The following is a 144,179-nucleotide window of genomic DNA, read 5'->3' as shown; positions in this document are numbered from 1 at the left end:
TAAAAAAATAGTTAAACCATTGACCAAGCTTACACACACACACACACACACACACACACATCACAAGAATCCAAAGAAAGAAATGGAAGAGAAGATGTTGCAACAATTTTGAATTCAACCAATATAAAAAGAAGGGGTGATACCAACTCTACCCAATCAACCAAAACTTGTTAGAAAAAAGAACACTACTATATGCTTTCTATAAAACTCATATAACTATGGTACCTAGATCAAGCAAAGACATTGCATACACAAAAGAAAGTTACAGATACATATCCCTCATGAAAATGGATGCAAACATTTTCAACAAATATCTAGCCAAAGATGTTCAGCAATATAAAAAGCATAACACAATCAAATAGAATTCAAAATAGAATTATAAGGAAAGTTAAATTTAGAAAATCAATGTAATATATAATGTATTTGATAATACCAATTAATTCAAAAGAAGCATTTGATAAAATTCATGCTCTTTGCTAACTCAAAAATTCAGCAAAAATAGGAATATTAGAAAAAATTCTCAACATATTGAAGAGCACATATGAAAAAGGAGCAAGCAAGATTATACTTAATGGAGAAACATGGAGCCGTCACTTTGAGAATGGAAAGGAGACAAGGATATCCATTATCGCCAGATATCACTCAGTATAATGAGAACAAAAAATAAAGGGAAAAACGGAATCAACTCTTCCCTCCATCTGTCCTACTGTAACATGACCTGTTGCTGTGATGCTGGAAGACAGCTTGTCATAAGTATTTTAATTACTAGCCCAATCACTCAAGGTCAACAAGTTTACATAGCTCTTTCAGACTTACAACAGACTGAGAAGACAGAGTAGTATGCCCACATCTGAGGCATGAATCACAGAAAACGCTGACTAGTAGGAGAATATTATCAGACACGGTTCTGGAAGATGATATTTTCTGTTTGGAAGGCACTTAAAATGTGAGCTGCTTCCTCAAAGTAGAGTCAGCCTTAACGACAGATGTGGCAACACTTTCAGGACTTTAATTTGGTAATGAGGCATGATGCAAAAATAGAAGAAAAAGCTGCAGATATCCATCAATAATAAGAACGTGGAATCTAAGCAGTATGAATCTTGAAAAATTGAAATTCATCAAAAATGAAATGGAACACATAGACATCAATATCTTAGGCTTTAAGTGAGATAATCATATGGCTTAATATGCTAAGAATGATCAATTCAAAAGGATTGGTATCTCATCTCTCTATGCTCCTATTGTGAAGTCCAATTAAAACAATTATTATTAAAATTTATGCAGGAAACACTAAAAGCAGTGAAGAATAAATTGAAGAATTCTACCAGTTTCTTCAGTCTGAAATTTGTCTAAACTGTGATCAAGATATGTTGATTATTTCTGCTGATTGGAATGTGAAAATTGGAAACAAAAGAAAGTAGTTGGAAAATGCTACAACATTAATGGTAGAAACCCAGTGACAAAGCACATGACAGAATGTTGCAAAACCAATGACTTCCGTGCAAATACCTTGTCTGAACAGCATAAATAGGGACTGTGCATGTGGCCCGCATCAGATGGAAACATAGGAATCAAACTGACAACATCTGGGGGAAATGGTGATAGAAATGCCCAATTTCGTCTGTCCAAAGAAGGCTAGGGATCAATTGTGTAACAGATCATCAATTGCTCATTTTTTAATTCAGTTTGAAACTAAAGCAAATTAGAACAGATCCACAAAAGTCAATATATGATTCCTGGCTGCAACCATTGCTGAATTATCTTCAATACAATATTCTAACATATGATATTAATGATATTATTCGATACTTTTCACATTCTGCTGAGTCACCTAAGAATACAGCTTTCCTCTAGTTTCTAAATGCTTCCCTCGCACCCCCCGGCCCCCCTCACTATCATGATCCGAATTCTACCTTGCAAGTCTGGCTAGACCAGAGGATGTACACTGGTGCAGATGGGAGCTGGAGGCACAGGGAATCAAGGGTGGATGAAAACTTCAGGACCAGGGGTGTGAGTGGCAATACTGGGAGAGTGGAGGGTGAGTGGGTTGGAAATAGGGAACCGATTACAAGAATCTCCATGTGACCTCCTCCCCGAGGGATGGACAACAGAAGAGTGGGTGAAGGGAGACATCGGACAGGGCAAGATATGACAAAATACTAATTTATAAATTATCAAGGGCTCATGAGGGAGGGGGAGCATGGAGGGAAGGGAAAAAAAGAGGACCTGATGCCAAGGACTTAAGTGGAGAGCAAATGCTTTGAAAATGATGAGGGCAATGAATGTACAGATGTGTTTTACACAATTGATTTATGTATGGATTGTGATAAGAGTTGTATGAGCCCCTAATAAAACATTAAAAAAAAAAACAATTGTGGATCTCACGTTCTTGGTTGGCCAAGTCGGTATCTTCCAAATTTGGGGGCACACAAATCTCTTGGAATGGGTGCTTCCAGTACTTCATCAGTTGGTTGAAACATATCATTACTATCTATCAATGCTTTAATATTGTTTTATTGAAATTCATTTAGTGAAGACTGGACTCTCTTCCTCAGTACCATTATCTCTTGATTATTTTCTAGCTCTTGCAATGGTTGAATGGCTAGTCCTTTGGGTGCAGTGACTGTGTCTTCCTTCCACCCTCTTTTGGTGCTTCCTGCATGATTCAATATCCTGTCCATAGAATCCTCCAGTATTCAAAGTTCAGGCTTGATTTTTGATACATTTTGACCTTGAGGAATTCTGAGTCGGTGTTTTCTAACTCCGAGTGTTTGTTGTTAGTGCTGTTAGGTGTCACCGAGTCAGTGCCAACCAACAGCCACCCTCTGCAGCACAGAATGGAGTGCTGCCCAATTCTGTGCCTGCCATCCCCACCATTCTTCAGATTCCAAAACCCATTACGGAAGCCACTGGGTTAATCCATCTTCTTGAGAGCTTTCCTCTCTTTTGCTGCCCCTCCAATTTGCCAAGCATGATGTCTTTCTTCGGGGACTATTCTGTGAAGTCAAGCCCCACATCCAGATGGGTTCTAAGCTGCGGTTGTGTAATTTAGGGTAAATTAAAGAGACATGAGACAAGGCATGTACGGGCTCATCTCTTCCGATCGAGACCATCATCAGAATGAGGCAGTAAGTAATACAAGGGGTGAACCCCCCTCCCGATTGGAACTGTTCTACAAAACAACCTTATGGCCTTCAAAGTACTCTCCATTATACTTAATAGTATGTCAAATCTGTAATTCCATTCTTGGAAACATTTTGCAAACTCATCTGTTTGAATGGCTGACAGCACCTCCCTCGTTCTTCACCTCTTCTACATCATCAAATCACCTCCTTTCGTGTCCCTCTACATTTGTGGAAACAAAAATATGTACCACAGAGCAAGGTCAGGTGACTAAGGCACGCTGTCTTTTGCTAAACACTGGCACACTGAGATGGTTGCATGAGAAGGTGTATTATTGTGATGGCAAAACCAAGCCCCCTATGCCACAAATCAGGATATTTTTTCTCCACTCACTATTATTCAATCTTTTCTGTACCTCTAAAAATATAAAACTTGATTAACAGTCTGACCTGGTGACATGAACTCCAAATGCACTATCCCCCTCACATAAAAAATTAAAATTTTAGCATTGTCTTGATCTTGGATTTCACTTGACAAGCTTTTTTGGGGTGAAGTGATGATGGTATCTTCCATGGGTTTGATTGATGTTTGCTTTCAGGGTCCTAAAAACAGCACAAAGTCTCATCAACAGTAGTTACCTTGGGAAAAAAAAAAACTCTGGGTTGCTTTGGGGCTGATTTTTCAAAGCAAGGCGTGTTTCTACTCAACACTCTTTTTCCTGATCAGTCAGGACCCATGGAACAAATTTCTTAGTGATCTTTCTCATTCCCAAATCTTCCATTTAAATTTGTTGAACTGAGCTCCAAGTTGATAACATCCCCATCTCTTCAATGGTCCATTGTTGGTTTTCAAGCACAAGTGCATTAATTTTATCTACATTTTTGTCCATTTGGGAAATTGATGAATTTCCAGAATGTGGTTTGTCATCAATCAACCTTTCACCTTTTTTCAAATGAGAAAACCATTCATACACTTGAATTTTCCCATAGTGCTGTTCTTGTAAACTGTGTTCAATATCACAACAGTTTCTGTGGCATTTTTTTCCAAGCAGGAAACAAAAGTTCACAGCCGCACACTGTTCTCTTAAATCAGTTACCACAAAAAACCAGATTCGAGTGAAATTTCTTTTAGGACAAAATTCACAGTGACCAGAGAGAACCTTCCCTGGGGACACCACTGAGTGCACTAACGTAGAGCGAGTTGCTGGATGCTCACCTAATGGGAAAATGCACACTACAAAAGCTCCACTTAGCAGAACATTTATTCATTGGGGGGTGGGGTGGGAGGAGAGGTGCCCCTCATGTATTCTAGCATGAGATTATATAATCTTGGGCTTGCAAGCCAAAGTAAACATGTATGTACCAGAAAGGGGTTGTATTAGAGGAATACACATAACACGAGAGGCACAAGCTAGGGGTATACACACAATGGGAAGGGGAGGCACTAGAGGCATACATGTGACAGGAATGTACACACATAACAAGATGGGTGGGTTCTAGAGTCAAGATGGCAGCTGAACCCTGGTCATCTATGAGCTGACTTGACCTTAGGTGTCCCTGAGCTCTTCTCCAGGGGAACAATCTGTTACTTATTAGAGGGGAGCGGGCTATACTTAGGGTTAAATGGTCTGACTACTTTTGATGGCAGATTACCTTTAGGCAGATAGCCTTCAAGCAGTTGACCTTCAAGAATATAGTAAGTGACTAGTGACTATGTGCTTGCTACCAACACTTCAAAATTGACCTTATTAGGGGATATTGAGAGGAATAATTTTTATTTAGGAGAATTGGACATCGCCCAACAGAAGGGTTACAAGGAAGGGACAATTCAACCAGGGTGCAGTACAGCACCGACGAGACACACGTCATTCCTCTAGTTCCTGAATGCTTCCTCTCCCCTTGCCCCCACCATGATCCATTTCTACTTTAAAAATTTTGTTAGATGGGAGTACATACACTGGTACATACAAGAGCTCTCGATACATAGAATTCAGGACAGATAAATCCTCAGGCACAGTAGTGGGGGTGGTGATATCACAAGGGTAGGGGGAGGTGGGTGTGGGGGATTGGGGCAAAAGGTGGAACCCATCACAAGTTTTTATATATACCCCAGCCCTCAAGGGGATGAATAACAGAAATGTGGGTTAAGGGAGACAATGGACAGTGTAAGACACGAAATAACCACAATAATATATAATTGATCAAGGATTCAGGAAGGTGAAAGGGTGGGGCATGGAGGGGATATAAAAGGAGCTGATACCAAGGGTTTAAGTAGAAAGAAAATATTTTGAAAATGTTGATGGCAACATATGTACAAGTGTGCTTAACACACTTGAATGATGGATTGTCATAAGATTTGTAAGAGTCCCCCAATAAAGTGATTTATTTAAGAAGAAGAAGGAGGAAGAGGAAGAGGAGGAGGAGGAGGAGGAGGAGGAGGAGGAGGAGGAGGAGGAGGAGACTGGAATGTATCTCCAACCCAGGAACCCTCCAAAGGAGATGTGGTCTCCAGTCTCCTGAACACATGAATGCAGAGAATTTGTCCACACACACTCTTCCCAGTTCTTCTCCCCAAACTGCTCTTTCCTGATAATATGCCCAAAGTATGTAAGGTGAAGTTTAGCCATCTTGCCTCTAAAGAGCACTCTTGTTTTACTTCTTCCAAGATCGATCAGTTTGTCCTTTTTAACAGTGTATGGTTCTTTCAATAATTGTCCTGACACCATTGTATAAATCTATCTATTCTTCTATAGTCCTCCTTATTCAATGTCCGACCTTCACAGGCATATGGGGCCATGAAGAATACCGTGGCTTGGGTCAGGTTCAGGTTCTTGTGCAGCAGATTGATGTAATACAAAGCTTCCTTTGGTGTTTCAACTGCTGTTTCATGAGCACTGATTACTGATGCAAGCAAGACAGAATCTTTGATAACTACAAACTCCCCCCACCCCCACCTTTTAGCAAGATGTTACCTACAGGATCAGTTGTGAGGATTCTGGTTTTCTTTACATTGAGTAGTAATTCATAATGAAAGCTGCAGTACTAGATCTTCATCAGCCAGCACTTCAAGTCCCCCTCACTTTCAGCAAGCAAGGTCGTGTTATCTGCATATGACAGGTTCTTAATAAGACTTACTCCGATCCTGTAATACAGATTCTCTGATAACTTGCTTAGCATGCAGATTGAATAACTTCAGCGGTAGAATGAGATCCTGAAGCCCACTTTTTTTCTGATTTTAAACCATGCCACCTTCCCTTGTTCTGTTCACAAAACTTCCTCGAGCTGTATACAAGTTCCTCGAAAGCACCATGATGTATTCTAAAATCCATTTCTCGGAAGGTTGCCGAATAGTTCCTTATGATCCACATAGCGTTGACATGGTCAGTAAAATGAGTAACATCTTTCTGTACTTCTCTGTGTTGAGCTAACTTCCATCTGACATCAGCAATGATGTCCCACATTCCATGATTTCTTCTGAGTCTGGCTGAACTTCTGGAAGCTCCCTGTTATCTTTTTCGATTGTCTCTTGATGCATCATTAAATATTTTCCCATAGCTCCTTTCAATATTGCAACTTGAGGTTTGACTTTTTATTTGAGTTCATTCAGTTTAAGGTATGCTGAGCATGTTCTTAACGTTCAGTTTTCTCTCTAGGTCTTTGCCATTTCATTATAATATTTGACTTTGTCTTCTAAAGCTGCCCTTGGGAATTTCCTGTTCATCTTTTTTTAAATCATCATTTTTCCGTTTACTTTAGCTGCTCTATGATTATTATCAAGTTTCAGAGTCTCTTCCGATATCCACTTTGATCTTTTCTATCTCTCCTATTTTTAAAAATAGCCTTTAGCTCTCTTCATGCATGATGTTCTCAATGTCCTCCCACAGCTCATTAGACCTACTGTCATTAGTGTCCAAAGTCAAGTCTGTGTTTGAGGTGATCTGGAAACTTAGGTGGGATAATACCAAGGTGCTATTTGGGCTCGTGTTTGCTGCTTTCATTTTCTTTAGCTTTATCCTTCACTTGCATATGAGCAATTGATAGTCTGCTTCACATCAACCCCTTGCCTCATTTCAGCTGCAGAGATTGAGCTTTTATGCGTTCCTTTGTCGCAGATATACTCAGTTTAATCTCTGTGTATTTCCTCTGGTTAAGTCCACGTGTATTTTCACTTTTTATGTTGTTAGAAAAAGCTATTTGCTATGAACCAGTCAGTGGTCTTGCAAAATTCGATCATGTGACCTCCAGCTTATTTTCAGTAACCAAGTCCATATTGTCCACCTATTGTTTCTTCCTCTTTGCTCCCATCTTTTGCATTCCAATCACCAATAATTAACATTGCACTTGATTGCATGTTTGATCAATTTTGACAGAAGGTGTTGGTATATTTCTTTATCACTAAATTTTTGGTTGGTTGAGATGAGTTTATAACCAATATAGTTTCCTCACTGTAGACCCAGGCGTTAGGAATATTGAAGTCCAACCTACCCTCCATATTGAACAGTTAAACAGACTGATTCTAGCTGAAACTACTTCATACACTGACTGTCTGCTATGTTAATTGATTGTCTAATGTGTCTTTAATTTTTCATCAAAAATATGTAGTTTCCAAAGAATTTTCTTTAGCATCTTCTGCAGACATGTTCTACTTCGATTTCCTTGGATATAATCCTCTAACAGACAGCATTGTACTTCAAGACTGATTTTGAAATGTCTGTTTGACAATGAATACCACACCGTACCTCTTGTTTGTGTTATTTCTGGCATGGTAAATCATACGATTTTCTGATTCAAAATGGCTCGTGCCAGTCCATTTAAACTCTCTAATGCAGAGATGTGCATTCTAGTTTTGATTACTTCCCCTTTTCCCAGATTTTATACTTAGTGCATTCCAAGTTCTATCATTACCAGGATTTCTGCACCTATTTAGCCTTTCCTCAAAGCTTCCCCATCAGCAAATGATGATTCCAAGGTGTACACTCCCTCAGGCTTCAGCCCCCTCATGTTATTAGGGTCAGCTCCATGCTGAGAAATCATTTCTTCATTCACATCTGAGAGTCCTCCAACCCAAGGAGCCCATACTCTGGCTGTGTCTCCCACAATTTTCCACTTCCATTCATTAGACCTTTAGTATCTGACAAGGTTTCAAAGCTATGTCTAGGTTCTCAAGGGCTACTTCCCCAGAGATGGGAAGCGAAGTCCTTCTACATTGTCTGGACCGAGTCTGGGAGCTCCGGTGAAACCCGATCACTTCAGGAGACACTACTGTCAAGTGAAATGCCAGTGACATAGCTTCACAGTAACACGCAGGGCACCTCAGAACAAAGTACTGACAGACAAGAGCTCTTGACTCAGTCATTTGGAGCTGCCCTTTGAAATTTCCCGTTCAACCCTTTTACTTCACGTTTCCTCTATTTGCTTTCAGTAATCTACATCTGAGAGCAAGTTTCAGTCTGTCGTGACGTCCACTTTGATCCTTGTCTTTCTTTGTAATTATTTTTGCTTTGTTTATGTGTGATGTGCTTGATTTTATTCCAAACCTTATCAAGTCATCTGTCGTTATTTTCAATGCATCAAATTGTTTTTGAAATTCAGGTGAGACATACTCAATGCCCAATTTTCTTCAACTCCAACCTACACTTACATATGAACAATTAGAGGTCTGCTCCAAGCTCAGATCCTAGCCTCCTTTTAACTGCTAATAACAAACTTCCTCGTGATCTTTTTACAAGAGATGCAATTAATACGGCTCCTGTGTTTCTATCTGCTGATGTCCACATGTGTAGTCATTGTTTCTTATGCTGAAAAAAATATTCCCAATGAAGAAGTAATTTGTCTTGCAAAATTCTCTCAAGGGATCTCCAGCTTCAGCCGTAACAGCAAGGCCATATTTTCTAACTGCTGTTACACTTTGTTTACAACTTTTGCATTACATTCACCAATAATTAATGCATCCTGTAGGCATGCTTGATCAATTTCAGAATGAAGTTGGTAGATTCTTCAATTTCTTAGTCATCAATTTTAGTCATTTTAAAATATATACATTGCAAAAATTGAATGGCAGTTGTTTTTCCTCATAATATTGATACTTCCTTTAGAAAAAGAAATATTATCCTATCACTGACAGCCTTGTACTTCAGGATAGATCTTAGGATGTTATTTTTGAAGATGAATGGACAACATTCTTTGGTTGGTCATTATAGCATAGTAAACAAGATGGTTGTCTGATTTAAAGCAACAAAATAGCAACCTGTTTTAGCTTAGTAATGGCTAGCACATTAATTTTCATGCATTGCATTTATTTTTGCCAACTTATCATTTTCCAATATTCACATTTCATACACTCCAGGATCCAATTACTGTGATTTATAATTGTTTCTTCTTATTTTGATTCGTGGCCCATCAGCAAGTCAAAGTCCCCAAAGCTTTATTCCCTCCATGTCATTACGGAGGATTCCAAGAAGAGGTTTGTCCTCACTCATATTTTGAAGTTCATTGAAGAATCCTAATATTTCCAGATATCACTTTTTCATGAATCTTTCTCTTTCATTTGTGGGAGTTGCTTCAAAAATTTCATGGAAAATGGAATGAGAAGATAATAGAAATTTTCAGTGAATATCTTGAAAACTCACAAAGAACAAAAATCAGTCTAAGATCACACATGGATGGTTACAGATATATATGTATACAGCTTATAGGTAGTTAGAGGCATATGCAAATGTGACAAAATTCACTGCCATCAAGCTGATTCCAATTCATTGTGACCCTTTAGGACAGGGTAGAACTACCCCTGCGAGTTTCTGATGCTGTAAATATGTACAGGAGCAAAGATCCTCATCTTTTTCACATGGAGTGACTGGAGGTATTGAATTCTTACCTTGTGGTTATCAGTCCAAACTGGTAACCCAGGGAATCTTTAGAAGTATATCTATGTACAATAAATATTGCTATGTTCAATTAACCAAAATTTTTAAAAATCTAAACAGTATTATATAAAATAGCAAATTTCATATGTGTTAAGAATAAAATAACATTGACTTGCCTTCCTCCTTCCCTCTTTTCCACCTGAATATGCATTACATACTTAGTTTGCTCAATTGGGTAATTCAGTATTGAAAATAATTCTGAAACTCTGCCATACTTATTAGATAGATCTATTTATATCAAGCTCTAAGATCTACAATGTGCAGTTATTAACACACTTCTAACCTCAAGGTTGGTGGTTGAAATTCATATGCTGGCCCTGGGAGAAACATATGGCTGTCTGATTTCATAGAGATTTATAGCCTTGACCCTTCTATGTGACAGTTTTAATCTCTTCTGCTGAGCTGCTATCCATTGGCTTTAGGAGTCCTGGTGGCATAATGGGTTACCCATTGGGCTGTTAACTGCAAAATCAATGACTCAATGGCAATGGGTGGTTTGTTGGCATGCCTATTTAAATTACAATTTATTGTAAACTCTGGTCTCTTTTGTTCTCCATTATATTTTAATGTCTTTTACAGGAAGCATGAAGCAGATAGATCTTTTAAAGCTATCTGTTTAATTATTAGTTGTAATTCATGCAAGTTTTGTTCAGGAGTGTAAAATATCTGGTTTACATGATAGAAAGGAATAATGAGTTGGAAGCCTCAGACTTTGTTCCAAGAGGTGAGGAAATAGATGGAACAAGTAGAACATGTCTGCAGAAGATGCTAACGAAAACTCTTTGGGACGTACATATTCTTTTGATGAAAAATTAAAGACATATTAGACAAGAGATTCATGTTAAAACAGCAGACAATTAATATACGAAGTAGTTGCTGTTAGAATCAGTCTGTCTAATGTTCAATATGGAGGTAGGTAGAACTTCAATATTCCCAAGGCCTGGGTCTACAGTGAAGAAACTAACTACATTGATTATAAACTCATCTCTAACTACAAAATCAGACTTATTTCTTAAACCAGATCAAGAAAAATTCTAAGGCATTTTATATATATACTCATCATTTCCCACCAATTAATAATTTATACCCCAAGATAAATTATGTTTCTTATGTTTTTCATTGCTGTTTTTTCATTGTTGATGTGTTTGTTTGTTAAGGATATGTTTTTGAGTTCATACAGTCTTTCAGTGTCTAGAGGGCATCGAGTTCATTACCACCCCAAATTTTTCACATGCTCTTCTCTGTGTCTGGAATTTCCCCCTATTCTCTTTAGTTCATTTACATTCATTCTTTATAGTCTGCACTCAATATACATATTTAAATATCTTTCCTTTGGCACCATTTAACTTAGTCTGTTGCTTAGGTTATAATGCAAATCTTAACTATATATTTATATCAATTACTTATATAAATTTAAAACAAGGCATATACTTTTTTGCTTGTATTTGTTAAGAAAATATGTTTCCTCACAATAGACACAAGTTAGAATTATGAAGTTGAAGTTTATGACTATTTTTTTAAATAACTGTATTTCTACTTCTTATATTTGTCACTGGTACAGTGATGAGTAAATAATGATGTAGCTAATAAACAGTAGTTTAAGAATGTGCACTGGCTGGAAGTTCCATGTGCAGTATGGATTTAGAACAGACAAAGGCTATGTGCTCAAAGAATCAAACTCATATAAAATTCTTATTAAATTTGAAATGATAATATGAGGAGTCAAGCATGGTTACCTTTCTGTGGTGTGTGCCTTGATGGTTTTTTGGTAACTTATCCATGCTCTGTTTGCCCTGAGACCAAATCTTCTATCTTTCAGGGCTACAGACTGTGGGTTCATGTTAATTGGTCTGGTTCCAAATTAATAAGTGCTTTATGTCATTTTTATAGTGTGTGATCCAAAAGAAAAGAGTCTGCTGGGTGGAAATGAAGTAAATCTAATTAATCTAATTAATCCCACTAAACAAAATCAGATAATCCAGAAAAAGCTATATTTTGAAAGGGGATTCTTTTGTACTGATAATATAACCTGCCTTACAGACATCCAGAAATAGTTAAATGAAAGCAAACAAAGGAAAAAGAGTGGATAATATGATGATTTTTATAATTGAACATTTATACTATTTTAAAATAAATTGTTAAATTGTGGCATAAACTTGATCTTCTAGTTCATTTTTTAGTAATAATATATCATATCTCTGCTGTTGCCACCCTCGTGTTATAAGACACATTCATTTTAACACTGGTGAACAGCCAACAGTGGGTGGGACAAATGGGGCCCTAGCCTCTGCAATAAAGAATGCCATCTAACTTTAATTGCCACTGCTTTAGATGAGTTCTTAACTGAAATCCATTATATATGGTTGTTATCATTAATGGGAAATGATATTAAATATGGATTATATCTCTCATATTCGAGCTAGCTAGGCATTTGAGCTTAATTCCTTCCATCTGTGACCCTTTACAAAACATTAAGCACACCTTCTCAGCCGCAGTCTTATCACAGTTATCACGCTGAGGATTTCACTAAACATAGTACCCACACACTAACGTTAACCAAACGCTAGTCAGATGGGTCCGGGGATAAAAAGCGAAATGCAGGCTCTGGGTTTTTGAGGAACTCATAAGCCAATGGCGTCTGAACCTTTCTGTAAATTTAGGGGCTGTTGGTCCTACAAATGCCAGTGATATGAATGATCACACATTTCATTACTCAAACGGTAGCAATGAAGCCAGACACTTATTTAAGACATTTCGACGCAAATGTTCTATGACTCCTCTGTCAGCTCTATCTCTATCTATCTCTAAAGCATCTATACCTATACCTATACCTATACCTATACCTATACCTATACCTATACCTATACCTATACCTATACCTATATCTATATCTATATCTATATCTATATCTATATCTATATCTATATCTATATCTATATCTATCTATTCAGATGGGGCGCCAGGAGATGTGTACAACGCTAGCTACATACATAGGGCTCCATGAATCAACACAAGCACTAGACATTTTTCAGGAGAAAAAACTTCTCTGCTAAATCAAATGAACCAAATCCAAACCCACTGCCAGGGATTCAGCCTTACTCTATTCAATGGAGCCCTGTACTCGGCTGCAGCCGCACTCGACAGAATCGGATTCCAACAAGAAGTGTTGAGAAAAGTTGGCATCAGCGCTTGAACAAAACATTAAAATCTGACCTGGCGCACATAATTTTTATAAATAGAAGTGGTTCGTGTTCCTGTCACTCGGCGTTAGTTGTTAGAATGTGCTGTTTAAAACTTTTGCAGCTGTGTTCCCAGCGTTTTGCTATCATTTTCTTAGTTTTTGTGGCTTTTTGTACTGTTTTGAGATAAAAAACATGGGTCCTAAGAGTTTTTTGAAAAGAGCCATCATGACAAGGAGCTGGTTAACCATGTTATTGATATTGTTGATGATAATTTAGTAAACCCTTTTAGAAAACAGTTAAGGAAATGACAACAGCAGACCGCATTAGACAGATTTTTTTCTTTCTTTCTTTCTTTTTTAGAGAAAGCCAGCCAGGTAAAAAAAAAAAAGGCAAAGAAGGGAAAAAACTCCAGAAAAGCAGCTACCAGTTGATTTCATGGAAGGGGATTCCCCTTCCAAACAGCGACTCTCTCTCCATCCCTCCTCTCCACATCCGTGTCCACAGATCCAGAGCCTCATCCATCTCCAGGTATGGGCCACACTGCAGTAATTAAAAACGTCTTTAATGTTGTGTTCTTATTTAAATTATAGTATTTAGGTCAACTTATTTACTTTGGAATCTCTGTGTAATGTTTTGTATGAAACGGCAAGGTTAGGGTAAAAACTTGTGGGTCGAGAACTAATTAATCCGTTTTCAGTTATTTCTTAGCCTAAGAATCTTAGGAGAAAATTTGATTTCGGAACTCAACTGCATCGTAATGGTCCTTCTAGGTCACCTTCTGTCGAGGTCCACGATGCTGCTGCACAGGGTTGCAGAGACTGTCCGTCTCAGCGCGCCCACATGGCCTCATGTTTCTCCCTCCGGAGAGCTGGTGGATTTCGACGATGTGAACATGTGGTTAACAGTTCCACACTGAATCCACAGTGCTCCTTTACAATGAGTCAAATAACAATACAATAATCAGCTTAGCAACATAAAGCATGCATTGGAGTGTCACTTTTACTTTTATAAATGATATTTCATTGTGAAAAACACATGTAAATGGTGTAGCCTTATGCCACTAAAAGTGTACGTTTTAATGGCAATATCAAATGCCAAAAGAGAAAATACTTCTGAAAGCTTTGAAACATAAGCAAGAAAAGCGATAGGGTGACTATACATGAACCATAGGACAGGGCTATGCAGGGCCTTTGAGAGGTAAATGGCTTTGCTCAGCCAAGGGAAGTGATAAAAATTCTACAGGGCAGGGTTTGAGGGGGCGACTTAGAGCAGGGTGCGCCTGGGGTTTAAGAAAAATAACTTTTAACAAAAATAAAATATTCTTTTAGCTCATTATGAAAAATAGATCAGATTGGAATGGGAATGTCGATGAAAGGAGATTGCTGATCTGGTACTGTTGGGAAGAATATAATATTGAAAAGACATTGATAGATCCACACATACTTTGGGCTTTATCCATCCTGTACATATTGCTATCAGACTGGGGAGAGACTACTTTATAGAGTAGATTTAACTCATCTAAATGCAAACTTATTACATTTTGAGGTCTTAAATTTAAGGTCAGAATCAACTCAGTTGGCAATGGCACTTAACAAATATACAGTTTAAAAAATGCAGTCTATGTTGTCCAATTTTACTTTGTGTATTTAAAGACAGTATATGTGTAACATTTGATCAGATCATTCTACTTTTAGGAAGTATTATTATATTTTTAATCACAAATTATTAGCTAATACATACATGATATTTACCATAAGTCAAGTATGGTCTACACACTTTATACCATCTGAACACTGAATTTATTCACAAAGCAAGCCCAGAGATAAAGATATTTATATTCCATAGGCAAGGAAATACAGATCATAAAGCTGAAGCGCCTAACTAAAGTAACAATTTTGGTGTACATAGCTATGAAGCCAGTATATTGGGAAACTTCCATTAGCTATTAGAGGTTGTTCCCTCTCAATAAGATGAAATATAGGTTATTTAAAATTGTGAAATCTTCTTCGGTGCAATAATTAAGCAATACTTAAGAAAAGAGTAGCACCGTTGTTGTGCCGTCAAGTTGATTGCAGCTCACGGTGACCCGCTATGAAAAAGTAGACTGCCCACAGGGCTTGCTAGTCTATAATCTTTATGGAATTAGTTGATAGTCCACCATTTCAGGATGTAGCATATAAGCAAGGACCAATGAAGCTGAAGGAAGAAGTTCAAATTGTACTGAATTCAATAATCAAAAGCAAGCCTTGGGAGTAGCGATCCAAGGAGGGCAGGGGAAAGGTGGGGAAGAAGAGGGAAACAATTGCAATGATTGACATATAACCACCACCACCCTCCCAGGAGGATGAACAACAGAAACCATGGAGGAAGGGAGACAACGGTCAGTGCAAGATATGAAAATAATAATAATTTATCAAAGTGTCATGGGAAGAAGAGCAGATCCTAAGGGCTCACTAGAAAGTAAATGTTTAGAAAATGATGATGGCAACAAATGTACAAATGTGCTTGATAACAACTGATGCATGGATTGTTATAAGAGCTGTAAGAGGCCCCAATTAAATGATCTAATGATAATAATAATAATAACAATAATAATAATAAAATCAAGGCTGCAGGAATTGACTGAATAGCCATAGAAATGCTTTACAAAGTAGAAGAAGCACTCTCTTGTCTATGCCAGGACATTTGGAAGACAGTTACTCAGACATCTAACTGAGAGAGACCCCTTTTGTGCCTATCACAAAGAGAGGTGACCCAATATAATGATGAGACTCTAGAAGGATATCACTGATATCACACACAAGTAAAATTTGGCTGAAGATCATCCAACAAGGTTGCAGCATCACTTTCGGAGTGAACTGCCAGAGTTCAGGTCAGATTCAGAAGAGGACATGGGACAAGGGATTTAATTGTTGGTGTAAGAAGGATTTGGCTCAAAGCAGAGATTATCAGAATGATGCTTCATTGACAATGCAAATGCATTTAGCTGTGTGGGCCACAATAAACTGTGGATGATCTTGAGAAGAAAGGGAATTCCAGAACACTTAATTGTACTTATTCAGAACTTTTACATGGCTCAAGATGCATTTGTCCAAACAATAAGAGACTACTGCATGATTTAAAATCAGGAAAGGTGTGTTTCCTGGTTGTATCCCCTCACCATACTTGTTCAACGTGTATGCTGAGAAGATCATCAGAGGAGCTGGATTATATAAAGAGGAGTTTGACATCACGATTGGAAGAAGACCTCTTAACAACCTGCAGTATGCAGATTTACCAGCCTTGCTTGCTGAAAGTGAGGGGAATTGAAGTGCTTGCCAATGAAGATCAATGATTATAGTCTTCAATATGGATTACAATTCAATGTAAGGAAGCCCAAAATCCTGACAACTGACTATATAGGTAACATGATAAATGGAGAAAGTTTGAAGTTGTCAAGGATTTTGTCTTACTTGGATTCACAAACAATGCTCATGGAAGCAGCAGTCAAGAGATCAAAAGATGCTTAGCATTAGGTAAATCTGCTGCACAAGACTTCTTTAGAGTACTGAAAAGCAAAGGTGTTACTTTGAGGACCACGGTACAACTGACTAAGCCATGGTGTTCTCCATTGCATCAGATGCATGTGAAAATTGGACATTGAATACAAAGGATCACAGAAAAATAGATGCATTTGAATTGTGCTGGATAAAAATATTGAAAGTATCGTGTACTGTTTAATGGACACACCAATCTGTCTTGGAAGAAGTGTGGTCAGAGTGCTCCTTAGAGGCAAAGATGGAAAGACTTCATCGTATATAATTTGAATATATTGTCAGAAGAAACCAGTCACTGAAGGACAGCATCTCTGGTCAAGTGGAGTGCCCATGACAAAGAGGAAGGCCTTCCGCAACACGGACGGACACAGTGGCTGCCTCTACGGCTTAGGCATAGGAACCATGGTGAGGAGAGTTCAGGACTGTGCAGTCTGTCAGTCTGTTCTGCACATGGCCGCTATGGCTTGGAGCCCACCTGATGGCACCTAACAAGAAAAGCAATCTTTAAGGAAGAAGAACGCCAGGTCTTTTCTCCCATGCAGCTGTCAGAATCACTGACATGGGGATTAGCAGCTGAGTGCTTAAACATTGTACCACCAGGATTCCTGGTACCACATACTAAATGCCATAGAATATTATTTCATGATATGGGACAATGATCATGTCACATTGATTAACCAGAAAAGTGACCTTATCATAGAATATTGATTTTGTGTAGCAGCTTCTCCAGCCAACAAGCAAATAATATGCAGCATGAACAAGAAATTACCTGCATTACTTAATGCCATTGAGATTATGAGCTCTTTGTTACTATAGCCTGTCCTAATTAAAAAAAACTAATACCTGGCAACTACTCTAAATGCAAATAATAGACATTGGAAAGCAGCTAAACATAGTGAGAGAGGGTTATATCTATCCCATGGGTTATATTGAAATAGAATAGGGCATAGGGGCACTTTAATTCTGTTATCATACCTCTAGAATGAGTTTCATTTGATTTTTAAGTCCACCAATAACTAAGCCTTCATCTCCAGTTTGAAAGTATGATTCTCAAAATCTGATATCACCGAGCTGATTCTGACTCACAATGACGCTGAATGCCAGAATAGAACCGCCTCGGAGAAAGCTTTTCTATTCTCTAATCTTTATGGAAGTAGAGAGCTGCGTTTGTTTTCCTGTGGAGCTGCTGGGGAGTTTAAACCATTAATCTTTCAGCTAGCAGCTGAGCTTTTTAACCATTTTAGCACCAAGTTTCCTTTAACATATGAGTATTTTCTTGCAAATACAATTAAACAAAACATGCCAGGTCCTTGGGGGTATTAAATTTCTGGTAGATCATGGCTCAATGTAAGAAGAAACAGTTTCAACAATCTGCTAATGATAAGAACTTGTAATGCAGTGGGTATGAATCTGGGAAAATTGGAAGCAATAAAAAACAAAAGAGAACTCTAAAGTTCATTTATGTAGGCATTTGGGCTGAAATGGACTGGTATTGGCCATTTTGAATGAAAATATCATATAATTTACTCTGCCTGGAACAATATAATCAAGAAGAATGGTGTCACGGTCATCATCCAAAATGGTATTGTAAAATCAATCATGAAGTACAATGTTCTCTGTGATAAGATTATATCTATCTATCTTCAAGGAAATCTAGTCAATACAGTTATTTTTCACATTTATGCACCAATACCTAAAGTTAGTGATGAAGATGAAGACATTGAGGAATTCATTCAACAAATTTAGTCAGAAATTGATCTAAAATGCATTGATAATTATTGGCAATTGGAATAAAAATTTGAAAATAAAGAGGGTAGAACAATAGTTTGAAAATATGGATTGGTAATAGAAACACTTCTAGAGATTGCAAGATAGAATTTTTCAAGAACAACGACTTATTCATAGGAAATACCTTTTTTTCAACAACATAAAACATGACTATACGCATGGACTTCCCAAGATGGAATAAACAGAAATAAAACTGACTACCTTTGTGGCAAGGAGCAATCAAGAAGCTCAATATCAACGGCTACAATGAGTCCAAGGGCTGACTCTGGACTAAACCATCAATTGCTCATGTGTAAGTTAAGGACAATGCTGTAGAAAATGAAAAGGCCTAAACAAGATCCAAAATAAGACCTCAAGTCTATCCCATCTGGATTTTGAGAGCATTTTGGAACATTGAATCTTAATTGCAGAAGACCTGGTGAGCTGAGAGAAGACATAAAGATCACCATTCATGAAGAAGGCACCAAGTCAATAAAAAGACAGACAAGAAATAAAATATCAAAGTGGATGTCAGAAGAGATCTCTGAGATAATTTTAATTGTAGCATAGCTAAAGCAAATAGAAGAAATGATGAAGTCAAAAAGCCGAATAGAAAATTTCAAAGGACTGTTCTAGAAGACAAAGTCAAATAATATAATGAAATATACAAAGATGAAAAATTAGAAAAAATGAAAGGGAAAAATATGCTCAGTGTGGTAGTTACATAATCGGTTGTCAATTTGAGACTTAAGAGTGAAAGGGTGGAGGTTAACCTGTCAATCAGGTGGTGGTTGATGACCTCATTTGGAGGTACTAAGGAGCTAAATAGCTCACTAGAGGTGGGACACAGATAGAGTCCCTGAGTGACATGCCTGGTGAGAAGACCCATGGAGCTGTACTAAAGCCCCGGAGCTGAGGAAGGACATGGAGACCCCTGCCAGCACTGTGATGCTTCTACCACCACTTGACCCACAAGACTTTCTTCTCACTGGCCTGTGGTCTTCTTGTATTTTGGCATCAATGCACATGTTGCATGAGTCTGAAAAGGAATTTATAGACTGGTACCAGACATATGGGCTAATATCAGACTTAAGAACTTGGACTGGACTAGAATGCTTTCTTAATGTACAATTGCTAATATAAAACTCTCTCTTATACACATGAGTCTCCGTGGATTTGTTTCTCTATTCTACCCAGACTAATACACTTAGCATATCTGAAACTGAATGAACTCAAGAAAAAACTCAAACCTTGAATTGTAATCTTGAAAGATTCCATGGACAAAATACTGGATAATGAAAATTTTGGTTTGTCATGTTTTGTTTGGCTCTTGTTTGTACATATTAGGGTGTATGTCAGAGGTGTTGTGTCACGGGGGAAATCTACAATACACTGGGGATGGAAAAATAGTAAGAGTCTACAGTCACCAAAAAAGCTAGTTAACCTTCTACCATTTCAGGAGTTAGCATATAAACAAGAATCGATCATGCTGAAGGAAGAATTTCAAGCTACACTAAAAGTATTAGCCAAAATCAAGACTCCAGAAATTGATGGAATGCTGATGGAAATGCTTCAATAAACGGATGAAGCCCTGGAAGCAGTTGCTGATCTATGCCAGGAAATTGGGAGATAGTTATTGGCCAACTGACTGAAAGAGATCCATATTTGTATCCTTTTCAAAGAACGGTAACCCAACAGAATGCTCAAACTATGGAACAATATCATTGATATCATACTTATGTAAATAATATTTAGCTGCAGATCCAACAGCAATGTTTGCAGCAGTACATTGACAGGGTGCTGCCTGAGGTTCAGGATAGATTCAGAAGAGGGCATGGAACAAGGAATATCATAGCTGATGTCAGGTGGATCTTGGCTCAAAGCAGACTACCAGAAAAAGTGTTTACCTGTGTTTTATTGCCTATGCTGGGCCTGAATATTGTGGATCGTAACAAACTACAGAAAATCATGAGAATGGAAATTTCAGAGCACTCATGGTGCTTCTGTGGGACTTTTACATGGATCAAGAGGCAGTAATGAGACTGGAACAAAGGCATACTGCATGGTTTAAAATCAGGAAGGAGGTGCATCAGGGTTGAACTCTCTCACTATGCGTGTGTAATTGTATGCTAAGGGAATGATAAGAGAAGCTGATTTCTATGAAAAAGAATGCGGAATCAGGACTGGAGGAAGGCTTGCCAACAGCCGGTAGTATACAGATGGCACCTGCTTGCTGACAGGGTGGAAGGTTTGAAGCACTTGCTGGTGAACAGCAAGGATTGCAGTCTTTAGTCTGGATAAAAACTCAATGTACAGAAAAGCACAATCCTCACAACTAGACCAATAGTTAACATCATGATAAATGGAAAAAATCGATGTGGTCCAAACCTTTGTCTTACATACCCAATGCTCAGGGAAGCAACAGTCAGGAAATTAACAGATGCGTTGTATGAGACACATCTGCTCCGTAAAAAATCCTTAGTGTACTGAAAAGCAAGACTGTCACTTTGAGGACTTCCGTGTGCCTGACCCAAGACGTGGTATTTTAAATTGCCTTATATGCATGTGAAAGTTGGACATTGAATAAGGTAGACCAAAGAAGAACCGATACATCAACTGCTAAAAGTCTTGGAAGAAGTATGACCAGAGTGATCCTTAGAGGCAAGGATACGGATACTTCACCTTACAGACTTCAGATATACTGACAGGTCACATTAGTCCCTAGAGAAGAACACCATGTTCAGTACAGTGGAGGAGCAGTGAACACGAGGAAGGCCGTCAAGGCGATGGATTGACATTGTGCCTGCAACAAGGGGCTGAAGCACAGGAACAATTAGGAGGATGGCACAGGACAGGGCAGGGTTAGCGTCTGGTGTGCAAGGGGTCACTATGGGTAGGAGCTGACTTGATGGCACCTAACAGCAACAACAACATGAATTCCAATCGTTACTCCTTTAAACTACTTACTTCCCATCATTGAAAGGAGCTGTTGCTTTAGTTATTCTTTGTGGCTGTGACAGAAATACTGCAACTGAATGGTTTCAACAAACAAGAATTTATTTTTTTGAAAGTTTAGGAGGTTAGAAATCTAAATTTAGGGGACCAGTCTTCTAGAAAGGTTTTCCTGCTGACTCAGAAAAGTCCTTTTCTCTTCGACCATCTGTGAGCCCATTGTTACTTGAACATCTCCATGTGTCTCGGTGTCAGTCTTCTCTGGAGTCTAGTGGGTTTTCAGCACAAGGATACGATATGCAAAGGAAATATTCCACTTCCAGCTAGGCTTTCTTGATAATAGTGAAGTTTCTCTCCCTCCTTTTATTTCTTTTAGATAAAAAATGCTACTAAGAGGTGGGACTTAGGTAAAGTTTATGAATTGCATAAGATACAACCCACCCTAATTCTGCATCAGCAGCATATATACTTTAGGATTTGCAATATATCACCATATGGAGTATAATTATCTCAGATAACAAAATGGAAGACAGCCAGACTATAACAAATCAGAGTCTAGTCCCAGTTAACATATATTTTGAGAGGTTTCCATTTAATCTGTGAGAGAGTGTATTAAAATATTGTCTATTTGCCATAGCTATAAGGTGCCCTTGTGGCACAGTGGTTAATGGCCAGTTTCTTAACTGAAAACTTGGTGGTTCAAACCAATCAGTCCCTCTATAAAAGAATGATGTAGCAATCTGCCTGTATAAAAATTTTAGCTTTGAGAGCTTTATGGGACAATTTTACTCTCTTATATAGAGTCACTATGAATTGAAATTGATTTGATGAAACAGATTTGTTTTTGGTCACAACTTTTATTTTCACTATATGCAGTGCCACCGAGTACATGCCAACTCATGGCAACATGACAACGCCAGAAAACCTCATCATTATCCCATGGAGCACCTCATGGTTTTGAACTCGCGACATTGTGAATCAGTCCATTGCAGAACCATTATGCCACCAGACCTCATATTTTACTATAGAAGTAGATTTTTTCCTGTGAGATTTAACCCTGGATTTTGTGAGTCTGCCTATGGTATTGTTGTCAGGTGCTGTTGAGTCCGTTCTAACTCATAGCAACCCTTGAACACCGGAATGAAACGTGGTCCAGTTCTCGGTCATCCTAACAATTGTTAGGTTTGAACCCACTGTTTCAAAACATCTCATCAGGCGTCTTCCTCCTTTTCAATGCCCCTCATCTTTATCCAGCATGATGTCCTTCTCCAGGCACCGGTCTTTCCTGTTAATATGCCCAAAGTGCATGAGATATGATTTCTTGGATGTTCTCATACTTCTTAAAATTATTATTTCAATAAAATCAATCAATATATATATAAAACACTTTGGTATATACAAGTATTCAGCTTACTTATTTCATATATAACAAAGTGCAATAGCTATGTGTATATATGTATACTCTGATTTATTTTATTAAAATAATTTTAAGAATTATGAGAAAATTCTAGAAATCAATCTCCAATACTATTTACTTAAGCATCCATTATTTCTAATCTTTGGAATGCCTCATACATAAGGATCTAAATCTATGACGTTTATAAGTTTTTGCAATATCAACTAGACTTTTATCTCTTTCTACATAATGTATTTTATATAATATATATTTTTCTTAATTCCATCAGATTGTTTGAAAATACTATTTTAGGAAAAGCAATAAAAGTTAGCATTTATTTTAGTCTTACATCATTCCAAAAGGAAACATAATTACTTAAGAGAATTGCAAACTTCAGAGTTCACAGATAATATTATGAACCATTTTTAATAAAAATAAAATTACTTTCCCTAATAGGATATTTTTCGGGCATTGTGAAAATGTTCATCATTGCTATGCAGCCTGAAAAAGTCAAGTGAAAAGGACACAAAGAAGGATATGCGCACATATCCCTCGCCCACATGCACACCCAAGATTTCCATGAAGTATCAATGTCCAAATCAATGATCATTTGCAATGCTGCTTTTATCTGTGCCCACATATTTTAAAACAGAGAAATAGAAAAAGCATTAAAGATAACTCACAATGGAAATGCATTGCCAGTGAAGATGTAATGCTAGTCTCAAATCTTCCCTCGATTCTAGAGCAATATGTTAGAAAATAAATAAGCAAAACTGGAACTATTTCCAAGAGGACCTCCTTCTAAGTGACTTGTTGATAATCTTAGGGTCACTCTCGATTAGTCTGCAACAATTTTGAGCTGGCAACATTGATGTTGTTTTCTTATTTCCCAGTTAAAAGAGAGAACACCATACACATCTTTATTCTGATGGTACAAAGATTACAATTATTACTCTAGTTGTCCTATAATGTGGTAATGGCCAGAGATATAGTTAAAATGTGCTTTATTTAGCATATGTGTAACAAGGAGCACATCATCTCATCAGGCCTCCTTCCCATTTGACAAAATTATTCTCAGGAACCATCATATATTACAGCACATATAATGTATCTATGAACTAAAAGTTGCTCTTACCAACAAAAAATATTAGAATAGTTGAACTGGTTAAAATTGATAACTAATCATCTTCACTCTATTCCATTGATTCAGATTTAAAGTACAAATAATGATAATAAGTGGTCACATACTTGAATAATAAGACAATTATGATCATTGAAGTACTGTTTCATTTTTAGTTTACACATAAGTTTGAACTCAATAATATATATACCAGATAGGTTGGAGACACAAAGAAATGGCTGACTAAATGTAACCATAGGAGTATAACCTTGCACTTTCTGAATTAATGTCTACATGGATTAGTATGTGGCTAAAGGATCATTAGTAGAATGGTAGATACAGTCAGTATGAGGATGTGTGCTGCTATGTCCATGATAATACATCAGTTGGGCCCTTGGCTGCCAAGTGAAAGGCCCCCAATTCCAACATGTATGTGTATGTATGCAGATAGATACAATTTAAGCTCAATAGAAATTGTAGCAATTGTGTAAAATTTATATGAGAAAATGTGAAGAATGGACTATTTTATCATGGAATTTCTTTTAACTTGTGAATATTTAGTAATAACTCAAAGAAGACCCTTTTAGTTTAGTTGCCTTTACTAATCTTTCCAAATACCTCTGGATATTTCACTCTCCAATTTCCTGCAGCCAAAGTTCATCAAGTCAATGCCAGATCATGAGGCAGTTGTGAAAATAGAACAAGGGAAGACTTCATAGTTTAAAGTCAAGAAAGGTCTGTGTCACTCTCACCATACTTGTTCAAACTGTATGCTGAGCAACTCATCAGAGAAGCTGCCTTTTATGAAGAAAACTGTGCCATTGTGTGTTGAGGAAGGCTATCACAACTTGAGATACACAGATGACACACATTTGCTTGCTCAACGTGAGGAGGACTGGAAGCACCAGCTGATAAAGATGAAGGATCACAATCTTCAGTGTGGTCAATGACTCTTGTAAAGAAGACTGAAATCCTCACAACTGGACCAATAGGTAACATCATGATATTTGTAGAGAAGAGATATTGTCTCATTTGGATCCACAATCAGTACTCAGGAAAGCAGCAGTCAAGATCTCAAAGGATGGATTTATACTCGGTGAATCTGCTGCAGAAGACCTCTTCAGGATGATAGAAATCAGGAGGACTAGGGTGAGCTTGACACAAGCCACGGTATTTTCAATTGCCCACAAAACAGGTGAAAGTTGGACACTGAATAAGAAAGACTTGGGATGAACGTATGCATTTGGATTATGGTGCTGGAGGAGACTGACTATACTATGGACTGATACAAGGACAAAGCAATCTATCTTGGAAGAAGTCTGGCCCAAGTCCTCCTTAGAGGAGGATGGGAAGACTGTGTCTTACAATTCTAGGACATATTACCAGGAGAGATGGTCTGGGGAGAAGGACATCGTGCTTGGTAATGCAGAGGGGCAGAGAAAAAGAGGAAAGCCCTCAATGAGATAGATCAACACGGTGGCTGCCACGATGGGCGCCGGAACAGGAACAATTGCCAAGATGTTAAAGGACCACGTATTGTTGGATTCTTGTGCACAGGGCCGCTATGTGTTAGAGGTGACTCAATGGCACCTAATAACGACAACAGCAACTACTTTCCTGTAACCCCTTCTGCTCTTGGCACGTTATTGCTTTTATTCTCAGGGCCAACACTGTGTCTAGTATAACATAAATTCAAAATAAATAATTAATCAGTTTTGAAATTCAGAGGTACAATTAAGCTTACTATTAATTTATATTTTGCAGTGTTTGGGAAATACCATCGTGTCCAAGAATCATCAGGTTCTTCTCTTTAATATAATAGTTCTCTGTGTCAAAAAAAAAACCAAATCCCTATCTCTTACAGGTCCATGAATCTAAAGTTTATGTCACACCAAGTGAGAATCATTTTCTGTTGTATTTTATGCAGCAACTTTCTATATCCAAACAATATATTTAAAAATGAAAAGAAATAAGATATTATTGTTGAACAATTATGAAAATGTAAGAAACTTAGTGCTTGGGGGAAAATGTTAATTTCCCCATCTTTGCTCTCCTGCTTTATTTATGGATGCCACCATGAGTTTGAGAGGTAAGGAAGAAGAGAGAGAAGGAAGTGAAAGAATCACACAATTTTTATCACCAGCTTGGCAGTCATGTCACTGGAATACTGGTGACTCACTACAGGCTTGTTTCTTAGCTATGTCTGCATTTTATATTGGCGCTATAACTGGCAGGATGCTGTGATAGTCAAAGGGGTTGACTGATGGTTCAGCTAATATTTTCACTGTGTGTTCCTTGATGTTTGTGCTGCACAAGAAAATCCATAGTGCTCTGCAAGTGTGAGCCTCTCCAGCATGGTTTGAAATGTCTATTTTCCTTACAGGTTTTCTGTGTTTAATCAATAACAAAAGGTACAGTCATAGATTCCTCAGCATTAATCAAGAAAATATTTTTAAAGTATATTTGGATGTTATGTTTGTTTTTACACCCAGAAAACGTTGCTTCGATTGCATCTATGGCTTACACTCAGCAGAATTTATGCTCTGTCTTTTTATAATCGGGGTTGGAAGGGTTGAGCTTAATCGAGGGCTCAAGGTAGGAGTGAGAAGGATAAAGAAAATATCCCACCAAAACGTCTACGGTTGACAACGGTCAATTTTCCTATTGATATTCTAGCATCAATGTTTATCTATGAAAATCTCAAGTTTCTTGGTTTTCTAACTTGAGGAATTTTCAAGGAGATAATTGAATGAGTAGTCCCCTAAATCTAGAAGTATATTTTATTACATTTCCTCATTGGAGATAAAATCACAATAGGTACTTTAGTTACAAGGTTAAAGAAAATTCAAACAAGACTCTCTTTAATCAATTCAATAAGAACCAGAGCCTGAATTATCCATTTTAAAGGAAACAGCTGAAAAGCCTTCTTTAGTGTTAAAGAAAGTGAAATATCAGCAACTGTGTTTTGGCACCAGCGTGTCTGTGATGACTACTGAGCAAAAACTAGCTCTTTCTTATCTGGCTTTCAATCACCTATCTAAGATTTCTAGATTGTCTCTGTTATTGTGTGTCCTTAAAACTTTAGAACATTGTATATGCCCTATTCACAATATTACGTAGTAATATAATTAAAATCAGATAGAAGAATTTCAGGACTCAGGAATTCCAGTATTTAGAAGAAAATTTCTTCCTGATCTAATTCTGAACTTATGTTATTTTACAAGCTCTGTTGAATATCCTGTGACTGAGACAATGTTATATAATCAAAAGGTTTCATGGTCTTTAGGATCACAAATATGTAATAAGTACATGTTATCCTAAGGAATATGGGTAATCAAGTGTCAACCACATATGTTTCTTCAGTATTTGAATCAATAATCTCATCAGTATTTTCAATAGTGTAGACTTTCTTAACCTAAAATTACATTTTATTCCTTCATCTTCAACCCCACTTTTACTAACTATTCCTCTAATCATTTTTTTTTCATTTTTTAACAGGAATAATTTTCATCATCTGATACAATATAGGTTACTTGTTTATTTCTTTGTTGCAATATTACAAGCTTTGTAAGGTAGAGGTATGATCTGTTGGTCACTACTATATCCCCAATGCCTAATATAATGTTTGACACACTATGAGTAATTGATAAATTCTTCTGAATTGATGGATTAACTCCCTCCCCACATTTTCTATTTATATGAAATCTTGGAAAGTAATTTGTCTTTTGTAAATTTTACTTACTGAAACAAGAGCTATGTGGATTATATTCTCCAGTTCCAATATTCAGTTGTACAAGTCTCCACTGCGTGTCTGTCCATTTGTCACACACCAGTGACTGGTGTGTTGCTGCGACGCCACCAGCTCTGTCCAGCTAGAAGTCTTGCAGATGCCAGCAGGGTGAACCACAGTGAGCAACTGTCAGTAGCGTTTCCACACGAAGCATAGCCTGTGAAGAAGAAATCAGTTGTCCATTTTAGAGGAATTCTCCATGGAAAAACCTATGTACAACATCGAAAAACTGCAAGACACTGAAAACTTCATGAATAGAAGCAAATCATCGTCAGAGACAGTGCCAGAAGATGAGCCCTGCAGGTCAGAAAGTACTCAAGATACGACTTAGAAAGAGCTGCTTTCTGTAAGTAAAGTTTACCGTAATGATTTGAATGGAGTTAAGTCTCTGCCAGTAAAGTCTTGGAACATTCATCTGTTGATGGAGCACAACTAACAATGAGAAGAAACAGTTGCAAAACTGTACTAATAATTGGAACTTGCAATGTACTAAGTATTAATCTAGGAAAATTCAAAAGTAAATGGAATCAATAAAGGTCTCTATCATAGTTGTCAGTGAGCTGAAATGGACTGATATTGGCTAGTTTGGATCAGAAAATCATATTGTTTACTATGACACAATCAAGAGGTATGGCATTGCATTAATAATCAAAAAGGACATTTCAAGATCTATCTTAAGTTACAATTATGTCTATGATATTATTATATATATGTGAATTCAAGGAAATTCCACTTTTATTTACAACTATTATTCAAATGTATACACCCACTACTAAAGTTAGTGATGAAGATATTGAAGAATTATAATAATGCTTTCAGTCAGTAATTGATCAAACATGCACTAAAATTACATTGAAAATATTTGGCAATTTAAATGCAACAGTTGAAAACAAATAAGAATGAATGGTAGTTGGGAGATAGTCCTAGTGATAGAAATAAAATTGAAGATCCCAAAATACATTTTTTTGAGACCTACAACTTCTTCAAACCAATTTTTTTTTAACAACATGAAAGGTGACTATACACATGGCCTGCTCCAGATGGAAAACACAAAAATCCACGTCTGTGGGACTTCATCTATAGGGAGAATCAGCAGAGAAGCTCAATATAAGTAGCTAACATCAGGCCAGGGCCGATTATTGAACAAACTGCCAATTGCTCTATGTAACTTCATGTTGCAACTGAATAAAATTAAAATAAGTCCATGAAAGCAAAATAGGACCTTGAGTAGACCCCATCTAACTTTCATGGACATCTCATAGGCAGATGTGACACATTAACATTGGTGACCAAAGACCGGATGAGTTTGGGGAGCACATCAAGAACATCATTTATGAAGAAAGCAAAAGGTTGCTGTAAGTTAGGAAAGAAAGAAAAGATTGAATTGGATGCTAAAAAGATTCTGAAACTTGCCCAGTAGATCAGGCAAAATGAAGAAAGAGGTGGACAGAAAATTCTAAGGGTAGCTTAAAAAGACAGCGTAAAGTATTGTAATGAAATGTGAAAAGACAAATGCTGTGCATATCTTACAATGAAAGAACTCAAGAAAAATTCAAGTCTCAACTTGCAGCATTGTACGAGTCAATGAACAAAATGTTGAAGGATGCAGCAAGTATCCAAAGATGGGAAGAACACAAAGAGTCACAGTACCGAAAGGAAGTGGCAAACATCCCACCATTTTCACGAGGGAGCAAGTGAGCAGTAATCCAGGAAGGAAGTAGTCCAAGCTGCACTAGAAGCTTTAGCTAAAAACAAAGATCTAGGTATTGATGGAATACCAATAGAAATGTTTTCCTAATCCGATCAAGCCCCCAAAGCGCTCACCCATCTATATCAGGACATTTGGAAAATGTCAACTTGATTCGGCAACTGATTTGAAGAGATCCATATTTATACATGTACACATTCCAAAGAAAGACGAGTCAACAGAATGCTCAAAATATAAAATAAAATGTCATTGATAGCAAATGCAAGTAAAAATTCCTGACGATCATCCAATAACAGTTGCAGCAATAGATTGACAGGGAGCCGTCAAAGGTTCAGACTGGATTCAAGAGGTTGTAGCCCCAGGGATATCATTACTGATATCAGATGGATCTTGGCTCAAAGCAGATAATGCCAGAAAGATATTTACTTGTGCTTTATCGACTATGCCAAGGCATTTGACTTGGCAGAGCATAGCCAACTATGGGTAGCCTTGAGAAGAATAGGAATTCCAATAAACCTAATTATACTCTTTTAGAATCTGTACATGGATTAAGAAATAGTTGTGTAAACAGGAGAATTCTTTATGGTTTAAAACCAGGAAAGATGTGTGTCAGGTTATATAAGTATGGTTCACTCCCATACTTATTCATCTCTATGCTTTGCAAGTCATCAAAGAGGCTGTACTATATGAAGAATAATGTGGCATCAGGAGTGGAGGAAATTGTATTAAAGCCTGTGATACACAGATTTAACCTTGCATGCTGAAAGTGAGGAGGACTTAAAGGGCTTAATGAAGATCAAGGATTGCAGTCTTCCGAAAAGATTACAACTCAAGGTAAAGAATACCCAAATCCTCACAACTGGACCAAGATGTGCATCGTGATACATAGTGAGGGGTGGGGGGGTGGTGGAGATTGATCTTTCAAGGATTTCATCTTGCTTGGATCCACAATCAGTGCTCATAGAAGCAGAAGTCAAGAGCTCAAATTATGCATTACACTGTGTGAAACTGGTGCATGAGACCTCTTTAAAGTGTTGAAAACAAGGAAATTACGTTAAGGACAAAGCTATGCCTGACTCAAGCCATGGTATTTTCAGTTGCCTCATATGCATGTGAAAGCTGGACACTGAAGAAGGAAGACTGCAGAATCCTTGAATTTTAATTGTGGTGCTGGTGAAGAATAATAAAAATACCACAGATTTAAATAATGTACAAATGACCCATTATTTGATGAAGCATGACTAGAATGTTCCATAAAGGCAGGAGTGTTGAGATTTTTCTCACGTGCCTTGGACATAATTTCAAGTGACCAGCTGTAGGAGAAGGCCATGCTTGGTTGAGGGGCAATGAGAAAGAGGCAGGCCATCAACAAAGACAGATTGACACAGTGACTGCAGCAATAGGCGCAACCAAAAGAACAATTGGGTGGATGGCAGAGTAATGGGCAATGTTTCAATCCGCTGTACATAGGGTCACTATGAGTCAGAAGTGCCTCGATGTCATCCAGCAACAACTACAAATCACTCTGCCTTCCCTTACTTAGCTTTGAGGTATCTTCTGATATATATTTACATGCTTACATGTAATTCAATTCCAAGCCATCTTACATTGTTTTTGCTCCCCAGCCTGTCTTTCTCTCTGTCACTCTTCTCTGCATTCTCTTACTCTGTTCATTTCTTTTGTTCCCTAGCCCGTCCAGCCCCTTTGCCCTTGCTGTCTCTCACCCAGACTCTCTCTAGTGACCAGTATTGCCTTCAGTATCTGTGGATGAATTGTTTTTCATGACACTGTTTGGGATTGTAGGAAGATTTCTACTCCAGAAGATGTCCATCGAACCAATTCAAAAGGAACCCCAACATACTTGGTCCATACTTTCCCCACATATCCTTGAACTAAACGAGTAATGTAGACTGACCACCTATCACTACATTTTTCAGAAACTCCTATGAAAGAGTAGCCAGATAAATTAATGTTACCTTCTGTTTTAGTCTGGGTAGACTAGAGAAACAAATTCAGAGTCATTCATGTGTATAAGAAAAAGCTTTATATACAAGAGTAATTGAATATTGAGAAAACATCCCAGCCCAATCCTGATCAAGTCCATAAGTCCGATATTAGCCTGTACATCTGATACCAATCTATAAATTCTTCTTCAGACTCATGCAACCCAAGCAATGGCGCCAAATGCAGGAAGATCACAGGTCAGTGGGTGCAAAGTCTTGTGGATACAGTGGCAGTGGAAGCATCTCAGTGCTGGCAGGGGTCTCCAGGGCTCTAGTGTAGCTACATGTGTCTTCTCAACAGGAATGTCTTTCAGGGAGTGTGTGTGTGTGTGTGTGTCCCTACCTCCAATGAACTATTTATCTCCATAGCACCTCCAAATGAGGTCATCAAGCTGCAACTTGATTGATAGGCTAAATCCACCCCTTCACACAAGTCTCAAATTGACAATAGATCATGTAACTACCACACCTGCAATGTAGGTCTAGAATAGGATTATAGGTTGTTTGGGTTTTAACTTTGGTTTTATAAATGATTAAAATATTTTTAATTGTAATGTCATTATTTAATATATGAAAAAAACTACACCACAAGGTTCATGGGCAAGCTAAAAGTTAGGTAGTGAATGATAAGAACAATGATATTATTGTTTCTTGCTCTCATTTCAGCTCACATGGACCTTATAAACAATAGAACAAAACATTTCCCAATTCTGTGCTATTTTCATGATCACTGTAATAATGGAATTCATTATTTCAGTTATTTTATTAATCCATCTCATGAAGGTTCTCTTCCTTCCCATTGCCTTTCTACTTTGCCAAACATCATTCCCTTCTCCAATCATTGGTTTCTTATGATGATATATTCAAAATGAACTGTGGCATGCTTCCAATATGAGTGAATTCTATGGAAAACTTGCTTGTTTCTTTTTGTTTTTAACTTGGTTTATATCAAGCATATGACTCCTTGACCTCCATTTCTTTGTACTTAACCCACTTCTGGAAATCTCCCTTGATTCAACATCTGATTCTTAGGAATCTCTGGAATTTCCTATGTATATGACTGTATCACTTAAGAATAAAAGCAGTTTTTCTCCCCTCTTTCCAATTTTGATACTGCTTTGTCTAAGACTCGATTCTCTAAAGAAGTAAAACCAGTGACACTTATGTGTGCTTGTACGTATGATTTATCTTAAGAAAATGGCTCAGACAGTTGTAGAAGCAGTCAATTCCAATTAAGTCCAGGTAGGTTCTAAGTCCATGGGTAGGCATTAAACTGGATGTTTCTCTTGACTTTCATCTTATGGGGCCTGATGAACCTGTGATTGACAGGAAAACCACAGATGGATGCAGAACTAAATGAATCCCAGGTAGGTAAGTAGGTGAGATGGCAGGCCACTGATGATCTCCAAGTACAGCAGGCAATATGGCAGGCCTTTGGCTTGGGTCCTTGTTCTGTTTTCACAATGGCTTCTTAATGCAAAGCTTCTACATAATAACCCAGTGAAGTTTTATGGAATCCTCACTCTTCCCACGGCTATCCAGAGTTAGTTATTACCTACACCAAACAATGCCTTGGCTTAGATAATAAAACAACAAATAAACTCCTTTAAAATCATTTTATTAGGGGCTCATACAACTCTTATCATAATCCATACTATACATCAATTGTGTCAAGCACATCTGTGCATCCATTGCCCTCATCATTCTCAAAACATTTGCTCTCCACTTAAACCCTTGGCATCAGGTCCTCATTTTTTCCCCTCCCTGCCCACTCTCCCCTCCTTCATGAGCCCTTGATAATTTATAAATTATTATTTTGTCATATAAACTTCTTTCTCGTATTCTCTGCTTTCAGCCTAAATCCATCTGACATCGGTTATGATATCCCTTGTTCCATGTCCTTTTCTGAATCCAGCCTGATCTTCTGGCAGCCACCAGAAGTGCTGTAGCAAGTGTTGTTGGTTAATCTTCAGCAAAGTTTTATTTGAATGTGATATCAAAGGCATTGTTCTACTATTAGAGCATGCTCATGTGTCTCTTTCCTTTGGAATGTTTACAAATATGAATCTCTTCTAGTCAGTTGGCTAAATAGCTCTCTTCCAAATGTTTCGGCAAACATGACTGAGTGCTTCCAGTGCTTCATCCGCTGTTGGAACATTTCAGTTGGTCTTCCATAAGTGCCAGGAACCTTGTTTTTGGCTAATGCCTTCAGCACAGCTGAGGCGTCTTCCCTCAGCACCACTGGCTTCTGTTCCTTTGCTGCCTCTTGAAATAATTGAATGCTGACTGATCCTTTTTGGCACACAGACACTGTGTACTCCTTTTATCTTTTTTTTATGCTTCCTGCCTTTTTACTTTTTAATGATTTGATCCAGAGACTGTTTCAATATTGCAACTTAACTTCTATTTACTTCTTTCCATTTAAGATATGCTGAGCATGTTCTTCCTTTTTTTAAACTCTAGGTCTTTGTACAGGTTATTATCACTCTGCTCTTTGTTTCTGAAGCCACCCTTAGATATTTACTGTTCAACACTCTTACTTCATCATTTCTTCCATTTTTCTTAGTTACGCTATGATTAAGAGTAAGTTTCAGAGCCTTGTGCATCCACTTTGAGCTTTCCTTTTTTGTGTGTGAAGAGCTAGAGTTTATTTTAGGCTTTTGTTTGGGATTAAATTTGTGTGTGCCTGTGTATGTGCATGTGTGCATGTGGTATGCCGTGCAGTTTGTCACTCTGAGCTGTCTCTACTGTGATGCAGACATTCCCAGATGACAGATGGCTTTTTGCTGCCGGCATTCAGGCTGGACGTAACAATGCCACGTGGGCAGAGTTTCTGGCTGAGCTAGGCCAGCAGCCCATGGAACTTTACTTTCTTATCTTTTAAAACACCTTTGGCTTTCTTCATGAATGATGTTCTTATGTCATCCCATATTCAGATCTTTGGTCGTTAATGTTAATGCGTCAAATATGTTCTTGAGATATCTTCAAAATTCAAGTGGGATATACTCACGGTCATATTTTGGCTCTCATGGGCTTGTTTTAATTGTTTTCAGCTCCAACCTGAACTTCCATGTGAGCCATTGATGGTTTATTCAATGATCATCTCCTGGCATCACTTTAGCAGATGGTCTTGCTACTCCATCATCATTTCCCACCACTGTAGTCAATTACATTTCTCTTTATTTCATCTGAAGTTCATGTGTATAGTGGCCTTTTATGTTGTCCAAAAAGTTATTTGTGATCAAGTCTTCAGTCCTTCAAAATTCTATCATGCATTCTTAAGCTTTGTTTCCACCACCAAGGCTGTATTTTCCAACTACTGGTCCTTCCTTTTTGCTTTCAACTTTTTCATTCCCATAGGCAATATTTATTAATAAATCTTGATTGCATGTTTCATCAATTTCAGACTGAAGATTCTGGTATAATTCTCCAGTATTTTCATCCCTAGTTTTAATAGATAGTGTATAAATTTGAATAACTGTTGTATTGATTGGATTTCTTTGCATTTATTTGGCTAACAATTATTCTCTCACAGACAATTTTACACTTCAAGAGATGTGTTGGAATGACCTTTTTTATGATGAGTATGGCAGCATTCCTCTGAAACTTATCATTCGAGGCCTAGTGAACCATATGATTCAAAATCACCAACATCAGTCCACTTTAGCTCAGTAATGCTAGGATATCCATGTTAATGCATATTTCATTTTTGACAACTTCTAATTTTCCTAGACTCATACTTTGTACAATCCAACCTCCAAATATTAAAAAAATATTTATGATTGTTCCTTCTCATTTTGAGTTATGCATCATCAGCAAAGGTGGGTTTCAAAAGCTTTACTTCATCCATGTCCTTACATTCGACTCGACTTTGAGAAGGCAGCTCTTCCTCAGTCGTATTTTGTGTGCCTCCAGATCTGACATGCTCATGTTCTGGCAGTATATCTGACAATGTTCCACAGCTATTCATGAGATTTTCAGTGACTATTTCCTCTGAAATGGACAGGTTATTCCTTTTTCTTCATTTCTTTTCTGATTTTATTAGGATGATCTTGTCAATATTCTCATTTGTTTTACTTATGTAATCACATCTAGTGATTTCTAATATTGAACCACTTTTGCATAGTTAGAATGAATCCTAATTTATCATGATATGTGATTTTTGTTGTTTTTGTATGCTACTAGATTCTATTGGATAGAACATTATTGAGAATTTCCCTATCTCTGATTAGCATGGGTTGTTGGTTTTGTTTTGTAATTTTTTTTTGATGTTTTCACCTGACTTTGGGAATGCAGTGTGGTCCTCTTTTTCATAGAATATTGTGGGATTGCTTCTTTCTTTTATGTTTTGGAAGAATTTGAGAAGAATTAGTGTGAACTTTTCTCTGACTGTGTCTTATAATTTCCAGTAAATCCATATGGTTCAGGGCTCTGTTGTGGTTATTAGGAGGGCTTTATTAGTATATTCTCTTTTAATTATGAATCTATTTAGATTTTCTAGCTCTATTGGAGTTAGCTTAGGTAGATAGTGTATTCTATAAACTTATCTTGCTTTCAAATTTGTTGGAGCACAATCTTTCAGAGTAATCTTTTATAATCTCAGTTGTTTCCAGTTTCATTTATTTTACTTGTTTTCTTATTTTCACTTATTTTCTGCCAAATTGGTCAATGGTTTATGAATTTTACTTATGTCAAAATAATCAAACACTAATCTTCATATTTTCAATGTTATTTTTGTTTGCTATTTCATTTCTTTCTGTTCTGCTGTTTATTATTTCTTTTATTCTGTAGCTCCGGACCTCATTTGCTCTTCCTTCTCTGTGTTTTGAAATCATAGGTTTAAGCTGTTGACTTTGGTTTTCTCTCTTCTATGTGTGCACTTAGTGCTATCAATTTCGCTGTAGCTATTGCTTTTGCTGTGTCCCAAGCAAACTTGTTTGTTTTGTTTTTTCACTCTAATTTAATACTTTAAAAATGCACGTTTGATTTACTTTATGACTCTAGTTTTCTAGTAATGTATTACTTTGTTTCCATGTATTCAGTTTATTTCCCTGGATTTCCTGCTATTGGCTTCAGCTCCTTACGTGAGGGTTTATCCACCTGTCACTGGGTGAGCATGTGGGGTGCATTCTTAGTGGTAATCTCCTGATGGATATGGTAGTGAGTCTCGCAAATAAGCTGGCAGGACAGGGGTGTGACTTGTTCAGCCAGGGTTGTGGTAAGTGATCCTACCAATCTCCCAGCATTGGGCACAATGGAAACTTCAGCTGGTGGCTTGTCACCTAGTTGAGGCCAGGAGTGGAGTGCGGCCAGCTGTGAGTGCTCTAGAAAAGGTATACCCTGAAACTACACGATGAGAAAGTTTGGGGGGGAGGGGTACTTAGCTAGATTTTGAGCCACAAATAGGGGTCAGGGTGATGGTAGGGTCTGTCAGTCCATGAGTACACGTGGCATGGTAGGTGCAGGTGTAAGGCACTATACGCCCATGGGCCTCCAGCCGGGTGAAATAAGTGGACCCAATAATCATTGGGAGAGATCTTAATTTTCACTTAGACAGGGGAGCACTCCAAACTGACTATGGACATGGGTTTGTGGCCACATCTTCTGGCCAACATCAGGTGATAAGGGCTTTGGCTGATTACATGTGGGGGGCGGGGTGTTGTACTGAGTTTGGCTGGGTGGCAGACTATGCATTAACCCATGGATGTACTATTCAGTTAATGCTTTTGGTCTAAGTGCTCAGGCAATGCTGTTGGTGAGTAAACTTAGCCCCTGTGCCTGTCTTCCTCCTTTTTCTGTGATCATCCTAAGATGATAGAAGTACTAGCTTTCCTTTTTTTTGATCTGTTGCGTGTCCTGCTCACTTTGTTTTGTTCCAGATTTGTTTGCTGATTATCTCTGCCCCCTGGTGTTAATTCAGTGGGGTGGCTTTCCTGTGTTCCTCACCTGGACAGGCCACTTGCTTTGTCTCAATATGGCCATGCTTGGCATGTCCAGCGGGCAGGGTGCCCAGGATCTGTATTGCTTTCACACTGTCTCTTCTCTCACTTGGCACTTAGTCTGCTTCTTTGGCCTTCCATTTGATGCTCAGGCTTCCAAAGCTAGCAGCTGCATGTGATCCACTCGCTTTCTGGAGTATTTATAATAAGAGGCAGGTTAGAGGGAATTAGGAGGTGTCTGACTGCACTGCTCTGGAGAAAACATGAAGCTTTCTACTCCTGTAAAGATTGTATGGGCCCAGAAGCCACAGGGCCAGTTCCAGTCTGTCCAGTAGGGTCTTTGTGAGTGAGTGGGATCAACACCATGGCAGTGATTTTGGAGCTGTTGTTTCCATGTCGATTGGAACCCTCCGGGAGAACCATGAGGCTTTCCACTCCCAGAAAGAGTTACCATCTTGGAAACCTTCCAGGGAAGTTCTGCATCTTCCTAGTGGGTCAGTGCAAGTCTACCTTGACTTAATGGCAGCGAGCTTTGGGGAGGTTTCGACTACACTACCATCTGGACCACCCATTGTAGTCTGCACCTTAGGTCATTTTCCTTAACCCCTTTCTTTCCCATGATTCAGTGTTCTCTCACTTTCCCGTAGCTACTCATCTCTTGTCATTCAGATCTCTACTTGAATATTCAGGTCATCTCCAAGTGCTTCAAGTCTGCCTCACTTTCAGAAAGTAAGTTTGTGTCATTTGCCTATTGTAGTTGATTAATAAGCCTCCTCCAGGCCTGGTACTGCCTACCTCCTCATACAACCCAGATTCTGTGATTAATTTCGCAGCATACGGTTTGAATAAGTGTGATGAAAGGCAACAATCAGACACATACCTTCCTTGATTTTAAAGCACTCAGTTCTAGTAGCACACTGCTTTTTTAAAAGTACATATATCGATTCTGCTTCAACACAATGAAGTGTTCTGGACTCCCATTCTTCTCAAGGCTATCCTTCGTTTTTTTATGATCCAAACAGTTAGAAACATTTGTATAGTCAATAAAACACAAGGAAACATCTTTTTGGTAATCTCTGTTATCATCCAAGATCCATCTTCAATGGATTCCCATGTTATATATCGTCCTCGGAATGCAGTCTAAATTTGTGGCATCTAGTATCAATGTACTGCTGCAACAGTTTTGGGATGATCTTCAGAAAAATGCTATGTGCATGTGATATTAATGACACTGCTAAATACTTTGTGTGTTCTGCTAGGTCACCATTCTTTGGAATGGGTAAAAATAGTCAGTTGCACAAGTAGCTATCTTCCAACTTTTTTCGCATAGATAAGTGAGTGCGTTCAGTGATTTCTCAGATTCTTGAAGCATTTCAGTTGGTAATGTGTCAATTCCAGAATCTTGTTTTCTGTCCAATGCCATCAGTGAAGCTCTGACTTCTTCCTTCAGTACCATTAGTTCTTGATCAGATGCCCCCTCTTCAATGGTCATATGACCACTAGTGCTTTGGGCACAGTGACTCTGTATTCCTCCCATCTGCATTCGATGCTACCTGCACTATTCACAGTTTTGACCCTAAACTCTCTTAATATTGCAACTCGAGCTTTGATTTTTTCCTTTATTTATTCCAGTTCTGATATGATGAGCTTATTTTTTCTTTTTAGGCCTTCTAACTCCAAGGTATGCACATTTGATTATAATATTTTACTTTATCTTTTAAAATTGTCCTTTGAAATATGTTCAGTTCTTTAAGTTCATCATTTCTTCCACATTTCTTTGGCACTCTATGATTAAGAGCAAGTTTCAGAGTATCATCTGTCATGATTTTTCTATCAAATCATTCCATATTTCAGTCATGTCAAGTAGAATTGTAAAATTGCTACCACAGTCTCTTTCTACATGGTCCCTGATATCGTCTCTCTTTTACCCCATCAGCCCCACTGAAACCCTCCTTCCCCCCAACCCTTCATTCTAATTGCTGTCCCTATGGGTTCATCAATCCTGCATTATATAGCATCCATTTAAGAGGGTGAAATCTACTGACATAACACCTCTGTGATACACTCTAATAGAAACAAACAAAACCCAAGCAAAGCAACGACCCAAGCAAAGCTTTCTTCATATATGATGGTCTTGATGTCATCCGACGACTTAGCAGGTCTTCTGACATTAATGTTCAATTCAACAAATCTGCTTCAAATGTTCTTGACAAAATTCTGTCATGCTTCATTTCTATCATCTGGCTCTTATTTTCCTACTTCTGTTCCTTCCTTTTTTCCCCAGATCTTGTATTCTAATTGCAAATAATTATCCTGCTAATATTTGATCAATTCCATACTGGAGATATTGGTAAGATTCTTCAACTTATGCATCACTAGTTCTAGTCATTATTGCATAAACTTGAGTAATAGTTGTATTAAATAGATTTCCTTACGAGTAGATATTGTATTACAGACAGCATTGTACTTACTTCAAGAAAGACCTTAAGATGTGCATTTTGATGATTAGTGCAATGCCATTCCTCTTGAATGCTGTCATTCCCAGCACGGTAAACAGTATGATTTTCTAATTCATAAGGCCAATACCAATCCATTACAAGTCCGTAATATCCAGGCTTTTGACAAATATAAATAGATATAAGTTTCAAATTATCTGGTATGTCACTAAAGACTACAAGTCCACTTCAGTTGTACTTTTACTTTTTAGCCACAAAGACTAATGTTTAGATATGATGATGGTTAAGGAATCTGGAGGGTTTTCATTTAGTTATTTTTTCATACAGCAAGTTGATCTTATTTATTTTCATTTTTTTCCTGTTTAAACACTCATTTGGTTTGGTTTCCCCCCCATACCTTATCCATCCATCCCCTTTGTCTGTTCCCAACCCTTTCCCTGGCTTCCTCATAGTGGTTGATGCGTGTCTATTGGTGCATAAATCCCATTTCTTCTTGATTATTCCTGATAACAGTGGTGGTTTTAAATATTTATCTTTGTAAGACTGACTGATTTTGAGAAGCATAATGTTGCTGAGCATAATTTTGATCTTGATTCATTTTATTTAATTTCATATAACATCTAATTTTCCTAGATTCATACTCTGTGCATTCAATTTCCATTTATCAATCGATGTTTTCAGTGGTTTCATCTCATTTTGAGTCATGTCACATCAACAAATGAACGTCCCAAAGGCTTACCTCTATCCACATCATTATGGTTGACTAGGCTTTGGAGAAGGCAGCTTGTCCTCAGTAATATTTTGGATGCCACCCTAACTAAGGGGCTCATCTTCCGACACCATCGCTTACAATGTTCTGTTCCTATTCAGAAGATGTTCAGCATATGACAAAGTTCCACTGCTAATCATAAGGTTTTCAGTGGCTAGTGCCTCAATAGTGGCCAGCCTGCTCCTTCTTCCTATTCTTTTCTTTGTCTGGAAGCTCTGCTGAACCCTGTTCACTTGGGCTGACCCTGCTGGTATTTGAAATACCCATGATGGAGCTTCCAGCCTCACAGCAGCACAAAGTATTGTCGCACTACATTACAGCATGACAAACTGACAGCTAGTGGTGGAGGCTGCGCAAAACAGATCCCATTATGGAAAGGACTACATTGTGTGATGTCACATCAGGGGGTAATTTTAGGTCCCTATTATGACAGTAAAGACCCTGGTGGTGTAGTCAGTTACATGTGGGTCGCCTATGTACAAGGGAAGCAGTTTGAGAATATCAGTTTCTCTGTGCGAGAATGATAAGAATTTCTACTTCCATAGTTTCCATCTCAGGAACCCACAAGAGCAGGTCTACTCTGTCCTATAAGGTCACTAGAAATCAGAAGCAATTCAATAGCAGAGTTCAAGTTTGACTTGCCATGGTATTTTCAATCACCTCATATGCATATAAAAGTTGAATATTGAATAAGGAAGACCAAAGAAGAATTGCTGCCTTTGAATTATGTACTAGACAATAAGATCGAAAGCATCCTGCATTGCCAAAAGACAAGTAAATCTGTCTTGGAAAAAGTACAGCTAGGCTCCTTTTAGATGCAAGGATGGTGAGACATATTTTGGACACGTTATCAGGAGAGACCAATCCCTAGAGAAGGATAGCATGCTTGGCACAGTAGAGGAGCATTGAAAAGAGGAAGACCATCAACAAGATGGAGTGACACAATGTCTGTACCAGAGGCTCAACCATAAGAACAATTGAGAGAATAGTCCAGGCCTGGGAAGTGTTCATTCTGCTGACTAAAAGGTCAGTAGGATTCAGAACCAGCTTTATGGCATCTGACAATGACCAAACCACTGGAAATCTGGACCTTCCCAAACAAACCCAAAACCTAACTATCAAATTTGTATAATAAAAAATCATGTTGGCAATGAATTGACAAAAGAAAAGATAAAACATTGAATGACTTTTAGCACATTTTTTTATGCTGCCCTTACTTATTTTTAGTTTCCTGGAATATTTGTACATTCTTCTGAAGAATTATCCAGGTCTAACTACTGGAAAGTACTAGAAGGTTAGCAAGAACCATATTATGGCTCCCACGTACTTATATTAAGTGATCCTGAAGTAAAGTAAAGTAAAGTAAAGGGAGCTGACAAGGGGTAACACTGTGAGACAATGCAGAACAAGGCAAGAGGCTCTAGATGCCTACAATTAAAATATAAGAAAACAACATTGTCATGGAGTCTCTTTCCACACAAAGCAGTTCTATAATATATATATAAAATTATATATAATATATATATTACTGCCAAGACTTCTGAGCTTTATGAACGTCCATAGCACCTGGTCCCTGTCAATGTCTGACCTACAGTGAACATCCCAGTGCTTAACCCACGGAAGCACTGCATTAAGTAAAGGGTAATTTTCTTTTTTATTTTAAATTATTTTCTTGATTTTAGAAGCAGAAATATAGAATACTTCACATGTCAAATTGGTCAAACAACTTCTGCCAATTATTAGCTAGAAGATGCCGGGAAAATGGCATCCTCCTTGGTAATGTAGAAGGGCAGCCACAAAGAAAGACCTTCAGCAAAAGGGATTGATCCAGTGGCTGCAAAATGAGCCCAAACATAACAGCAACTAATTGTGAAGATGGTGCAGTGTTTCAGCTTGCTGTGCCCAGGGTTTCTCTGGCTTGGAACTGACTCGATGGCACCTAACGACAACAAACAACAACAAAGATGCACAGCAATAAGATTCTAAGCACTATACATACACTAAATATTCCTACCTTTATATACACGTTGAAATTTTAGAAAGTGATTAACTTTTATCTTCATTAAATAGATAACAAAACTAAGAATCAGGGTTCCACTTTTCTAAAATCATAAAACTAATCATTTGAAAACTTGGAATTTGAACCTAAACATTTTTCATTTTATTGGGGGTTTTAACAGCTCTTATAACAATCCATACATCAATTGTTTCAAACACATTTGTACTGATATTTCCATCATCATTTTCAAAACATTTTCTTTCTGCTTTAGCTTTTGATAGCAGCTCCTCATTTTTCCCTCCCTCCCTCTACCACCTTCCTACCCTCTTGGACTCCTGATAAATTATAAATTATTATTTTCATATATTACACCATCTGCTGTCTCCCTTTGCCCATGTTTCTGTTTTTTGTCCCCCTTATTGGGGTGTCAATCATTATAGTTGGTTCCACCAGTGAACCTAAACATTTTACCTCCATAATCTTTGTTCATGGCAAAGAGCCTGGCATATTATAATTTATGTATAACCAATAATAATATAGAGCTTTGTTCTGTGACTGGAAATCAATCCAATGGCAGTCAGTTAGTGGGTTTTTAACTGATTTATTTGAATCTTTTCATTATTTATATGAGCTAGTTATACAGTGTTTGTCAAGCAATATCTTTTACTATCACAATAAAAAATTCAGTGTGAAATTACAATTAAAGAAATGTCTGATGTCTTTATGTTAGTTCTAACTAAAAAGAAGCAAAATTCCTCCCATGGTTTAAATTCAAACCCAACAATTAATCTACCTAAATAAACCTGCCAACCATGGACAAAGCCATGTCATTCAAATGTCTAAAATTGACATATTCTTTGGTTACATATTTTATATGTCTCTTGGCGTTGTCTAGCATGGAGAGGACTGATAAGCCAGTCCAGAGAAGAGATGGGAGCTAACGTGTAGCTGTAATGTCTGGTCAAGTTAAATCTCTTCCACAAGCCTAGACTCAGTTGCCTCAGTCAGGAGCATGTTGTGTCTTGTATTAGTCTCATTAGCTCCAAAAAGTGCTTTCGAAAATGGGTCTAGAGGTGATGTGGCTTCTCATAAGGGAAAAGGCTATAATTTGCTGGTCTGGTGGGACCCAGTGGGAAGACCAACCATATTCCCTATCGATTGCAAAGGAGGGTGGCAAATAAATATTTTTATGAGCTTCAGTTATGCTGCACAGACATGACCAGTTTCTATCTTAGTAAGGAATATTATTTGCACAGGGTTCTAATAAAAAAATAGGAGTTAGGGACAGTTCAAGGTTGGCATGGAGGTGAATTTGATTGTTAACATTTGAAATGGAAAGCCCTGGGGTGGGGGGTGGGGGGAGAAGCTAAGACATTTCCTTACATTTTCCAGCAGTGTAATCAGCTACGTGGCCTCTCAGTGGACTTCAGAATTCTGGCTGCTTTGATACACTGGTTTCAAATAGTTATATGTTATATTCAGTTGTTTCCATCTATTTTAAGCATATTCTAATTTTTTATTCCAAAGATATGATGATATAACTATCACACACATTTATAAGCTGAAACCTCATTTAGTACTTAAAACTATTCTGTTTCTAAATGAAAGGCCACATATAAATATGTGAAAAACTTCCTATCTCTACAAAGCAGAAAGGAAGGATCAATGTGTGACTATTCATTACCCTTTTGAATATCACTCTATCAAAATAGAAACAGGAGTGGAAAATGTAGGAAATGACATAGCTTCTTTTTGGAATGCTTTGGGAAAAGACCAAAACACAAATATTTTATCATTTAAAATTTGGTTTAATACAAGGAGAATGGATTTAGCATAAAGTCTTAATTTGGCTTTAATAAATCTGGAAGTAAGTTGGCTATTTAAAATATTTTAGATGCATTTTATTTATACTAATTGATTCTATGTGTAAGTATCTATATTACCCATTTCAAAAATGTGCTCATATCTGGTTTCCAACATATGCTAATGATGTGTTTTCAAATATGTGGCAATAATGGTTTTGGATGTTTGTTAAAAATATGGACTTGGGTCTTGTGGCATACAGCTTATAAATCTGCTGTGTTTTTGTTTGTTTGTTTGTTGGTTTGAACCCTAACCCTTAACTTATGGTACCTGTAACCTTAACCCTAACCATAAGCTTAACCCTATCACAAACTCTCAAATCTGCTGTTTTTTTACAAGTGTTCTTGGACAATAGTTAGAGGAACTCTAACCATCTGTTCTCCATTGTTAAAAAAAAAACCTCTTTTTTTCACCAAGTGCCCATTGTCTGCCAATCTTTACAAAAGTCTTCTGAGTTAAATAATATTCTTGACCTTTTGTTGCCAGGCTAGCTGACTTGGAAAAAATCTGACACTCTCCTGATCGTCCAATAATGATTCTGAATGAAATGCGCAAATCCTGCTCTTCCCCATTTTTCACCTGCCTTTGATGATAACAAAAACATTCATGATCAGTCCTAGGGGCAAAATGTTTTGCTTCGTTTTCCTACTTTGGAGAAAAATCATTAAATAAAGGATAAAACTGAAAATATCACTGCCTTTGTGATGCTATATTCTAAGTCCTCATGAATAATAATCTAGAAATTGGCTTTATGGGTATAAAGATGGTACTTTTTTCATAGAAAATCAATTAAAATCATGAGAGTCATTCCAAGGTGAAAAATGCGGAAATAGAAAACCTTATTCTCTTTTCAAGTGTTACAGACACGGGAAAAGGTGCTTACTAAATGTAAATTTGAGAAGGTGGATCTAAAGAGAATGAGTGGAAGTACAATTTAGTTGAAGATAATTCAACAAAGGTTGCAGCAGTACATTGACAGGAAGTAGCCAGACATTCAGGTCAGGTTCAGAAGAGGACATGGAACAAGGGGTTTTATTGCATATGTCAGATAAATCTTAATCCAAAGCAGAGAATACCAGAAAGGTACTCACTTTTGTTTTATGGACTATCTCAAGGCATTAGCGTATGTGGATCATAACAAACTAGATAGCCTTAAGAAGAATTGGAATTCCAGAATGATTACTTATGCTCACGTGGAACCAGTACATGGATCAAGGCACAGTTGTATGAAAAGGACAAGGGAATACTGCATGGTTTAAAATAAAAATGTTGTGTGTCAAGGTTGTATCATCTCACCATGTTTATTCAATCAATATCAACATGCTGGGAAAATAATAAGGAAGTTGGACTTTATGAGGGAAATGCAGCATAAAAATTGGAATAAGGCTTAGTAACCACGTGTGACATGCAGATGCCACAACACTGTTTGCTGAAAGTGAAGAGGACTTCAAGCACTTACTGAAGAATACCAAGATTTACAGACTTCTAAATGGTTAACAACTTAGTGTAAAGAAAACAGAAATATTTACATCTGGACTGTGGCAGTTACCTAATCTCCTGTCAACTTGAAATAGGGTAGAGTCTAGCCTATCAATCAGGTCATAGCCAATGAGGCCCCTGTGTGGGCATAGCCTTCTCCTGAGGATTCTGGGAACTCCTGTCTTCCTTCCTGGAGGCGGGACACACACTCTCTGCTTCGTCTTCCTGCTAACAAGACACATGGAACTATGCTAGAGCCCTGGAGCTGGAGGAGCCTTGTGAAAAACCCCGCCAGAGCTGGTATGCTTCCATCACCACTGGATCCACAAGACTTTCCACCCACTGGCCTGTGATCTTCCTGCATCTGATGTCATTGCATGTGTTTTTGAGTTTGGAGAGGAATTTATAGATTGGCATTGGACATATGTGCTAATTTTGGATTTATGGACTTGGTCTGAACTGGGCTGGGATGTTTCCTTAATATACAATTACTCTTTATATAAAACTCTTTCTTATATACAAATATTTGTCTCTGGATTTGTTTGTTTAGTCAACCCGGACTAATACGTAGACCAAAAGATAACACCATGATAAATGGAGAAAATATTAATGTCAAGGGTTTTATCTTGCTTGGATATACAATCAATGCTCTTGGAAACAGAAGTCCAGTGATCAAATGATGCATTGCAGTGGGTAAATCTGCTGCACAAGACCTCGTTAAACTGTTGTAAAGAAAGGATGTTACTTTGAGAACTGAGATGCACCTGTCCCAAGGTGTAGTATTTTCTATTGCCTCATATGCATGAGAAAGTTGGATATCGACTAAGGAAGACATGAGGAATTGACGCATTTGAATCGTGGTGCTAGTGAAGCATACTGAACATACCATGAACTCCCAAACTCACAAACCAATCTGTCTAGGAGGAACTACAGCTAAAACACTCTTTAGAAACAAAGGTGGTGAGATCGCCTCTGGTGCATTTGGGCACGTTTTCAGGAGCAACCGGTCCTTGTAAAAGGAATTAAGAAAGAGGAAGACCTTCAGTGGCATGGACTGACACAGTGACAACCAACATAGCAGCTGTGAGGCTGGAGCAGAACCAACCAGTGCTTCGTTCTCGTACACATAGGGCTGACGGAAAGCAGAACTAACTTGTTGGTGCCTAACCATTTCATTCAAACACTAACAACACCATTCTATATGCATTAAAATGTTGTATCATAGGAAAATGCATTTATCTAAATTAAATAGAAGAAAATGACTCGAAGGAGAATGAACTGAAGATGACATTGGTAGAATTAGTAGTTCAAGGGCAATCCTGCTCATTACAACTTTCTTCAATTACCTTGAAAGACATACAGTCCCGCGCTGGAAGGATAATCCACAGGAATAGAAGAGGGCTTTCTCATAATGATGTCATAAAGTACATTATGAATGTTTTCTTCATTACTTTACAGTGAAGCATTATTTGGTATTAAGACATTTAAAAATTCAAACAATGTAGAACTTTATTACAATAAGGTTCTGGAGGATTGCAAGTGGGAAAAGGGAGATGAAACCAAGAAATGTTGGTAACCTAATTAGAAAGGAAACAATCATGAGATGTTTTCAACAAATTAGCAGTGCAGAAGAAGCTGGATAACTGATATATACAAAATTAAAATATTTATTAAGGTTTTCCAAAGCCACATTCAAAATCTTCAAGCATTTTTTCCAAGGAATTTGGTTAACATTTACTGCTTTGTGGATGTTTTATAAATATTAAAACTATTTACTGAATGCTGCTTTATTCAACAGTAACTGGTGATTATGTGTTAGATTCTCCTAAAATTGAAAAAAAAAAGTATACACTCTCACCTTTCTGACATGGATATTGCTCTGCAATATAACGGCTTTCATATAATACATATGCATGCATATTTTAAAATGAACCTTCTTTCTCTCCATATCAAACTCCCAGACTACTAGAAAAGAATAGCAGTATGCACAGAAAAGTAAACCTAAGGATTTTTCTCAGAATTAATTAACTGCAGCATGCAAAATTTACAACACGCTTTCAAATAAAAATCCCAGCTCTAATTAGTCCCAAAGAGAGAGAGATTACAATGGAACAGAATTCAATTTTCTTCTCTCACTTTTTGCTTTCATCTATTTTTTAATTCCTTATATGCAGCTGGACCCAGAAATTAAAAAAGATACATTTAATACAACCATATACTTATAATATCAATGATAGCAATAACTTGAAAGCATTTGAATTTTGCACAAGGAAATAAATATCCTTACTTCACCAGTCAGTGGAAACATGTGCTTTCAAATTAGAGTCATAGATAGGAAAACCTTGACCTTTAGGAATGTTAATACTGAATTGACATTGACTTGCTTTAGGGGTATTAACTATGTCCTTTTTATAATACAGGGTTAACTGAGTAAATGTAGTATCTAAAGATAATGTATTTTTTATTGCAGTGGTAGACATTGAATCCATTATTTTTACTTTCATGGGTTTTATAATTATTCAAGATAGAATTTTCATATCTCCATATACAAATAAGTAACAGATGAAAAATAAGGCTGTCCCAATATTTTACGATTGTGAAATTATAGTCTGGGTAGTAACACTATTAGAATCAGTAGTGATAGTTCAAGACAGGTACAAAATATGACCTATGGTTTAGTACTCAGTGCTTAAGCATTGCACTACCACCTGGGAAATCACTTGTTTAGAGAAATTAAAGATTTTCTATGCCTGCCACTTTGAGAGACACTTCTAAAGAATGCAGATAATAAAGATAATCCTATAATTATATCAGCTCTTTCATGTACTGAAAACTACATCTAAATAAAGATGAACAAAAAGAAAATATTTGGGGACAGCAAGGTACCCACATATACAGAAAATATGGTAGTTACACAAACTTTACTTTTAAAATGTGCTCTGATTAATTTTTCAAGTGTTTTAAAATTCTGATACTTTACATAATTTATAATAAAGATTTATTTTTAAATAAAAGGAAATAAACTTTACATTGAAAGCTTGATTACTATTGTCATGATTATAAATATTCCATCTTTTTCCTAAGCTGATTTTATCCATAATTGCATGCACTGATCATTAATGTTAAATAATATATAAAGCAATGTTATAATTACATATATCTTTTGCTAAGTGCATATATATTTTAAGACAATTATAATTTCTAACAACACTATAGATTTCTAAAGAGTAAGAAAAAAACTATTACTATGAAGTTAACTAAAATCTGTACTAAACAGAAGTTTAAAAAATACAAAACTATTGTTTCCTGACATATCCTCTACCTAGGCCTATACATTTCCAAAGGTGATATTTATCCTTCTCGCATAGAATTCTGCATTAATTCATCCCTTTTCAATTCATGTCAATTCACATCATGTCAAAACAGCAAATTTGACAACTTTGGTAGATGCAAATCATGTTTCTTTGAAAAGTTCTTTGTGTTTTAGTAGCAAAAAATAAAGTCTGAAGGAGTAAGCTGAGGGAGAGTGGCAGAAGGTTCACAATGCATTTCTCTTAGGACAGCCTACAGTTCTCTTGCAGAATGACCTGCTACCTTATGGTTGGCAAATAAGAAAAAGAAATTACTCACTAAAACTTTTTACAAAAATATAATTTTCAATGTTCTGAAAATATCTTCCTAATAAATTCCATAACTGTCACATGTCATTTGTGAGGAAAATCTCACTCCTTTAGAATTAAAAACAAACAAACACAAAATGAAAACAAATCTTCTCAGCTGATGTCTTTGCCTTACAAATCCCCTGGAAGACATGCTGATATAGTGGCTTACCATTGGCCCGAGATCCGCAGGTTGAAGCCCTAGAAGAAAGATGAGCAGCCTGTGAAACCCATGGGGGCAGTTCTACTCTGTTCTGTAAGGTTGCTATGACAATGAGTTTGTTTTTGATTTAATATAGCCACCGTTTTGTTTGTTTTTTCAAATGCATGCAACCAAGACTAAGACATTTTCATTGGTGAGCAAAATGTCTCCAGCCACCCATTTGTTACAATGAGTAATATCAACATGGTTTGTTTGAAAAAAAGCAAACAAACTCATGCATATCTGAACTGGAACCTCCGTATCACTATTTTTTAACTTATACTTATAGATACTGAATATGAAAGAGACACCTGATCTTTGTTTCTTATGTTACCCAGCTCTAGAGGTTTGAAGTCTGAAGATGAATCAGAAATGGAAAGCCAATGGCTTGATTTGATTTGATTTCTTCTGGGATTTCTAAGGGAGAATTTGCCTCCGATTCATCCTAACTTTTGGTGATTGTCTCCATTACTCCACTCATGACCCTCTTTCAGCTATGACATCACTTTCCTTCCATTGCTTCCATTGTCACATCTTCTTTACTGACCTTGACTCATCTGTGTCCTGACTCTGTGATTACCATTGAGCCCCTACAGGTAATAGAGGGTATCCTCCCCATGTCAAGATGCTAAGTTCACCTGAAAATGTTTGCCGTGTAAGGCAACACATTCACATCTCTCAGGTATAGCATGTGGACATCTTTGGAGACCATTATTCTAGCCACACCACCCCTCCACTAATATATTCCATGTATGATGTGTGCTGGCCCACAGAATATGCATCTTTTACTATGTGTGCTCAGTGTTACTGCTTAAAGGAACCTGGTGGCCCTGTTGAGGACACAAGATCAGCAGTTGAGATCCGCCAATCAGGGAAAGATGATATTTCTCATGAAAGAGTTATAGCTTGGCAAACTTTCTATAGGTCATGAGGAGGAAGAACAACTCCATGGCGTTGGTTGGTTTGTAAATCCACAGTAATATGGGAAAGTAGATACAATGTTGGTGAAAGGAAATGCGTACGTTCTCACTAAAGCCTTCTTATTATTTATTGAGTGAAATATGACACTGTTTTCAGAAGCTGGAGATAGTTACCCTTTAAAACCTAGAAAAAAGTATGATGGAATATTATGATATATTAAAACCCGCCCCCCCCCCCCAAATACTGTCATTGAATCAATTCCTCCTCATAGCAAGCTGATCTAGGCTTACAGACCCTTAACTCTTTGTAGAGTAGCCAGTATCATGGCTCTCCTGTGGAGACAGTGATGGGTTTGGTTTGCAACTCAATGGCTAACCCATAGCGCCATCTTTTCAACCAGTCCTTTAAAACAAACAAACACCTTTCTATCTTAATTTCTTAGGTCTGCTGTAACAAAAACACCGCAGAAGAGTAATGTTAATAAAACATTGTTTATATTTTCTCACAATTAGTTATTGCCAGGTGTGACCCTATGCACAACAGAAGGAAACACTGCTCAGTCCTGCCCCATCATCAGTCATTGTTTGGTTTGAGCCCATTATTATAGGCACTGTGTCAATCCATCTTGGTGAGAGGCTTCCTCTTTCCACTACCCTTCTACTTGGATAGATGATGTCCTTCTTTGGGCACTGGTCCCTCCTGAAAGTATGTCCAGAGTGCCTGAGGTGAAGTCTCCCCAGCCTTTCTTCTAGGGAGCATTCTGGCCATACTTGTTTTGAGAGAGATTTGCTTGTTCTTTCTGTAGCCTGTGGTGCTTTCAATATTCTTCCCCAGCACCATCATTCAAATGCACAAATTCTTTGTTGCTCTCCATCATTGACCAACTTTCATATGCAAAGGAGGCTATTGATAAGATCATGGCTTGGGTCAAGCATACCTTGGGTCTCAACGTGACATTCTTGCTATTTAATATTTTAAAATGGTCATGTGCAAAAGATTTATCCAATTGAATGTATCCCATGACCTCTTGACTGCTGTTTCACAGCACTAAGTGTGGATTTGACCAAGATAAAATCCCTGACAACATTAATCTTTCCTACATGTATTGTGATGTTCTCTATTGGTCCAGTTGTGAGGATTTTGGTTTCCTTCACATTGAATTTTAATCCATAGGGAAATCTACACACTAAGAGACTGAAAAATATAAAATCGGGATACTGACTCTTGGGGAAAGCTTTTATATCCACTCTGGGGAAAAATCCTTGTTTCAACTTGTCAGTATTTCTTTGGATACTTGCAGATGACAACTATCTTTCCCCCATACATGCTTGCTTTCTATTTCTTTAAAGAGTTACACTCCTTGAAACTCACAGGGACAATTACACCCTATCCTATAGGGTTGCTATTGGTCAGAATCAACTTGATGGCAGTGGGTTTTGTTTTGTTCAATGGGTTTTGTTTGTTTTATGTCTCAGGAGTGATTGGTTTCAAATACATCCCAACTGATCTGGCCTTTTGACCACCATCACACTACCCAAACAAATAGACATGTTTCCTCATGGGATTATATCCAAGGGCTTAAGAATTACAATTCCATTCCCAGTCCCAGACAGTCCTGGGGCTTTGGGCCTTGGCTCAAGGGGAGTCCCTCTGGGACAAGGGGGTACAGTGAATGGTGTGACCCTTTGCTGGGCATGCCTACACAGTAGGGTATGCTGGGCCCCTCTAGGGTTTCCCATATGGGCTCCAATAAATTCCTTCCCTTTTTCTAAAAAAAAAAATGAATTACAATGCATGTATTTGGGAAGCACCATTCCATCCATTACAATTGGCAATATTTTTATCTTGAAGTAAAAGAGAAGTAATACTAGCATGAACTGTGTTGGTGAAAACCTAAAACCATCTACAAAATAGTTTTGCTTTTTTGAGAAATGTTCATTTGTGCCCTGAGCTGCTATCAATGCTACCAGATATGACGTGTCCTCAAAATCAAGGTAATATTAATGTTAGCTGCTGTTGGGTTGGACTTCTGATGATCCCAATGTGCTGTGCCTGTGGCACCTCCATGCTCATTTCAGCTCGTGCCATGGTGATCAGCAGGTGTCCATGACTTTATTTTCAGAAGTAGAATGCCTGACTCTTCTTTTTATTTCATCTAGTCATAAAGTCCCACTGATGCCCATTCCACAACACAGTGAGCTGGAATCCACCCCTGACAGATGGACAATAGCTGCGCTGGCATGGATACTTCTCAATGCAACTTGTTCCTCCTGATACTATCTGTAAAGTAGATTAGATGAGGTCTCACCAGCCTCACTTCTATGGAGCAGTTTGGAGGTACTTCTTTTGAGGGAGATTGTTTTCTTGCTCTTTTATGGCTCATGGTATGTTTCATATTCTTTGTATTACACTGGCCTAATCTGCCACAGAATACATCTTTGTAGTGATGGCCAGACTTGATCAGCTGTACTTTGGGCATGCTTTCAGGAGGGACCAGTTCGTGGAGTAGGACAGCAAGCTTGGTAAAGTAGATCCACAGAGAAGAGATAGACTCTCAAAGATAGGAGTTGACACCTTAGCTTCAACAATGAGCTCAAGTATAGCCAGGGTTCTGCCGATGGGCACGGCTTGGCAGTGTTTCATCCTGCTGTACAGATGGTTGCTCTGACAGTATCTAACCATAACAAGAAATGATTTAAAAGGGAGATGTCACTTTGCAGACTATGGTGTGTCAATTCAATTACTTTAATTGCCCCATATGCAGGTGGAAGTGGGACAATGAATTTTACTTTACAGATGCAGCAACTCAGATTCTAGAAAAATGAATGTCCCTGCCTATTGAATCCAACACACCAACTCAGGTCTGTTCAAAATCATTAGGGAACAATGTGGTTTTAACTATCATAGATAGTCATGAAAAAAGATCCTGGTATTGCTAAACTCTTCCAATATTATTATTATTATTATTAATTTATACTCTATGTTACTCCCCTCAAATTTAAATTATATTTTTCATCTTTCAGAGAATAAAACTGAGGTCTAGCAACTACATTTCAGTCATCTTTCCATTTTCCCCCAACTTCTAAGAAGTATCATATAAAATATGAAAAAGATTAAACTTCAAGTCAGAGATTAATATGAAAATGTAATTTTAAATTTAGTTTTAAATTTTGAGATTGGCCACTTGCTCTGGAAAGAGGATTAGTTTAAAGGGAAGTAGAAATTGGATTTGAGCCTATGTTTTGCAATGTATACTCTATAAAATAATTAACTTCCCAGAGTCTTGATTTACTTATCTTTAAAATGAGGAAAGCAATACAAACCTCATGGGATTCTATAGGGTCTCAAAAAGAACTAACTTTCCTCTCCAAATATTCTCAAAATTCAGAATTTATTATTTCCCTTGATTATTTTGCCATTTAGACAGCTCATCTAAAGCTTTGGGGATTGTGAATGAAGCAAAACCATTTTGTATTGAGTTTGTGGTGAATACAGGGTTTTACAAACACTAATTTTCTTCTGTGAAACACACACACAAACAATTTCCTGTTGCTTTAAGCAAGATTGGTGATTATTCTATTATAAGGGATTCTTGAGCATTGTTACAATGAACAAATTGCAGTGGGATCCATTGGGAATTTCCAAGTTTGGCACTTTTCTATGCATTCTCTCTATCCTCTGCAGACATGCCAAAATATTTACTGTGCATAAAAGCAAAGATGCTTTTAATTTATACCATACAGACCATAAGAACAACCAACAACAACAAAAACCTCAATGGGTTAATGTTGCTTCTTGCAACTTTCTGTTTTATCAAACTCAGTTTGGAGTAAGAAAGAGGCCTCCTCCTGACATCAACATGGGCTTCATGAGGGTCAGGTTGAAGAGGCTTTTGAGAGAGTTCACAACCATTAATTCATAATCGTATTTTTAGAGATATATTAATGGATTGCTAAGCATTTCTAGGCACATTTGCTTCATCTCCCAATTGCTGGTGTGCACACACAATTACTCTGTGGTGATAGTACAGTTAAATCTGTAAGCAGTTATTACATTTCAATTAGAGCTGCATGGAACTCTAGATGTTTGGTCTGCAGAGAATGCGAATCTTTTGTGATGCTTCAGTTCACACAGGGACCTGCCCCACAAATTGGGCTCTAAGTCTCATACTCACACCTATTCAAACCTCAAAGACCCCTTTTCCCAGCAGAAACATTTGGCCTGGGTGAAATTATCCTAAAGGACTGGTGTCTACATGAACCCCCTAATCCTCCAGCCATGCCGGGGTTCTGACAGCAGTTGAGAATGCCATAGTATGGAAGATGAGCTTTAATATGGAAGGCAATTTCTGGTAACTCTTTTTCCATAAAACACCTCCTTGATCCTTCATGGTCTTTGTTAAAGGTTTACAAATAATTTATATGCAAAAAGAGTTTTTCTTTATGAATAGTGTAAACGACAATGAGATGGAAGAATGAAAGAAAGAAAATTAACATGTCTTAAGCACCCACTATGGTCCAATCACATCCCTTAGATTGTCTCCTTATAGTTTCATATAAACATTGAGGCATATACTGATGTAGCTCCATTCTCCAGATGAGAATATCCAATCTCAATTTAAGAAATTTGCCCAGCTCTCACTGATAGATTGTGTCTGCAGCAAAATCCTGTCTCTCTAGGTTTTAGAGCTTAAGGATTTTTCTCTTTGCCACTTAGCAGAGATTCACAACCTATGTCTAACACCCAAAACTCATACATCTGCATTTTTTTTTCTTTTCAAAATCCACCATTTCACACAGTTCCTTTCCCAACAGTTCGGTTGATCTGTGTATGCTTCATATCAAAACGGCTGGTTCCCTTTAAAATGTCTAGGTTACTCAAGGGAAAAAAAATGCAAACAACAAAGTCAAATGATAAAAGAATCCCTTTCCCTACTCACAAGATGTGTTACATATGGTGAGGGGGGAGGGGGAGAAGACGGCAGGCAGAATGCACTGAGGAGGACTTCACACTTGCATCAGTCACCATGAAAGATAACATATGGACCGAACATTTATTCCAAGGAGCAGATTGTTTCTAGTTATTCTCCAGCAGTTGAAAGAGAGAGAAAGAAAAAACCTTTCACAGTCATCTGAAAATACTTCCCAAATCAGAGAAATAGGATTGTTCTTTTCTCAGACTTAAAAAAAAAAAAGCATCACTGTGATTCAATTTAAAATGTATATATTGAGTTTCTGTTATTATGTCCTATCTTTCTGCTGGCTGGCAGCAGAAGCTCAGTAACTTGATTGGTAGGGCCTGGGAGAGGAGGCACACTTTGTATCATTGACTTATTGTGTATATTTTACTGTTTCTTAAGTGATTTAATCTATTTTCATCATTATGTAAACAGTTTTTTCAATATCATGGGAAAGAAATTCCCTCCAAAACTGTGTGAATGTTAATAAGTGGGGGCTCGTTATCCCTCAGCAGCTTGTTTGTAATTGATCAATTGCTTGATGTCACCCAAGTTCTTGGGAACTTTAGGCAATGCAGAATTCCTCAGGCTGAAGAAAGAAGGACACCGTTGAACCAAAATTAAAAAGCCCAATTTGAAATTGTGCCTGATCTTCAAACTCCTGGCATATACACGTATTAACAACATAGTTCTGCTTTACATTTTAAAACCATATGAGAATTAAATAGGATGAACCTCTTTAAAATATTTTAAAATAATTGAGGAGAATGAAAGGAAACATATATAGTAATTGCCTTAGAAAACCATACATCTGAACTTTTCCAGTGTAATCAGGCAAACAAATCTTTGACGTGGGCAGTATTCTGTCCCTGGACCTTTCTCTGTGCTAATTGTCACTTCTAAATTGAACATGCCTCCCCTCCAAGCAGCAGCCTCTGACACACTCATCCTTCTTCCCAGGAAGGTTTCCTCCTTCATCCATCCCTTATCAGAAGCTGTATATGATGTTCTATCTTAGCTTGTAGTTGTTCCTACAGATAGTGATCTATCTGAGATAATAAATTTCTTTTGGAAACTCATTTTGCAATAAATGCTGAAAAATCATAAAAGAGATGATAATATTTAGCCTTTCATAATCTTAAAAATAAGTGCTAATCAAAAGACTACATAGGTTTAAAATGAATGCAGGAATTCTCATCAAATCCTGTTGTTAACAAAATGCTGATGGTAGATGAACATTATTATTTTAATGGTATAAATAAATTCAGAATCAGAGAGTCCAATTGTGTGTATTTAAGTGTAAGTTGGATATTTTGGAAGTATTCCCTTAGTTTGAAATTAGCATTTCTCTGATAAAGCTAGTTTCCCATACCCTACGTTGATTTCCTTAAGCCTTTCAATCCAGGGTTGACTGGATCTTTGATCTGATTCTATAAGGTTATGTCCAGTCCTGTGCGCTGTGCTTAGAATGTCTCAGTTTACCAGGGCCTTGAGTCTTCTCCAACTTTACTTAACCGTGCACAGTGCAATTCATACATCTCAATACAAAACCCAAACCAATGCTGTTCAGTCCATCATAACTTAGAGCAAGCCTATTGTTGTTGGCTGTGCTAGTGCTGTTGTTGGGTGCTGATGATTCAGGACCAATCTATAGTGATCTTTGTACAACAGAAAAAGAAAACAACAACAAAAACACGAGTGAATCTGCTCCATCCTCATGATAATTGCCACGTGTGAGCAGTTGTTGCAGCCACCATGTCAATCCACCTCATGGAGCCTTTTTCCTACTTTTTGCTGACCCTCTGCTTCTAAGCATATTGTCCTTCTTTATTTCACACCATGTACTATTTCCTTGTTTTGTGTAAATAACTCCCTCTTGCTCTATGTACAGGTTCCATATGGGCACAATTACCGCCATTGCTGTTGAGTTGATTGCAACTCACCATGTCCCGACAGGACAGACTAGAACTACTCTTGGTGAAGAAAGCTGCTGGTTCCTGGCTATCAAAAGATATTGAGTCTGGGGTCTTAAAGGCTTGAAGATAAATAAGTGGCCATCTAGCTGAGAAGCAACAAAGCCCACATGGAGGAAGCACAGCAGCCTGTGTGATCACAAGGTGTCAATAGGATCAGGTATCAGGCATCAAAGAACAAAAATCATATCATTGTGAATGAGAGGGAGTGAGTGTGGAGTGGAACCCAAAGCCCATCTGTAGGCAACTGGACATCCCCTTACAGTAGGGTCGCGGGAAGGAGATGAGCCAGTCAGGGTGCAATATAGCAGTGATGAAGCATACAACTTTCCTTTAGTTCTTTAATGTTTCCTCCTCCCCTTGCTGCTCCGCACTATCATGATCCCATTTCTACATTACAAATCTGTCTAGACAAGAGGAGGTACAGTGGTACAGACAGGAAATGAGAACACAGGGAATCCAGGACAGATAAACCCCTCAAAATCAATAATGAGAGTAGAGATACTAGAAGGGGAAGGTGGGGGAGAAAGGGGGAGCTGATCACAATGATCTTCATATAAACCCCTCCCTGGGTGACAGACAGCAGATAAGTGGGTAAAGGGAGACATCAGATAGCATAAGACATGAAAAAATAATAATAACTTATAAACCATCAAGGGTTTGTTAGGGAGAGAGGGGGGGAAAGGAGGAGCTGATACCAAGGACTCAAGTAGAAAGAAAATATTTTGTGAATTATGGTGGCAACAAAAGTACAAATGTGCTTGACACAAGGGATGCATGTATGGAGTGTGATAAGAGTTATATGAGCACCCAATAAAATAATTAAAGTAAAGAAAGAAAGAACGCTCTTTAGGATTTCTGAGACTGTATCTCTTTAAGGAAGCAGTCTCATTTTTCTCCAGAGGAGGGTGTAAACCGACAAATTCTCCACTCACAGTTGAACACATAATCCACTATGCCATGAGGCCTCCTTAAATGCTCTGGAATTCCAAGTTTTATAGTTTGCTATAATCTACACAGTCATATGTCTTTGCAAAGTCAATAAAACAAAGGTAAATATCTGTATTTTAGTCTATATTTTTAGCCAATAATGGAAAGAAGTAAGACCAGTGTGCTCCTTATAGGAAGCATGGCGAGACTTTATCTTACATACTTTGTACATGTAAAGAGGTAGACAGCATGCTTAGTAAAGCAGAGGGTCCCTGAAAGATAGAAGGCTCTCTGCAACAATGGGCTCAAGCACAGGAACAATTGTCAAGATGGTGCAGGACCATGTAGTGTTTGGGTCTGTTGGGCTTAGGGTTGCTATGGGTCAAAATGCACTTGGTGACACCTAACAACAACAAAAGGGAATGTCAGAGTGTATGACCACCGTTCAAATGTATGCAATAAATTAAGCCAACTATGAAGAAAGCGAAGACTTTTACAGACCTCTACATTCAAAAATATATCAAACATATTAAGTTTTATTGATAATTACTGAAGATTGGAATGGGAAAATTGGAAACAAAGAAGAATTTGTAGTTGGAAAATATGGCCTGGCTAATAAAAATTAATCTGGAAATCACATGATAAAATTCTGCTGGACCAACATGTATTAATTACAAATACCTTTGAAGAGTGATTATGCACATGGATTTCAATGATGGCATGCATACACAGTACACAAATTGACTACTCGGCATCAACAGTCAGAATACAATCAGGGGCTTACTGTGGAAAGGACCACCCATTTCTCATAAGCAATTTCAAGTTTAAGCCACACTATACGACAGAAGAAAACTCTCTCCCAGGAATGTGAAAGCTGTAAGCTTTTTCAGAAGCATATTTTATTTATCCTGCCGAGCAGCTGGTGGGTTTAAACAATGAACCTTCTGGTTTGTGACCAAGAGATCGTATAGAAAGACATTCCACTTGTAAGATTTAAAAGTTGAACTCTTGATGTTCCCAAACAATTCTTCCATTCACAAACTATATTCCCAGATTTCTCACATTGAAATTTTGAGAGCAATGGTTGACAACTCCTTTTCCCTCTTAGACCTTAGCCAATCAATATAAAGATCTCTTATTCTTATAGATATTTCTAATGTCTGATTATGAGCAATCATCTCTAGAATTATCAGCCCAGTCCAAGCCACCATCATCTCCCTTTAATTAATTTTCCACCGTCTACTCATTCTTTGCTATTCTTCAAACAATAGTCAGAGCGGTCCTCTTTAAAATGTAAGTTTTATTATATTACTCTTCTCAAAACACTCTAGAGTTTCAAACTTCAACACTCATTGAATATTATTTTCTTTGTAATATTTGGAATAATATAAAATGGGAATTAGAAATAAAAGGGAAGATGGATAGAGAGGTAAGTGGGTTGGCAATAGATAGATAAATGGGTAGGTAGATAGATAAATGATAGATAAAAAGAAATGGAGACATTATTTAGTGTGGTATTTATTTAATTTTCGGTCGACTTGATAAATAGGTCAAGGGGTGGAGTCTAGCCTCTCAATCAGGTCACTGCCTGATGATGCCTCCTGTGGGCGTGGCCTGATCATGAGGATTCTGGGAAGTTCCTCTCTCTCTCTCTCTCTCTGCCTTCATCTACCCATGGAGAAGCCATGTGGAACTACATTGAGACCTGAGTAAGCCATGAGGCAGAGATCTACGGAGACAGCCCTATGATGTTTCCACTGCCATTAGATTCATAAAACTTTCCATTCATTGACCTGTGATCATCCTGCATTTGTCATCATTGCATGTGCTGTGTGAGTTTAAGAGAAATTGGTGCACTAGTATAGGACATATGGGCTAATATCAGATTTATGGACTTTATCTGGATTGTACTGGGATATTTTCTCAATATACAATTGCTCTTTGAGATAAAGCTCTCTCTGACATGCATCCAGACTGTCTCTGGATTTGTTTCTCTGGTCAAACTGGTCTAACACATTTAAATTACTGACAACTATTTAAACTATTTTTTTAAATAGGAAAGAAATAATAGGATTTATAATCCAAATTCAACTAACTTCATTTTTATGTGTGGTTGTTTGTGTCTCCCTTTTAATTTTGGCAGTCAAAGGCATTATTGTTTTCTTTGTAAAACAAAGCTTAGTTATTCTGGCAAACCTGTGATGGCCACGCTAATGTATTTGGTTTTTATTTTTAATATCAGGGTACATCTTAGAGGTACTATGGAGTGGGGATTACCCTGTTGAAACTGTGAAATAACTTTTTCTGTTTGTCGGTTAATGAAACCCAGAATTGATGACCCTAGAGGGAAAACAAATAGAACAAGGGGGTCAGGAAAGCTGTGCAGGAGAGCGGAGGTGATAAAAGGGAGATGATGTCAAGGTACCCAGAAAGCACTAGGATGCTTGGGAAATGATTATGGAAGCAATGGTACAATTTTGCCTAACAAGAGTTAATGAAGCAGTGACATGACAGTGCCTACACATAGTGGTTTTATTGGACTGAGGAGACAGTGCCCCTGTGGGCTTCCCAGACTGTAACTCGTCATGGGAGGAGCAAACCTCATCTTGCACATGGAGCCCAATGCATAACCCAGGATAATTATTGTACAGCCAAAGAACACTAAAAAAAACAAGAGTCTTTGAAAAATAATAGTTATTAGTCTGAAACAAACGGCACTCTAATATACTGTAAGGAATACATGATATTTCTCTCTCACTTTTACTTTGACAAGAATACAAGTGGGTATATAGTTAGAATTAGGTGGGTATAAGAACATAGTAATATTCCTCTACAAAAGGAAGTGTAGAAAACTCAAAATAGGAAGCGTGATTCCATGTCATTTGAATACACTCAGGACACCCTCATAGGACAGCCCACTAGTAGCAGAGTTGACAACTGAAAGAGATGCTTTCTGTGCTGGTGACGTCATTTTTTTGTCTTATTGGTATTGTGCATTAGCTTCACCATAAAAAGATCAAATATTCCTTTCTGAATATCATACTGAGGAATTCTACATTGGCTATGTCTCCAATCAGAATTTCAATGGAAATACTCTAGGTCTAGGATTTACTGTACATGGCGTTGCCCTCAAACCCTAGCCACGTGGTTTGGGAGAAATTCAAATTATTTTTATCCTAAATGTTTTCATTCACAAAATAGAGTGGTGAGACACATGTGTCTACATGTCCTGGAGATTCACCATGCCTCATAACTATTTTAGAAAAAAAAAGTTCTATATGCTGTGTCTTTTCAAATTAAATCGTTTACCCTCTCTGCTTTCATTAATTCAGATAAAAATGTAAATGTTCAAGAATCATCAATTATCAAACACCGTTCTCTAGGAAACACATAGCCGAGAGACTTACCCAATATGTAAACAAGACAAATCAATTTTTAGAATTGGTGGATGGCATAACCAAACCTTTGTCTCACTGAAGAGCCTGTTTTGCGATAGGAAGGTTGTCCTGGTGTATAATTCTTCCTGGGATGGATATTTTTAAATTGAGAAGCAGTTCAGTATGCTGCCTCCCCTTGGTCTATTAAGCAACACTAATGGCACAGCGGAATAGAAAGATGGCAGTTGGGCATTTAAACTCTGGCCTCCCATGGGTCATTTTTGGCAGTCGGATTTTTACTCATCAGTCTGATTGAAATGCTTTCCCGACAACGTAAAGACACCTCTCTTTGTTCAGGATTTCCATACATGGTGAAATAGGAATCTTGGCAGACAGACTAGAATGTCTGACTACCTTTATTTTCATAGGCTCCTAGCCCCCAACAGTGGCAAACAAATATGTCTTGCCTAGATATATTAGGTATAGCACATGATAGGTATAGCACATGATGGCCCATTTATAAGTCACATTCATTTGCTTTGCCTTTTTCCTTCTTCATTTTAAATTACTGTACAAACACATTTTAAATAGTTTCCCTTTGTAATGTTTAATATTTAGCTCTGGGTTATTAGAGTAATGTATGTCTAGGTGTGTGTTTGCATGTCTGTATGCATCCATGTGTACACATACGTCTCTTAGAATGTTCAGGGGAGGAAAATTAGGCTTTCTTTTTAATCCTCTCTTTTTGAAAAGAACAGACCTCAAAGGGTTTCTTTTCCTGGCTTTTTTACTTCTCTTCCAAGCATAATGATTCTAGACAGACCAAACAACTGACCAGTGATCCATTGTGGTTTTAATCATTTACAGTCTGATTCCTGCACAGTGATGCTTGTTACTTGGTTTTGAAGAATGCTATCCTGGGGAACACATTCAACCCAGCCTTTCTGAAAAATAAATTACCTATGTCTGGGGGTCTTGGCATGCTGTATTATTTTGCCCTCACTGAAAATAATGGATGGGTTCAAACAATGTTCCCTTTTGAATTAAAATGTAAAAGGTTAGAGTTTTAGTGTAAAAGACAATGACTAGGCCCCCAACAACCAGGCTGAGCCCATATCTCCCCTGGAGGAGACAAAGGAAAGATTTGGGGAATTATAACATAGAGAAGAAGCCGTGGAGACTTAAGCATTGTATAGACACATTTCTTGTTATTTTCAGGGTCAGAAAAATTATTTTGTATCCTCATTGTTCCAGAATCTCAGTCAGCTATATTATTAATTATAATAACACAAGGCACAGAACGGCTTTGGACAGAATTATTATTATTCTGAATCACCTAGGACAAATCTGTGATCACCTGTCTGGCTTGTGAGCTAATTTCTGTCTATTTCTATCTTGGATACGGAAGCACCTGCAATTGCTGGCTCCCTGGGAAAGCAAGAAACCCAATCCCACCCAAGGCTATTGAGTCCGTTCTTACTCATAGTAACTCTAAAAGACAGAGTAGAATTGCTCATTTAGGTGTGCAGGCCTGTACATCTTCACTGGAGAAGACAGTTTCATCTTTACCCAGTTTTGAGAATGGAACAAGGGAATTCTGTAAGCTTAAAGTCAGGAAATGTGTCCACTTGGCTTGGATCTTCTCACCATACTAATCCAATTTGTATAAAAAACAAATCATCAGAGAAGATAGTTTCTATGAAGAATAATGTAGCATAAGTACTGGGGGGAGGCTTATTAACAACCTTCAATATGCCAATGACCCAAAGTTGCTTTCTGAAAGGGAGACTTAAAACATTTTCTCATGAACAGCAAAGATTGCAGCCTTCAGTATGGATGACAGCTCAATGTAAGGAAGACCAGAATTCCCACAAGGGAACCAGGAGTCGTGTTAATGATAAATGGAGGAACGATTGAAATTTTCAAGGATGTTGTCTCATTTGGATCCACAATCAATGCTCATGATAGAGATGAAAATACAAGTTGCATTGGGTAAATCTGCTGTACAAGACCTCTTTAAAGTATTGAAAAGGAAAGATCTTACTTTAAGGATTAAGATGTCCTTGATCTAAGTCAGGCTATATTCCATGGCCATATCTGAATGTGAACATTGGACATCGAATAAAGACGATTAAAGAAGAACCAATGTGTTTGAATTGTGGTGTTGGAGAATAATACTGAACATGCCATGGATCAAAAAGAACAGCCAGATCTGTCATGGAAGACATATGGCCAGAGTGCTCATGAGAGACAAAGATAGTAAGACTTTCTCTTACCATGTCCAAAATACTGTGGACATATGAGATAGACCAATCACCTGAGAAGGTCATAATTTGTAGGAAAGTAGGGGGGCAGCACATAAGAGGAAGGACTCCAAGGGGATTGCCTGCCCCCAGGGATGCAGCAATAGGCTCAGTCCTTGTAACTAGTGAGGATGGTACAGGACCAGGCAGGCTGACGTTCTGTTGTGCAAGGTGGCCTTGGGTTGGAACTAACTCCATGACGCCTAACAACCACAACCACAGAAAGCTGGGCATCACTTAGTCCTCAAAGTGATATTATTATTTTTCAATATTCATTGGTAAATAGTGATCCCTGTGGTGTAGTGGTTACAAATAAGGCAGCTAACAGCAAGGTCAGTAGTTGGAAACTAAAATCTGCTCAGTGAGAGAAAGACTGGGCTTTCTACTCAGATCAAATGTTACAGTCTCAGAAACTCACGGGGGCAGTTCTACCCTCACCATTACTTGGAATCAACTCAATGACAGAGAGGCTGAAGCATTAGGGGAATTTAACTTAAGCTGTATTTATAATAAAGCCTTTTAAATTCTTTGGATTTTTAAAAAGTGGTTCTAAGAAGAATCTCTTGAATAGAGACTGTTATATGTATGGCCCATATATGCCCTTCCCTTTTCTCAATTTCTTTTTTTTTTTTAGGAGGTGGTGTTTTTGTCTTATTCATTGGTTCATACTTTGGGCTACTTACAAAATCTGCAGATTGAAACCAACAGTGCTTCATGGGACAAAAATGGGCCTTTCAAATAAATTTAAAAGGTGCAGATAGCACTTGTGCTGAAGGACCCCCTCTGGCCCACAGAATGGTGGTGGCGGGGGGGAAGATGGCCATTTGTGGACAAGCCACTAATCCACGCAGGGGTTATGGATTGTTTATGTCTCCACAGGAAAGGGAGAGAGAGTAGACGTCATTTCAGTGCGACAATCCTGGAGAGCGACAACCCTGCTAGGAGCAGCTCAGTAAGAGAGGATGGCAGTGCAGGCCTCAGCTGGAGATAGGGTGTCCCCTCCCTAGATGACAGGGCTACAAAGGACAGCTCTGAAGATTTGGTTCAGAGAGTGAGACTGGCCTAACCCACCCACAAGGGAGCAAACTAAGAGGGGAGTGCAACAGACCAGCAAAGGGAGCAAAGCCAAGAAATCCCCGAGGAGGCCAACCTCTGCCTCGGAAGACAGCTTTTGGCACTTCCATTGAACTGGTTGGGGATTTTCACAAGGGGGACACGCTGCAAGTCTGAAGCTGTAACTGGGTGAGGCGTGGGACACTAGACCACGCCCTCCTCGACTGCAGGAAGAACAATGGGGTCTTGTAGAAGGCGCACCCCTCAGGCACAAACACTGAGGACTGAATGGGTATCCATGCTGTTAGGTAAGCTGGTTCTGGGAAATGGATCCCTGAATGAAAAGGGGATTGGACGGATGGATAATATCAGGGCCTGCTCACTATTTAACAGAAGGATACTCAACTACCCCTCTGGGTCAGGACCACACTCATCGACTCTGGGTCAGGACAGCCGTTGGGCTTGGAACTATTTGTATGGTTCTCTCTCTCTCTCCTTTCTCTTTTGGTGTCTGTCTATATCAGATTGGCAGGATAAGCAATCCCAAGAGACAGCAATGGGACCTCCATTTCGGTGGGGGTAAGGGAGGCATGGAAAGTGGGGGAAGGAGAGTGGTGAGCCAATAACAACAAAGAAACCAAAATAGCAAGGGATATAAAACTGACAGCGAGGAGGGGGTAGTGTTCCTGGACGTGTTTGATCAATTGAGAAGTATCTGAGAGGAATTACTGAGACGTGAATGATAGGTAAACATCATTGTGGAGCAGGAAGAAAGAAAAAGAGAAAAGAAGAAAGTAAACCTTTTATACATATGAGTGTGTGTTTTCTTAAACTAACATAGTTTTTTCTGTAAGGTGAATTCTGAGCCAGTTGTTAATATGAAAATATTATTTATCTTGTCACTTTTGTTTAAATAATCAAAAAGGAAGTTTTTGGGGGAGTTATTCGTTCCTGAGGAAGCGATATATGATCTGGTAGAAATATTATATTTCTTAAGTTTTTATGGACATATGCACCCCATATTAATATATGTATTTATAATATTTAAGATATTATGATACAATATATAATATAGTATAGTATATGATCTATGCACTGATAATGCATGTCACATTGATATATGCAATCTCAATGCCCCTGTACACAACACAGTATGGGAGAAATCAAGATTCACTGTAATGATAACATACATTTATCATCATGTACTCATCATGTACTCTATTTATAAAACTTGTGTCCTTTGAAGCTTGGATCCCTGGCTTTGAATAAAATTCGAATATATTTTTCTCCTTTCCCTTAAGATGAAAATGCTAACAAAGGTGTTTATTTCCTTAGTAATCTAAATATATTATTTTATTTCTACAAATAAGTCAGATTATGTTTATTGGATGAACTAAGGGATAAGAGATGACATAATGATGCTAGATAATAAAGCCGATCATGATCTTGGCCTATTGCGGGAATCATGGCATTCTGCTGGCTAATTGTAAATGTGTCTGATTGGTATCAGTCAGTTCCTGGATCTTTATCAGCAGGCTGTACTTGCATATGCCAAATTTATTTTCCTCCCTAAAATTGAAATTAGAACCAATTGAGAAAGTATCTCAACACAGTATTATTAGTAAACACATTGTGATAAAGAATGATTTTTAGACAAAGCAGTATGCATAGGACTACGAAAGAGGGGCAGTGAATTTGATTACACAGATCTTGTGGCTCTAGGGGATGGAATGAAAGAGAAAATATAAGAAGAATAAAAGTTCATAAGATTTATATTTGCTTTTTAAAAAAAAATTCTATTGATTTGTTTCTGACTCACAGTGGCACTGTGGGTCAGACTATGTCTAAATCTGTGTGTAGACCAACATGAAGCATATGTTAGGGGACAATAGTGTCACATTTTGATTTTTCAGAAATATTTGGCAGTGAGTTTATGTGGATTACAACTTAATATGATTGCGTAGAAATACTTAAGAAAAACTTTTTATCATATATTGGGTGAAAATTTAGACAGTAGATCAGTTTTACATTCAATAATTCATGCAGATTTTTTTCATCTCACTGAAAACTAAAACCTCACAACTGGACCAAAAGATAACATCCTGATAAATGGGGAGAGGGAATTGAAGTTGTCAAGGATTTCATCTTGCCATCATCCACAATCAATGCTCATCAACTCAATGGCAGTGAGTTTATATGGATTACAACTTAATATAAAGAAAGGCAAAAACCTTACAACTGGACTTAAGGTTAACACCCTGACAAATGGGGGAACAAAATTGAAGTTGTCAAGGATTTCATCTTGCTTTCATCCACAATCAATGCTCAAGGGAGCAGCAACCAAGAAATCAGACAATGCATTTCCTTGGGTAAACACGCTGCACAAAACCTCAAAACCTCTTTACAGTGTTGAAAAGTGAGGAGGTTACTTTGAGGACTAAGGTTTGTCTGACTCACGCCATAGTATTTTCAATTGCCTCATAAGCATGTAAAAGTTGGACACTGAATAAGGAAGATCAAACAATGGTGACTCAATTATGGGGCTGGTGAAGAATTAGAGAAAACAAATAAATCTCTCTTGGAAGAAGTACAGTCCAAATGCTCCTTAGAAGTGGGTCTAGAAAAAAATCGATCTCACACATAGATATGATATCCTATGATCAATCGCGCGCGCACACACACACACACACACACATACACACATTCCCATTCTTTTCCCACATCGTTGTATTTATCTACTTGTACAGAACTGTTGTTATAGGTATTTTGTGTGACAAAACCTAGTTCTTTTATTTATGACCCCTGCACCCTTTCCGGTATCTTCTTTGCCTTCATCATTTTCCCCTGACTTTCCTCTTGCTGTATAGTGACTTCTCCTTCATCCAAGTTAACACATATCTACCATCTTGCCAGTAACCTACAGTTCCTTCCCTTTCCAACCCTGGTAAACATTAAGGAAGTTTTCTTTTAGTGTGAAAACCTTTTCTTGACACTTTACAATAGTGATTTTCTAAAATATTTTTTCCTTTGGAGATTGAGTAATTTCACCAAGTATGTCCTCCAGGTTCATCCATATCCTGCGGTGTCTGTAGAATTATCATTATGGTGTACTGTTGCCTGTTCCATGCGTGCATATATCATAATTTATCAGTTCTTCCATTGATACGTAGGTTGCTTCCCTTCTTTTGCTACTGTGAATAATATCGCAAGAAATATGAGACCGCATATATCTATTTGCCACAGCTTTTTTTGGCCAAGGTTATATATCAAATAGATGTTTTGCTGACCATATGGTCTTTGTATATCCAACTTTTTTTTTAATTCTTAGAGATTTTATTCTTTTTGGTTAAATAACTGCACATAAACAGCATTGTCCCTTAGCTTTTTATTGCATTCACAATTTCCTTTCCAATTTTGTACACATTTTAAAATGAAAGTACATTTATTCAAATACATCAATTAAATAGAGTGAACTGGGTGGTCAAAGAAAGTTAACTATTTACATTAGGAAATGATTGCTTTGGCAACAGAGAAAAGTCTTACTTAAAATTATTTTGCATCCTATTAAAGAAGCAGTTTTCTCTCATTTCCAAGAAATAACTTGTTCTTATAATTACTGAACACAGGATGGCAGTTTACTTTGCATTCCTATGCTTAGTTAATAAACCTTTGTTTTGAGATTGATGTGGGGGGCTAGTCAACAAAAGCATTATCTTTCTACCTCATATTTATTATTTTGCACATTGGGCATTTTCTGATTCATATTTTCAATTAGAAAATGTTACAAATCAATAAAACCATAAAATTAAACCCACAAAATTCAACACCACTAGGAAAATAATTCTTTCTCACACTCACCATATTCACCATTTCTACCAACAATGTAAGTTTATTTCATTCCCTTTATTTATGATTACCTTTCTGGAAGCACTATCAAATTCCCTCTAAAATATCCTATTTTTTTCACTAAAATTACTGTTGTAGGTAGCCAGCCAGACCTTGCTAATTGTCCACTTTCCCATTTTCTAAGGGGGATGTATATCCAACTTTTTAAAGAGGAACCATATTCCTTTCCACAGTGGTTGCACCATGTTCAATTATCACCAGCAGAGTAGGAATGTTCCAGTGTGTCCACATCCTTGCCAACAATTGTTTTCTGTTGTTTTGTAATTTTCTATTAATGTTGGAATGAGATTATATTTTATTATTTTTATTTACATTTCTCTAGTGACTAATGATGGCATTTTTTCATAGGTGGTGGTCTACTTAATGTCTTCTTTAGTGAAGTGTCTGTTCATATACTCTGTCCAATTTATTCATTGATTTTTTTATTTTTTCTTAATGGGTACTGACTTTTTCTATAAAACTTAAATTTTACTCCCTTTTCCACAATGCCATGTAGTAATATTTTTTTTACCTTTCCTAATATTTTAGAATCACTTGTGTCCTAATAATGGTTTTAATATTCTTAAATAGTAGGTAAAAAATCCAAAAGATAATATGTGTGATACTTGGGAATTGTATGAATTTCAAATGTCGTGGTCCATAAATGAAGTATTATTGGGACCATGTTTACTTACACATTATCTGGGCCACTTGAAATGGTTACTTTCAAGTTACAACATCAGAGTTTAGTAATTACAATTAGAGATCTTATAGCCCATGTAGCCTAAAATATTTAACTTTACCTCTTCACGGGAAACTTTGTCTATCTCTGCTGAATGACCTATTTATGGAGTTGTCATGAAGATCAAATATTATGCTGGCATGTGCTACAGGACATCGGTATGGGCAATGTTCAACCACATACATGTCCAGAGTTTATAAGTTTATAATAGAGTTCATATATCAAAATAGGAGAATAGGTCATCGTGAAACAACTTCTTGCACTAAATATGTAGATTGCCTGTCTCTTGTATGAAAAGGCAATTGTACCTATAAGTATAATTATATACTACATACATGAAGCTGTTTCCAAAGATCAATGGAAATTTTTCATTATCTTGTCATTTAATTTTCCATAAAATTTTCATATAGTGCATATGTGGAATAACTATAAAAACACATTGCCATCGAGTCACTGCTGACTCATATAGAACTTGAACTCCCCCTGAGCTTCTGCTGACCATGATAATTGCTTGCCCCCCCACCACTCCCATGACGCCTTAATGTATTATGAATCATTGTTTATGCATATCCTGCACCACGTGTTCTATCCCTTCACCTTCCTGCTATTCTACCCCTGAGCGGTTTATTCCACCATCATTGTTATCCATGATTTTACAGACAGAAACTGGGAGAATATGTGTGAGAATGGATATTAATACTGCGGGATAATGTGCAAGATACATAAGCATGGGTCAGTCTGAATTTATGGTTAGGGGCTCAGTGCACAGCTTCTTCAACTCATGGTAGGAGTGGTTAGCAGAGGGTCCAATGGGCCACTGGTTTGTTTTCTGGAGCACGGGTTGCAAGACGGCCTACACTAAGACCTATTTAGTAGAACATAGAAGAAGGCACCCACAGAGAGGAAGAAATTTAGCTAAATAAATCGATTCAGCATATGCTCAAGAAATGTGCAGGTGAACTCTCTGACATACTAGAACCTAGTGAAGTTTATTATTTTTCTGAGGCACAAATTTGAATCAAAGTTTCTATGAATCAGAGGTTTTGTAGGAATCATTTAATATACTTGTGATATATACATACATATACATATCCTTAAGTAAATCTTTATGTAAAATTACAGTTTTGTTTTTACTCCAGGAAAATATCTGGATGTAATTTTCTTAAATTTAGAAAATAAATCTGGAATGATGGGTTTTCAGTCAGTGATCTGTCCGGAAAAGTGCAAAGAGATCATTTGCTCTCATCCAGGACAGCTGACACTGAGACGACTTGGCATCACTCTGGAAGTGTGCACGTCGGTCCTCTAGTCCAAACACAAATGCCTTCTTGAGGGATTGGCGCACCAGACTGTAGCCACTCTGGTCTAGGGGTGGTTAATCCCTGGGGAGCCAACTGGGGTGGGAGCAGACATAGTGTGAGCTCCATGCTGAGTGTCACATTGGCAGGTCTCTGGTTTTCATGTCTGTTTCGCAATGTATCTGCTTCTCACATGAGCGACTCCTAGAACGCATGCTTTAGTATTGAACAACTGTAGGTGGTGCACTATTTAATAGTGACTATGTTTTTTTTTTAACAGTGGCAAGATGGTAATCTTCAAAAGTACTGAAAAATACAGATACTTTATTTGAAATAACCCAGAAAATATGACAGCTGTTAGTTGTTCTCATTCATGTTAGTGAACAGAAAATGCAATTTAAAGAGCAGTATTAAATTCAACAGTAGTTCAGCCTGTGATAGAAGAATTACATTGAAGGTGCAATAGAGAAATAAGAAAGAGTATAATTTGTGAAACTGGCAATCATAATGGACTCAGCGTATGAACTTCTAGAATGTCATGGATCAACCATAGTATACACCAGACTTGAAAGGGAAGTTTTGGCTACTTGTGGAATTAAATGGTTTCCAGTACTCACAGGTACCAGAAAGTTCACATCCTTGATCTTCTCCGGTCAGAACCTATTAGCACGCTAGTCAGTCACTCTGAGCCATTGAGTTACATTTTCAGTGGATGACTGTTTCATAAGTAATGTGGGGTTCAAAAATTCATGATCCATTTATCTTATAAGGGTTCTCCAAATTTTGAAAAGATCATATCTAAGAAACTTCTTATTCCCATACTTATTCACTCACTCACTCACTCACTGACTCTCACTCACTCATGCCATTGGGTAGGACTCAGAAAACCCCCATGAGACTGGGTAGAAGTACTTTTTTTGGTTGCAAAGACTGCAATGATTTATCAAGTAAAAGCCTTCACTTTACCCTGAACTATCATTGCTTTCCCATTTCTTATAAAAAATAACAACAATAGACAAGAGTGTGACTCTTTTAAAGACTCAAAGTTCTAGGAAATAGTAAAATCAACACTGAACTAGAAGGCTCCCCAGTGGTGTAATGGCTAAGATAGGACTACGAACCAAGCCTCGTGTGCTTCTCCACAGCACAGAGTTGCTGTGAGTCAGAATTGACTCAACAGCAGTTGTCATTTGGTTTCCTTGAGCAGGACAATGGCGACAAAAGAGACCCTCAGTGAGCTGATAGAGTAAATATGTGGTCTCATTAGTCCGGCTCATACTTACAGCAACCCTACCAGAGAGAGTAGAACTGGCCTCCTGTGTTTCAAAGGGGTAGGTCTAGATCATTTTCCTGAAGAGTTGCTGGTATGTGACCCCTTTCAGAGAATTGTAAATGGAAACCAGACCCTGTCTAGTTCGTTTGGTATCAGAGTCATAGAGGATGAGGTTCATATACTCTACCAGTCTATTGGACTGATATATTTCCCATGTCTTTGAATTTCCTCACTTTTTTTCTCCAGCTGGGGAGAAACCAATAGTTTCACTTTAGATGGTCACTTTTACTACTCACCCAAGTAGGATGTACAACATTGTCTTCTGGACGTTGCTGTGCCCACACCCTTCATATTCCCCAAGATCATGGACCTGAGCTCCCTAGCCAACAACTCATCCCTGCAAGGTATTTGGCTTCATCAGAAAAGCATTCATAACTTTATACCTGCTGTAACTGTGGTGTAATTTTGTACATTTTTCTAATAATTGTATATTCTTTCTTCAACATGCCACATGATTACTATTCCATTAACATATTAAATTCAATATTAATGTTAAAAATCTGAGATTCACTATTTTTAGAGACCAGAGAAGACTTCATAGACACACCTAAGCCTATCAAAAGTAAGGTATAATAAAGAAAGCTGATAATGCCTATCAGAAAGAATAGTGTCTGGTGTCTTAAAGGTTAGTCCTGAAACAACAGCCATATAAGTGATAAATCAGCTAAATGCACTCAGAAGAAGGACACCAGCCAGTGTGATCCAAAATTGCAAATAATAAAATCTAAATCAAGAGGAAGAAATGATTTTAAATTCTGAACATTTGATATTATTGAAAGCCATGAATGACAGTGAAAGCCCAAAATCCATTTGCAAGGTGGCCACGTGGGCAAGGCGTGGACAATGGGGAGATGCTAATGGCCTTGCTGTGGGACAGAGAACCTTGTAGAGCAGATGACTGCAGATTCAGATAAGGTAAAATGTGACGCCTTGTCATGTGAGCGCCCTTTTGACTCAGTTTATGTTTCTTTCAATTTTTAATATTTCCTGCTATATTTGAACTTGAGACCTTTAATTTTGTTGTTGGGTTGGTTTTTATTCTGTGTGAATTTTTGCATATGAAATCTAAGATAGGTAAATCTACAGAGACAATACTTGGATTGTGAATTTCCTAGATGCATAAAAGGGGGATTAGGGTGAGACAGGGAACTACCTACAATGAGTACAATAGTAGTGGGGAGTAGGGAGTTAACTACAATGTGTGAAATAGTAGTAAGAGGTGGGGAGCTAACTACAATGAGTGCAAGAGTAGTGGGGAGTGGGGAGCTAACTACAATGAGTGAAATACTAGTGGGGAGTGGGGAGTTAACTACAATGAGTGAAATACTAGTGGGGAGTGGGGAGCTAACTACAATGAGTGCAGGAAAGAAGCTAATATCCTAACATTGATTGTAGTGATGATTGCACAATGCTTTTAATAGGATTGAACTATTGAATTTCAAATAAAACTTTAATGACACAGTTTAAAGGGGTAAAAAAAGCAAATATCCATATTGAACTTTCCAGAAGGCCAAACAACTTTAAACATAAATTAATGGCATTAAATATGTATTTTTAAAGGAAAACAATTCTATAAATACAATGTAATAAGATCTGTTTAATCTCAGAATTTTCTTATAGCAAATACATTCATTCACTCATACCAATTGCTATTAAAAGTGATTCATCCCACAGTCCATGAATTATCTTTAATCTACCCTGGAAACTTCAAAGCATTACAAAGACTCAAACTAGAATTAAATTGACTTCAGGCTGCAGAGCTGACCAAAGCATGAGCTTTGAATGCCATGTTAATGCAAGCCCATTCTCTTCAACACTAGCCTACTTTGAAATTGTGTATTGTGGTTTTTATTGGCATTTATAATGAGATATCCATGCTCTTTAAATATAACTTAAATCCATAAATAAATACTTCCCATATCAGTATATTGTGTCTTCATTTGTGGGCTAGAAACCTTTGTCAATCAAAATAAGTAGCAAACAATCTGCCTTTCCTACTCCCTCTTGTAAAACCGGCACCGATTACATCAAATGGCAATCTTCTCTGTCCACCAGATAATGAACTGGCCCATGTAGAAAACATCCATGTCAAACAGGAGGGTGAGGTAGTTTTGAAGCTATCACACTCAGCTGCCACTTGATTTGATTTTCAGAAACAAGTCTCCTAGGAGAATTTCTTGACAATTCTGAATGTGTTATTTCTGCAGCTCCAATTCATCAGAGAACCAAGTGATCCTTTTTACTCAGGAGGATATTTCCATCAGAGTCAACTGAAAATGGAATATTCAGGTGATGGGGAGGAGTGGGGAAAGAGACAAACATGTAATATAGTGTTTGTGTAAAACAGAATATATTCAGTGTGTGTGTATGTGAGCATGTGTAACTAAAGAATGGTTACCCACATGAACGAAAACCTCCATCCATTTGAAGACTGATGGCAACTGTAATTATTGTGTCAAAGCCCATGTCACAAATATACTCGTGGATAATAACTGTGTCATTTTTTTGACACAGCGTGCTGATCAATGAGTAGAGAAAAAGCTTAGCACCTACCACATATTCTTAAGTATGTGGTGGTGCATTCATCTTTTCAAAAAGAAAGTTGCTTGGTGATCTAAAATATCTATAAATCTCCAAACAAAATCATAAGACCACATGCAAACATCCCAACTACTGATCATGGCAGGAGCTGATATCTAATAAGCAGACCTGAATCAAAACTTGAAGGATCAGGCTACAGAAGACAAGGGCCAAGACTGAATGGGGAAGTTCACTTTATGGAAGAAACTGAGCCACTGAACACAAAAGCACAATTTGAAAAGGTCTGATGTGTATCATGAAAAACCAACAAAAAAACAAACCACTGCCATTGAGTGGATCTTAATGCCTGGAGACCCTGTATGGATTTCTGAGCTTCAACTTTCTCCTGAAGAGTGACTGGGAGAATTGAACTGTCTACCTTGTAGTTAACTGTCCAGTGCTTACCCAACAGCAACACAAGAGCTTCTAAATAACTGGAAGGTCATCGAAAGAGAAAGCATCCATGCAGGACGAGGAGTGAAGGCACTTCTCTAGGCAAGTGTTTCTCTAAGTGGCACCTGGAGGAGGTGGCACTAGAATCACCCCGGAAGCTGCACAAAAAAACCCTACATTTTATGCTCCGCCATTGTCTGTCGTTGTGTGGTACTGTGGTGACTTATGTGTTGCTGGGATGCTGGAAGCTATGTCAACTACCAGTAGGGTCACCCAAAGAGAACAGATTTCTGCAGAGCATTGAGACAAAGAACAGACTACACAGAAGGAATAGGCTTTCCACTTCAGAAGAACTGGGCATTGAAAACTTTTTGGATAGCAACAAAGCACTTTCAGATATCAAAAATCTCATGACTAGACCATTGCAGATATAGTACCACAAGATGAACTCTGGGAGCATTTCAAGTAAGACAGGGGAGAGGCGCCTTCTCAAATGGAGTTGACCACAATGACGCACATAGAATAAAGCCTTCAGGAATAAGTACCTCAGCACCTGCATTTACTGATGGGACATGACTCAAAAGTAGAAGAATAAGTGGCAAACATCAACAAATAACTGTAATTTGAACTCTTTGAAGTATGAACCTAGGAATATTGGAAGTTGGCCAAAAGGAACTGGAGGCTTAATCCATGTGTGGACCCCACAAATAGATTTGGGACTCCTATTGTTCTCAGTAACCTTCTGCAAACCGGCTATTCACAATCTGGTACCATTTCCTCCTTTAGATTTGGATTTTGTCATTTACACTCCTTGGATCACACAGGTTGATGCTCTTACTCACGGACTTAGTTGACACCTCACTAAGATGGCTGCTTGTTTGAAGACAAGCCTTGAAGACCCCAGATGCTATTCATTCTTATAGGCAGACACCATCAAGTTTCTTCACCTCACTTTGCGATGGCACCCATATCTCCAGTAATCTTTTAGTATTTAGGGTGACCATCAAGCAGGGCAATTTCATAAGAGCTAATTGTTCTTAGATTTGCCCTAGAATTACGTGCAAGTCACAAATTTTAATTTTGATTGACTTTATTTTTATTTTGTTATGAAACATAATCAATTATCAAATCCCCTTGGCATAAGGTAATTCTATTGATAGTGCCATTAACCAATGATATAGAATTTAAAATACTGTTTAGAAAAGGAAATTCTACAACTATAGGCTGACTATGACTGAAGTATAGGAATTGTTGTACAGAGTACTATTCCAAAGAAAGGTGATCCAGCAGAATACTCAAATTATAGAAAAATATCATGAATATCACAGGCAAGTACAATTTTGCTGAAAACCATCCAATAATTGTTGCAGCAGTACAATGTCAGAGAATTACCAGTGGTTCCGGCGAGATTCAGAAGAGGATATAGAAAAGGAATGTCATTTCTGATGTCTGATTATTCTTGGCTGAAAGTAGGGAATAATAAAAAATGTTTATTTGTGCTTCATTGACTATGAGCAGGCATTCAGCTGTGTCGGTCATAACAAACTTTGGAGAGCTTTGAAATCAATGGGAGCTCCAGAATGCTTCCCGGTGTTCATGAGGAACTTGTACAGGGTTGTGCCTCTCATCATACTTTTTAAATCTGCAGGCTAGGCAAATCCTCAGGGAAGCTGGACCTTATGAAGAAGAATTCAGTATCAGGTATGGAGGAAGTTTCATGAACAACCTTTCATATGCAGATGACACAAGCTTCCTTGTTGAAAGTGTGGAGGTCTTGAAGGGTTTGATGATGAAGATCTCAGATTGTAGCCTGCAGTATGAATTACATACAATTCACTGTAAAGAACACCCAGATCCTCACACCCGGATCAGTAGGTAACATCATCATAAAACTAGAAAAAGTTGAGATTGTCCATGACTTACTCTTGCTTGGATTAACAATCAGTGCTTACAGAAGCAGCAATTAGGAGATCAAACGATGCAGTACATAGGGTCAATAGGCAGCATAGATCTTTCTAAACTGGTGAAAAACAAGGATGTTAATTGGGGGCTAAGTTGCATCTTACCGAAGCTATGGTACTTTCAGTCACCGCTTTTGCATGTGAAGGTTGGACATTTAATAAAGAACGGTGAAGAAAAATTACTTTATTTGAACTATGGTGCTGGTGAAGAATATTGAAAGTACCATGGGCTTCGAAAACAACATACAGGTCCGTCTTAGAAGGAGTACAGCCAGAATGCTCCTTAGAGTCAAGGATGGAGAGGCCAGTCCCTGGAGAAAGACAGCAGGCTTGGTAAACTAGAGAGGCAGCAACAAGAGGAAGGCCCTCCATGAGATGGATTGGCACTGTGACTGCAACAATGGGCTCCAAGAGACGAACAATTGTGTGGGCACAGGATGGGACAGGTTTGTACTTCTGTGCATAGAGAGGGTCGCTATGGGTTGGAACCGACGCATAACAACTGTATCCTGCGCTACAGGCTACAGTATAAACGTGTTTCATTGCTGGGTGGGGGGCGCTAAATAATTACTTATTTCTGAAAAGAGGATAGAAATAGTTTGGGAACCTATACCTTTGGTAGAGTTTAAGGCCAACGTGTTCGAATAAAGGGGTTAAAACAAACTTTGGAGAAGCAACACTGGATTTTAAAAACACTTAAGAAAGGCGAGAATGACAAAGACAGCAAATGATTTCTTATTATGGCTGTGAAAATCAGATGTGACCAACCCACCCTTTGTCACATGCCATTCCTGTTCTTGAAGTGCTCTGTTCTGTGTATATTATCACCAACTTAAGAGGCATCAGGGAACTAGAAAGTTTCTTCCTTACTGCTCTCCACTTTGTGTCTTTGTGTCTTGACTAAGATCTTGGAATGAATCATCTGCCCTACTGAGAACGAATACTGACCTTTCCCTCCCTCTGTCCTCAGTGTTTCTCAGAGGGCAAGAGTCTGTTAAACTTTAGTTGCAAACAGCCTCCTTGCTGCTCTGATGGCAACATGTGAAGCTTAAACAGAGGGAACCTAAGAACTCAACCACGTCTTTAAGCCGAGCAGTTGATAACAACAGTGAGCATTTTTAATACACTGGGTTTCTCTCTTGACAAGAAAATACCTAGAAGATGGGGCCACTGTTGCTATTTTTAAAATAAATCTACAAAATGCTTACTTGTCCAAACAATCGTAAAAGAGATGGAAAGGAAATGTTGGCTTTCGGTTACTCAAAACTAAGCTCCACAGTTTGTGTGAGGGTAGAATCGTCTAGGGTAGAACTGTAAAGGGTAGAACAGAAACTCTTTAAGAGAGTAGAAAATTCCATCTTTCTCTGTGGAGCACTTAGTGGAGTTGAACTGCTGATGTTGGGTTAGCTACTCAACGCATAACTCCAACTCCACCAAGGGTCCCTGAATGACTCAGGGGATAATATATTATCCAAAACAGGTAATAAAAGTAGTTAGACAAAATGCAACCTGGGAAATATGTTCTAATGCACTCCTTCTTTTGTTTGTCTCTGTATCTTTGGGGGAATAATTCCTCATGGCGTTTTTCTGAATATTTTAAGCTATATTTTCAAAGATCTCATATACATTTACAAATTTATCTTCAGAAATGTTATACAAGTAACTTGGTATCATTTTCATACTAAGGATAAAGCATCCTAAATTTCTAAGAAAATGTTAGCAACTCTAAAAATATCAACTCCTAACTGAATTCTTTCCCAGTCCATCAGCAAAGGCATCAGTGCCATCATCTAATGCTTAAAGCAGTCTCTTCCTTTCTCTCCTGTAAAAGTTTCACACTGTGCAGTAACTAAGCCTTTGCATGTCTCTCCTACCATAGGTACATTTCCTAAAAGGAGGGATGATTTTCCTTCTTCCTTATGCCAATATGCACATCACAATAATGTAACATATAATAATTTCTAAATAAGAGTTTGTGGAATAAATGATTAAATGTATGAATGAATAATACTCTTCCGAGCCCTGCACTTACATATACATTAATGCCTATCTCACCTAGAGTATCCAATCGACGTTTAAAATATCCCCAAAGACACCATCTTAGTTTCCATGCCTTCAATCTTTTTGTTCCCTTTTATTCCTAACTCAGGAAATGTCACTATTATATTAAATTTCTTGGGTTAAAAGTGTGTAATTCAACTGGAGAGGACTGTGTCTTAACCTCTTAGTCCAATTCCACAACATACCCTGTTTATGTCCAAAACATAATATGAAGCAGTCCACTTCCAGCTATTTCTATTACCAGCACCCATGCAGGATAGCGGTTACTAGCACCCTACTCTAAGCCACTAGCACGATTCTCCCGCAGAGCGCCCGGCGGCTTTACGCTGTTTCCTTTCCATGAACAGCCCTGCTTGAAACCCTCTACACTGCCAGGGCTCCTTTATGAAGAGCCAACACAATTCTAATAAAATAGACTCTCTTTTTGCAGCTAGGAAATATTGATTCTTAAATTACTAGGCATTTTTAATAGGCCCTAAACAGTCAAAGCAATCTTGGGAGCGGAAAAAAAAAAAAGAATGAGAGAATTTACATTTTTCCAGTTTCAAAATGTGCAATAAAGTTGCAGGCATCAAAATAATGTGATAAGTATAGATCTAGAGATCAAGGAAATAGAACTGAGGTTGTCAAAATAAGCCCCTATTCAACAATCAGTTGACTTTTGACAAGGGTATCAGAGCCAATAAGCAATATCATGATAAAAGGGGAAAATAGTGACATTATCAAGAATTTCATTTTTCTTAGATCCCCAATCAGTGCTCATATAAACAGCAGTCAAGAAATCAAAAAACACATTTCCTGGGACAATCTGATACAAAAATCCTCTTTACAGTGTTAAAAAGAGAAGTTACTCTGAGGATTGTAGTGGATCTGACTCAAAACAGGGTTTTTGAAATCACCTTATATGCATGTGACTTCTGGACAATGAATGCAATGCATATTTTGATCTCTTGACTGCTGTTTCCAAAAGTATTGATTATGGATTAAAAAAAATCCTTGACAACTTCAATCTTTTCTCCGTTTATCATTATGTTATCTATTGTTCTAGGTGTGATGATTTGGGCCTTCTTCCTACTGTTTTGCAATCCACACTGAAGACTGAAATCCTTGATCTTCATCAACAAGTACTTCAAGTATTCCTCACTTTCAGCAAGCAAGGTTGTGTCATCTGCGTATTGCAGGTTGTTCATATGCCTTCCTCCAATCCTGATGCCAAATCCTTTTTTATATAATCCACCACTTGTCGATCAGTGTATCATACTGTGGGGGCTTGTGTGTTGCTATGATGCTGGAAGCTATGTTATCATTAATTTACATGTCAGCATGGTCACTGGAAGTGAAGATGTTTCAGCAGAGCTTCCAGACTAAGAATAGTCTATGAAGAAGGAATTAGGCTGTTCACATAGCCATTGAAAACTTTATGGACAGATTCAAAACATGATAAGATACTGAAACTCTCATGATGTTTGGGTAATATCCTCAATAATGTTAGAAAGTCAAATTGATCTATGGTGAATAATATCTGAATTTCATCTTTTGTAGAAATTGAAAATGTCATTTTAAAATGTATAGCGAAATATGAAAGAATTAGCCTAAACAACTTTGAGATTGAAGAAGAAAATTGGAAGACTTACACCCTCTGATTTTAAGATTAATTACAAAGCTTTTAGCAATCAAGGCAGTATGGTATTAAATGTGAAAGCAGACAATAAATAAATGAACAAAATAGAGTCCATAAATAGATCCACAAAGTCGTTCGATTTTAAACAAGGAAAAAAAGTTATTTGATATAAAAAGAGAGAGAGTTGACTTTTCAACAGATAATAATAGAATAATTTACTACCCATGTAAAAAGAAATATAAAAATGTGAGCCATATGTTATACCACATGTAAAATTTAATTCAAAATAAGCCGCATACCTCAATGAGAAACTCAAAACGATAAAATCTTGAGAAGAAAATACAGAATGAAGGTTGTCGTTTGTGGGTTCGGCAACCGAGTAGAAAAGTCTCCCATACTTGCAGTCCTAACCTTTTAATGAGATTGTTCAAAATGGAGTTAATAAGCTTTTTCCTAATAGAATAAATGTACAGTATTTAGTGGCTCATGGAGATGAACCACAAAAAAATTAAGTTTTATCATTTATAATGACTCAGTTGTAAGGTTGATTGACAAATTTTATTTGTTTAGTATTACTGAGGTAAAATTATTTTTATGTACACTTAATAAAGAAAAAAAAGACATAAAACTGACTTACTGAAAATAATAAAGCCCACTGTTTCTTAGTGGTTCATATTCAGATTGTTTTACTCACTTGATTGAATTTTCTACAAATCTTTTCTTTAGCTACAGTCATGACGAATCTCTTTTAACTCCAAGTGTTTCCCAATGAATGCCCATTAACCAGGGTTAGTCCCTGTTTCTTAAATGATGGTGTATCAAACATCAGGTCTTGGTTTTTTTGTTTGGTTGGTTGCTTGCTTGCTTGGTAGGGTGTGTGTCTAAGTTATTAACTGTATTTCACAACCAAAACCAAATGCACTTCCATTGAGTCCACTGAGATTTGTAGAGACCCTAACGGACAGAGTACAACTACCCTGTAGGTTTCCCAGACTGTACATCTTTAGAAGTCCCACGAGTAATCTACTACATCAATTATCTGTATGCAGGCTTATGACAACTTACCTTTAGTCTCCAAAGCTCCTTCTATCATTCTATTTTTGAATTGTACTATAGTTTATGTGTTCTTAAATTGCTCTATAAACTTTCTTTTGGCTCATATTTGTATTTTCAACTTTTTTACACTTCAGAACTAAAGAACTGATTTATCTGTTTTGACCAAAGGGAATTACCTCACACACAGTTACACCATCCCTAGGATAAACTGTCTTCTAGTGATTTCTTAATATAACAAGACAAAGCTCTGTGCTGCTGTCTGAGTGCAGGACATCTCTCAGAGGTCATGGAACCCTGGAGCACAGTGGGTCAAACACTGGTTAAACACAACAGCAGTGGTGCAAACCCACCAACACCTCCACTGTCGAAAAATTAGCCTGTCTGCTCCTATAAAGATGGGAAATCCTAAGGAGTAGGTTTACTATGTTTGTAGGGTCACTGATTCAAAATCAACTGGATTGCAGTGGGTTCTGTGGAGGACCATGCTATTCTTACATTGTACTGTGTTGAAATAAGTCAACAGAGTCAATTTTATGCAAAATCTTGGTACTCTGAATCCCTTATAGCATTTTTCCTGATTCAGACAACATGCCCTAATAAACAACCTGCACGGACAGTAACTCACAATGTACTCTTGTCCAGGGTACTTGACCAAACAGTGTGACCAAGGGTCATACTAGAAAACAGGAGCTAAAATGGGGTCTGAAATATGGATTACCTGCTGGCAGGCTGCTTCTGACCTATAAAAATGAAAGAGGGATAATTTAAATATCTTCAAGGGTGATAAACTGAAACGAGACAGTGGTAGGAAAAATATCTTGGTAGACACAAGGTCTCAGACATCTGAGAAGTTTGATAAAAGTCATACTTAAAAATTATAAATTGGACAGCTGATTTTGAGGTTATTAATACTTTGGGGGGAAAGTGGTGAAAGCTGATGGTGCTTAATCATCCTTTATGGGAACAATAGAAAGATTTTAGTCACCTGTTGTCTCCAGCTAAAAAAGTGAGGAAAAGACCCTGAGCTTAATTAGAATAATAGCACAATCTCAAATGAGTTTTGATTCTCAAGTCCTACTTTTTTTACTTTGTTTTGTTTTGCTACTATCAGACCAGGTGGCACAAATGGAAAGAAGTTGGGTTCTTGAGATGTATGATTTCTATGAACCGTCTGGGGATGCTGGGTAATTCGCGCCTGCATGAGAAAGACTTGCAGACACCAGACAGGCCATTGTCTTCGACAGCAAGACAGATCCTCATATTTCTTCCAAACTAGATTAATTACTAGAGTCATGCCACAACATAACCTAACTAGGGGCATGATTTGCTCACTACAGAAGACCAACTGTGAAGCGGATGCAAGAAGCAGCCAACATTTAGGACACAGGGAGCTATGTATGCAACTGGACCGGGAAGCTGCTGGACCAAGGGTATACAACATTGAGTTTGATAGTGAATAGTTTAGAAGCGCGCTAGCACTCCGCCATGGGCTCTTGCAATCTGGGAGAAAGCACATGAAATATGATTTAGAAATCATAGAACTGCAGTGACAGCTGGCACTGTTATCAGTCGATTCCAGCTCACAGCAACCTTGCAAGGCAGATAGAACTGCTCCTTGGAGTTCTGAGGCTGTGAATCTTTCTGGGAGAAGTTTGTCTCATGTTTCCCCAACAGAGAAATTGGTGCGTCCAAAACATTTTACTTTGCAGTGAGCAGCCCAACATGTAACTAACCCCTAGGTTCACTAGGTAACATTAAAAAAAAAGATGAAAAGACCCAAAGAATCAAGCATATTGAGAAATAAGATACCGCATTAATACGGTGTGCTCTTATAAAACCATTGTCCCAACTCTTTGACACTCCTGCTGTCAAGATGCCGGGTCCATGTTCCGTTTCGTTGATGCTGCCCGTTAGCATTAATTTGAGCAATAAGTGTAGGATTATTATCTTGTGCTAATTTCCAGGTCCTGTATTTAGAGAACTTGTCATTTCTATTGTGTATCCCTCTTGGTGTCTCTTACAACACCAGAAGTCGGGTTTTGAGGCCATCCACTCAATCGAGGGAAGAAATCTGTGGATCCACAGCTGGCACGGATTTGCCAACCTTGTGAGCGAATCCCTCAGAGAAAGGCTCCTGCAGTTCCAGCTGATGCCGAATCGAGATGCGTTCCTCTGTGAAACACTATCTAAATAGCAGGTTATGAGCTATGGGGAAGTTACTTTTCTTTTTTAAGCACTGAATTGTGAGATTTGTGGGGTATCAATAGATAACTAGAATAGTCAAGACAGCAAACGATGTTATACAGAAAGTTCTAGAAGCCTTTGGATTCCAAAGTCAGAAGTAGTGCATCATTGAGAGGGGCACCAACATCTCTTTGAAATGTTTTCAGGTCATGAAAGAGACTGTTGGAGAATTTGTATCATTCAGGGACAATAAGGATAGAAAATAATAGAGGTTAGCTGTCAGGATTTAACTCGCAAATGCCAGGTGGCTGCAATTATAAGCAAACTGAAATGACAGACAAGACATAGAGAGTACTGTTGGCCTACAGAGAGCTCAGGAGATAGGCCTACCAGCTTCCCTAGCTGCAAGATATAAAGGCAACCAGGAAGCATTTGTGTTTAATCTATATAATTAAAATTAATCAATGACACATGATTATGAAGACAAGCCACACCAATTAAAGTCTTGATCTCTTTCCACTTTTCAGATTTTGAGTCAGTTTTTAGGACTAAAATGTCAAGATGAAGGAGAGGCCTCCATCAAGAGGAAGGACTCTACCACACCACTATAAATGTATAGATTTTCTCAGTTCTTTCCCAAAATAAACTATTTCATTTCATTGATTTTTTTAACTGCACTTTTGGAAAAGCAGACTTGGAATACTCAGGAACTTAGACATTTGGAAGTGTGCTGGGCACAGGATCCAAAATGATCCTGATTACGAGGGCTTCAGACACGATCATGATGCCTCTGTATGGATGCTGATTGAATAACAGTCCTGCACCCCGTCCAACTTTCAGGACATCCACTGAACCCATTGATCTACCCAATGACCATTTCTCCAGCCACTGAATGACTAATTGGAAAGGATGCGCTTGCAGATTGTCAGAGCTGCTGTACTTATTCCTTAGTCTGTCGTAATAGGGATGGTTAAAATAAATCTTCTGAAAATACCCCCTTCCCCATCTGGCCAAGATAATATATCCACAATCATCTTGTGTCCAAGATGGTGATAAATTCTGGTGTCTCTGTAAATAACTAGTTGATGCAGGGATCTTCTCCGTTAATTCACTAGTTGGTTCCTACAAAACACACACTGATGCTGGTGGATGACAGAAGACTACCTCAAACGTGACCAATCCATAGATTCTGAAATAGATTAACACAGCCTTAATATGGGGGATTCTGTTATTTGAAAAATGTATCTTTATCTGGAGCTGGGACTAGAAACAGGGCCAGAAATAGATCGTCTTCACACAGGAGGCACAACCATGCATAAGAAGATCTCGTCCCAATACTGTATTAACTTTTCATTCTCTTTCATAAGAGATGAAGGCTTTGAACCATGTAGAACATTTTACAAAATTGTCATGAGTTCATGCTATCAATTGCATCATCTTAATATGATTAGAAAATGCCCCCAAAATTATTTTGGAGTTCTTGGTAAGGCATATGTGCAAGGCCCTGACACATTAGCCTGCAGTGATTCAGTGGAATCTAAGCCTTGTTTTGGAACATTGTCCCATCCTTTGGAAGTGTTTCCCCCTAAAAACTAGAAACAGAAAATCAAGAAGGGTTATTATCCATGTGGTGCTAGTTGACCATGACTATCAGGAAGAGATTGAGGCAGAGGAAGATATAGTTGACATCCAAATGAACTAAAAAGGCAGCCACTGGTACGACTCACCAAGCTCTATTTTCAGTGACATGTAGCAGCCATAGCTGATCTGGGTTCAGGCTCTCTATGAATATCAGTTCTGCATTATTATGAATACCCCTATTTTGGGTTGTGCTAAAAGACAATATTAAATTCTACTCCCTGTTGGTGTCTACGAAACCTGTGAAAGTCACATTACTTCTTGAATGCATTCTTCTCTTTTTAATAGAATACTTCCTCCAAATTTGCTTTTAATATGAGGTTCTTCTGGGATAAAACTTCTGAGATCTTAATAGGCCTGAGAAAACCTATATTTAACTTTCTGCCCTGTATGAATAATGAGAAAAACATAAAATTCTATGTTAGAATTTTGTTTCCTTTGAAATTATTATTATATTCTTATTTTTTTAAGTGTTGGACAATCTGTTATCAATTCATATCTTACCTATAGAAAGTAATATTTTTCTATATAGGTTTTATTGTCCTCCTTCCCTTTGATTCATAGTCTTAAAATTCAGTTTAATATTATTAGAAGTTTTACAAACATTTTAGGCAGCTTGTTTGGCCTTTGTTTTTTGGCACTCTGTGACCTCTTTTTGCCTTTCATTTCAGGAATTAAGTGATCGCAATGATCGATGTATGGCCACATCCCAGGAGTATGGACAGCAGAAAAGTAGGTGAAATGAGACAGTAGTTGGTGTAAAACATGAGAGAGAAGAAAGAAGAATTTCTAAATTATCAAGAGGGTATGGGGTAGGAGGGAGGAACAGGAGGAGAAAGAAAATGTTTTGACAATGAAGATGACAACATATGTAAAGATGTGTTTGACAAAATGGATACACACACGGATTGTGATAAGAGCTGTATGACACCCCCCAATAAAATAAATTAAAAATTAAGAAAAGAAGAAGAGAGTGTCCTAAAATGATTGTGGTGATGACTGCACAATTCTTTTTGGTTTCTTTCAACTATGGCGTGACGTGCATAGTATGTGTCAATATGTCAATAAAACTGAAGTAAAAAATAATAATAAATAGATAATTAATTTCCTCCCACTTAAGTCATTATATTTTTCCTCTCTTAATGAAAATCCATCGTATGGCTACTGGAACTTCTTTCAACACCCACCTGTCATAACTTTACATTCATTTGTCCATTTTCCTATTCCCTACTAACAACTCTTTGAGATTATCTGAGAGTTCCTAAACCCGATTCTTTATATTCACTTATTTATCACTTGGCTACTTTATTTCCACTATTCAACTCATTTGATTAGTTCTTTGTCTGAATTATTTGTTTCATATTATGTATTTCAAATGAGTTCATTTGAATGACTTGTTCTTTCTTTACCAAATCTGCCATTAGCTCTTTGAATAGCATTTTCCCCTCCTCTAATCCCTTTTCCATCTGCACTAAAATTCTGCTTCATGAGGTAGAAGCTGCTAAACCTGTGCTTCTTCCGTAGTGACGGCCTTACTCACATAGATTGTCACGGCTCCCTGTGGTCGGTCTCATCATCCCTTGGTCAGATCTTCCACTAGACTTCCGGGGAAGGAACAGCTAATGAATCTCATGTCCCACCTAGTAACCTCCCACGATTAGAACTGGGAACATATGTGCTTCAACGTGCTGAGCTGCTTCCTTTACAAATTACCCCATTCCAGGCAAATCTATCTTCCAGGAGACCTCCTTGAACCTTAGCCATGGTATCCTTCCGATATGTATTTTTCCACCCCCAAGTATGAAAATAGAGGAGAAACGAAGCACCAGTGAGCAGTGGTCAGAATGTCTTGCTATACTCCTTGTAACTGCCTGTCACTTCAGGTAGAAGATGTTACCTTATCATTCCATCCCCATGTAAAAGGAGCTGAAATAATGGCATTGTAGTTTTCTATCTTATATTAATATCAGAGTAGGTTGCCATCTCCCAAAGACAATACCTCTGATATCAGTTTGGGGCACAGGCGTGGATTTCAGAGGGTGGTGATCATAACTAAAAATCTTTGCCTCTTTAGAGTTCATGGTTCCTCATCATTTGCCATTTGGAGATTTATTCTTAGATAGACAAGAGGCTTTGTGCTGAGAATATGGAGCCCTCGTGGTTTAGTGGTGACATGTTGGGCTGTGATCCACATGGTAGGTAGTTTGAAATCACCTGAAGCTCCAAGGGAGAGACTGGGCTTTCCACTCCCATTATCCAGGACAGTCTCAGAAACACAAAGGGAGCTCGGTAACTCAGCATTGGCTCAAGGGCAGTGAATGAGGTATGAGAATGCTCAATATTCAACCCTCTTTCTGCTTCTGGGTAACTTGAATCTGGGCTACGGAAGAGATACCCATTTTAGTTTCTCATCTTGCCCACAATACACTTACTCTGTGTCATTGGACACATTCTTTAAGAATACAACTCTGAACACTCTTTTGGTTTATAAAAGGCAAAAAGATCTTCCATTTTTACACAAGATTCTTTTAAAAGTTATGTTACCAATCTATCTGTATTTCATCTGAAAATGGCATACGAACCTATATTTTTGATAGAAATAACCATCACCCCAAACCATCACCCCAAACAGCAGCACCAACAATCTGAGAAGAATTAAGTATAGGGTTCTCCCAGCCTTAATTCTGGCAATATTTCAATTTTTTATTCTTTGTTTATGATTCATATAATATTTTGCTTCAGACAAATTAATTAGCTCTATGTGTCAAGCTAGTTTAAATACATGCTAAATATTTCCCCAAGAGAAATAAGTTGAAACTGGGTGCTATTAAAAGCTTCAAATGAACAAAATCTGTTTTTAACAAGTCACACATTGTTAATTGGAATGGGATAGTGAGGCATATTTTTGGATGCTTGCCGAGAATAATTATAGAACTTTTTTTGCATTGGAACAAGATGAGTTAATAAAGAAAAGCTAATCCAGCCCACTAAACTCCGAGAAAAGCTTTAAAGCGGGGCCATCAGCTGACTTGCTTTATTAGTTCGGGTTAAGAGAACAAAGGACATTCAGAGCCTATCTGTGTAACTCAGAGAGACCTTTGTCTAATATTGCTATTTTAAAATGTAAGATAATGGCTATTCAGAAAGGTAATGTGGTTGACCAAAGACTTAAAGTAGGAACTAAATCTTTACTCCTATTAATACATTTTTATTTTTATCTGTGTCTGAAAAAAAAGAGAAAAGTGTTTATTCCCTGGGTTTTATCATGAGGAATGAATTTCCTGTAAAACAATATGCTATTTTAAAAAAGAGTCTTATAAACATGTGTTTCCAAACAGCTGAGTAGCTGCTAGGATATCATTCTCTCTTTATGTATGTTAGCCAGGATTCATTTCTGTTGTTTGCAATCACTGGGTAATGCATGTTTCCTCTCTGTGCCCGAAGGAGGAGACAGGCTGGACCAGATTGCTGTGAAGGGCCCAAAGTGGTTCAGTTTCCAATAAAGACTAAGTTGATGTTCTTCATTTCTCTCACTGTTTTATTTGACTGACCTTCTGTTAAAACAAACAAACAAAACATTCAAATACGCACACATACAAAATCTAAGGGTTGGCATAAAAACTTTCACTTTTTAAAATAATCTAGGATTGCTGGACAGGTCTAGTCCCAACATCCACCTCAACTATTAACTCGGCATCCAAATGACAATAAACAATTATGTTTATGCTTGAGGATCAAGAGAAAGACAAATGTATTAGTCCATAGAAGCCTAGAACAAAGTAGTGATTGAATGAATTTAATACACTCTACATATAGCATTGAATATCTTTGTCTTGAAGTAATGGAAAACAGAATATGTGTTACAAATAGGTTCTTACATCCAAGATTGACTTGAGAGCCATAGAAAAATGTTGAGCAAACAAGTTAAAGAAAAAGATCAAAGCATCTTGCTGTCTAGTTAACTATGGCTTACAGCGACACCACAGAACCACCCACAGGGACTCCATGGCTGTAATCTTCACAGAAGCAGATTGGCCTGTCTTTCTCCTGTGAGTGCTGAATGGGTTCAAACCGCCAACCCTTCAATTCACAGTTGGGCGCTTAACCACTGTTCCACCAGGACTCCTTAGGGAGATGATAACAAGCCTACAAATAGCCTCTGAAATATTTGAAATATCAGAGGTACTTGATATAGCAGATTTAGGCAGTAGTATACCAATATTGGAAGGTGAATAATGCTTTTGAGATGGTCAGATATCTTATTTTATGTTTTAATGAATGAAATTAACAAAAAGAGGAGAAAAATAGAGATGAAAAACTAATATTATTACAGCTATTGAAGGGCCCTATGGTCAAGCACACTAGAGATTATTTGATTGTCTCCTATTTTTCGCCATCCGGTGAGGTAGATATTAGGCTCCTTTTATAGATAAAATAATCAGAGATGAAGAGCTTGCCTTCACATTTCACAATCAGTGAATGGATGATTCTGCATCTAGTGTTCTATCTGTTCAATTCGACGTTTCATAGGTCTAAGATTCCTGTTGCTGTCGCTCTAGTACCTACCCTGCTCCAAACCAAACTACCACATTCGCTGCCACCCATGCCATGCTGGCCCACAGCAACCCTTGGGGACTATGTAGAACTGCCCCGTGAGTTTCTGAGACTGTAAGGAGTTATGGGGGTGGAAAGTCCTCCCTTTCTCCCGCAGAGCAGTTAGTGGTTTCAAACCACTGGCCTTGAGAACTAACATGTTACCACTAAAACACCAGGGCTCCTCCTCAATCTCTACCAGGATTATTCTAATAGCACTATCAGTACCATTCGGGCCGAGCCAAGAAAGGTCTCACAGTTGAATAAGGACTTGACTCACTGAAAGCAATTTGCCCCCTGCCTCTGCGATGGGTGCATTTTATAACCAGCATTAGCCCTGGTTGCAGTTGTTTTTTTAAAATTTGTTTTATGATGGCAAAATTGACCAATCCCTCATTAAGTTTCAATGTGTTACAATTACTTTGTTAGCAATCATTCACAACTGAATCATACAATCTTATCAGCATCTTCCTTAACCTTCTCTGACTCAGACCCATCAGGAAAAGAGGAAATATGTCCAATCTGCATTGTTCCACCCAATAGTTTGGTGGTAATTGCTAATATTATGACTAGAAAAGCCATATTTAATCATTCATTACACCTCAACGGAACTTTCTAGAACCAGGAGTGTAAAGCTGTGACCCCCAAAAGGAATAGTAGGTGAACAACCGCATCCAAGCCAGGGCAGAAGACAGAGCAATGGACACCCAAGCGCGTGGAGAGAGTGAAGCAGTCTCTCACTAGAAGGAAGTGGACTAGTGAGTGGGGTACTTTAGGCGCTTAGTAAGGGAATTTAAGTTTGCTGACCCTGGAAGATTGGCTGCGGTTTAGGAAGGAGTGAAGTGCCCTTTGGGTATTTGTGAGCATATTGAAAAAGCCTTGTAGCATGACCAGTTCAAGGGGACAATGGCCAGGAGGAGGCCTACAGCAGAGAAAAGTCTACTCTGAAAAAAGAACTGTATCATAAATAATCTACTCATTTTCCTTAATAAATCCCATAATTTTAAGTATGGTATGTGAGTTCTGTGTGGCTATTGTAATTAATTATTGAGCCCAGCAGAGATATTAAAAAGGTCACAGAAGGGACAGATGGTGTCAGGATTGTTAGGAAGTATGGAAGGTGGAATTGATCATAGGTAGTTGAGATTGTTCTCCCACGTTAAATCAGAGGAGGTCAGACATCTCCTCCACATTATTTTTATAACCTTTATCTGCAAGGTAATTTTTGCCACCACGACATACTCAAACTCACTGGTATGGCCTATCGATGCATTTGTTCGCCTGCATCCTCTCACTGAGCAAGTCGGGTCTTAAGAGTAGGATAAAAGTGGTGGAGAAGAGGAGCCAATACTCATTTCACTTCATTATCCTTGTCTCCTGAAAACATGGTCAAAAGCGGATCTTTTTCTCTTGGGGATAGCACAATAATTAGAAAACTAAACAAAACTAATGGTTTGTCTCACGGTAACCCTGTGTGTGACATCAGAGAATTACACTCAATCTGATTCTCAATGCCTGAATTTCCAGAAATGGGCCACCAAAGCTTTCTTTTGAGGTGCCTCTGGGTAAAAATCACACGAGCAATGTTTTAGCAGATGGCCACTTGACTCAACCACTTGGAGTCAATTCATCAGTTTGTCGCACTGTGGTGGCTTGTGTGTTGCTATGGTGCTGGAAGCTTTGCCACCTGCTATTTCAAATGCCCACAGGGTCACCCAGAGTGGACAGGCTTCAGTGGCGCTTCTCGATTAAGACTGGAAGACAAAGAAAGATTCAGCTACACAACTGAAAGAAAGTAGCCTCTGAAAACAGTATTGATAGTTTGGAAAGATTTTCACATACTGACGGTCTAATGAATGGAAGCAGCACATTGTTGGAGCCAGGGGAGGAGGATAGACCCGTTGGGTCCGAGGGCACTCAGAATGTGACTGAGGAGGAGCCGCTTTCTCACAGGGAGTCAACTCTGATGATGGGAGTTGGATAAAGACTGAGGAAATAAAGCTTGGGGGATCTTCCTTTGCTGTGGGAGCACAAATTAAATTAAGGAGCCACAGCTGCAAAAATCTGCTAATGATTAGGACTTGGTATGTATGAAGAATGAATCTAGAAAAATTGGACGTCATCACAAATTAAATGGAATGCTCAAAATCTGGTATCCTAGGCATTCTGTTCTGTAATAGACTCACATAGGCCATTTCACATAAGAAAATCAGACTATTTGCTACACCAGGAATGACACAACACAGTGGAATGGCATGGCATTTATTGCCAAAAAGGACATTTCAAATCAATTTGAAGTGCAATGCTGTCTGTGATCGGATCATATCAATCTGCCCTCATGGAAATCCAAACAGTTCAACTGTTATTCAAATGCATGCACTCATCACAAAAATGAGTGATGAAAATTGAAGAATTCTACTAAGTTCTTCAGAAATAGATCAAATGTGCAATCAAGATGACTTGATAATTATTGGTGATTAGAATCCAAATGTTGGAAACAAAGAGAAAGGAACAGTAGATTGTAAATATAGTCTTGGTGACAGAAATGAAGCTGGAGATTGCATGGTAGAATTTTGCAAGACCAATGACTTGTTCATAGCAATTGTTTTCAACAACATAACTGACTATAGACTATACATATGAACTTCTACAGATAGAATGCACAAAACTCAAAATGACTCCTTTCTTGGAAAAACAATGATGAAACTCAATATCAGGAGCTAAAACCAGGCCTGTAGCTGACTGTGGAACATGTCATCAATTGCCCATATGTAAGTCCAGGATAAAGGTGAAGAAAATTAAGATAAGTTTACAAGAGTCAAAATATGCCCTTGAGTCAATCCCACCTGAACTTGGAACACATCTCAAAACCAAATTTGCTGCACTAAACACTAATGACAGGAAACCCGACGTGTTGTGTTAGGACATCATTATGAAGAAAACAAAAGGTCATTTAAAAAGACAAGAATGAAAAATTTTAAAGTGGACATGAAAAAAACTTGGAAATATTCTCTTAATCATAGAGTAGCTAAGGCAAATGGAAGGAATGAAGATATCAAAGAGATGAATATAAAATTTTCAAAGACCAGCTTGAGAAGACAAAGGAAAATAATTCAATGAAATGTCCATAGACCAAATGTTAAAACCCAAAAGAAAAAAAATCTACTCAGCTTAATTTAAAAGGAAATAACTCAAGAAAAAACAATCCAAATCTCATGTTGCAATCCTGAAAGAATCTATGAGCAAGATGTTGAATGATGCAAGATGTATCAAAAGGAGATGGAATGAACGCAGTCATGTACCAAAAAGAACTATTCAGCAACCTACCATTTCTGGAAGCCTCTTTGAGCAAGAATTAAAGGCACTGAAGGAAGAAGTTTAAGCAGCATTGAATGCTTGTATCCACAACAAATGATCATGGAAGCAGCCCTCAAAAGCTCAAAAAATGCATGGCAGTAGGTAAATCTGCTGCAATTTGCAAGACCTCTTTAGGGTACTGCAAAGCAAGGGTATTTCTTTGAAGACTAAGGTGCCCTGACCCACGCTGTGATATGCTCAATTGCCACATATGCATGTGAAAGTTGAACACTAAACAAGGAAGATCAAAGAAAAAATTGATGTATTTGAATTGTGGTGCTGGCAAAGATTATTGAAAGTACCATGGACGGATAAGAGAAAATCTTATCTGTCTTGGCAGAAGTTCAGCCAGAGGACTCCTTGGAGGCAACAAAGAAAATACCTTGCCTTATATAATTTGCACACATAGTCCGGAGAGATCAGTCTGTGGAGAAGGACAGTATGTTTGGTCAAGTGGAAGGGCAGCCAGAAAGAGCACAGCCATCAAGAAGAAGGATTGAGACTGGGGTTGCAGCAAGGGCTCAGGCTTGTAACAATGGTAAGGATGGCTCAGGACGGTGAAGTTTTGTTCAGTTGTGCATAGGGTCACTACGTGTACGAACCAACACAAGGACACCGAACAACAAAACATGGATATCACAAGCCAGTAAAATGTTGCAGATCATCCAACAATGGTTGCAGTAGCACATAGACAGGGAGTTGCCAGAAAGTCATGCCAAATTCAGAAGAGGACTCGGAACAAGATTTAACATTGCTAATGCAAGGGGGGTCGTGGCTCAATGAAGAGAATAGCAGCAAGACGTTCACTTGTGTTTTGTTGACTATAAGTATTAAGGTAGAAGCATACCATGGATATATGCCCCAGAGGAAAAGTTAAGAGTGTTTGGGTGCATTTTGTACCCTGCAAAGGGAAGAAAGAAAGGAAAAGAAGGTGTGTGTGGGGGGGGGAGGTCAGGGAAAAAGCAGAGCGAACTGTGGAATTATTCTGTCAGCACCATTTTTCTAGAAATTGCTTCTTGTTGCATTCAGTGGTTAGTGTAGAAGGTTCCATATCCTTACAATGTGGCACAGTTTAATAAGCGTTCCTAACTTGGTATTATGCTGATCGAGTGAATCAATACTTACACTATTTCAGAATGCTACAAAGCACACAAGAAACGCATAAGTGCACTCAACAGCAATGGATACGAACATATTCAAGGTTCTCAACAGTTGAAGCAGTCCAGAGACAGGGAGCCACCAGAGGTTCAGACCTCATTCAGAAGAAGACAAGGAACAAAGGATATCATTGCTGACATCGAATGGATCTTGGCTCAAAACAGAAAATACTAGAAAGATGTTTACTTGTGTTTCATTGACAATGCCAAGACAATCAACTGTGTGGATCATAACAAACTGTGGGTATCCGTGAGGAGAATGGGAATTGCAGAACACTTCATTGTGTTCATGGGGAACTTGTGCAAGGATAAAAGAGGCAGTTGTAGGACTAGAACAAGGAAACACTGCATGGCTTACAATCAGGAAGGTTGTGCAGCAGGCTTGTGTCCTTCCACTATACTTCTTCAATCTCTATGCTGAGCCAGAGAGGCTGGCTTAAATGAAGAGGGATGTGTCATTAGGATGGGAGGAAGTCTTATTAATAACCTGCTACAACCAGATGACACAACCTTGGTTGCTGAAAGGGAGAAGGACTTGAAGCACTCGCTGAAGATAAAATAAGGCCGTCTTCAGTGTGGACTACAACACAATGTAAAGACGACCACAATTCCCACAACTGGACAAATATATAATACCATGATAGCCAGAGCAATGATTAACATTGTCATAGATTTCATCTAGCTTGGATACACAATCAATGCTCATGGGAGCAGCAGTCAAGACATCAAAGAACACATTGCATTGGGTAAATCTGCTATACAAGACAAGTATATACAAGTAGTATCCTTGGAAAGGAAGGTTATTACTCCGAGGATTAAAGTTTGCCTGACCCAAGCCAAAATATTTTCAATTCATGTGAAAGTTTGGCATTGAATAAGGAAGATTACAGGTGAATCTGTGCATTTGATTTATGGTGCTGATGAATTATATTGAAAGCATGTGTGTTTGAGGTAGAATCTAGTTTTCCCAGTGGGGTTTCCACATTACATGCTTCTGATATGGCCTTGAAGATACAGAGTTCAATGTCCCTGTATACTATGGCACGTGACCTGGGTCCCCAGGGGGGTGTACAGACACTTGAACCGATGTGTCTTATTAGGAGTGTACTGCCAGTCATATTCCCCCCAGTAGGTCCCTTAAGTATTAGTATTAGTAGGCATTTTCCCCCTGGGAATTTGAAGCCCCCCCCCCACCCCACCCCCTCTGTCCACCAACAAGCAAGCACTTGTCTTCTCCTAGATGTGTGTGCTCCCTTCCCTGCCTCCAGACTTGACATTCCCATCAGTGTCCCGCAGCACTCTGATAGCATGTCTGCCAGCCCACATGGTAGGAGAAGCAGCAGAAGACAGTTGCACCAAGAATACTGAACTGCCAGTAGGTGGCTGAGCATTTACTTCCAACCTCAATGTCCTATTTGCTGTATTAAGGTGTGTATTGTTCTCACAGCCTGTGTCTGACGTTGTCAGTAATTATTACTGTAAGTTTAACCTGACCATCAGCTCACGTTCTATGTGCAAATAGCATCCAGTCACATAGGGATATATTCTGTAATGTGAACAATCTAGGCATTTCTATATGGGGTTAGCCTACACTTATTCAATTCCCTCTCTCAATGCTGCTTTAAAATAAGTACCATGTGCTAATCAAGACCCTATAAACAGAAGGTGCTTATTTTACAGGGAGATGATCAATAAAATGCTCAACAATACATTAATTAGGATATCTCTAAGGAGAGCCAGAGGCAGCTAAACGCAAACATACACACACACACAGATTCAGGAATCAATTTGGGGCTTGCACTTAATCATAGCTTCAATGGAGGAATGATTTAGTTCTTACAACATGGCCCTGTTCGATATTTGCCCTCGTGAAGGACACACAGAAGATATGGTACTAGAGGAAAATATGGCGAAGGAACCAGAGGGTATCCTACTATCAAATAAAATAGTGTCTTTGGTCTTAAGGGTTTATTTCCAAACAAGCAGCCATCTAGATGAGATAACAACTCAACCTACACATGGAAGAAGCACATCAACATCCATGATCCAAGGATTGTAAATTATATAATCCAAATCTCAACAGAAGGAATATTTATCAGAACTTAAATTGTTAGATTCTGATTTTCAGAAGGTTGTCTATGGCAGTGGAAGCCCAAAGTACATTTGCATGATAGACATAGGGAATAAGCCTCCAATTATTTGCCTCTAACCATAATTGAGGTATCGTATTAACTTGGTTATCAGAGTATTGGAGAGAAGACTATAGTAAATTAAAATGATAAATATCATTTGAATGATTAAATTCTTGTCACTTGATTTCCCTTCTGATATACTTTGGGCTTGATCTGATTTTTAATATTTTCTGTATTTTTTCTCACATTGAGGTTTTTCTCTGTTGTATTTTGTTGTGGGTAGCCTTCTTGACTCTGTTATTTGTTTTTCTGTGTTTTTCAGCATAATACCAAGGACAGGTGATTCTATAGCAACAACAACTAGAATAATGGATCCCGGAGTACACGGTGGGGAAGTAAGGGGGAGCTAATATCAATGAATTCAAGAAGGAATAAAATGTTTTTAAACTGATTTTGTACCACCTGCTTGATATGATTGAACTATGGAATGGTAAGATGTCTGTATTGGCTCCTAATAAAATGTTTGGGAAAAAAGAAAAAAGAAGGTACCATGGACTCAAAAAAACTCAGAAAAAAGACAAGCACATGTTTCTTGGAAGAAGTATAACTGGAATGCTCCCTGGAAGCAAGGACGGGTAGCCTTCTTCTCACGTACTTTGGGAATGTTGTCAGGTTGTACCAGTGCCTAGGGAAGGACGTCATGCGTGGTAAACTAGAGATACCGTTAAACAGAGGGAGTTCCTCAACAAGAGGGACTGACTCAGCAGCCACACCAAGGAGCTGAAAGATAAGAACCAATTGTGAGGATGGTGCCCAATAGTGCAGTGGTTCCTTCAGCTGGACCGAGGGCTACGGCGAGCCAGAACTGCCTTGGCAGCACCTAACAACAGTCGACGCCTCCGTGGGAGGAACCCTGGAGCCTAAGGGTCATGTGATGGGCTGCTACCCACAAGGGTGTTCCTTCAAACCTACCGTCCTCTCTGGTGGAGAATGAAGAGGCTTTCAGCTCCCATAAAGATTTAAGCCTTGAAAATATATAGACGGGATTCTGCTCTGCAGTATACGGGTACTATGATTCAGAGTTGATTAGTGGCCATGAGTTTGGTTTCAGGTTTGTCCCTCAGTCAGGGAATCTGCCAGGTAGGGTATGTATAATTAAATAGCTCAATGTGAAACATGTTTAGAATTTGACTTTGAACATAATAATCTCTTATTTAATAAGTGTTAGCTATTCCTTACAAGTACTGGGATATGATCTGTGAGTCCGTTTCCTTTGGAAAACTCAATGTAGATCTCTAGGGTAGAGTCAGAACAATAAGACTCCACTTTTTCACTTTGTCCAAGCCTTTCTAGTGGCCCCAAAATGAGCACTAATCCCTTACTTGAAACTAGAGGCTTACAGAGCATTAGAATGCAGATGCATGGGACTGATTAAAAGGGGAGAGCTATATTTTAGACTAACCTAATAAAAATGCATTTGAGTAAAAGAAATAAAAAATAAAATCTGCATTTGCATGGTTGAAATTTTTAAATTAGCCTTTAAAAACGGTTTCAAACTTTCATCCATTCTCTACTTCTGACGATCTTGAAAGATAAAAGGACACAGGCAATTTACAAGGATGCCGGGTCTGAAGGGCCTTGATGATTGTATTAGCACAGACTTTGAAGTAGCTTAATGTAAAGCACATACGCTGTCTGAAGATATAGTTTATGGTTGGCAAATATTCTAATAAAATTGATTTTGTTCATACCAAGGGAAATAGCCTAGCAATTGATCAAAAGGACTTAAAAAAACACAGAAGGACACATTAGTGTCTGTATTTACTCCCACCGACTGCACACTATCTGCCAAAGAATCTTTCTATAACCAAATGTCTTTATCAGTATGACAGCAGAGCTATGATAATTTTGTGTTAAATCAGTTGTTTAAATGGCACCAAATCAATGTCACCACAACCTTAATTTCCAATGGTTTTTAAATATCCAGGACAAAAAAAATTCTTTCCAGGAAAGAGATGCAACTTTATCTGGCAACCTTTGTTTTTTTATAACTAAAATCATCAAAACCAAGCCAATATAAAAAGGAATTGTGGTGTCCCAAATGGTCTAGGGTACGGGAAAAAAGACACTCTGACTAGCTACTGATAAAATATAAATGCATACATTGAGTTTTTTGGAAGTAACTTATAGAGTATATATCAAACATTTAAATCTGCCTATCCTTTCATTTACTAGTTGTCCTTCTATGATTTTAATCTTAGAAGCGGAATTTGTCTTGGGCTTTTATTTATACCTGGAGGTGGCATTCAATCTTGGGTTCTTACAGGAAACTTCCTGGCTTCGGTTCTGGCTCTTTAATCCACAGGTTAGACTTTGAGCAACCCTTCTCTTATAAGATGTCATAGTTGTTAGGTACTATCAAGTCAGTTCTAACTCACTTGAGCACACAACGGGACAAAACACTGCTCGGCTCTGTGCGAGCCTCACGAGGATTGTGTTGGAAACCATTGTTGGAGTCCCTTGGTCAAGTGATCTTGTTGAGGGTCTTCATTTTTTGCTAACTTTCTACTTTACAAAGCATGTTGCCTTTTTCTCACAGTTATGGTATAAATTAGTGAAAAGTCGCTTCTTCTAAACATGAAGAAAAGTAAAAATTAATTGCTAAAATATGAGCAACCAAATTAAACAGAAATATTAACTATTAAAACCTGAATTCATTATCTCTCAACATAGTCTTCATTTAGATGATTACACTTCTGATGGCGATGTTTAAATCTCTTCACCTTTCCCTAACGAGATCTAAAATTCCACCATATCAAATTTTGGTATCGTTGACACACTCAAATTATGCCCCTTTTCGATATTCTTTGAGTTTGGCAAAACAGTAAGATGTCTTCAGGAGTAAGAGCAGGGCTATCAAGTGGCTAGGGTAAGGTACGCCAAGAATGGGCAGGCACATTGTTCTGACAGGAAAAATCATTCCTCAGCACAACGTCACTGGTCTTCTTCTCACTAGTGCAATTTTTATAAAACTTTAAAAATTTTTCTTAAACTTTGAAAATCTTCATAATAAATGACAAGATCATTGCATGCTCACTGAAACATCTTTCATGATTCTTCATTTGAAATATCACAAACCAATGCCCATAAGCTTCTGTGCTAAACGCTCTACCTTAAACTGAACTGGTCCAGCAGATAGCCCAACAAGGCTCTATTCTGATTGGTCTCTTTTCATTTTTATGGTACCTGTGCCACTTAGGTTTTGTGTCCACTTTGTCTGGTCGGGAAGTTCAGGGGCTTGATAATTAAGGGCAAGTAACCCCTCAGGATGCGAACTAACACAATATAATAATAAACTCCATAATGAATGTGCAATTTGATTGATCCTCATAGAAATAACTCAGAATTTGATTACCAGAGGTAGCTCTGTGCGATTATAAATAAGTCATCCTTACTTTCTTCTGGAAGGAGCTGTGGGCCAAAGTATGGTCAAAGGTCAAGCTAAATGTCAGTTTCAAATGGCCACTTTTGACGGGTGCCCTTGTGTCGAGAACAACCCGTATAATCTGTGGTGTTTGAGGCAAAACCGTCAGCATCACATAATCCGTGTCATGGATCAAGTGAGATTCCCTACATCAGGTGTTCCGCCTGGTGTCCAGGAGGTAGTGAGCACTCAATAAAGGTTAACTATTCTGTTGGGGGTTCTGTGGTTTGAACCCCCAGCCAGTCTATGGGGAAAAGCTGTGTGGTCAGCTCCTTAAAGAGCGGAGCTTTGGAAACCACCTACGGCAGCTCTGCTCTGCGCTGTCAGGTTGCTGTGAGCAGAATTTACTTAGTGACAATAGGTTGTGAGTTTTGCTTGTTTGTTTGTACGAATAGACTGATCTCATTTTTATTTATAATGTTATAAAGGAAGGATCGAACTATTCCATAATAGATATCATATTAAACATATTTCATACGTATGTCATGAAGTAATATAATTAAGAATGATGATGTAAATATATGCTTACTGGCAAGGATCAAAGTAGTTTTTGATTACCTTATAGACTTAAAATATATAACAAAGCAGAAAATATAATACATGCCAATGCTGTTAGTTGATATTAGTAGTCACTCTTGAGTAGATTTTGACTCATGGCAATCCCCTATATTACAGATTACAACTGTCCCATGGGGTTTTCTTTTTTTTTTTTCCTCTATACATAACCCAGTCAAACAAAATAAACTACCTAAGATCTTTACAAATGGAATCAGAAATAGATTGAATTATTCTCTAAAATACATGTGAGTATAATGGTCACTGAGGAACTATTGTGTTTATTATTTATATATTATATAACCACTACTACTGCTAATATTGAGAATAAGGATTAAATAATGACAGAAAACATAAAAATATTAGCCAATACTCCTGAACATTAACTGTGGCAAGCAATAGGTCAATATTTAACTAGAGGTGTTGTGTACAATATTTCCAGCTAGGCTATGATCTAAATACTCCCATTTGTGTTGAATAGGTGAAGAAATTAAAGTTCAGGGAGTTTAATACTTTGCCCAATATCATAAGACTTATCATGGTTACCTCCACCCATATATCAACATACATGCAACAATAATTTTCATGTTGCTATGATGCTGAAGGTTTCCCCACTAGTATTTCAAACAATAGCAGTATCACTCATGACAGACATGTTTAAGTAGGACTTCCAGACAGACAGACTAGGAAGAAAGTGCTATTGACTTATTTATAAAAGATCGTCAGTGATAACCCTGTGGGTCGTAACAGGATATAGTCTGACACAGAGCTGGGCCATGTTCTTTACTTTTGTACCTGTGGTTGTCAAAGGTGACTTGTGGTTAGCTAATAATAACAACAGTTATCAGAACCGGGATTCTAACCAAAGGTTTTCCACTTCCAGAGGTACACTCCTAATCAAAATTAGCCATCATGAACACATCAATATAATTTATTTAAATGTGCATATGCTGTGTGTTGTATGTATGTGTGCTGCAGTGTAATGAAGAATAAGAAATTAGTATTACAAAAATTTAGAAGGACAAATCGTTGGTAATTTCTAGAATCTGATCTTAAGTATACTCCACATTTGTTATTGCATTATAATCACTTATTTATATGTGTTCATGCTTAGACAAATACACTTTTTGTGGGCAGTGAATTATTTAATGTGCCTCTTCCAGCCACAGTTTCTGAAACACCCACCAAATGACCTCTTCCCAAATGGGTCTGGGTGAGAAGGTGATGGGGTTCCCCTGTGTGTCACTGTGAAGCGAATTCATTGCACTGCCATCCTGCTGGGCATCAAATGAGCGGGAGTGGGGATGGTCACTGCCAGGAAGAGGCCGGAGTGGAACAGGTGCTTTTGCTCCTCCGTGTGGTTTGCCTTTCTCTTCCGAACCCCCAGTTCCTGCACTGACGTCACCAGCTTCCACAGCCTTGGAAATAAGAAGGGTTCTCCAGATACACATCAGCTTTTGATTTGGGATTTACCAGCACAAGACACGAGCCATTTTCCTTTACATTGTGAGCTCGGAGTGGCCATTAGAGCAAATTGCACAACCCTGGGACATAAGGAAGTATATTTATGGGAGGTGCATAAATGGTGGAGTGGTGCAGTAGTTAGGATACAAATTAACTGCCCTTGAGTTGATTTCAACTCATATTTACCCCCATATGATGGGGTAGAACTTCCCCAGTGGGTTTCCAAGACTATAGTTCTTTCTGAGAGTAGAAAGCCAAACTTTCTCCCACTGAGCTCTTGGTTGTTTTGATCTACTAACGTTGCGGTAAGCCCAATGCATAATGCACTGTACCAGCAGGGCTCCTAGTACTTTGGAGAGGTGAGATATTTGGGATCTATTTAAGTTCCACTTACTTTAGACTTAATTTTCATGAAGAAGATTATTCCAAAGGTACATGATATTTTAAAATAAGATTTAAATTAAAATTTAGAACTTAAAAACATAATATATTACATAGTCTCTATTTTGCTTACATTATTTAGAATGAGAGCTTTTCACTGGGATTTATCTCCAGAAAACAACCCATGGGCAAGGGAACAACAAATGAACTAAAATCAATGGAAAGAAGATCGTAGGATGCCTAGTGGGCCTTAGTCAGGAGCAATGTAGCAGTGAGGAATTGCTAAACGCAAATGAAGGCTGAACATGTTGGTGGGACAAGAGGAAAGTAAAAAGAAATAGAGGAAAGATCCAGGATACAAAGGACATGTATAGAGTGCTAAATACAGGCATATATATATGTAATGGGAGGGAGCAAGGTACTCATATTTATATGTTAAGAATTAAGGTTGCAGATGGACATGGGGCCTAAATTCAAGTACTCCCTCATTACAAGAACACTTTTTTCTAACACTCCAACATTCTGTGATGCTCACCTTCCCAACATGATTGCTGAAGACAAAATGGGTGCACAAGCAAATGTGGTGAAGGAAGCTGATAGTGTCCAGCTATCAAAAGATATAGCATCTGCGATCTTAAAGGTTTGAAGATAAACAAACGGCCACCTAGCTCAGAAGCAACAAAGCCCACATAGAAGAAGCACACCAGCCTGCGGGATCATGATGTGTTGATGTGATCATGTATCAGGCATCTAAGACCCAGAAAAAAAAAATCATACCCAAAGTGAATGGGGGTTGGGGGGAACATGGAGACCAAAGATGGAGACCCAATGCTCATCTTTAGACAACTGGACATCCCCTCAGAGAGGGGGTCACAGGAAAGAGATGAGCCATTCCAGGTGCAGTAAAGCACTGATGAACCACACAACTTTCCTCTAGTTCTTTGGTGCTTTCTTTACCCCACTACCATGACCTCAATTCTACCTTACAAATCAGATTAGACCACAACACAGGGAATCCAGGATAGATAAAACCCTCAGGGCCAACAATTAGAGATACAAGGATGATCAGGGAAGGGTTGAGGGAGAAAGGAGGAATCAATCACAAGATTCAACTATAAGCCCTCCCAGGGGGACGAATAATGGAAAAGTGGGTGAGGGACTATGCAGAATGATGTAAGATATGGAAATAACAATCAACAAAACTTATCAACACTTCATGAGGAAGGGCGGGCAGAGGAGGAGGGAGAAGAAAAGGGTACCTGATATCAGGGGCTCAAGTGGGAAGAGAATGCTTTGAAAATGATGATGGCGGCATATGTGCAGAGATGCTTGCCACACTGGATGAATGTACAGATTGTGTTAAGAGATGTAAGCATCCCCAATAAAAGTATTTAAAAAAAGAAGAAGAAGAAATATCATGTACCAAGCATGTGACAAACTGGAGTTTTGTAAATACTGTATATACCTGTATATAAGCCGAGTTTTCCAGCACATTTTTAAATGCAGTTTTTGTGGTAGATGCCTCGGCTGATATTCGGGTCGGCTTATACTCAAGTATATACGGCACTTACAATGCCATTTCCAGTGCAAGAAGAGCCCTGCAATGAGCTTCATAACTCTCTACTTTGCCATCCTACAGTACAGAGGTTTCTGTTTATAATGTCCTCTCCGACCACATTAAAAACCTCATTCTCAAATTAATATGTAAACATGTACATTTAAACTTATAGTAAATATGTGTTCTAAAGTAAGCAAAAGTGATGACTTTGTAACAACATTTAGAATACTAGTGATAATGATGATCATCATCACCATTTTCTACTTACTAAGATCCTAGTCTATGGCAATGACTTATCTATGACACTCTAGATACCATCTCATGGAACCCATGGAATCTTGATTAACTTTTATACACAATGTTCTCTTCCCTCCAACATTAGATCAACTGATCCTTTTGATATCCCTCCCTCATATATCAAATTGTCATGCCTCTGAAATACTATTCCTAGTCACCCAATTAAGCAAGCCCCATCTTTCTTCGCGCCTTGTTAGCTTTCTGTAATGTAATGTCCTGTGTTGTCAATTTGTAATGTACTGCTTTCAGTTTGCTCCCTTGTTCCTTGTTTGGCTGAAAGGTAGACATGGTATCTGTCGATTCATCACTGTATACCCTGAGTCTAACGAAAACCTTCTCACTACTTGTTATGAACAGATTATATGTTAAACATAGCTTATAATGTTGAGTGAATAATTATAAATAATTAGCATCATGTACAATGTCAAGGCAACTTCTAACATCTCAACTTATCACATCTCTGCAGGCAACTTCTCATTCTCTCAGTCTTTCTTATCATGAGACCCCTTCCAATAAGGACTAAAAGTCATAGCTATCACATGCTGGTACAACCATGTTAACGTGACATTGACATCACACTGAGACAGTTGGCACTGGGTCAAAACAATTATGGGTGATGAAAAAATAAGTAAGGATGATTCATAAAATGGAAAAGCTTTTGATTCTGTAAATGCTGTTAAGACCCAGTGAATCCCAGTGGGTGTGAAATAGGTGACAGATTTAACATATTAAACAAGAGCACTCAAGAGAAGGAATCAAAGGAAACTTGTCAGAGCAAATTTGTTTTTTTCTCTTAATAAAGAGAAAGAAAATGTACGGTATATGGCGTGGGGGTAGACATAGGTCACCTCCTCTGACTTCCCTATTGCCACAGGGAGAGGTCAGACAAGCCTCCAAGGTCCATCCTTCTTTCCTAGTCTGCCCACAACCATGCCTCCCACACCGCTCACATCGATGCTCGGAATTTTCATTCGATTCAATGACCACACAGACCTCACAGACAGTACACATGGTGGGGAGTTTACTAGGGAAGGTACTAGGTTACCACACAAGTCAGGATCAATAAACAGGATACAATCACTGGTACACAGGAACACCTCCCCTCAGTTAGAAAGCAAGTCTCTCTCTGTTCCTGGGCATCTCAGTGATTTGGACCCTTGATTTCTGTTTCTCTGTAAAAGGAAGTCAGACTGGCCAGAGTATTGATCAGAGAAGGTACCCCTCAGTCTCAGGGCTGCTCCTAGGAACCTCCTGGCCACAATCTCAGGTGCATGTGGTCTCAGTGGCTTCCACAAGTTCAGACAGTTTGGGGGCGTGTTCTCCAATGGTCCTTGGACTACTCTCTATGTCCCATTGGCTCATATGCACTGAAGAATGGCTTTTATGTAGGTGTAGTTTTTGTCTATTCGCTGACAATATCCACAGGCAAATGAAGGATGGTGTCTTCAGCCACAGCCTCTAATAAAGTAGTTTCAAAGATGCCCCCACGGACACAGAGGGTGTGACTTGGTTCACCTTCTTTATTAAGGTTAGGACTTAACCCCACCTCCATCCTATAACACGGAACTCACTCCAAAATGGGATCAGAGCCACCAGCATAGAGTCCAGAATGAGCATGCCTTACATAGGGAGCAGTGACTAAAGGGGCCATGTTAAGCGACTACACCTCAAAATAGTTCACATAACCAGATCGTGTCTGAGAATGTGGTGCCCTCCTCGCTCATCAAACCCAGCCTGGTACTTGCTGTCAGGGAATCACTTGTGTTGTAAGTCAGAGGTGTTCTTCTTTGATCAAATCACTTCAAATAGCCCAAACAACAATAGGAATATTGAATTTCAGTTCTATGGGGGAATTCGTTGCTATCACTAATTCACTAATTTTTTTTTTTACTAAGAATTGTACTGTCACCATGTGCCAAACTAACCAGTTGTGACCAAGTTGATTCTAATGCAATGATGACTCCATGTGAGTCTGAATAATGCTCTCTAAGCCTTTCAATAGCTGGTCTGGCAGAAGTAAATAGAATTTCCCTGTGTGAACTTGAACCTCAAAACTTTGGATTAGCCGGTAAGCATTTATCATTTGTACCACCTAGGGAGCGACTCGCCCCATGTGCATGACATTATGTAAAGTCTCACTTGTTCTGACTCTACTTTCTGGTCGGTAAAAATCAAGTTGTAAGTCAGAAGAGCCCCACTTTGTGATGAATGGTGTGTAGAAAATGGACACAGCTTCTTCCTCTAATGTAGAGATTGTAGGATGACAAAGACGGAAGTCAATGAAGTTTAAAAATAATTAAGTTGTGTACACCTTTCCTCAGGGGAAAAGAAGGAGGCCTTCAATTGGATTGACACGGTGGCTGCAACAATGAGGTCTAACAGAAGTACAATTGTGTAGATGGTGCTGGTCCGGGCAATGTTTCCTTCTGTTGTACACAGGGTTACTATGAGTCAGAACTGACTTGATAGCTATTGACAACAACCACCCTCAAATTCATCTTGCCTCAGAGTGATTTACCATTCTCTGTAGCTTTATTTACATACCTGCTATTATCACAAGGGGGCAGTATTCATATCAACCACAGCTGAATATAAAAAGACTGATCAGCATCCTGATTAAGATCCCATGGTACAGATTATATATATATATATATATTGCAGTAATTGATGATTTTAAAGTACTTGATTTTACATTTACCCAGTAATTATAATTCATGAAGTCTCATTTTACCTCTAATACTGTTTCTTTTAACACAGTAACTGCTTTTAACAGAGTAGCTGCTTTCAACACAGCAGCTGCTTTCTATACAGTAGCTGTTCTCTATACATGTGTGACTGGTCGGCATAAGTACATTATGGCACAAACCCTGTCGCATACACCTGTATTTGTACAGGGTATATGTGATGGGGTTAGCTCGATGATGTTATCACACCAGGTATCCCTATGTGGTCATATCTGCATGTGGGTGGACCCGCCTGGAGATGGATAGAGGAGCAGTGTCTTGGTTCCTAAGGCCACTGGAAATAAGTGTTTTCTGATGGTCTTAGGTGATCCCCTGTGAAAGGGTCATTCAACACCCAAAGAGGTCACCACCCATAGGTTAAGAACCACTGCTCTAGAGAAACAAAACCAGGACACTTATGATTATATATACATGTGTATGGATAGATTTATACATTAAGCAGGACAATAACAGCTAATTAGTCCACACAATGCTACAGAGGACTCATTTCAACTCACAAGGGCTACTAGGTCCAAGGCAAGGAGGCAGAGAGCTGAGTTTTCCCTTGGGCAATGCAAGGCAGTCCTTCCCTGGCAACAAACAGCAGGATGGGTCACCAATACTCAGCAGCTCAGGAGCTTAACAAAGCGGGCCTGGATGGGATATCAAACTCAAGCAATACAAGACGACAGAATCCACCAGTCTCATGCACAAATGATTTACACATTAGCAGCTTGGCAAAACTAGTCTCGAAGGAACCTCAAGCTCTAGCAACATGATTCATAGGTTGGCTGTTTCACAGGTAGTATAACTCACAAGTTGAGGTAAAGAACTTGCTAAAGAAGTCGCACGTTGGACTGATCACCAGTGAGAAAGAGGGAGAGGTGTGCCTTGCCAAATCATTTATCTCTTTGCCCTCCAATCAAACCGCAAGCTTATTAATCCCACATTCTCCTATTGGCCAGGTTGGCATAATGCACCTACTTATCACAGACCACCCCTTACCAAAAGAACTCACACTTACACTTAACATCATATGTCTATCATACATATAAATGAGAACACACTGAATCTAATTGTATCTGGTATATCATACATGAACAAAGGAAAGATATTCAATGAGCACATATAAAGAAAATAGACTGACAATCACAAACCTTGCTTTTTCAAAATTAATCATGTTTTAACTGGTAGATAGAACTACCTTCTTCCACTACCTAGTCTGCATTACCTTTGCGCTTGGCTAGCACCTCAACTGGCCATGGTTCTTTGCCTTGTAGGGGGACCCAAACCTTCATTCCTAAGGGGTCTGGATCATTAGATGTGCCATCAGGATTGAGTTGCTGTACTTTACCATTTGCTTTAGTCACAGAGGATGGTAGTACTAAGAGATAGCCTTTGGGAGCCTCCTGATTCCCTACCTCCATTATGTAACACCAGTCCAATTTCTCCTTGGTAATCAGGATCAATCAGACCACTCAGTACAGTAGCACCTTTCCTGACCTGTTGATCTGAAGGCGTGAGAAACCCAGAGTGCCCAGGAGGTTATTCTCAGCTGCCAGTTCAGTGGAATCAGAGTTGTGTTTCCAGGTGGGAAAGCTCCTTCCTTTGGGACCAGGATCTCCAGGCCTGAGCACATAGGGTTTCTGTGACAGAAAGAAAAGTGCTACAAATGGATCACTAGGAGTAATAGTGATTGGTACCATTTCAGCTTCTACCCCTTGGTTCCTGGACCCATGAATCTTGGCTATTGGAGAAACAGCACCATATATTGTCTTGGTTTCGAGCATATATAGCCTCCTGGAGAACATTGCCCCAGCCCTGCAAGTTGTTGCCACCTAGCTGGCACCATAATTGTGTCTTTAGGAGGCCATTCCATCATTCTATCAAGCCAGATGCTTCAGGGTTGTGGAGCGTGACATGACCAGTGGATACCATGGACATCTGTCCATTGTCACACTGCATTAGCTATGAAGTGAGTTCCCTTATCTGAAGCAATGCTATGGTGGTGGATGAGGCATTCTGTAAGTCTGCAAATGATAGTTTTGGCAGAAGTATTGTGTGCAGAGAAGGTAAATCCATATCCAGAGTAGGTGCCTATTCCAGTAAGAACAAATGCTGCCCCCTCCATGATGAAAGTGGTCCTACGTAATCAACTTGCCACCAAGTTGCTGGTTGATCTCCCCGAGGAATGGTCCCATATCATGGACTTAATGTTGGTTTCTGCTGCTGGCAAATGGGGCACTCAGCAGTGGCAGTGGCCACATCAGCCTTGGTGATTTGAAGTCAATGTAACTGTGCCCATGCATAATATCCATCCTGGCCGCATGTCCACTTTGTTCATGTGCCCATTGGGCGATAACAGGAGTGACAGAGGAAAGAGGAGGACCAGTCTCCACAGCGCGTGCCATCTTAACCACTTGATTGTTAAAGTCCTCCTCTTCAGAGGTAATCCTTTGCGGAGTGTTCACATGAGACACAATTATCTTTACTACCTTGGTCCGTTCAGAGAGGTCTATCCACATACCTCTTCCCCACACCTCCTTGTCACCAATTTTCCAATTATGGTCCTTCCAATTCCCTGACCATCCAGCCAAGCCATTAGCTGTAGCCTAGGAATCAGTATACAGTCTCACATCTGGCCATTTTTCCTTCAAGGCAAACTGAATGGCCTGGTGCACTGCTTGAAGTTCTGTCCATTGGGAAGATTTCCCTTCACCACTGTCCTTTAGGGAGATCCCAGAAAGGGGCTGTAGTGCTGCTGCTGTCCACTTACGAGTGACACCTGCATATCGTGCAGAACCAAAAAAGGTCAAGCATGAGTTTTCTTTTCTTAGTCAATTTATAATAAGGAACTCCCCAGGAGGCTATAGGTACAGACTGGGAGAAGGAAGGTACTGTGACAGGAGTGGAGACTGTGGGCATTTGGGCCACTTGTTCATGCAGCTTACTTGAACCTTCAGGTCCTGCTCTAGCCCAACCTTGTATATACCACTTCCATTTAATGATGGAGTGTTCCTGTTTATATCCAACTTTATGGTTCTGTGGGTCAGACAATACCCAGTTCTTGATGAGCAGCTCATGTCTCATGGTGAGTTGGTGGCCCATGGTAAGGCATTCAGTCTCCATTCAGGCCCAGTAACAGGCCAACAGCTGTTTTTCAAAAGGGGAGTCGATATCTGCTGTTTATGGAAAAACTCTACTCCAAATTCCCAAGGGTCTACACCATGATCTACCAATAGTGGCCTGCCAAAGACTTCACACTGCATCTCTATCTACAACTGACACTTCTAGTACCTTCAGGTCAGCTGGATCATATTGTCCCAGTGGTAAAGCAGCCAGCAGCCTGATCCTGTTGAAGAGCCTTTTCTTGTTCTGGGCCCCACTCAAAATTGGAGGCTTTTCATGTCACTTGATAAATAGGTCGAAGTAGAACACTCAAGTGAGGGATATGTTGCCTCCAAAATCTGAAGCGGCCATTAAGTGTTGTGCCTACTTTTTAGTTGTTGGGGGTTGGAGTGGGGCAGATGCAATAGCTTATTCTTCATTTTAGCAAGAATGTGTTGACATGTCCCACACCACTGGACCCCTAGAAATTTTATTGAGGTGGAGGGTGCCTGAACTTTTGTTGAGATGATTTCCCAACCTCTTACACAAAAATGTTGTACCAGTGAATCTATAGTCTTTGATACATCCTTCTTAGTGGGTCCAATCAGCATAATGTCATCAATGTAGTGGACTGGTGTGACATTTCATGGAATAGAAAGTCAATCAAGTTCCCTTGGAACTAAATGGCACAGGATGGAAGAGTTGATGTACCCCTGGAGAAGAGTTGTTTAAGTGTATGGTTGCTCCTGCCAGTTGAAGGCAAACTGTTTCCGGTGGTCCTTAAGACTGGTATTGAGAAGAAGGCATTGGCCAGATCAATAGCTGCATACCAAGTACCAGGAGAAGAACTAATTTGCTCAAGCAATGAAACCACATCTGGAAGAGCAGCTGAAAATCGAGTCACTACCTGGTTAAGTAAAATAATCCACTGTCATTCTCCAGGATCCATCTGCCTTCTTTACAGGACAGAGATGAGTTAAATGAGGATGTGGTAGGAATCACCACCTTTAACATCCTTCAAGTCTTTGATGGTGGCACTGATCTCTGCAATCCCTCCAGGAATGCGGCACTGCTTTTAGTTTGCTATTTTCCTAGCCAATGGCAGTTCTAATGGTGTCCGCTTGGCCTTTACTAGCACAATAGCCATTATTCTTCATTTCTGGGATGTAATATGGGGGTTCTGTCCATTACTAAGTATGTCTATTCCAACGGTGCATTCTAGAACTGGGGAAATAATGACAGGATGGGTTAGGGGGCCCATGGGACCCATGGTGAGGCATACCTGAGCTAAAACTCCATTGAAACTTGACCTTCATATGCCACACTCTGGCCAGCCTTCAAAACATTTTTGGTCTCCTGGAATTAGTGTCAATTTAGAGCGAGTGTCCAGTAATCCCTGAAACGTTTGATTATTTCCTTTTCCCCAGTGAACAGTCACTCTTGTGAAAGGCCACAGGTCCCATTGTGGAAGGTTGGAAGAATGACTAACAGTATAGACCTTTGGTGATGTGGCAGGGACTTCCTTCAAAGGGACCCAGCCTCTCCCTCATTCATGGGGTTGTGGGTCTGTAAACTGGCTCAGGTCTGGGGATTGATTGAGCAGTCATGACTGTCAATTCTGCTGTTCACCTGATCTAGCATTCTCCTACCTGTATAGATCATGTAAATATTTAGTAGGTTTCCCATGTATTTCACCCCTTGGGACACCGTGCTAAGTAGCCAGTGCCATAAATCCACACCAGAAAGGTTGCTTAGATGACTACAGAAACCTTGCTGTCCATGACAATAACCATGTACACCCTGCCTCTATTGATTTAGTGATGACACCTGCCCCCTACCGCCACGGGGCCCATTGTAGGCACATGTCAGAGTTCACTTAGGGCAGTGCCCCCTGTTAATCCTGAAGTACATAAAATAGCAGTCACAGGAGTCTTTAGAGTTGCCAGGCCCACTTCACAAACTTGTTCCTTATGGTTGTTTTTAGGTCTATGGGAATATTCTGGTAGGTCCATTCCAACATACAAATTTCCCTATGCTTTTTGATGCCTTCTTCTACAGCAGTGGCCCTGAAACTTCTTAATGCCACGACCCTTTCATACAGTTCCTCATGTTGTCATGACGCCCCAACTATAAAATTATTTTCGTTGTTACTTCATAACTAAAATTTTGCTACTGTAATGAATTGGGCGACCCATGTGAAAGGGTTGTTCAACTCCCAAAGGGGTTGGGACCCACAGGTTGAGAACTACTGCTGTAAAGTGTACCAAGGTAGGTCAGGTACCTCAAGTTGGTCTAATCTAGGCCATCTGTCAGCCCATGCTTCTGTGAGCCAAGAAAATAAGCAATTAGATACTCTCTTAACCTCTCTTGCTGAGACACTGAAGGAAGAATCTGAGTTTAGGGGCCCATATCAGGAAACATACTGCTCTAATGTTACATTCCTTGCACCAGTATCCCACACCCTTAGTAAATATTCCCAGGGATATTCCCTAGACTTCTGCTTGTACAGTTATTAAGAAACTGGAGCAGATCTTTATGAGTATCATCTGAACCTCACCTTTAGGAACTCTGAGAATTAATTCTAGTTACAGGTCTAGAGGAAATAGTGGGCATTGGGAGTGTTCCCTGGGGCTCTCAGCAATATCTTGTAAGGCATCTCCCACAGGCAATGCTACAGATGCAGCCCCACCTGGCATTTCAGCTTGAACAGTTTGGTTAATCTGCTCAGGTGTGAGTTGTTTAACTGATAATAGATTAATCCCCTCAGGTGGGAGGAGTGGGTCTATTGACTGGGGTGGCTCAATCAACTCTAAGGGCTCAATATCCTCCTCTTCTGGATCATCAGCCATCTGTTCCTATCCCATGTTTCAGGGTCCCAATTCCTTCCACATAATGCCCTTTAATATCTGACACTGTTCTAGACCTGCAAGTCAGCTGACGCTGTAATTCAGCTACTCATATGATGAGACTCTGGATTTGGTTTTCGGCAAGGTCAGTTCTACTACTAGAGGACAGAAGACTCTCCTTTGTAGCACATGCAGAAGCTTTTAGGTCTGTTATTATGCACTCGGGATGTGCCTCTGAGGTCCTGAGATTATCTCTTTCCTTGATCATATTTTCTAATGTAAGGATGACCAGCCAACCAGCTTCCCTATACTTCTCATCCTGACAAAACTGCTGGAAAATATCAAACACAACATCACCCAGAGCCTCTCCTCTCACCAGCATTTGCTCTATTGGCAGTGATACTGTGGATATTAGCTTGGCCACTTCCCACCATGGGTGAACCCCCCGCTCTGGTAATAGTGGCAGACTCAGCCATGCCTTTAGGGGGAGAGAGAGCATTACCAGTGCTGTTAAGTCTAATCAAGATAGCCAATTTGAGAAGCCCATATTTTTAATCTTGTTTCTCTAGAACAGTGGTTCTCAACCTTCCTAATGCCATGACACTTTAGTACAGCTCCTCATGTTGTGGTCACGCCCTCCCCCCACCAACCATAAAATCATTTTTGCTGCTTCTTCATAACTGAAAATTTGCTACTGTTATAATTTGGGCGACCCCTGTGAAAGGATCGTTCGACACCCCCCAAAGGGGTCACAACCCACAGGTTGAGAACCGCTGCTCTAGAACCACTCCAGGCACCAATTATGTTAGGTAGGGTTCTCTTAAAAAAAAACAAAAGCAGGACACTTATGATTTTATATAGATAGATTTATACAGCACAAAGGACAATAATGGCTAATTAGTCCACACAGAAGTACAGAGGACTCAGTTCAACTCACAAGTCCTGTTGGGTCCAAGGTCCAGGAAGCAGCCAGCGGAGTCTCCCCTCTGGTCATGCAGGCAGTTCATCCATAGGCAGCAAACAGCAGGGCAGTTCACCAACGGTCAGCAGCTCAGGAGCATTGTGAAGCAGACCTGAATGGGATATTGAACTCAAGCAATGCAAAACAGCAGAATCCACCAGCTTCAAGCTCAAGTGATGTATACATGAGCAGCTTGGGAAGCAGGTATTGAAGGAACCTCAAGATCTAGCAACATGACCCATGGGTTGACTATCCATACCACAGGTAGATAACTCACAAGTTGAGTCAGAGAACTAGCTACAGCAGACTCATGGCTGGTCCTGATCACCAGAGAGCAAGAGAGAGAGGGGCGGGCCTTGCCAAGTGAGATAGTTAAAGTTTATCTTGCCAACCTGGCTGATAAACACAAGTGGGATTAATTGAAGGACAGAGAGAGACGTGGCTCGGTGAGCCTCGCCTTTCTAGTTCTCAGTTCTCTCGCTTTCTGATGGTTGGACCAGGGTGCAACTGCTTTAGCCAGTTCCCCACTTCATCTGGCAAGGCTCACTTCCTGCAAGACACCCCCAAGGAGAAGCTGCATGGACCTACCCTGATGTAGCCCTGGGTGCTGGAGCAGCTGTGTGGAGGCCCCTGCCAGTGCTGAGATGTTTACATATTCACAGTATTGGCTTCCCTCCTGCTGTTGGCATCATTGCATCTGTTTTTTGAGATGGAGGACTTTGTGGATTGATGTTGAACATATGGGTTAATGGGTTGATGTTAGACATGTGGGTTTGGAGAGCACTGGGTTGGGATGTTTTCTTGATGTGCACTTACTCTTTATATAAAACTCTCTCTTAAACATATGAGTTACTGTAGATTTGTTTCTCTAATGTACCCAGACTAATACACTGAGCCATTTATCTCTTTGTCCTACAATCAAATTGCAACCTTATTAATCCCACATGTTCCTATTGGCCAGGTTGGCACAATAAACCTACCTATCACAACTTCCACAACTATCATGAGATTCTAGATCTAGCTCATTGTTTTCTTCTTACCTGTAATATTGCCTTATTCTGTTCTGAATGATTGCTTCTTGGACTATGTAGAGGTTTCCTTTTAACACAATTAAGAGAATCCTTCAATATTGCACCACTTCGATGTTTCAATGTTTTCTTCCATTCTTTCAGCTTGAGCTATCATAAGCATGTTCCTTTTTGGTTCATTAGGGTACTTGCCCATTTCAGTATATTACTCTGTCTTCTTGAGTTGCCCTTTGATATTTTCTGTTCTTCTCTTTTAATACATCATTTCTTCCATTTGCATCAGCTATTTGATGTTCAATAACAACTTTCAGAGTCTCTTGTGACATCGCTTTTGATCTCTTCTTCATTTTCTGCCTTTTTAATGACCTTTTGCTTTTTAAATGTGTGATGCTCTTGATGTCATCTATAACTTGCCTAGTCTTGAGTCATTCATGCACTCTGTGTCCTGTCCTTGAGATGGCCTCTAAATTCAGATGTGCTTGTTTTAACTTTGTTCAGTTTAATTTAAACTTGTATGTGAGTAATAGATATTGAACAGTTCCACAATTGTCCCTGGCCTTCTCCTGATAGATAGTATTGACTTTGGTGATCATCTATTTATACAGATATAGTTTAGTTGATCTCTGTGTATTCCAGGTGAGTCATAGGGAATTATATGTCAAATAGTAAATTAACAGAATTTCTCTGTGCTTTCCCATTTGCTCTTGTGAATTTTCTATTACTCATTACATAAAGATATTTTTGTGGTACTGATTCTTATGGTAGAGTACTTAACAGTACTGGCATTTGGGTAAAAACATAATTCATTCTGTTAGCTAAAACAAAAATGAATTTACTTGCTACATAAATAATATAACATATTTTAGTGGGAACTACTGTATTTCTTGTTTACTAAGCAATCTATACTTGAAACTACAACTAAATATATAATGTTGAAACGCTGTGTCATGTTGAAGCAGAGATAAAAGTTTATGTTATTTTATTTTCACTACTAATTGAAAGGAAAAGTCCTGGGTAAATTTTGAAAATTGTATTTCCTCGTATTACAATTTAGGCTTCTGTTTTCCCCTATCAATATTGTTAAACCTACATATGTTCATTTGTATAGTTAAGATAGTTCAATGCAGGAATGCCAAGATGGATGACCCTTCAGAAACAGCAATGGGAGTAATGATTCCCTGAGCATTTAGGAAGGGAGGTGGTGGAAGACTGATATCAATGATGTCTCATCCTGAGTCAATAGCAGAATTGTAGATGAATGGACATATTGAACGGGATTATATATATATATATATATATATATATATATATATATATATATATATATATATATATATGTTTCTAGGGGAAGGATTGTGGAGGAAGGGGGTAAAGGGGAGCATATATCAAAGAGTTTAAGAAGAAAGAAAATGTTTTGAAACTGATTGTAGTAGCAATTGTACAACTATGTTTGATTCATTTGAATTATGGAATGCTATGACATCTGTAAGTGCTCCCTATAAAATGATTAATAAAAAATTAAAATGTACATATATAAAAGATCTTTTCAAAAAAATTTACACATGAGGAAAAACATTGCAAACCATATATCTGATAAGGGTTGAGTAACCAGACTATATAAAGGATTGTTAAATTGCAATAGCAAAAAAGACAAAGAACACATGTTTTTTAATGAGCAAAAAAGCTGACTTGATGCTCTTCCTAAAAAGATAAATAAATGACCACCATGAAGTTGAGAAGATAATCAGTTTCCACCATCATTAGAGAAATGAAAATTAAAACCACAAGGAGGTAAAATTCCCTACCGACTAGAGAGTTTTAATTAAAATCAAAAACAAGTTTTGTCTAATGTGTGAAGAAACTGGAGGCTGACCTCCCGGTCCCATATTGCTGCTACCAGTGTCAATTGGAGAGGTCATTGTGGAAACAGCTTATGGATCCCTCTGAAGATTAGGTTTTTGCCATATGACCCAGCAATTCCACTCCGGGGTATCTTCCCACAATAATTAAAAACAGAAACACAAATGAAACCCGGTATACCAATGTTCATTGCACGAGAATAGCTGGGGGAGAGGGAGAAAGGCCATCAGCAGTGAATGGGCAAAAACCCTGTGGCATATGGCCCCAATAGGAAATTATTTAGCCATCAAAGAGAATGAAGTAGGATGCATGTTATTTACTGATGAAGTACTGATACATGTTATTTACTGATGAAGTACTGATACAACATGAATAACCTAGAAACATTCTGTTAGAGGAGATGAAAAAAAATATTACATGATTCATTTATATGAAACATCCATAATAGGCAAGTTTTTAAAGAAAGAACACAGATTATTTGCCACGATTTGGGGGATAAGTGGATGGGGAGTAACTAATTAATGGGTGCAAGGCTTGTATGGTTATGGTGGGTTGATAAGAATGTTGACAAGGTCACAGTTAGCTATAGAAACACAGAGTTCAGCAGAAAGGTCTGGACTGGGGAAGTAAATGCTTAGGATCTAAATGGCACCCGGAGTTATAAGACTGGATGGACTCGCCAAGGGGTGAACGCAGACTGGACAGAGAAGATGTAATTGAGTCCATGACCTGTTCTTAGGTACTTCCTCATTTAGAAAACAGGAAGACGGTGAGGAAGTGCTGTTAGAGATTTGAGGAACTCTTCAAAGGCAGAAAACCAGAGCAAACATATCCCCTGACATAGTGCTCACTTTGTTAAAATCCTGGAGAGATAAGAGGAGATTTGAGAAATGACCCTTGGATGTTACTTAGATTATTATGAAAACAAAACTCAAAAAAATCCTGTGCTGAGAGGCATATTCAGTTCACTTTTATTGTGAGTACTGCCATGGCTTGCCCAGTGACATTTAGGCTGGTTGATTAACATTAAATTCTACTACCATCAAGAAAATTACCCCAGTTAGCTCTTTCCCACAATGTGCCTAAGGCTGAATAATCAGAAGCACACCACCACCCACACCTCTCTCTCCTGGTGCAGTTGATAATTTCAAATCATAGAACTGTTGGTTCACGGTTAAGATACTTAATCACCGCACAACCATGGCTCCTTAGATTAATATTAGCATACATTAGAAAGTGGATTCCTGAAAATGCTTTAGGCTAAAATTTAAAATATTGTATCTTTTACCTTTTGGCACATTTTGAATTTTTTTCTATTTTGAATTAATCTTCTGTCTTTTAGGTTGAGATTTTTCTATGTGTTTTGTGGTGGCCGTTGTTGGAGGTTATTTGTATGGTTCTCATTATTTGAAATCTAGTCAAGGTAATCCGTGGAGACAGTGACTCCACCACATTTCTGTCACTTTGTCTTGCTTAGGATCCATGGTCTACTTACGCTCCTGAATGCAGCACTCAGGAGATCAAATGAATGCACTGAATTGGGTAAATTTGCTGCAGGAGACCGCTTTAAAGCATTGAAAGGAATGGATATTGCTTTGGGAACCAGGGTGCACCTAATCAATCATTTCATATGCATGTTAATTTTGACATTTGAGATAATTAAGGTTTATTGTGCCAACCTGGCCAATAAACAGATGTGGCACTAATTGAAGGGTAGAGAGATAAATAGCTTGGTGAGTCTCCTTTCTAGTTCTCAGGTCTCTTGCTTTCTGATGGTCAGACTAGGGTGCAGCTGCCTTCACCAGTTCCCTGCTTCAGCTGGCAAGGCTCACTTCCTGCAAGACATCCCTGAGGAGAAACTACATGGGCCTATCCCGGTGCAGCCCTGGGTGTTGGAGCAACTGTGCGGAGACCCCTGCCAGCGCTGAGATGCTTACATGCTCACTATTTGGCTTCCCTCCTGCAGCCGGTATCATTTGCATATGCTTTGTGACATTGAGGAGGACCTTGTAGATTGGTGTCGGACATATGGGCTAATGTTGGACTTATGGGCTTGGACAGCACTGGGTTGGGATACTTTCTTAATGTACACTTACTCTTTATAGAAAACTCTCTCTTATATACATATGAGTTTCGTTGGCTTTGTTTCTCTAGTTTACCCAGACTAACACAACATTGAATAATGAAAAGTGAAGAAAAAATGTTGCACTTGAATTATGCTGCTGATGAAGAATATTAAAAGTATCATGGGCAATCAAAAGAATAAATAAATTTGAAATCTGGCTTGAAGAGGTACAGCCAGAATGTTCCTCAGAAGTAAGGATGGTGAGACTTTATCTCCTGTACTTTGAACATGCTATCAGGCAGGATCAGCCCCTGGAAAAGGACGTGGCGCTTGGTGAAGTAGTGAGGGAGCAAAAAAGAGGAAGGTCTTCGATAAGATGGATTGACACAGTGGCTGCAACAATCAAGGAGATCAAATATAAGAACGATTGTGAAGATATCACAGGACCAATCTATGCTTTGCTTTGTTCTGATGACTGTGAGTCAAAACTTACTTGATGGTATTGAACAACAACATAGAGACAGTAACTAGATCAACGGCACCTTAGGGTTAGCGTACAGTGGTTATTCATTGGGCTGTGATTCACATGGTCAGAAGTTCTAAACCATCAGCAGCTCCTCAGTGAAAAGACTGGGCATTCTATTCCTACAAACAGTTACAGTCTCAGAACCCAGAGCAGGTCACTGGGTTTTGACTGACTCAATAGCAATGAGTTTGGTGTTGATACGGTTATGATAGGAAAGGTTAGAGTGCAGTGAGAAGCTAATTAATAGTGGATATAAAAATAAATCATATTTTCTAAAATTAATTGTGGTGATGATTTCACAACTCTTTTTAAATACATATAAACCACTGAACCCTGTGGTAAGTGAATTATATGCCAATAGAACTGTTTATTTGTTTTGTACAAAGTAGTATGTTTAATATAAAGTATTGATATTTTGTAGAATGTTTAAGGTTTATAATAGCTTACAATTGAACATATAATATTCAGCACATTATTGTTAATATTGTTATATATAATTAATATTATTATTAAGGTTATACACATATATATACATGAAGGGGCTTCAAAAAGTTCTATATCCTTTTTTTAGCTTTAACATTAAAAAATAATTTTTAATCATTTTATTGGGGGCTCATACAACTCATCTCAATCCATGCATAAATAAATTGTATAAAGCACATTTGTACATTCGCTACCCTCATCATTCTCAAAACATTTGCTCTCCATGTAAGCCCTGGCATCAGCTCCTCATTTTTCCCCTCCCGCCCCGCTCCCCCCTGCAGACGATTAGACCAACTATCCTGCATCAAGCAGCATCTGAACTGAGGCGTGCTGATGAAAGGAAAAGAAAGAGATATGTGCAAAACATGGGATTGGGAGGACAACAGTCTGATGGACTGAAGTACCAAGTATATTCAAAGCTTGGCTTTTATACTCTTCTACAAGGGAATGATTACAAAACAATCATCAAAGAAGTTCCTTTAAAAAACATTCTGAACCTCTTCTCTATGCAGATGTTACTTAACTAGGCACACTTTCTAAACACTTGAATAATAACAGCACTATATTCTACGATAAGCACAAGGACGTGCAAGGTGCAAAAGAATCTTAAAGAGGTCTTAAAAACCCAAGTTGTCTCACACTGATTTTAGCTGCAAGGTCATAAAGAACTGAGTTATCTCACAATGCTTTTAGTTACAAGGTAAACAGAGGCACAGGGGACTAATTAGTCACCCAAAAATAAACACCCGGACCAGCTTATGGCCTCCTACACCTGCCTACCTCAGGAACCCTTGAAAATTTAAAATTATTTTGTTATATCATACACTTTCCAACGTCCGTCCCCTAGGGAGAAGATTATATGTAGATTGCTGTAATCGGTTCCCCCTCTCTACAGCACCCTCCCTCCACCATCCCTGCATTGCCAATCTCACCAGTGATCCTGAAGGGATCATCCACCCTGGATTACCTGTGTTTCTAGTTCCTATCTGTACCAGTGTACATCCTCTGGTCTAGCCAGATTTGTAGAGATAGAACTGGGATCATGATAGTGGGGGAGGAGGACACATTTAGGAACTAGAGGAAAGTTGTATTTTTCATCATCATCGCACTCTGACTGGCTCACCTCCTCCTGAGACCCTTCTGTAAGGGGATGTCCAGTGGCCTACAAATGGGCTTTGGGTCTCCACTCTGCACTCCCCACCTCATTCACTAGGATAAGATTTTTTTGTTCTCATGATGCCTGGTACCTGATCCCTTTGACACCTCATGATCGCACAGGCTGGTGTGTTTCTTCCATGTGGCCTTTGTTGCTGCTGAGTTAGATAGCCGCTTGTTTACCTTCAGCCTTTAAAACCCTAGATGCTATATCTTTTGATAGCTGGGCACCATCAGCTTTCTTCACCACATTTGCCTATTCACCAGCTTTGTCTTCAGTGGTTGTGTCGGGAAGGAAAGCATCATAGAATGCCAATTAAATGGAAGAAAGTTTTCTTGCATTGAGGGAGTACTTGAATGGAGGCCCAATGTTCTTATGCTACCTTAATACTAAACCTATAAATATAGGCACATAGATCTATTTCCTCATCCTCATATATAAATACATTTACATATGTACATGTTTTTATTTAGACCTCTATAAATGCCCTTTGCCTCCTAGCTCTTTCCTTTATTTCCTTTTACTTTCCTCTTATCTCACTATCATGCTCATTCTTCATTTGGGTTTCAGTAATTCCTCTTGGTTACACTACCCTTGATCATGCCCTACCCGGCCTCTTATACCCTCCTCACCAACAATTTGGATCACTTGTTTTTCCCTTTTCCCTGGGTTGGTTAACACCACTACCTTTCCCCCCACCTCCCCCTCTCCCATGTCCCCCGGAACTGTAGGTCCCATTGTTTTCTCCTCCAGATTGTTCATCCAGCCTATCTTATTTAGACAGACCTGTGGAGATAATAACATGCACAAAACCAAGACAGAAAAACCAAGCAACAAAAGAAAACAAAACAACAATAACAAACCAATACAAAACAAAACAAAACACAAGAAAGAAAAGCTTGTAGTTAGTTCAAGGACTGTTTGTTGGCCTTTACAAGTATTTCCCAGTCTAGTCTATTGGGGCACCATGCCCTGGCCCCAAAGTCCACCTTCAGCAGTATCTAGATCTTATCATAGAATTGAGTACATTGTAATTGCTAAGCATATGGTGCTAAGGAAATAAAAGTATAAATGAATTAAAATATAATGTGATAGTGATAACAATTATTAACAGAAACAACGATTAGAAAATACAAATATTTTCCTAGGTCATCAAATTTCAGAAGAATGCAGGCCCTGATTTTTTTTCCCTACGAAGGAGCATAAACTATTTTTTAAAGCTGGACATGCATGCTGTGATATGTTCTTTCTTTTATTAATTTCCTTTTTTACAACCAGTTCTCAGACACTTAAAACTTATGAGTTTACAGAACAAGATGTACTTTCAGGTCTTATTTTACGGCAGACGACTATGGCATATGCTATTATTAAAAGAAGTCTAAGCTGTGCTTTATTATATTATAGTGTGCAATTTATATTCAGAAGATACTATCAGCACTAGAGAACAGACATATTTAATAAAAGACACAATGTTCTTGTTGTCCTAACAGTTATTAAAATGAAACGATTCCCACAAGACAGTTTACAATGTACTTTCAAAGATAGACCGCATTCAGTTTTTGATAAATTTGAGTCTATAGATATGAGTAGCAACCTTATAGATATTACAAACATGCTGTACTAAACTATAAGAAGCTTTCAAAGTCTTTCAAGGCTAACACCTTCTTTCCCAAGTGAGAACACTGAGGACAGGAGAGAATTGATGAAATCAAATTCTTATTTAAGATATGGCTGGAACCATTCTCCAACACCCAATCTAGGATTCTTCTCCCTTTTATTGTCTTTTATGGTAATACATTTTGGGGAATATAGGCAATACCAGATCTATCTGTATCATCCCTAAATCGGCGCTCCCGGAAGATTATTCTCAGATTAGAATCTTGAGAGGATGACTAAGTTAGTTACTATTATTATCTTGGCTATTTATCTGTTTATACATTTTGTCTGTTCCACAAGAGAAAAGGAAGCAGGTCCATTTGGTATGTTGCTAAATTCTCTTTACTTCAAACATATTTAACATATATAATTCATCCATCAAATATTTAAGTAAGTGAATATAGATTACTTAGACATGCAGGGGTTCAAAATGTATAAAAACTTAGGAATGATATGTAGAATTTATCATCCACAGACATGTGTGCATATCTGTGTGTTCACATAGGTAGAAAAATTCCATTGTCTTTCAATTCCATTCTCCATGACCTTTGTGGAGGTCTCTCATATGTGACTGTCTTCGGTCCTACCAAGAATCCAGTATCCTTTTCATCGCCTTCCTCCAATGGCTCGGGATGCTTCTTTTGAACTCCTCATTTCAAGCATTTGACCTATACTTCTTCCCCTCCTGGTTACCATAATGAACCACCCAAGTCATAAAAATTCACGTGTCTCCTAGAACACGACAAGACAAAACCAGTTTGAAGCCCTATTTCAATGTGATGACAAACTTACATATATTAAAAGGCAAGTAAGAGTTGCTGAAAAGTCAGGCATTCATAATCTATAGACAGAGTCTTGTCTCTCTCTCTTTCCTCTTTTACACGAGCACAGTCTATTGGTAAGTTCTATAATGTGATGAAACCATGATCCAGTTCAGCAAGCAAAGGCATAAAGTGCATGGATGTTGTGGAGACTCAAAATCCACCTGTTAGATCACTGGACAGTACCTCTCAGAAGGGCAACATGGACGGGATGATTAGTCCACGGTGTGGTATAGCACTGATGAACCTCATAACTATCCTCTCGTTTGCTAATATTTCCTCTCCTTACTATTATGGCTTTTATTTGTTTTACCTCATTAATCATGTTAGATTTGCATTATGTTGATTTGTATATTTAAGATTGTTCAGTACATGAAAGTCAAAATAGATAATCCTTCAGAAACATTGACAGGAGCAATGATTCCCTGAGGGTAAGGGAAGAGAGGGACTCGAGTGTAAATAGGGAGCTGAGAACATTGATGACTCTATAACCCTACTTGATGGGATCAAAAAACAGAATTGTATGTGACTGGATATATTGGATTATGTACGATATGGGGGAAAGCCTATTATAGGAGGAAAAATAAAATAACAAGGGTTTCTGGGAAGTAAGGTGGGAGAGGGAGGGAGGGGGATAAAGATGAGCTAATATCAAGGAGTTCAAGAAGAAAGTAAATGTTTTGAAACTGATTTTAGTAGCAATTGTACAATATTGCTTGATGAGATTAAACTATGGAATGTTATGGTATCTGTAAGAGCTCCGAATGAAATGATTATCTTTTTTAATGGAAGCAACCAAAAATATCCTTAAATAGATGAATGGATGAACACACTGTGGGACATCCATACAGTGGAGTGATATTCAAATTACAAAAATAGTGAACTGTAGGGACATGACAAGATGTGTAGAAGCCTTAAAGGCATGCTCTGAGTGAAAGGAGTCAGTCTAAACCTAGTTACATACTGGGTGGTTACACATGTTTCACATTCGGGAAAACACAGATCTATAGAGTTAGTAGAAAGCTGGTTGCCAAGGGTTGGAAGGAGGTGAATAGGTAGGTCCCAGGGTATTTTCAGGGCAGGGAAACTTTCTGAATGGTGCTATGATGGTAGCTAGATGGCATTATACATTTGTCAGTCCCACGGAGCTACACAGTATAAAGCATGATTCCTAGGGTGCTTCACTGGGGACTTCTACCAAGCCCTCCAAGAAGAGTTTACACCGACTCTGCACAGACTACCCCACAACAGAGACAAGGACAGCAAACCCCAAAACTCACTTTATGAAGCAAGCATTACCCTAACCAGGCCAAGACATTGCTAAGACAGAAAACTACAGACCAATATCCCTCATGAACTTAGATGCAAAAATTCTCAACAAAATACTTGAAAATAGAATCTAACACTATATCAACAACAACAAAAAATACACCCCAATCAATGGGGTTCATGCCAGGTACAGAAGAGTGGTCAAACATGTGAAACCAATTTATGTAACTTGACACATAAAGCATAAGAATCTATGATCGGGTCAATAAGTCGGGGTGGTAATTTCATGATTTTGTGTCCACTTGAAGTGTAGCAGTGGAGTTTAGCCTGCCAATCAGGTCACTGGCAAATAGTGTCTGCTTGTAGGTGTGACCGCCTCATAAGGAGGGTGCTGGGAACCTCCCCCTCTCTCTCTGCCTTCACCTCCATGCTGGCAAGCCATGTGGAGGCTTGTGGGAGCCCTGGAGATGCATCCATGGCCTTTGAATCCATAAGACTTTGCGCCCAACAGCCTGTGAGCTTCCTGCATCACTGAATGTGGCATCATGAATCTGAAGAGGCATTTCTGGATAAGAATTAGATTTATGGACTAATATTTGACTTAAGGACTTAAGTTGAACTAGGTTGAGATATTTTCCTTAAAAATAATTACTTCTTGGCATAAAGCTCTCTCTTTTATCTAAAACCAACCAACCAACCAACCTATGAGCCAGTTGCTGTACAGTTGACTCCACCCCATGATGACGCCACATTGTCAAGTAGAACTTCTCCGTAACTTTCCCAACAGCTAACTGCTCATAACTAGTTCACTAGGTCTGTCTTTGAAGGGTCTCTGGGTAGACACAAACGTCTCACCTTATTCATTTGTACTACTCGGAGATTATAGCTAAAATGCATAAAAACAAACTAGCCCCACCGCACCCCCAGGGGAGCATTGATTCCGTTGCACAGCGAGTCTACAGAGGGGTTCCAAGTGTGTCGATAATTTGGGAGAGTAGACAACTTCCTCAAGCCCCAGTGAGGGTTGATGCATTTGAAATGCTTACTTTGGGTTAGTTGCCCAACACCTACCTGACTCCCCAGCACTTCTCAAGGTCCTTAGTTTACACATGCACACACACATAATATATGGAAGAATATAATACATGACTCAGAATGGTATAAGTAACACAATTATGTCATTAGACTTGGCATCGACTGATGGTAGTGAGTTTGGTTTTTTGGTGTCTTATGTAACAAGGAGTTAATAAAATTTTGTTCAACAAGTGGCTAAAAAATGCATAGGAGATATAATGGCCATCATTTTGTGACACCATCCAGCTATTCTAACCACCGGTGTACACCTAAGTATGCAGAATGATGAGGCTCGTGGAGGGGAGTTAGGCCTATTTAGAGCCTGCTGAGTGAGCCTCAGACACGGTGGGCCATGAGACTGTTTTAGAGGCTAACCAAAAGCAGTCTAGAAAGAGTAAGATGTCTGAGAAATGAACCAACATTTTTGCAGATGCAGAGAAAAGAATGGCGAGTCAATAAAGAATAAGACATGAGACCGGTAATGATACAGGATGATTTTCTGAAGACATGGTGTGATGAATGAAGTACAGCTCATAGAAAATTAAGGAATGAGGGGTAAGTTGAAAGAGGCAAAGACAGAGGCTGTAAGAACATGGAGTGGAAAGGAAGGTAGAGAGGAGATAAGTAGAATCAAGGAGGAAAGGAACTACTGGGGCATACAGGTACCCCACTACCTACAAGTAGAGTATGTTCCTGGCACCTTCTGTCAGTCAAAATGACAAAAAGTGTGGCCGCAACTACCATTAATTCTTTTTTGTCAATCATTTTATTTCAGGCTTGAACAGCTCTGATCACAATCCATACATCCATCCATTGGGTCAAGCACATTTGTACATTTGAAAGTTTTTTAGCATTCTCAGACTTAAAAAATCGCCTACCAAACCATATTGAGTAATACAGAAATGCTGGAAATACACTAACATGTAGTAAAAGTAGAAATGAGTCTATATAAAATAGAACAATGTCGTTTCCAAGGAAGGATCCTGATGAAGCCACTCCCACTGCCTGCAGTGCACTTGTTCACTGTTCAATGTACAACAGGTGCTGAATGCTTCTTCGTGAAAGCAGGTATTCATCCGGGTCTTTTGCAAAAGTGAAGTGGCCTACAGCAAATGTCTCAACAGCGGGGAATGAGTATGCTTGTTATGCATTCAACACTGGGTCCATAATTCTTTTACATCCTTACCACAAATCTCCATGTTTAGGTAAGAAAATGAATGCTCAAAGCAATCAAGGCAATATCCCTGATGTCTTCATAAGGAAGTAGGTGGAGTCTCCATTTCTAGTGGAGTCACCAGTCTCCAAAGACATTTTTCCACTCATATTCAGTCCATTTTGTCTACTTACTTTATGCAGCTCCACATTTTGTTTCTTCTTTGGTCCTGGTAGCTACTGAGTATTTTTTTCAGATCATCATTTTGATTTGTGTTCATGTTAATCTCATCAAGGCATGTTCTTACCCTTATTTCACTAGTGAAAAAATCTTAGGACGACAGAGGTAAACTAATTTTCAAAACTCACAGGCTTATGAATGGCAGAACTGAGATTAAACTCACATCTTATGTCTCTCAGCTGATGATGCCTTCTGCCCTGCTATGTAGTCTGTTTTATATCCACACACTGTGTTGGTTATACACAACCACAGGGGCCAGGAACCAGGCCCTGACTCTTTTATTTCGTCCTCACAAAGAAACGTGAGAAGTAAGCATGTATTGCCCCCTCTCACATAAAAGAGAGAATACATTTTAAAATGGAAAGGGAGAGAGTAGGGGAGACAAGAGCAATGCTGGGTGCATAGAGAGATGGCACGTTTCCATCATGCCTTCTCTCTAAGTTAACTGTGGGATTACTTTAAAGCCTCTTCCACCCATCACAAGAATCCTTTAGCTATATTCAAGATATTAGAAAACAGTTAAGAGCTCTTTCTGAAAAGTAGCATGCCCAGAATCTGTGCGAGGACTTGAGGGTTTTCATTAGCTCCTTACATGACTTTGAGAAAGTTGATTGGCTTCTTTCTCTTTCACCAACTAGCTCTGGCCAAGACGTCTGGGAAATACAAGTAACAAACCTAAAGACTGGGAAATATTTATTTTACAAAATACTTTTAGAGGATATGTATTCATTCCAATGTTAACGTGGTATTGTTTGAAGAAATTATTTTTCAAAGTGAAAAGCCGAATCTAGGCTCAATTTGGAAAGTAAAAAAAAAATCTCATACACAAACAGAATTAGTATTCTACCTCACTGGCATGGTAATTTCAAAATACTAACATTGGTCTGTAATTTCCTTCCTCCCTATTCTGCCTCCAAGTATCTGTTTTCTCAACTCTCCAGAATAAACATTTCCCTCTTCAGCTTCCAGAGAATTTGGTATTCCCCTTTGTCATATCATATAGAGTACATTCTGTATTTATTGGTTTATAGACTTCAAACATCTTCAATTTTACCAAAATAAGGGCTGAAGGTTTTTTGTTTGTTTAACAATAGGAAGTTCTCAATAACTGCTGAATGAATACCCCAACCTGAGTCTTGCTTTATGTGGTGGAAAAAAAGTAAAGAATTCTAGAAAAAGCAAGCAGAGAGGGTAAAATTAAAATGTTAAAACTGGTTACTTAAGTACAATTTGGGAGAGGCCCATATGAGCAAAAGGACATAACAAAAATTTATAAAGGCTTTGTTGACAATATAGCTGACACATTTTTACCTGTCACAGTGTAAAAAGTTAATAAGTGGTAACTCATTTGTTTCTTATACAAACCTTTGATCCATAAACCTTATGTTATCAAAATACTCATCGTACAGATGTAGGAAGTCAAGTCCCAAGCGGTTAAGTACATCTCCCAAATTCACAGAAGAGCCAGAACATTCACGAACATTTCGGCTAAAGTGGCTAAGCGAACAGGCTTTGAAGCCCACGTATATGCAGTTCTGTCATTTTCCTATCACCCCCGCCCCGCCCCACCCCCGAGCAAGTGGGCACGAGGTCTTAGCTGTCAAGAGCATGTCTCTTTTGGAGACAAGAGAACAAGAGTCCATTGAATTTAACTGGCAGAGTTCTTCGGTATTTTTAATTTTTTAACTGGCAAACTTGAAAAACAAAATTCTGACTATAGCTATAAAATGATGGTCACATGTTATGTGTTTCTCTGGAGTATCCAGTATTCTGTGTCATCCAGGGATTCTTGGGGCTGGATCAGGGAAAGACAGCACAGTGGGAACGGTGCACAGCCCTGTATCCCACCACAGCAATGTAATATCAGTTCACCACTACCTCAGCCTGCTGCCCCCTTCCAAGAGACCTTGGGTCTGAACTTGTATGTTCATATTTTGAGTTTGGGGAGTGGAAAACTAAAATTTAATTCATTTTTGCATATATATAATATAGAGAATAATATTGTAGCATTAATTCAGTTTTCATTCTGTGCCTATACGTTTAGCGCAGAGAATTTCTTCATAATTGGTTAAGAACCTGGCGCTCTATGTTCATTCATTTGATTAAGAACGTTGATTCATTGTTGACTAAAATCATCAATTCTCTGAAAATACTAAGTCCATCCAGTTAATTAAAAGCACAGACTTTAGTATTAGTTTGCAATTTTGATTTTACTATTTTTAATATCTTACTGTCAGTTATCTATCTTGCTATAACCACAGTTGATGACTTGATCAAACAAAAATGTATTTTCTCACCATTCAGGAAGCAAGAAGTCTGAACTTAGGGCACCAGCTCTGCGGAAAAGCATTCTCTCTGTGACAGCTCTGGAAGAAGACTCTGCCTCCTTCGGTCCTGGTTCCTGGGAAAGCTCTACATGGTTTTAGTCGATAAAATTCTACTCTTTGGCTCCCAAAACGTACACCCTGGCCAAATGAAAAAATACATCCATTCCAGAAGTCTTTCATCAACCTCAAATCCTAAATCTCATGTTCAGAATCAAATGCGGGTAACATATTTATTATATTGGGGGGCGCATTTTTCCCCCTCGTACATAAACCTCTGAAATCTAAAATACAAGTTATCTGCTTCCAGAGGCCATGGTGGGGCAGGTACAATTAGACCTTTCCATCTCAAATAACAGAAATCAGAGGAAAGGAGCAAGTCCACACCCCAGCAGAACAGATTGAATCAACGTTTAAACTTTAAAATAAGTCTCCATTTTTGAGACCATCTAGGTAATGTATGCCCTCCAGACTCTACACGCGGGCCACGCACTCTGGCCTCGGCCTCGAAACCCTTTGGCCCTTCATCTCCTTGGCTCACCTTACTGGCCGCCCTACATTTGGAATGACTTTGGCAAAGATATGAACTCCTGGAAGCCTCGGAGACAGTGGTCATGCCCTTTGAACCCAGAAAGACCAGGGTGCCTTTGCTTCTTCCAACCAACCGTCCTCTTGATCCCCAACTTGCTCCGGGGACGGCATTTTTCATTTTGTGAGTGTAACAGATAAAGTTTCCTTGACCGGTTTCATGTCTGTAGAAGTCCAAGATAAAACAGTCTTCTCTGTCAGTCTTTCACTGTTCTCTGTCTCTCTGCCGTGTTAAGTGAGTCAAACTATCAAGCAAAGGCTTAATAATGTTAGTAAAATATTGTGTAATCGTGTTGTTGTTGAGCATCATAGGCCATGTGTCCTTAGTTGATACAACAGAGTTTTCAGAATCTTCAAATGGATGCTATTTTGCATAGTTTATTTTTAAGCCTGTCTCCTCCATCCTATATTTTATTATAACTGAAAGGGAGAGTCATGAAGTTGCTTTACGATCTTACTTAAAAATCTCATCAGCCAGATGTCCAAGTTTATCTCTAATGAATTCTACCTTCCAGCAAACATTTAAACATAATTCAGACAAGTTTTCAGTCATTTCATAAAAAGCATCACCCTTCCTTTATGGCCCCAGAACACGTTCATCATTTTCTTTTAAATCTTCTTTGGGAGTACATTTTGTATCCACATTTCTAGAAACATTCTGCCTTAATTACTCTCTTCAAGGCAATATAGGCTTTACTCTCAATTCAAACCCACTAGCATATTCTGACTCATAGAGACCCTATAGGGCAGAATAGAACTACCTCACAGGGTTTCCAAGCCCATAAATCTTTGCAGAAGAAGATTTTTGCCAAAGGTAAAAACACACAAAGATATCATATATCAGATGTCATAACTCACTTGATTATAAAAGAACACACTCTTCATTCAAAATAAGTCATGTGCATTATCTGTCCTCTGATGTACAATGTCAGTTAAGACATTCCATCATTCTCTGCTTGAGCACTCTTCTGTAATCTGATGAGGTGTCCGGGGAAGAGACAATGATAGCCAAGGTATTAAAATGTAATCAAGATATGCAAATTCATGTCTAAATGTGATTTGCTGGGAAAAAGAAATTAATCTAGGCATGGTCAAATAAACAATGTGTAATATGGATAATTAATCACCAAATTAGCAACTGCAGTCCCTGGAGAAGATTATGCAAATTGAAAAGGCCCCCATCCACTGACACAATTAGACCGCTTAATGGCAAACTCTGAACAAAATAACACTGGGAAGAACACAAAGCAAATAGTCCAATCAACTTTCGTGTCCCAAACTCCATTTCAAAGTTTAATATTATTTAATATTTTTTCCTATTTTGATTATATGTTACTAAAAATATTCTAAAGTTCTGCACCATGGATGATACATTACATGTTCTCTACAAAGTCTAGTATTCCCCTATTAATCAAATATCTTATTAATGAAATCTGAAATTTTGAAAATGATAAGCCTCCATTTATGAGGAAAGGCCAATTGTATATTTCCTGCTTGTAAGACCAAAAGCAAAAGAATGATAATGTGCCATAAAAGTGCGTGCCCTCTGCACCTATTATCTCCCATTTATGTTATCAGCAGCAGGGAAAGGATCCCCACATCTCCCTGACAATAAATGCTATGATGTCAGGAGAGAGCATTTTGTCTCCAAATATCTTAGTGTGTTGTGACCACCTTAACCAATTTACCTCCTCTACCTCTATCCCACTCATGAATGTGCGTATAATCAAGACTTCAGTGATTACGTTAATGCCTGTAGAAGTCATGGGACCCTGTAATCTGTTGAACAATATGGCTCACCTCTAAAGACATCAAAGTCTCCTAGATAGAAGTAAAATATGCCTCACCTCTAGAAAATTCTAACAAGTTATTTTATTATTAATGTAAGTTTTTCTGCTGAAAAGGCAAGTTGTTGAGAAGACATTGAATTTGTACAATTGCTAACACTTCTGTAGGTGCACCTGTCAATTTGGGAATGGAATACAGTTGCCTCTGTGTTGCCTGCGAAGGAAACATTGCATCATTGTCATAAACATTGGTATGTTTGAGTCCATGGCTGTAGATATTGTGTAAATTCACCACATTGAGAATTTCCCTTGACACCCTATTTTACCAACCATGATGCGTTTTTCTAGTGTTTGGTCTTTCCTGAGTTAGTTAAGGAATTGCCATTTTCAACTCTAAGGAACACTCGGAATTTATTTCTTCTAAGACGCGCATTCAGTCTTCAGACAGTCCAGAGTGTACTCAGTATCATCCCTTCACATTGCTTGGTCTTCGGTGTTCTCTTTTCATTACCCAGCCTAATCCTGGCACTGTCAGTCATCTCCTTAATTCCTCCAATCCCCGAAAATGCCTACAGTCACAAAAAGCTAAGACATAGCAAGCCTTGTCTGTAAAACCAAGAGTTGCAAACCTTGCCTGTCAATTCCGTGCCTCCTAAATATTTAGGTCGCTTGCTAATCACCATGCAAACCACTATTCAAGTCCTATGACCGAGATCTTGTATCTAGAAAGCAGTCAATTTGGGAGTGGAATACAGCAGTAGTGCTTAATCCACCTAGTTGCTCTTCACCAAAGAAAGGCATGACTGATATGACAGCCGGTGACCCTTGAGCTCTGTGGAGAGTGGAAGATAGACTTGGACCTCCCTGGAAGGCAATGAATTACCTGCTCTTGGGGGAATTATAGATTTTACATATGTATATTGTCTGCTTAACCCTTAACCCTTATATTCCGAATTCTAAATCCCCCAGCCACAGCCAGAGGAAGAGTAGAATCTGTCTCAGTCTAGGGAAATTCCCTAAGAAGCCAAAGATGAACATCAAAAAATAGAGCAATGACATTCGTCCTCTATCCTCATTAAAGACTACTGAAATCCGACATAAAAAACCACAGACTTCTAGCATGTTAGAAATGGAAATAGATTTTTAAAAGGTCTAATGATTTCTAAACAATGATGTGAAGAACACAAGGGATTCTGAATTGTAGCTTGAGGTGTCAAAGAAAAAAATGAATGTCAAATAGCTTAACTTTGATTTTCGGACTTTACTTATTCAAGATATCAAATATCAACCATAAAAATTCCTAACCAGAACTTACTGGAGTTTGCCTTCACACAGTTGCTTTTTTCCCCCTTCCTTGTTGAAAGCCTGTCTTATTATATTTAGATTTCAAAATATGTCATGGTTACACGTAAGTGGATGGCCAGAGACCACCGTGAGGCCAAATTATCAGTTGGTCTCAATTAAAGGGATAAGAAGGGCTCAGTCAATCATTCATGTTAAGATTAGTCAATGGTTGAACTTGTATCAATCTTCCTCTTTTTTTTTTTTTAGTTTTAAGGTTTTTTTTTTTCTTTTATAAATCATTTTACTGGGGACTCATACAACTCTTATCAGCATCTATACATCCATCCATTGTGTCGAGCACATTTGTACATTTGTTGCCATCATCACTCTCAAAACATTTGCTTTCTACTTGAGTCCTTGGTATCAGCTCCTCATTTCCTCCCTCCCTCCCACAGCCCCCCTCCCTCATGAACCCTTGATAATTTATAAATTATTACTATTTTGCCATGTCTTACACTGTCCAATGTCTCCCTTCACCCACTTTTCCGTTGCCCATTCCCCAGAGAGAGGTTATATCATTGTGATCGGTTTCCCCTTTCTACCCCACCTTCCCCTTACCCACCTGGTATCCCTACTCTCATTATTGGTCCTGAGGGGTTTATCTGTCCTGGATTCTCTGTGTTTCCGATCCTTATCTGTATCACTGTACATCCTCTGGTCTAGCCAGATTTGTACAGTAGAATTGAGATCATGATGGGGGGGGAGAAGCAATAAAGAACTAGAGGAAAGTTGTATGCTTCATCGTTACTATACTGCACCCTGACTGGATGGTCTCCTCCCCGCAACCCTTCTGTAAGGGGATGTCCAGTTGCCTACAGATGGGGTTTGGGTTTCCACTCTCTATTCCTCCTCATTCATATTGATATGATTCTTTGTTCTTTGATGCCTGATACCTGATCTTATTGACACCACGTGATCACACAGGCTGGTGTGCTTCTTCCATGTGGGCTTTGTTGCTTCTCAGCCATATGGCCACTTGTTTATCTTCAATCCTTTAAGACTCCAGATGCTATATCTTTTGATAGCCAGGTGCCATTAGCTTTCTTCACCACATTTGCTTATACACTCACTTTGTCTTCAATGATTGTGTCAGGGAAGGTGAGCATCAGGGAATGCCAGTTTAATAGAACAAAGTGTTCTTGCATTGAGGGAGAACTTGAGTAGAGGCCCAATGTCCATCTGCTACCTTAATACTAAACCTACAAATATATGCACAAAGATCCATTTCCCCATAATCATATATAAATATATTTACATATGTACATGCCTGTATTTATACCTCTATAAATGCCCTTTGCCTCCTAGTTATTTTCTCTATTTCCTTTTACTGTCCTCTTGTTCCACTATCATGCTCAGCCTTCATTTGGGTTTCACCAATTCCTCTTGGTTACATTGCCATTGATCAAGACCTACCAGGCCTCCTACACCCTACAAAATTCACTGTCAATTTTCTATCAATTGTTGTTCCTTTGCCCCTGGTTTTGTTAAGACCCACTTCCTTTCCCTCACCTCCACCTCTCCCATGTCCCCACCCAAACTGTCAGTCCCATTTTTTTCTCCTCCAGATTGTTTATCCCGCCTATCTTATCTAGATAGACCTGCAGAGATAATAATATGCACAAAAATCAAGATAGAGCAAAACAAAGCACCAAAAGAAAACAACAAACAATGACATAAGAAAGAAAAGCCTGTACATAATTCTAGGTCTGTTTGTTGACCTTTAGGAGTGTTTTCAGGTTGAATCTGATGGGGTGCCACTCTCTTTCTATTTTTGGTATTCCCTGGGGACTTCCTTGCTCTCTTCCCCTTGTTTTTCTGTTGCATGCCCTTAGTGTTTTGCCTCAGGGTGGTGGAATCAAATCTGGCTCAATCCCTGTGTTGTCCCCCATATGGCTATGGTTTAGTGAGGGATGTCTTGTCGTTGGCTTGGTCATATGGTCTTCTCTTTTCATTGGCTACTCTGAGCAGGGATATCATCCTCAAGGCTTGGTGGGCCAGGATGTGCTCCACTCTCTCTTCTTCCCCCTTCGTTCGCTCCTGTGTGCTCTGATCAGACATGTCCCTTCCCTCTCCCTGAGCTGTCGCTTCAGTGCTGTCCTCTGAAATAAATTCTCCTGGGGGAAAGGGGGCTGTCCATGCAGTTGGGACTGGGGCCAGCCTCTCAGACCTCTCTATTGGTGTGAATCCAACATATCGTCATGAAGCAGGGAACCAATAGATAGGTCTTCCTCTTTTTTTATAAGCCTCATTATAACCAACTACTTCAAGCCATTTACTTTATTATTTTTTTCTTTTAGGAACCACAATGGCTTCCTTAAATTTGTGTAAAATAACCACTCAGAATAAACCTCAATTTAAAGTTCCTTGAGTTTTGCTTATTTTTTACCTGGGTTACTTTGGGGAAAGGGGGAGAGAATAGAACTTCTGCTCAGCATCCTTAGTTCAACTAAAACAACTCCTCTCTCCTTTACATCTGGGTAATCCCACATTAAAACCTTTGGGGGAAAAAAGAGTCTTTGTAAGTAGAAGTATTTTGTTAATGCCTTTCCTCATCTAATTCTCTTAATGTATCTGAAAATCACTTGATATAAGTCAGTCCCCCTCAGTCACAGCTGAGGGGGCGTCAGGTGTCCCAGGGCACTGTCAGGGAGCAGCAGACCTCGGGATTAGCTTCTCTAAGGGCCACAGGTGTCTGTGACTCTGCCCGTCCAAATCCCATCCAAATCCTGCCCGAGTCACCGCTGTCTCGCAGTTTATAACTTTTCTCTTTCATGATTTGGGAATTATTCTTAGTGAAGGATTTATTTAAGAAAGCAAATGTTGATGATTAAATTCTCCTTCCCTTTCAGCCTAGGAATTCTCTACAGGGAGACAGCATCTCTCTAGAAATATTTTCTGTTGCAAAAAAAGAGAATAAAATTACTTATTCTGAGTCATTTTACCAGTTTTACTAATATAAAATTCACATATGATCAAATTCAATTGTCTGAGTATATTGAAAATTGTGCAATCGTCACAATAATAAATTTTAAAACATTTTCTTAATTCATGTATCCATTACTGTTAGCTCCCTCTTGGCCCCAGCCTCCCCTGCCATAACCCTAAGAAATGATTAGTAGTTTGCTGTCTCTATAGTTTTACCTCTCCTGAATTTCATACAGAGAAAATCATTTGAACAGCAACAACAATAAACTAAAACAGAAAATCCTCAAGCCATGAGAAAGCAGACATTAATAAAAATTAGAACAAATTAAAAATGGGTCAAAGGGGAAAAACAATATTATATTAAATTTCAACCTAACCATAACTGTAGTAATCTACTTTCCAAGGCACTTTGTCTGAAGGCAAGACTATTCACATCTCTCATCAAAGATATGAGGAAATCCAGTGGATACTTAATCTGCATGGGGATTCTGCAAATGGATTTTGGGCTTTTACTGTCATGCAGAGCCTTCTACAAACCTGGTGCTCAGAACTTAAGCTCTAATAAAATTCCCTCCTCCAATCTTGGATCTCACGGGTGCTGGATTCCTTCCTTGTGGATTTGGCTTACCCTTTACATCACTGGCTGCTTGTTTTCTAAGCTCCAGAAGCTCTTCTTGCTGGTACACAGGCCTCATCTGATTTGTTCATCACACTTTCCTAAAGCAACAAATGTTCAGTTATCACTTCAGGAGTGAAAGTATTGAATATGGTCACATTATGAGAACTAGTAGTTATTAAATTAGGGTCAAAGGGGATTATGATAAAGTGCAGGTTCAAAATCTGTTTGTATATGTATGGTTTATATAAATCCCAGGACCCAGTTTAAAGGAAATAATATCCACTTATGGAGGAATAATTTAAGTAACCTCCATGAGATATTTAGTAATTCTAACAGTATCATTAATCTAGCCAATGATATAGAATTTAAAGTACAATTGAGAAAATGAAATATACACATATAGGGAAGCTTATTAGATTAAAATTAATGGGATGTTCACTTATAAAGGTTAAAAACATAATTGAATATTATTTAAGAAAGTAATGAGTGTTAGGTATAAGGCAAAAATTTTAATAATGCTCATTCACTAGGGAAAAAAATATCAGAGGACCAAGACTAGTCACACAAAGCAAATCAAGAATGAAAATAGCAAGTATATGGTTGTCTTTTCCCCAACAGTTTAATTGGCACATAATTCACATATGATACAATCGAATGGCTCAGTCATTCAGTCACTTCAAGGGGAGTTGTACAATCACCACCACGTGTATCTTAGACCCTCCGCCCCAAGATCATATGGCTGTCAAACTGAGCTGTGCAATTACTATCAATTCTAGCGCTCTCTCCTCGCTCCCATCCTCACTGGTTGCTTCCAAAATCCCATTGCCCATCACCTCCCACCCCACATTCCCTGCAACGCCTGGTAACAATTATCATCATCATACATACATTCCTCCTGTGCTTCACAGCTGGGAAACCCCACCCAAAGAGTAGACCCCCTATCAACATTCAAAAAGCCAAGGATGAAATTCATGTCATGGAATATCTAAGAGCTACTTGTACCCAGAACTAATTCAGGTTGTGTCTCTTGGGAGGATCACTGGCCTGATAAGAGAGTTTGATCCTGCATCATCAGGGTTACAATGGTCACTGCCTGATAGTAAGGTGGTTCGGAACCTTGGCTAGAGAGGATCTACCAGTAGCCTGCTTTGACTAGATACTCTGCAGATGGGATTTGGTCACCCACTGTCCTCCATAATTTTCTCCAAATTGGGTGTTCATAATTTTAGCGCTAATACTTTTCTTTTCACCATATTTGTCAAAAAACAACAACAAACTAACAGCCTTCTGAGAAGGTGGGCAAAAGACCTGAGCCCATAATTCATAAAGGATGATGCTCAAATGTTTATTAAACACATGAGGAAATGCTCCTGGTCATTAACCATCTGGAAAATGGAAATCAAAACAACAATGGGATACCACCTAATGCCCATTACGGTAGCCAGTTTTAAAAACTTGAAAACAACAAATGTTGGAGAGGGTGTTGTGAGACAGGAACTCACCTAGTGCTGGTGGACTTGTAAATATGTACAACCATGTGGATATGGTGATACTCAAAGAGAATGTAAATGTTTAGAAAATAATGACGGCAACATTTGTACAAATATGCTTCCTATTATTGATGTATGGATTGTTATAAGAGCTGTAAGATCCCCCAATAGAATGATCTTAAAAAAAACAACAAAAGATGGAAACAACCTATATTCCCATCAATAGAAGAGTGGATAAAACAGCTCTGGTACATACACACAATGGAATACTATGCATCCCTAAAAAACAGTGACAAAACCATGAAACATCTCAAGATGTGAAGGGATCTGGAAGACATGTGCTGAGGAAAGTTAGCCAAGCACAAAAGGACAAACGCTGTGTGACTGTCAGTCAAGCATGAAAGGACAAACACTGTGTGACACTGCAGTAGGAACAGGCAGCGGAACAGGCACAAGCTCAAGGTTGCAAGCCATCCAGTCTCCTCACTGGGGACCAGAGAGCCTGGTAAAGAGCTGGACCAGTGCCAAGACCGCACTCATCCACTTCACGTAAGTATAGTGTGGCTGGCTGGAGAGCACCTCAGGGCAGCTAGGATCAAATGGTCTGGGAGGGAGTGATGCTTTCTTTGGAGTGGTAGCCATGAGGTCCCCTGGGGAGGTAGGTGGCCCTGACAGAGGGGTGAGGCTTTCTGATGGGAGGGGCAGTGCAGGAAAGGGGAGAGGGAAGGGTTAAGTTTGGGCAAACATAGATGCATGTGTGTTGGGGGAAAGGAAGGGAGGGCTGACCTCCAGGTGGTGGGGCGGGGAGTAGAGACTGAGGATGCTGTTGGGATCATTAGTCTGGGAAGGTCTTTAGTGGCGAGCAGCAGGTGGGCCGTGGCACGCTCCAGAATGGGGAAACACTTGGTGTCAGAGGCAGCAGAAGACAGCTGTACCAAGAGGGGTGTCCTGTTGGTTGGTGGACAAGTGAGACTTTGCTACACCAATGTCCTGTGCGCAGAATTAAGATAGGTGCTATTCCGGCAATCCTGTGACAGCCATTCTGATATATTTTGCTTATGCTTGAGTACAATAGTGTGTATCTCAGGGGTGCGCCATCACTGGGGCTCACCCCCTTGAAGTTGTGTTGCCTGTTTCTAGGTTTTTCAGTAAATGAAACCCAGAGATATCGAGCCTATAGGAAAAGAAAACATAAAAGAGCTTAGAGAGAGTGGCAATATGGAGGAATTGGGGAGATAAGAGGGAAGTGACGTCAAGAAGGCTAGGAAGGAAAAGCATATGGAGAATGATTATGGAAGTTAAACAATTATGTTTAACATGGCTGAACCACAGAATGATAGCTGCATTAATTTCAAAGTTATAGCAAATTTAAAAATCAGAAAAAGCATAGATCCAAGAATGAGTTCTGGGCTCAAACTAAACCCTCGCTCCAACTTAGGAACATTTAGTTCTTACACTCTGGCCCTGCTTGATACTCACCTTCATGACAGGATTACTGAAGATAAGAATGCTACAGCAAAGTGTGCTGAAGAAACCAGATGGTGTCTAGTCAATCAAAATAGTGTCTGGGGTCTTAAAGGATAATATTCAAACCAACAGCCATCTAGGTGAGGAGCCAACTAAATCTACACAGAAGTATACCAACTTGTTCAGTAGTCTTAAGATACCAATGTTTGGGCAACCTCAAAAGCAGAAGATTTGAATGAAAGTCCACTGAATTCCATATCCACAACCTTATGATATTAGTCCTCTACCTCTTCTCACACTACGGTGTTTTAGCTTTAAGTAGGAAAGAATATTTCAGTTCTTTCAATCATTTAAAATGTGTGTTTAGGAAATCTGATTCTATCAGTGGTGCTTTCAAGTCAAGTAATTTTGATGTGGTCTATGGAGAATACTATACACCTCAAAAAGGCAAAACTTACACTTTAAGGTGCCTAAAACATTCAGCTACAGTCATGAAGAACGTAAACTATGATGAGCCCTTTTCAGGATTAGTCAGAGAGTGTTATTCCCAGGATTTCAGTTCACACATGCATGGGTTTATGCTGAGCAACACCTGTTTCAGCACATCTTTCCCATCAGCAGATGACCGCAAATAATTCTCTCAGCAATACACGTATATTCTTCTCATTATAAAACCATAGCTGCAAGAGACAATCAGTTGAACTGATTCAAAGCAGAAAGGTCAGCAAAGGAGGGTATTATTGACTATCTTTTGGAATTTCCAACAAGGTAATCATGATAGATTTTTGAAGGACATTGTTTGATCAATGAAGACTTATGAAGAAATATTAAGAAATTTATACGCTGAATTGATGAGAGAAAAGGCCAGAATGGTTGCCCCGGGAATTATTTTCTACACCATGTACTTGCTCAGTCTGCAAGAGTTGCAAGGGATTGCCTACAAGACTTTTGCTGGAAAAAATCTTTCCTTACTTATCTCACAACTCTGATCCTACCTCGGCAACCTTCTTTTTATCTGAAAAAATCAAAGAGTATTCAAAAGGAACACAACTTGATTCCATCAAGGCTGTCAAAGAGTGCTACTCTGACGGGGTGCAAATCAACAAGCAAAGAATCCTCTGGGGAGCACTTACAGAGATACAGACACTGTGTTTAGAAGTGTCAGACCTGGATTAGAGACATTTTGAAAACAATAGCTTCGTATTTTAAAAATATTTGTGTTTAACGAAGTTTTGGATAATTTTGTACCAAAACATTTTTATTTGCCCTCATATATATGAGGGGATATCTAAAAAGAAACATGATTTCCCCCCAAAGCTATGTATTCCATTTTTCTTCTTTTACTAAACAGCCGTATCACCTTCAAAATCCTTCTTCATTGCACTTAATACATTTGTCCAATCTGCAATTGCATTCTTAGAAACGTTTTTCAAACTCATCTGTTTGGATGGCTGACAGTGCCTCCTTTATTTTTTCTTCACGTCTTCTGTGTTGTCAAATCGCTGTCTTGTCGTGCCCCTCTGCATCCACAGAAACGAAAGGAAGTTGCACAGAGTGAGGCCAGGTGAGTAAGGTGTGTGGGGCAAGAGAAGCCTGCTGTTTTGTTTTGTTTTGTTTTGCCAAAAACCAGCACACCGAGATGGCTGCATGAGCAGATACATTGTCGTGATGGCAAAACCCCATCTGCAACAAATCAGGTGTTTTTCTTTTTCTTTTTTTAATTTAAATCATTTTATTGGGAACTCGTGCAACTCTTATCGCAATCCATATATACATCCATTGCATCAAGCACATTTGAACATTTGTTGCCCTCGCCATTCTCAAAACATTTGCTTTCCACTTGAGTTCTTGGTATCAGCTCCTCATTTTTTCCCTCCCTCCCCATTCCTACCTCCCTCATGAACCCCTGATTATTTATAAATTATTATTATTTTATCATATCTTACATTGCCAGACCTTTTTAGTTAAATATTGTCCACAATCTTTTCAGAGCCTCTAAATATAAATTTTTATTAAGAGTCTGACCTGGTGGAATGAACTCCTCCAAATGCACTACCAGTCGACATTTTTGTCCATTCAGGAAGTTGATGGACATCCAGAACAAGGTTTGTCAATAACCGGCCTTTCGCCTTTTTTGAAACTAGATAACCCTCAGACACTAATTTTTCTCCATATAGCACTGTCCTTGTAAGCTGTGTTCAACATCACAACGGCTTCTGCGGCACTTTTCCCAAGCAGAAAACAAGACCTCACAGCTGCATGCTGTTCTCTGAAATCAGCCATCACAAAAAATGAGTTTCAAGCGAAACTACTTATATGAAAAACTTCACTAAAAACAACAACAAAAACTTCACTGCGAGCAGAGAACCTTCCCAGGCAGTGCCACTGGGTGCACTAACTCAGAGAAAACTGCTTGATGCTTACTCCACTCTGTCCAGCGCAATTCCTGTTTTGGGGTATCCCCTTATATTTTTCATACATCCAAATCTTGAGCCTAGAGTATTTTCTGTATGCAATGAACCACAATCATTCTCCTCATTTGAACCACTCTAGTTCTATTACTATCTCACTTATAGCCAGCAGCCTCTCTTGACAATTCATGATTTCAGTTACTCTTTTCTAACTCATGCTTGTGGGTTTGTCCAATTTTTGAATATTCATACTCAAGATCGCTGACTGGAAATAACAGAGTCTCAGTTAAACTCTTTTCCAGTCATTTAGTTGCTATTTAAACTGTCTGGACCTTAATTTCATTGTTGAAAAAATTAGAATATTACCCATACCGCCTTTTATGTTAGCTGAATGTATAACATCAGATGATATGTGTATATGTCAATATCCATGTAGATGTATAGATAGACTGAGTTCTCTTTGTAAATTCTATATTATACAACAAACTTCCTCGTGACTTCTGGGCCTGGTATGAGTTATGTCATGGACAGTTAATACTATCAAGTTGTCAGAAACACCTAGTTACACAGCAATGGATTGCTCAGAATTTTCTTTTAAATTTCCCTAAGCTTTATACTTTTGGATTTCGGTAGCTTAAGATATAAAATCTCTAGGTTTTGTGACATTTCTTTGATCTGGAAAGAGAAAATAACAGAAGAAATCCTATCTAAAGTAGGACTCTGAAACATCAAAGCAGGTAAGCATAATATGGAGAGAAATATTTATACCCAAACATGTTGACTGAAAATGTGTATTGTCATAAATTATTGATATCAGCATTCTTTCAGAATAAAGTCTAAAATGGAGGGCTGTGAGCTCGGGGGCTGAGGGTAGGGAAGCTAAGCAGAAAATCTGCCAAAATCAGAATTGGAAATACTTTGGGTTTAATTTCAAACTAATTTTCTAATTTTCATCAGACACAATACCATGCATACACAGACATCTTCCAAAATATCTTACTAATAAAATATATAGTCTCAGTTTGCTTACCTAAAGAATATGAAATAAATGAGAACCAGGTGACTACTTAATATTCGCCTCAGGAAACATTCTATTAGAAGTTATGATCTGGGTCAAGGACCACTTCTGAGCAGACTTAGTGGAAA

Source organism: Tenrec ecaudatus, chromosome 6, assembly GCF_050624435.1.
Source record: "Tenrec ecaudatus isolate mTenEca1 chromosome 6, mTenEca1.hap1, whole genome shotgun sequence".
NCBI lineage: Eukaryota > Metazoa > Chordata > Mammalia > Afrosoricida > Tenrecidae > Tenrec > Tenrec ecaudatus.
This window is presented reverse-complemented; position numbering follows the sequence as displayed.